Source organism: Dipodomys spectabilis, unplaced genomic scaffold, assembly GCF_019054845.1.
Source record: "Dipodomys spectabilis isolate Male_0828 unplaced genomic scaffold, ASM1905484v1 ptg000289l, whole genome shotgun sequence".
Taxonomy (NCBI): Eukaryota; Metazoa; Chordata; class Mammalia; order Rodentia; family Heteromyidae; genus Dipodomys; species Dipodomys spectabilis.
In genome coordinates, this window is record NW_024870966.1 from 4447828 (window position 1) to 4592006 (window position 144179).

Consider the following 144179-nt stretch of genomic DNA (forward strand, 5'->3'; position numbering starts at 1 on the left):
CACCATTTTTCCATCTCCTAATAAATGCTAAATACAGAACTCATGTCAGGAACAAGAATATAAATCAGCCTCTGGCATTTATGAGAAGTGGGATGATTGATAGTCACTTAAGTGTGGAATCTGATCCTGTTAATTTTTCAGCAGATTGACGCCTCTCCACACAAAGAACACAGAATTTCTTCGCAAGACAGAGCTGATGGGAACAACTATTTAATCTCCAGCAGAAGGGACGTTTGTGCTCCAGAAAGATATTAGTACTTTTGTGTAGGAAACATTACATGATGCATGAGTTCAACAGGCAAGGACTAGAAAACTTAAACAATTATATTCTCTGGTTAGCTATACCACACAGGACAAACCTACTCTACTTCTATATTCAGAGGCATTATCGGAAAACATGGCATACCTTCAAATCCATCAACCACATACGGAAAAATATCCGGCTCACTGCAAAAAGTCTAACCACTTAAGAAAATGGGACAATATACTCCTCTTCCAAGCTACACAAGGATGACTTCTGTCTTCTTCTTTTCAGTACAAGGAGGAGGGAGAGTGGTTTGGACTCAAAGATTTTTAAGAATAGAGGCACATCTTGGCTACAGATACACATTTGTAATGTAATAACAGCACTCTGGTTTCCTTAGCTAAAGCCAATGGATTTCATCAGCTCAGGTTAAAAAAAAAATCCAAATGGTCCCAAGTAGGGTGAAATGAACAGTGAAGACCATGGCAGCCTGCTGCTTCCGAGATCTTCAAGCCTCTTCGCCGTGGCTCAAGTCTTAGCAGATGAGCGGGGAAGGACCAGCTTGAAAGCACTAAAGGCTGAGTCTAGCTTTAACACTGCTGAAGGCCCAACTGGGTGAGCTATTCATGTCGGATTCGAGGCTCAATATCTGCACAGAAACTTATATTGTGGTCCCAACTAGGCAATACCTCAAAGGTCCTACCTGTGCCTCAGTTTTCCTCTGGCTACTGGCCCTGTCTAAATCTGCATTCTCTCTCCGGTGGCAAAGATGCTCCCAAGCGCTCCTCCGGATCTCACCTATCCACACCCCCTACACTGACAAATCCACCCCTCCTGCTGCATCAAAATCTCCTTCCTGAAAGTGTGGAACAGACAAGAGGGAGGAAGATACTTGGCTGCCAAGCATCTTGCAATTGCATGTGAGTCTCGTATACATTTGTTGACGTGAGTTTGGGAAGGAGTTATGTGTGCGTGGCGTGTGAGCAGTCCATTCCACCAGCCGAGACTGATCTCATAGGACTAGGATAGATTTCTACTCGAAGACATGTAACTACCCATTCCCTAACTCCACTGCCCGCCAACTCATGGTGAAGACTTGAGGTTTTCCCCTGGCCTCGTAGCTCTCTCCACAAGGCCACTGTTTTGGGTGGAGATGTTTGTCTCCTATGCAACTGCCATCTACCCTCCGAAATGACCTTTGCCTGCACCCCGGCTGAGTGCAGCCCTACACGCATCAAGGGATGGACTCTCCTGGCTCCTTCTGCCTGGCATCCCATGGCTCCATCTTTGACACACCCTCTGCGACTCCACTGGGGCTGATGTATCCACGGCAATTCTGGCAGCACCTCAAAAATATCACATTCATGAGGACAGAGGCAAGAGCTGTTCCCTCTTCCCCGTGTCCCCGGCCCCTGGCACAGTACCTGGTAAACAGTAAACACGCTTCAGTCTGCGTCCTGCTTTCGTCACAGACATCAGGAAGATTTTTGTATAATCAACAGCACATGGGGGAGATGAGGAGAGACACTATTAGCTGACCTTCACTGTCCATGTGTTGAAACAGGGAATCTAGAATGTCTTCCACTCAGTACTATTTTCCCAGGTTTACCTTTAAGTACTCACCTCTGGGTACTACAGCTGCTTAGGACAATGGTGTATATGCCACTTGCTCTGTCTTTGATGCTGGCTGTGTATCCACTTTCTGCTCTGAATTGCTAACTTTCCTTGGGCACTCAGGAATCCTCTGGGCCTCATGAAAGCACAGCCTTGGTGTGTAGGGCTGCAAACACTCCATGTTCAACCTTTGCCCAATAGAAAAGGAGCCAGATATCAAAGCTCTAACTCTCCCCTTCAAGGTGATAGCAAGGGTACGTGTTCTGTGTGTGTGTGTGTGTGTGTGTGTGTGTGTGTGTGTGTGTGTGTGTGTGTGTGTGTGTGTGTGCTGGCTCTGGAACTTGAACTCAGGGCCTGAGCACTGTCCTTGAGCTTCTTTTGTTCAAGACTAGCGCTCTACCACTTGAGTCTTAGCTCCATTTCTGGATTTGTTTAGTTCACCAGAGATAAGACTCTCCTTGACTTCCCTGCCCAGGCTGGCTTCAAACTACAATCTGCAGATCTCAGCCTCATGAGTAGCTAGGATTAGAGGCATGAGCCAAGGGCCCCAGATTCTTGTCAAATACCCCACTTTGTGAGCTGGCACCGCCCATGGCAGCATCTTTATCTTGGCTTTTCCTCTCCCATATCATTGGCTCTAAACTCTCACCCCTACTTCTTGGAACCAACCCTTAAATAAACTTCTGGTACCCAAGTTCTTGTCTCACACTTGATTTTTCAGGGAACCTCCAAACCAAGGCATAAAGATAACAAAACACTGAAATAAGGAAACAGGGTGACCCATTGCAACATGGATACCCACAGGACAGTATATTGGAAACGAACTTTACAACTCTGGGGTGGGGGGGGGGGGGAATAATAGAAGGGGGAGAGGGTTGGAAAGGGATAGTGGGACATCAATAAGGGGAGGAGTAAAATTGATTGACAAGTAATGTATTCGTTGCCTTACTCATGTAACTGTAACCCCTCTGTACAGCATCTTTACAATAAAATAAAATTTAAAAAAATCCAGTGTGGACATCTTTCTTTCTTAAGGCTCATCTCACCAACTCCCCATATACCAATGCTAGGTTCTCAGCATTTCTCCTTCTCAGAGGTGGAAAATAGCATAGACAAGCTCCCAGCCAGCCTCATTTCCCCATCGGTGAGATAATGGCTTCTATCTTCTCCGTGTCACGCTGCCTCCTGGGGCTGTGTGGGACAAGCCTGGGATGCAATCACAAGGTATCAGACTTGCCACAGATAACTTTGCAGCAAAACCTCTGGCTTGTTCTGCAGTGGCTTCTTTTTCCAGCTTATGTATCTTCCTTCAGTGAGAAGAAAGATATTTTTCCACTCCACCCACTAAAACTGTTGGATATACATGTTTTATAATAAAGTGCCCCTCTCTGGAATGATCCTGTTACATCTCAGCACCCTGATTCCCTTTGCATTTCTTGAAATTGTCTGTGTGGCCTACGCTGAGGAGATCCTGGACCCCATGGCTCCCACAGGGTGAGGCTCCTGCTCTGGAGCCTGGAAGCCCAGAGTCCCAGAGTCGTCAGAGTGGGACCTCAGCAGACAAGCAGCAGGTTTTTGCCACCAGAGCTCATTTTACAAGAAGCATGCATTTGCATTTAAGGCTTGGGTGACACTGCTTTGAGAAGCTTCCTGAAGGAAGGTACAAGAACGCCCATTTCACAGATGTTGAACAGCTGGAATATGTTTCTGTACTGGAAGACTTCACAACTCTGTTCTAACAGATCCCAGGCCTGAAGTGGGTACTTCAGACTGCTCAGGGTCTGGGTCTGCTCCTGCTTTCCCTTTCCTAGCTCAGCCACCTCCTCCTGAGGGCTGAGCTGGTACCTGATGAGTCAGAACCTGTGTTTTCCTGCTGAGTCAGATTCCTATATCTGAAGGACTGGAGTTGCTGCTCTGCCTCACTCTTGGGCCCAGCAGGCTCCTACTTGAATTCTCTCCTTACATGGCATGAGGCTTCTTAAACTTCCACCACCTGGGATGGGATGGCTGGTGATCATAGAGGCCTTGATTGGTTCTGTCTTTTCTGAAGTGGACATGACTGCTGTTCCAATCATTCTCCGTGATAATTCCGCCTCCAGTCTGTAGAGAGGGTATGGCCCTGATGGTCAGCAGGAAAGACTCCTGTCATTCCTGTATCTCTGCCTTGACAACCATGAAACACAGCAGCACTCACCTGGCTGCTCTAGAACCCTGGCTGTCCCAGCAACTCTGGGATGCTCTTATGTGACACACCCTGAGCCAGACAATGGCTCTGAAAACCAAAGCCCTCCCCCCCCCCCCCGCAGGTGGAAGAAGAGCAGATCCAAAGTTGGGGACACCTAGAAGAAGGCTCCTCTGCATGGAAGGATGTGTATACTACTATCCAGAGACTGGGGATATTAACCAAACATTCAGATGTGTGCAGTTTATCTCTACTGTCTAAAGGGGGTCTATGTAGGGCAAAGACCTGCACAGCTCCAATACAGAGCAGCCCTAGCTAGTGTGACATCAGGTTACCATCACCATCTCCAGCTTTACCTCCTGGAATGTAGACCAAAGTGCAGGCAGCAGGTGGCCACATAAGAAGATGTAGGTAGTCTATATGGAAGCAAAGCCTCCTCTGCTATTGGTTAGTGAAGAATTGGACTGTCGTTGATTGGTCTTCAGTAAGAATCAGGGACAAGGTCTAGGGAAGCTGTCAGTATTCAAATCCTGGCTGTATTGGATGCACTTCGCAGACAGAGGCAGCTGTTTGGCCTCTGGGATGCATGCACTAGAGTCAGTGGTCTAGCTTCCTACAAGTATGGCTTCCTGTGGTTCAGATATGCACTTGGCTTTCTGGGGTGGTTACTGTGGATGCTGATCTGGCTTTCAGACTGGTTGTTGCAGATTTTAGGGCAGAATTGTATTTGATTATCTGCTCTGGCCAGCCCCTGAGTGTATATCTGCCCCCGCCCCCTCTATCTCTGACCCAAAACCTACCCTTTCACAAACAAGATGTCTTTCTTCATTAGGACTTCAGGAGGACACAGATCATTTCACCCTTAATGAAGTAACCGAGCAAGCAGGCTGTCTTAGAAGCTCATTACTGTTTTGTTCTTCAGAAGAAACGTCTTTGTAAAGTTCTTTGATTAACTGGTCAACCAGAGGGGATAAAGCAATGTTTAAAAATTCCATGTTTCTCTCTTCTGTGGATACAAACTCATCTAGGCCAGTGGTGTGGGTTCGAAAGGCTGAACTTACATACCCAAATGTGTAAGTGCAGGGGCACGCAACGCTCCAGCAAGGGCAGCGAGCTGAAATACGAAAATTGACATCAGAATCCTTAACAGACTGATGAGCTACGAGACAAGGGCCAGCATCCGCATGAGAAAGGCAAGAGATGGAAGTGATTGGGAAGGGGAGGGGCAGGGTGACTGCCTGCCCTGGGAAGGAAAGTCGGAGCAGAAAATACTTCAGAGAACTGCTCTTGTCAGTCACAGCTCAGCTCAGCATTTGGGCTTCAGGTTTCCAGAACTCTGAGGAGAGAGGACTAAATGAGAAACAGATGTAAGCCCATTGCCATGCTCAGAGTTGCTTACAGGTTGGACATGCTGGCTTTTCTATCAGAGGCTGTGGTTTGAGCTGGCATCCATTAGGAAACAGGTTTGGTTGTACATAACAGAACCTCAGTAACTGAAATTGAAATGGAGTAGAATGGAGGTACTCTCTGGTGGGCATTCTGGTGGCCCCAAGCCCCAGGGTCCTGCCCTCATCAATGCTTAGTTTCTATCTTTAAAGTCACTATCAAAGATGTCTGTGCTTTGGCACCATTCTCATGTCTTTGTTTCAGGCTGACAGAAGGAGAAAGGAGGAAAAAGGTACTTTTTTAGATGGGGGTTCCCAGAATTCTTATTGACATTTCATTGTCCAGAAATTAGAAGCATGGCACTATCTATACTTACAAGGAGACTTAAGGAAGGTTGCCAACTGCTTTCTGCAGACCACAGGACAGAATTGTATTTTTCCTATTGTTCCCTCAGCAGTCACTACAGGCTGGAGGTAAGAGTCTCATGGATTTTCCTGCCTTGGTTGGTTTTGAGTTGTGAGCCTCATATCTCAGGCCTCCTGAGTAGCTAGGATTACAAGCATGAGTCACCAACACCCAGCCTCAAAAGAAACTTAAAACAAGGCCAAGCAAGCAGGACACCTGATTAGGAACTCTGATGCAAAGAAAGCACCTAGACTCAGACCTCTGAGCTTCTTCAGGGCTTACTGCATATTTAGTCAGTTCCCAGGCAGGCTTATCCTATCTAGGGCTCCATCCTTCCTCCTCTGGTTTCTGGAAGGAGTCCCCAGTGCTTCTTGCTGCCTGGGAAATGAACTGCTCCTGAAAAAGTTGGGTTGTACCTTCCTCAGGCCGCTCAGGACCTAATTACTGCCTTCAAGGAGGGCAGTGGAAAGAGACACTATGATAACAGACACTGGAATATGAATTGGGCCTATAGTTCTGGATGCAGACTCTCTGACTCCAAGGTCAGAGAGATTGGACTACAGACCAAAGTTAGAAAGTTCAGGCATTCTTGCCACTACCATTTCCCATACCCACAACAGACATAACTAGTCAATTGCAGCATGCTTTCCTCTTAAGAACCTTAGTGTCTTTCACATCAAGCTCAAGCAGTTACTTCTGACACACCAATTAGCCTTGGCTACCATCCCTATAGTCATGGATCTTGGGGGTGACCTCAGGCTTTGAGAGACTCTCAGGTTTGAAAGAGCTCCTATTCTCTACACACACTAGAAGGTACTGAAAGATACGGACCCGTATGTTCCAACTCTTATTTCTTCCTCCTGATTTTCTCTGGATTTCCTGTGCCTCAGTGAGGAACTTGAGGCTGTGTTAGGAGGTAAGGGATAAGAGGCAGGAGGAAAAGTTCCACAATCTCGGGAGAGGTTGCCCTGGTACCCCGAGCTCAGCAGCATGGAACCAACTCTGCTGCTTCCTGGCCAAGCTTGCTAGATGGCACTGTGACTGTCCCCTGGGAACATGAGGACACCAATACAAAGTGTGACCGAATCTCAAGCTTCTCTAGACACAGCGGTGGCCACCCAGAGCAAATTGAAACCTACAAATCTGGAAAACTATTTTTGTGGCCCTGCCACACAAAATACCATTTCAATCCAGCACCACCACACTCCATCACAATGACACTTTAACAGTGCATGTGTGACAGATGCGGGACAATGGTGGAGTAAATCCTGGGCTTTCCTGTAAAAGACTGGGCCCCAGAACTTACAGAAATTGCTCAGTGATTACCAAACAACTTGGCATTGGGTTTCTGTATCATGTAGCCCCCTCAGCAACCTTTCACATGGAGGGAGTCAAAGTCAGTGCCACTGGGGCCCGCTCAGAATCCAGCATTTGATTGCCCACAACAGAACATTTCCATCATCTCAAAGAGGTCTACTGGACAGAGTTCACAGTAGCCTGGGACTATGTCCAGCAAGACCTTTTTTTGGTATACAAAACTATACCCTCCCCACTTACGTATGCGCATACCTGCTTTTACACCCTAGTGGCAGCAGGGAGAGTTATGACCAGACTGTGCAGCACCTGGAAACACTGACAACCTGACCCTTTATCAGAAAAGCCTGCTCACCCCAATGCAGACTGTCTGCAAGTTGTCTGAGGACATTTTCTGGAAAGATGCTCCCTACTGTCTTTAGAGGCACCTGTGGGTCCAGCACATGAGTCTCCCTGGCAAGAGGCAGGAAAGGTTCTAAGCAGCTGGCATCAGGGCTGATATGCCCTTTATGGGGACACAGGATGGCCACCGTAGGCAGAGGTCTCCTCTAGCATAACCAACCTCAGAGAGGTAGTAGAGTTGGCATCCGGGTGGCTGTCAGTGAACCCAGAAAAACCACACCAGAGGATCACTACCATTTGCTTTCTTTATTTTCTTTTTCGCTCTTCCCGAGTCATGGAGGCAGCCACATGAAGAAAAAGTGAGATACAAACTGTTTCCGTAGATTGATGATTAAGTCATGAATCCTTCCCAAACCAGTGCTCTACAAGACAATCCTAAGCGTTTTTCACCCAATATTTGTTGCCTAACTTGGGAGAACTGGCATTCTACACATCAGAAAATTCCCCTCCACCATCTTGGGAGGGTGGGTTATTGCATGAAAAGCCATCAGTGTGTGGCTTTCTGACTTCTCTTAGCTACAAATGCAGAAGAAAAACTTGAAAACGTGTGGGATTCTTTGTTTCTGAAAAGAGCAAAGCAGGGCTACCTCGGAGGAGGCCCTGGAGGAGCAGCCCACACCCACAAGACGAGCCCTGCTCAGGTCAGACTCCTCCTCTCACTTTCCAAGTCCTAGCCAGCCTCAGAGGAGATCAGGCTCACTTGCCTGGCCCTTCGGAAGGCTGACACACCAGGCTCTCCCAATTGCAGAGCCTCTGGGACGACTGGACCAGCAGGGAGTTGGGGGGGAGGGGAGGAGGGGAAGCAAGATTCCTGGAGGACTCCAGTTGCACGCAACAAGCCCCATGAGGCCCGCTAGCCAATAATCCCTCTCAAATTATCTCTGCACTCTCCCTTAGGATGGACATGACCTTTGTTACAAAAAAGAAAACTAAGCTGATTCATGGGGCACGCTGATGCTCACTTAGTAAAGCCTCTATTGTCAACAGAACGACAAATGTGTTTGTAGCAGCCCTGCATGTCCCCAGGCCAGGAGATAGAGAGCTTCTCAAATGGCAACACAGGGTCAGCAGGGGTCTGCAATGTCAGCCGTGCCAACTGCAAATGCACAATGCATGGGGGAATTCTTGATGTCACGGAAGGGGGGTGGGGAGATGGAGTGGGGCTGGTTTTCTTTCCTGGGCTGCCAGGAGACTCCTCTCTCTCTCTCAGAGTCCCAGGTTGACTTTCTCCCACCAGCTGCTCTCTGCTACTCTATCCAAGGTATTTGGATAAATGGGGACAAAGGAAAGACCCTCTGGGCCTGCATAGCAATGTGCACCTGCTCCCAGGGGCTCCTTGAATTACAGACAAAACAGTGAGCAGGTCCTCTACAGAGCTACTACCGGGGTAGATTTCCTTTGCAGGGTCTGGGATGCATCGCAAGGGTCCAGGAGGGTCACGCACGCTGCCGTCTCTTCCTTCCCCGTCGTTTCAGTCGTCTGGTGGGCAGGCTGACGGGCTGCTTCCCAAACTTCTCCATGATCTCTCTGATCCTGGCCAGGTTGGTCTTGCTGAGCGTAAAGTCACACCGCGTGGCCCCCATGTCGTAGCCAACCATGCAGGTCTTGGTGGAGGCGGTAAAGCCTTCTGCCTTCGCAGTGACCACGTACTCTCCTGGGTTCAGCAGGCGCCAGTAATCCCCGTCACTGGCTGTGGAAAGAAACCAGGAGACCTCAGAGCACAAATAGCGCCAGACCTCCTCAAGACCAGCCCGGGCGGGCGGAGAGCACCGAGGCGGCCAGCAGAGAACCTGCTGAGCTCCCGCACCCCGATGTTCTTAATGCACGTGGACCCGCCAATGTTTTTCTCCATGGAGGCCGCCTTAATGGTTTTAACAGGAAGTGGTTTGAGGTGAAGGCTCCCTGCAGAGTTCATACACACAAGCAGAGATGGAGAGGCAATCAAGAACAGTACAGCCATTCACTATGAAGGTGAATGTACAAACAGTGTGCCCTCACATAGAACGCCATCTTGTACAGCCATCAGCCAGTGGCTTGTTCTGGCTTCTTTTGGCTACAAATATAGAAAACAATTCTAAAAGATGTGGAATTCTTTGCTTCTGGAAAGATCTAGGCAAGACCTCCGAGGAGAAAGCCCTGGTGCTGGCACATCCTCCACAACCTCCATCCTGTTGCCCACAGTCCAGAAACTCAGAGCTCCAAGTATTCACACTTGGACATGGAAAGACAAGGAGGCCTGGAGCCCAAATAAACTGCAGCCAGAGCCCAGGGAGAGCCCATGGCACCCCAGATCTGCAGGTCACCATCAGGGCCCATCCTCAGCTAACTGTGGATGGAGACAGACTGGCAGAGAGTACGCTCTTGGCCTCCACTCACTCCTCTGATGAGCTCCAGTGAGGAGACCCTCACTGCCTGTCCAAGGGCAGATGTCCTGTTGAATTCCAAGCCAGGTATTTGGCGAATACATTTAGATGCGTCTCAAGCGCATTCTTCCTCTGTGTGGAATTCCGTTTAATACTTCTCTTTACTTTGTGCAAAATCTTTCCTGAAATGAAGCCTGTTAGCTCATATAATCCATAGAAAGAAATGAAGGCAAATTCAGCACTCTTGTGGAACGCCGAAAGATGCTGGAACCAATGAGAAGCCATGTGTGCAGGAAGGGGGGCATCAGTCAGCAGGGCACGCTGGGAAATTATTTATAGGGGGAAATAAAGGAAGAGCCGTGTGTTTCCCATTAGCTCATCCAAACTGTCTCCTTGATTATAGGGCTTGAAATTCAGAGCCCATTAGGCAAAGCATGCTTAGGGGGCCCCAGGGCCTTTTTACCTCCCACGCAGCTTAAAACCCTCAGGTTTTCTTACATCGCCTACCAGGCACTGAATAGTGCAAGGAGTGGCCCAAGCTCTTTTAAAGGAGTTCTGCAGCATTATTTAAAATACAAATCCTGTCCTACACTTACGGTGGCTGTTAACCTCCCCGCCCCCCCATGGCCTCTGGCACATTACAGCTGCTCAGTTCACATTTGTTGCAGGAATGAATGAGTGAATAAATTGATGATTTTTAAATGAATGCCTGTGAAGAGCTACTACACACAAAAGTGTCTGCGATATAGCATAAAACTTCACGGTCAACGGCTGTAAAATCCAAGACAAGTGGTAGGAAAGTTCAGAAAGTACTACTCAGCAAGGAAATTGGTAAATAAGTGGAAAGATTGCCATTTGGGGTGATCTATAGCAGTCTACTATTTTGTGGTAGTTCAAATGCTTTCATCCATTTAGACAACTGGGACAGGCAGCAGGACACTGAATACCTGGGCCAAGATCAATGCCAGGCTCACCTCCTCCTGCAACCCAAGTCTCCACTCCCGGCAGGTCAGTGTGATCAGTTGTGCAAATAGGATCTTTAATGTACACAAACAATGTACAGAGGAGGGGCTCCTTCTCCCTAAGTAGGAGAACCAGCGTGGGGACAAAGGAAGGAGTTCTGGATTTGCAGTCTCAGATCCTTGGCTCCACTCACAGCTCTGCCATTCACTGTGCCACCCTGGGACCCACACACATGCAATGTCCACTCACCCCTCCATCTCTTCATTCATTCATACATCCATTCACATAGTCATTCAATAAATACTCATTGAGTACCCACCTCTTCTAAGTGGCATTGTGTTTGTGATGAAAATAACAACCTCAACAAACAGCGGATGATTCCTGCCCTTTGCCGGGTGGAGGGGAGGCAGAGCTAAGAAGCTCAGGGTTTGACCACTGAGTGGCCTGCTAGAAGAGGGGTAAAGGAGGTGAGGCAGCTGTGCAGTGTGCTCAAGGTGGCCAGGGCCGACAGCTGAACAAACAGGGTGGCACAATGACATCTAAGGAAAGGCCAGAAGGACAGAGACGGAGCCAAGGGACTGCCACGCAGGGGAAGAAGGTACAGACCGAAAGAAGTGCTACAATAACAACCTCAACTTCTGCAGATGGCTGTTAGTCCACACAAAATAGAGGGAAGCGGGTGTCAGAACCACTCGCTGTGCCCCGGACTATAGGACCACGACACCCAGCTCTGTGTGCGTGTGTGTGTGTGTGTGTGTGTGTGTGTGCGCGTGCGTGCGCGTGCATGCGCGCACACACACGTACACATGCCAATCCTGGAGCTTGAACTCAGGGCCTGGGTGCTGTCCCCGAGCTTGTATGCTCAAGGCCAGTGCTCTACCCCTGGAGCCACAGCTCCACTTCTGACTCTTTGGTGGTTAATTGTGGATAAGAGTCTCATAGACTTTCCTATCTGGGCTGGCTTTGAACCGTGATCCTAAGATCTCAGCCTCCTGACTAGCTAGGATTATAGGCATGAGCCATCAGCACCTGGCTGTGATGTCCAGTTTTAAACTAAAGTATCCCAGGTGCTGATAGCCCTGAATGCAAGGGGCCCTAGCACTTGCTGGAGTACCTGTTTCCCTATCACCTCCAAGAGAGAAATCAGTAAGGTCTGCATTAAGGGCACTGCAGAGTGCCTGCAGGTGACTTCTCAGCCCAATGGGGCCTGGGGGTGTGGTAAGGGGAGCCAAAGACTTAGATCCGAACCCAATGCCTCTCTAACCTTCCTGGAGCCAGCTAGCCTCCTGAGCTTCTGCTTTGCCCTGAAAAAGGTCAAGAACAGCCAGGCACTGGTGGCTCATGCCTGTAATCCTAGCTACTAAGGAGGCTGAGACCTGAGGATTATGGTTCAGAGCCGGCCAGGGTAGGAAAGAGCATGGGACTCTTGTCTCCAATAAAAACCACCAGAAAACCAGAAGTGGCGCTGTGGCTCTAGTGGTAGAGTGCTCACCTTGAGCTGAAGAGCTCAGGGACAGCACCCAGGCCCAGAGTTCAAGCCCCACGACTGACAAAAACAAAAACAAAGGTTAAGAACAGCTTGCCTCCCACAAAGAGTGAATGTGAGAGACAGGAGAGGACGGGAATGGAGGGTCTCTGGGAACTGGCCGTGGTAAACAACACTGAGTCCTGAAGTGGCCATGTGGCCCAGGGGCTGCTGGATGGTCCTCTGTGCCAGGAGCACCCCTAACACATGTGAGGCCAATTTGCACAACTATTCAAAGATAATGAACATACATTTTAAAGGCCATTTGGGTACTGCCAACTGAATTTGGTTCATAGGGTCCTGGGTTTTACGATTTCTTTCCTTCCTTTGTAAAGAGAGCTGGAGTAAGATTTCAGCCCTGCCTTCTCAAGGTCTTCTTCTGGCCCTTACCTTATCCAACATTCTAGAATTTTCTACCCTCCATTCAAATGGAAATCAAATAGCCACGTTGAGATTTAAGCTCAAGCTACTCTGTGTCTTGGAGGAAGGGAGGTAGCTGAGTCTCCCTGTGGATTTCTAATGACATCTAACGACAGTGGAAGAAAATGGGGCTGTTGAGGGGAATAACAAAGTTGAATCGTGTACTGTTAAAGGTGCGGCTGCTACATATTTATGATATTGTGCTTTGATTCTGTGTGTGTGTGTGTGTGTGTGTGTGTGTGCGCGCGCGCCAGCCTTGGGACTTGAATTCAGGGCTGGGAACTGTCCCTTAGCTTTTTTAACTGAAGGTCGACACTACCACTTGAGCCACAGCTCTACTTTTGGCCTTATGGTAGGTGATGAGAGAGAAGATTCTCATGGACTTTTCTGCCTTGGTTGGCTTAGACCCATCGTCCTCAGCTCTCAGCCTCCCAAGTATCTAGAAGCATAAGCCACCAGCACCCGGCTCACCTGTGACTTAGCAGAAAAGTTATATCCTTCTTGAATGACTTCCTCACTCCCCCCTACAGCACCCCTGGCTGCTGTCTCTGACTGTACTCCAGCCCTGCTGAGCTCTTCCATCACCACAAATGCAGGGGCTGCCAGTGTGGGTCAGAGCTGCTTTCTCTACTCCCATTCCTCCACCACTGCTGGAAGGCAGTTGTCTTCAAGTCCAAGAACAAGAGAGAAGAGTCGGGATGCATTAGCTGAAAACCTGGCTTTCAAACATCTCTTGGGAAGTCAGAGGAAGGAGATACTACTCAGCTCTGAGTAAGATGTTTCTGGTCTTGATTGTAACCTATGTGGAACACTTCAAGGGACTATATATTTCTTCGTAAGAGATAGTTTGTATGCATTCGCAGTTAGTTACCTGTTCGGATGTCATGGTTAACGCCTTCCACGGAGATAATGGCATTGGGAATCCCTTTTCCATGTAAATCTCTCACCATACCTTTGATGCCACGATGAACCTGCTCAGAAAACACAAGACATGGTGAGTGAGCCACGGGACCAGCTCTGGCCACCACCAGCACAGGGAGGTGGGCCGTAAGCCTAATGCCAGCCCCATCCCCATCAAGAAGGCTCAAGCTCCATGGCTTTCATGGATTTGGGGTATAATGTTCATGTTCTTATGAGGGCATCAGCAAGTTTTTCATTGGAATTAAAATATTCCCAAGATCTACAATTTATGAGGCTCTGATACGCTTTGGGGAGATACCCAAAGAGGTCACTGCTGTGAATACTGAAAATGCTACCACCAAAATGAATTCCAGGAAATGGAAGCATGGAGTTGGTGGTGGTGATATTGTTGTTTTTGCTCTCTTTTTTAAAATCTTTTTAGGGAGATCAGAAGAATGGAGGAAGGAAAGGTGAACAAATGCAGTTATGATATTTGATATACACTATGTAAAAAATGAACCAAGTAACTCATGGGCAAACACAGGAGGGGGAAATGGGGGAAAGCAAATGAAGGGCCAACATTGTCCAAGAAGCATTGAAACTCATTACCTGACTTGTAGAATTGTAACCCCTTTGTACAACTCCGTAGGAATAACAATAAAAAATACAAACAGAAAGAAATATGAGTGGAGGTTCTCATCAAAATATATATACTGAAACCTGGTCTTGTTTTTCAGTTACAGGGGTTTGAACTCCAGTCTCAACTCCAGTATCAGCGCTTGCTAGGCAAGTGTTCTGCTGAGCCCATGCCTCTATCCCTGAGGTTTGCTGTCATTTTGAAATAAAATCTCACTTATTTCCTAATGTATCCCTGGACAACCTGTGTTAGATATCTCCAGAGCTAAAATGACAGATGTGTGTCTCTGTGTCCAGCTTTTCATTGAGAAAAGTCTTACTATTTTTTCTTTTTGCCCAGCTGGCCTCAAACCATGATCCCCTCAATCTCAGCCTCTTAGGTAGCTGGGATTACAGGTATGAGCCCACCACATGTAGCAAAAACTGTAAGTTAGTTTTTACAAGGTAAATTTATTTGGACTTGTCTGGGCTCTATTTAACTTAGTGACTTCAGAGACAGAGGAAAGAAAAGAAAATCAGAGCTTCCTGGAAAGGACAACTCTGAATTAGGGTCATTGTATTGATTAGCTGTGTCATAGGACACAGAACAATCCTAAACCTCATTCTACCATCTCCTTATTTGCAGAATGTGACAATCCAAGGTGGGCTCAAGTCATTGGCAATAACACTCTCTATATACATAACCTTTATCCACACCTATCACAAGGCTCTCTATCTTCTTAGACATGTAAAGGACAAAGAACTTTCATCGTGAAACTCCAAGGTAGAGACCAAATGTGTTCATAGCTTTCCAAGAAGGAAGAACCAGACCACAACCTTCTGTGCCAGGGAAGCCCCTGCGGCTCTACTGAACCCACTGGACCCCTCAGGGGGTAGACTCAGATGCTGCATATGGGTGCCAACCCCTGCCCCATAACTTGTACCAATGGCAGGGCCTGAGGCTCGGCATTCCTGATCTAACCTTCTGATTTCCAGTTGGCCATTGTTGCTCCATGGAGCAGGTATTATTCAATTACTTTTAGCATTGAACAATGCTACAAAATGGACTTGACCTTGAGAACACACGGTAGAGACGGCACCTGAGGTTCCCAGGGAGGACAGCAGGACCCTCACCAACCAGGTAACAGGACAACATGATTCGGAAGGCTTGGGGACATGGGGAGCTACAGGAGATTCAGGTCTTGACTGTTTGGGGAAGCAAGGCCTTTAAAGAGACTAGTGTGTACAGAGAAGGCCACGAGGGTGGGTCCTGATCCAGTGAGGATGCAGTGCAGGAGCACTCAGAGGGATGACCGTGTGAAGCGACAAGATGACAGACACCTGTGAGCCACCGTGAAGGTCCTCAAAGGACACCAACCTCAGGTACCACGATGACTGGCTTCAGTCGCCAGAACCTGTTTAAGCCTCTTGTCTGTGGTCTTTTCTTGTGGTAAATGCAAACTAAGTCAAGGGGCCCAGGGAGGTTTGCTCCAACAGTATCACTACTCCCCACACAGCAGAGCCAGGGAGCACCTGCCGACACCCACGGAGTGTCACCCTTCTATGGGTCTGTTTGCTGGCATGTAAAGAGACATCAGTATCCAGTAGCACTGTGGCTGGCCCAGGACAACAATGCCTAAGGCTTGAAACACTCAGTAGATGCCATGACTTTGGCTTAGCCTGGAGCTACTCCCTCTCCTCAATCATATACCCACCGTACCTGTTCCATGAATACGATCAGAGATTCTCGATTGTTCTCCCACTCTTCAGGCAGCTCGCTCTCATGTGGGTATTTATCACAGCCCACATAGATGGACAGCTCAAAGCAGTTTGTATGAAGGTAGCTGAAATCATTCAGACCTGCAAAGGCCAGCAGACATGTCAATGAATGCAAGAAATGGCACAAGGGAGGAAGCAGGAATGTTTGACAACTGGACAGAGGCATCAAGAATCAATGAGCACTAAGCTGGGCACCAGTGGATCTTGCCTATAATCCTAGGTATAACAGAGACTGTGATTGGAAAGATTGTGGCCCCAAGACAGCCAAGGCAGAGAAGTCCATAAGGTTTCTTCCTGGCAGAAGCTAGGCTTTGTCATTTGTACCTACCCTATCCTCTCATCTTCAAGGGGAAACCTAAAACAGGCGGGTTGCTATACAGTCATATTGCTGTAGCCTATCTTAAAAATAACCAGTGCATAAAAGATCACTAATTCACTGAACACATTAGGTATGACCTGGGCCTGTGGAAATTCCTGTCTAACAATGACAAGAGGGGCTGATGAGAAGTTGGGGAAGGGGTGAGGGTGCTGGGAATCCCTGATGGGCAGCTATTGGAGGGAGAGAGGAAGTGGTCCCTGTGAGGGCTGCATGGGGGCAGGCAGCACCTGAGGTGCTGCTGGATGCACAGCAGGACCTACAGTCACCTTGCAGCAGCCCCGTAGACCACACTAGGGGGCCTCGATGGAGATGGACCAGAAGGCTGGGTACCACAGAGGTCCGAGGAGATAGGCAATACAGATTTTCATGCACTGTGTCCAAGATGGTAGCTGATGCAGATGTCAACTTTGTCATTTGCTTGGTGGTGGCCAGTGCAGATGACAGTATGTCATGTCCAAGATGGTGGGCAGTGCAGATGCCAACCCCACTGAGCATGGTGAGTGGCATGCCTCCAACGTGGAAGTCACCCTGGGGTCACTTGGCGTTGACAGATAATATATGGCTTTGACTAAGGGATGACATCAGCTACTGTGAGCATCTTGGAGGCACTTGGGTTGTTCTATACCAGCCTGTGAGGTTGCCTGAATTATTGGTGAACGTCTTCCTTCGTTCCTTTCTACATCTATACTTTCTGCAGTGTAGCTTTTCGGTTTCTTTCCCAAAAAGTGACAGCTCGTTGACTCTGGCCTTTCCCTATGTCACATTTAGGCCAATAGAACAAGAGGTGACCATGTGCCAGTGCTGAGCCAAAGAGCCTAAAAGGCTTTGCTTATTTACACAAGCCAGGGGCCCAAGGAATTGAGCAGTGAGTAGAACAGATGTGTATCTATCTTGTAGTCTAGAATCAACCAGCTCTGCCCAACTGATCTACAGATACCTGAGAAAGAAATGCTTATTACGTGTTACTAAGACTTTGTAGTAGCTGACTTAACACCACAGAAATGAAGGGTCTCCTTGTTGTTAAAAAGTTGCATTACGTTCCATCATTTCTTTTCACCACTCAACCACTTAATGGCGGATGCTGGGGTTATCTCTAATCTGTTGCCACGACAAACAATACTGCAGGGAAACGGCCATGACCCATGTCATTTACCATGCATAGGTTGTAATGATTCCCAAACTGAAAATCCCCAACAGGAGTGGGCATTGCTGGCCTCTGTTTCCTTTTATTTCCAGCTAGATAGCAGTGTGTGTCTCAAATGTGTCTGGACTTTAAGTCTTTGCACACATGTCATCTCTCTAGGGACTTGGCCACCATCTGATGTGGTGGTTGAGGGCACGGGTTTGGGTCTGGGTTGATGCTCACTGGACAAGTTTCTAACTTTAATGTGACTCAGTTTCCTCCTCTGCAAGATGAGACAATACCTGTCCCCTCAGAGCTGTAAAGATTAGGTAATGTCTGTATCATGCAGTTCACACAGTACACAGCAACCTCCCAGAAAATGTTAGTGACTTTGATTACTATCTTGAGGTTTTATTTATGCCTCAGATCAGGGATTGGGAAACTTTCTTTTAAGCATCAGATAGTAAATATTTTATGCTTTCTTGCCAAAGAAGCAAATCAAGGTGATTACATAAGTACTTACACAACCCCATAAAATGTAGCCCTTAAAAAATACAAAAACTGTTCCTATCATGAGCTGCACAAAAACAGGCGATGGTCTGAGTCTGCTTCACCCATGGGCTGTAATTTGCCAGGCCTCACCTGAGAGCCCGGGCGCTCTGCAAACGCCGCCTCTCTTTCCCATCCCGGTGTTCCTATCTCATGGTCTTCATCTCATCTGCTGTTATACCAAAATGATGGTTCTTATGCTCACCTCTTTGGTTGTGAGAGAGCATGAGTGCTTAGAGCAGGGCCCTGACAGATTTGGCTCTGGCTACATCCACCAGTGGTGGTAACACTTGACCAGAATGGCAAAACTGGGTTAGGTGGCACCTACATCCCTAATCTTAGCTTCTTGGAAGGCTGATGGTTCAAAAGATCCCTTTGTAACCACAGCTGAGTACAGTGGTACACGCCTGCCGTTTTAAGCTACTGTGGGAGGCTGAGATTAGGAGGGCCTTGCTTCCAGACCAGCTAGGAAGAAAACTCCATGAGACTCCATCTTAGTGAAGAAACTGGGATATGGGATTGCAGTATAGGTGTGCTTCTGGGAAGGAAGCCAGATCCTGTCTTAAAAATAATCAGCATCGTTTGTCTCTCTGAGTTTGGCTTACCTCACATAACAAAATTTGTTCTAGTTCCATCCATGTTCTCTCTGATATATAGAAATCAGATAAAAAATGTGCTGGGATATGATAAATTATTCAGGAGTCAGAATACTCACACACAGTGAGACCAAAAGAGAGAACTCTTAGGAGAGAACAGAGGCACAATGCCCAAGCCCTTCTCCAGAGTCACATAAAATAATAAACACACTGAATCAAACTCCAAGATAGAGAAACAAGAAACTTCTTTTTTATCTTTTCTCCTTTTGTTTTTTAGTTTTTGATGATCCTGTCTTCTTTACCTTATGTATGGTGTATTCAAGTGTACATCTAGGGAAAGGTACAGAACTTGAGGAAAAAAGGGAGGAAGAGTGCAGTAGGGGAGCTCACTGGACACTGCTGAAAGTGAGCTATATAACTCATGGGTGGAGAAGGGAAGGAGGGACTGGGAGAGAATGAAGGAACAGAAGACACTGTACAAAAGGAAATGTATTCATTTACCTGATTCATGTAATTGCAATCCCTCTGTACATCACCTCTACAGTAATAATAAAGTAATTTAATTAAAACAATCAGCATCAGCATGTACTCATTACCTTATTCATGAAACTGTAACCTCTCTGTACAGCATCTTTACAAAAAATGGTTTTTTTAAAAAAAAAAATCAGCATGAAACAGGTTAGAGGCATGGCTCAGTGGTAGAATACCATGAGTTCAACCTTAGTACTGCCAGATAAAAAAGAGAAAAAAAGAATCTACTAGTTTTAAAGAATCTACTACTTTACATAATAGTCCTAACAGATGAATGTAGTCCTAGCAGACAAATATTTACAGGACAGCAAACAAGCATGGATTGGGAAGAGCTGGAAGAGGGTAGAGGTGGGAAGGATTGAGGTAAGGACAGATCCATACAGGGTACCATTGACAAAAAAATGGGTGAGTACAGTCACTGTGTTCAATGTAATTATGTGAAAATAGAACCAGGCAACTTAAAGAGGTAGGTGGGGTTGGGACAGATGGGGGGGAGGACGTTGGAAAGCGTGACAGTGATCAAGGTACGCTGTACTTACAAACTGACATGTTGAGTTGAAACCCCTCTGTACAACTCCTTAAAGATAAATAAAATAAATAAATAAATATAAAAATACGACAACATAGTCAAAACTGAGGGTAAGCATAAGATTATTTTAAATCAGAAGACCTAGCAAGTTCTAAGCAGAGACGTTCAAAAGTAAATGAATTACTCTCTCCACAAGAACAGGTATTTGCTTTATGAGACGCAGTTTAACATGCTGTGTTTGGAATAAAGCTATCATTCATCACCTGTATGGATTTCTAAGTTTAATTCAATTGATCTCCGCAGACAGATCTACAGGAGTTTACTATTCCAATTCTCAGAAGCACCTATGAATTCCTACTGCTTCCTGCGGGTCTTCCCTAAGCCAGGGCCTGTCGTATGCCCTGTGTACCCCAAAGATCACTGTGTCTTCTGCCAAGCACAGCAGAGCGAGACAGCCTTGCGCAGGTTTACAAATATAAAGCTAAATCCAGATCCAGTATCTAAAAAGGCCAGAGCTAAGATCTGAGGCCCTGTCTGCTACATCTCCAAATAAAGCACTGATCCTGAGGGACTGTCAGGCAGTGACATCTACCCAGACAGCCCCAAAGTGGACAGACCTTCTGCACTCTGACAGGACAGGATGTGGAGCAGCCAGACTGACACATAATTGATCCCTGAATGATTTTCTGGAACTGCTGTTACAAATGACCCCAATCCGGCATTAAAACAGACATCTGTACCCCTGTGGTACCAGATGCACCATGGTGCAGCACCATGCTTCCTTCAAAGCCTCTGTGGAGGCCTTATAAGTGCCAAAATAAGACAATTAAGTATTCTATGCTGTTTTGCTTTGAAGTACCAGAAGCCAGAGACCATGGAGAAGGAGAACTGGAACTCTGGGACAGCTTAGGTAGGCCCTACTGTCTTTGTTGCTCATGTCCCGCTACTCCCATAAGGCATAGCGAGGCCCAAGAATGGCTTCAACCATTCACTTGCTGCTTCTTGTCTGAGGCAGGGAAACTTCAACAGGGAAACTGGAGCCAGGCAACCCCTAAAAACTGTGCTTGCTGTGTCTGCCAAGCTACCTCCCTCCCTCCTGGAGGGCAGTGCAGGGCTGCAATGGGAACAGAGAGCCCAGCATCATGTCAACTCCGGAGCTTGAAAGCGCACACAACCTTTGCTGAGCATTTGAATGCATTGATTCTTGCTCCCAACTGCCCTCCTTCCCACTAACAGCTGCCCGCAGTGCGCCACTAATAACCGAGAAAGAACTGAATAAAAAGACAGAGGGAGAGGGGAGGAAATCTGAAATTGCATTTCATTAATCTGCAAAGCAATGACTCTGCAGACTCCATCACACTACTCCAAAGAAGGATTACAAAGGCTCAAGACACCACATGGCCCTGTCGCCCAGCCCCCGAGATCATGGGAAATGAAACTGATAGAGAAAACCTAGCAAGTCCTGCTTATGTAATTATGTTGCAGGTGGCTGCCCGTGAAGTTGCTGTTGGCTGGATACTGGCAACCCAGCTGGGTCCATACCCAACTGAATCACAGCGGCCATGAAAAAAAGAAACATTTTCACGTAAGGATTTTTATAGAGAGATTGTTCAATTTCTAAAATTGAATGTTTTAAATTGTAAATTAAAAACACATTTTAAAAACTGAAGTTAACTATATCTTTTGTGTGCCTTTAGGAAATTTTCTTGAGACATTTGTTTTTTTTTAATTTTCTGTGGGACAGAGTCGTAAGAGGGATAAGCAGAGTGCCTCCACTTTGTCTGACAACAAGAAGAAAATGCCCAGCCTTCTGTACATGTTTTATTTACTTTTCATTTATTTGTTTACTTATTTATTTTAGGCAGCACTGGTGATTGAGCTAGATATTCATGCTTGCTAAATAAGTGCTCTACTATCTACACCAGGCCCCCAGTTGTTTTGCTTTCTTATTTTGTTTTCCAGATAGAGTCCTAAGCTTTTGCCCAGGCCAGCCTCTGATCATGGTCCTTCTACTTCCACCTTCTGAGGGGCTGGGACCACAAGCATGTGCTATCTATCATACCTGGCTTGTTTTTGTCTTGGCTGGCCTTGAACCAAGATTCTCCTAACTCTGCCTCTGGAATACCTGGGATTTTAGGTATAAGCCGCCATGCCTGGCTCTGTACATGTTTTCAAATGTCCACGGGAACAAATATTTCTGTTTTCTTTTTCCAAGGATAAAGACACACTTGAAATATATGTTAAAACCGTTTCCAGCAGAGTCAAATAATAGGTAAGTCAAATGCAATCAATTGCAATTGCAGAGAGCAATGATAAGCTCATCCTAGGGATTTCATGGCCCCATGCCCCTGGAGGAGGGGAAGTGGCAGTAGAATGTTGCTGATAAGCCAGACATTGAGTACAAAGGAACCCTCAAACATCCTACAGGGCGATAGCACTGTCACCTTCATCACCGCCCTCACTCTGCGAAGGGTAATGTACTGGGTGCTAAGACTAGACTAACTTGCCCAGGGTCACACAGCATCCCAACAACAGAGCCAGATGTGAGCCCAGGTCTATCTAACAAAGAATAGTTTCAAATTCATCATTGGCTTAGCCACCCTTCACAGAATAAAGAAAAGAAGCAAGGCAAATGATGCTGAGGTCTGGCCATCCATCGAGAGGGACCTGAGGAACTTGCCGTCCTCCTTCCTAACTGGGGAGCTCTGGACTTGAGGGAGGAAGCCAACTACAAGTCCTGACATGAGGACTATGGCGTCCTCTGGCCCTGGTGACGTGGCTCCCCGAGTCTCCACGGAATCCTCTCCAGGCCTATGTGGATCCCAGTAGCAACACTTCCTATTCTCCATGCCACACAGTTGGCTTGAATCACCTGCTGCAGGCGAGGCTGCACTACTGGGCCTGCAGACCTCAGGTGGACAGCAGGTGTCTGTGAACTGGTCAACATGGCCCAGAGGTCTCAGGCAGGACACACCTGCAGCTCATTGACTTCCCACCGAACATGGGGTGAGTGGCCAATGACGAACATTCCTTAAAATCTGACCAGCTCTGGGTGAAAAGTCCTGGCTTCAGTGCCAGCACCCATATGCTCGGCCCCTTCACTGGGCTTGCTTTTGACTTCAATATCACCACTAAGTCCACTTACAGTCATTCTTGATCCATTGTAAGATCCAAATATCTCAGTGTGAAGAGCAAGCTCAATACACACACACACACACACACACACACACACACACACACACACACACACACACACACACTTCCCAGCTCTTTCCCTTTCTTTCTTGGGTAGATTATCACCATTTTCCAAATCCCAGTTAGTTCTCATTTATAAAAATGAGGTGATAATCACACCCGCCTCAAGGTAAGTAGGCAAGGAAAGGAGTTAACAGAGTGCTCAGTGGTTTAAGGGCACAGTTATGGTAGCCATTGTTAGCAATCATGCTGGGCATGCAGATAAGATGAGGGCTTTCGGGGAGACACCTGTAGATGCCTTTTGGACCATTGGGCTATGATGACCATTGGGCCCCACGATGCTAGGCAGAGCAAATCTCAGACTTACTTCCAGCAACAGTATGCCAGGAAGCACCGTTGATGGTTCCCTCCTCCTTTTGGAAGTCTTCTGTGTGGCACACCCTCCTCCGGGCATCTGTCATGAGACGGTGAGTGGAGGCATAGGAGTACGCCAGCCAGCGGAACACGTGATCGTCTGGCGTAGGGGTGTGCTCCTGGGTCTTCCACGGGGACCGCACCATGTCATAGGGGTATGCCACCACCAGCTCGCCCCCCTGCAGGTTGCCACCCAGCACAAAAGGGATCTTTTCCATCCAAGAGATGACTGCTCTGGTCTCCATGGCCACCTGGAAATATGCAAAATTGATAAAAGGAAGAGGAAAGAAATTGCTTCACCTCTCCAGCTTTCAAAACAGGCACATAATTTGTAAATGCAGTAATTTTACAAAATAATCAGAGTAATATTTGGAATCTCAAATCTGTCCTGGGGAAATTGGACTTGGAAAATAATGTATTAGCAGATTCTCTAGTTTCCATTGTAGGAATATTCCAAGTGATTGCCGCAGAGGGATGTTAGCACCAGAGTGAGTTTCCTCTTGGTCAAGCATGTTCATCCACAAATAGCATAAACATGTTCATCCTCAAAAACCAATGCAACATGCCTCCCCAGGAGTGCACACACCTAACAAAGATCTTCCCTGAATATGGCTATGTCTCTAGTTCAGGGATTGACAGGCTTTTTCTGCAAAAGGTCATTTAGTTAATTTGGGGGGGTTTGTAAGTCATGCAGCAGTGGAGCCTTATAGACAAAATGCAAATGCACAATGCTTCAGACCAATGACATACCACTTGGGGAAACAGGCCCGGCGTGGGTTTGGTGCCTGGGCTGTTGTATCCCACCCCTTACTCTATCTAGTTTAGTTCAGCCTCAATGTCACTGTCCATTTCTAGCAATCATAAAGGGAAGTATACACAGCATGCAGGCTTGCTGCCGTCAGCAGCATCCAGATAGCAGAACACACTGCACAGAACCCAGAGGGTCACAGCAGAGCTGTTGGAAGATCCTCAAGATGGGCAGCCACAAAAAAGAGAAAGAGTGTAATAGAGAGGACACTCGTTATTAAAACACCCTGGAGTCTAATGAAACCAAATGGGTTTTGTTGAATCCTGATTTAAACAAACTGAGGGGTTTAATGGAACCAAAGAAGATGGGAGGGAGGGAAGTAATTTACCAATCAGTATAACAAGGGAAATGTGAACCCTAATCGGGTAATTTATATAACAAGGGAAATGTGAACCCTAATCGGGTAATTTATATCAAGAAACAATTTTGATATAATAATGGTAACATATTATTGCTTTAAAAGACAAGTCTCTATATTTAGACATAGCTATTGAAATATTTGTAAATGAAATAACATGGCACCTGCAATTTGCTTCAGTAAGGAGAGGAAGACTCCGTGGGTGAAGGTAGAGATGACACATGAATCGCTGAGTGTCAAGGCTGACATGCAGCACGTGGGTCCTTTACAGCTTCCTCTAATTTTGTATGTTTGACATTTTTTATGATAAAATGTCAAGAAAGAAAAAGAAAGCTGACAATGTTAAAAGCTTAAATTAAAAGTCTGATAGGCAGTCCAGATGCCAGTAGCTCATGCCTGTAATCCTAGCTTCTCAGGATTCAAGTTGAAGGAAGAAACTCCATGAGGTTCTTATTTCCAATTGCTCACCAAAAAGCCAGGAGCTGAGGTGTGGCTCAAGTAGTAGAGTTCCAGTCTTGAGCAAAAAAGCTAAGGTATAGAACCAAGGCCCTGAGCTCAAGCCCAAGTATGGGCACAAAAAGAAAAGTCTCTTATGGTTAAATATGGAGAAGTGAATCAGTATCTACAATACGTTCTTAATCCCAATGAAAATAATTTTAGCAGGATAAATTGCTAATGGAAGAGAAATAGATAGGAAATCATTTCAGTGTGCAGTACAGAAAACCGAGTCTGGAATAGAACTCACTAGCATTGATTTTTGCTTTTAAAACACACCAGGAGCCACAGATTGGGCTAATCATAAAATTAAGCTCATCAGATGGGACCAGGGCTAATCCATGCTGTGACTATACCAGAACCTCAGAAAGAGGTCTATGTGCCTGAATAGAACATCGAAAAGCTGCCTTGCTTGTTTTTACTTCTTTCCCTTTACATACCAATACTGGGGTTTGAACCCAGGGCCACATGCTCTTGCTTGTCTTTTTCACTCAAAGCTGGTAGGGTTTTTGTTGGTAACTGGGCATAAGAGTCTCACAAATTTTTCTGCCTGGGCTAACTTGGAACCAAGATCCTCAGATCTCAGCTTCCTGAGTAGTTAGGATTACAGGTGTGAGCCACTAGTGTCTGCCCAGCTTCCTTGCTTTCAAACTAAAAAAAAAGAGGAGACACAGTCAAACCAAATTTTGTCTTCTGCCATTTCTTCCGCTTAGTTTATGTTTCTAAGGCTCATCAAGGACTTTGATCGAAGCTATTGTTCAGACTTTTTCTCTTCTACACGAAGGCCTCATTTATGTATGCTTACAAAGCCAGTGGGCATTGGGTAAATTTCAGTCTTTCACTATAATGAAATGTGTGCTCTGAACTCTCTCAGTACTGTCTTTGAGTGCATAAATCATCAGAAGTGGACTTACACAGAGCATTGCTTATCACCAGAAATTTGCCTTGCATACACTACCAGAAGTAGAACTGAGTATATATCCAGCAATTAGTGCAGCTTAGGGAAAGCGCCCAGAAGTTTGACTGACAAGGATAATAATCACAGCAACAAACACACACAATTCAGGGACCATTTTGAAGAAATATAATTAGTTATTCCTACGAAGAATCTCTCAAATACCAATTTAAAAGGTAGTTATTATCTAGCCTACTTTTGGAGAAAACAAGAAAGAAAAAACTGGCTTTGTCTTGCTGTTAAATGTCATCTCCTGTGCAAATACCAGCGGGCACCCTTTGGCCTCCCACTGGCCTCCAGATATTTTTATACCCACCGTGGCATTTTCAGACAGAAACCACTCAGGGATGGCAATGTAGTGGTTGGGAACTTTCCTTGGGACATTCTGACGATCCTCTGCCTCCCAGAGCAGTGTATTTAAATCAGGAAAGTTGTTGTTGATGTCAATCCCATCATGAGTCCAACGTCCCAGGGACCAGCCTCCCAGCTCTGAGCCCTGGCAACAATTTAGAGTGTGAAGAGAACATAGACTGCAGGAAACCCTGGACTCCCAACCATGCAAGCAGCACTCATGTCCTTCCCTTCAGGACACATCTCAAAGCCTCCCTCTACAGCCTCTGATAGCATCCACAGGGAATAAATATCCCCAAGAGAATACCCGGAGAACCACTCCTGCCAATGGCAGTGCTTGAAAAGAATTAGAGTCCTTCTTTCACCTCTCCTTCCATAGAGTGGCGGAACCTTAGAGGAGAGCTGAGCCTATGATTCCATTGCTGCAGTACTGACATTATATTAATACGTTCTTCCTGCCCTGCCCACAAGTCTGGCTTACAAGTTAGCATCCTAAATCTCTAACCACAAGAAAAAATTATATCACAAAACTTGCATTCCAAAGGGACCATGATGGACATATTTGTCCAGTTGTGGTGGTATATCATTACAGCATATCATATGACATAATACAAAACAAACTAGACTCAAGATGTAACTATACACTTAATTATATTTCATACATAACTATGATGCATACAAATTCCCTATGATAATTAGAACGTACACTGTGAGTAGTATCTCAGAATAATAAGCTCTGCCATCCTTGGGGCACTGATGAGGAGATGAAAGGTAATAGCCAAGGCTGGCACGTATCTTGAGGATCAGCCAATGCAAGGTGCTAATTGTGCTCTAGTATTGCCATTCAATATATGCAATAATATCACTATTCACGTTGACGTCTCCCATTTGTGGCCCTCTCTCAGAGTCACTGTTGCTCAATTCCTCCTTTGCACCTTTCAGAAACCATTGGAGGAAGCCTGAGCCTTAGCAAGAAACACTCAGAAGAAGACTCCAAGGTAAAATTCCCATGAACTTGGGGAGCACGCCCCGGGATTGAGGTTTCCGGCCGCTGTTTGGTGCCCTTACCCCTTCGCAGGCCTTCTCGTAGCCATCGGGATTGAGGGAGGGGAGGATATGGATCCGGGTCTCTTCTACCAGGCGCACAATGCGTGAGTTCTGGGCCAGGTACTCCTGACACAGGAACTGCAGTAGCAGTAACAGCAGCTCACGGCCCAACACCTCATTGCCATGGGCTCCAGCGATGTAATGGAACTCCGGCTCACCTTGACAGAGACAGAAACATGGGCTCCTGTGAGCAGGTTCACAGCCACATGCTGGTGCCTGCCCATTCAAGGCCTTGGATGATGTAACTTTCTGCTACAAGGAAGGAAGGAAGGAAGGAAGGAAGGAAGGAAGGAAGGAAGGAAGGAAGGAAGGAAGGAAGGAAGGAAGGAAGGAAGGAAGGAAGGAAGGAAGGAAGGAAGGAAGGAAGGAAGGAAGGAAGGAAGGAAGGAAGGAAGGAAGGAAGGAAGGAAGGAAGGAAGGAAGGAAGGAAGGAAGGAAGGAAGGAAAATTGCTTTATTCCCAAATAGGCACAGACAACTCTTAGATGAGACAAGCCATGGGTAGACAAAACAAACCAGAGCTCAGGGTTTAAAGGTTACAAGTTCCATAGGAGCCAAAACAAGCATTTTTCTCTTTTGAAAAGTGATTGCTTTTTCTTAAAAGAACTTCCTGTAAAGTTTCAGAAGGACCCAAAAATGAGTTGATGTAGTCAGGAAGTAGTTCTGGAGGGCAAGTCAACAAATAACATTATTTGGGAAAGGGAGCCATCTGAATATTTTCTCTCTCAAAGCTCAGATTCTTATTAAGAGCAATACTATGGTTTAATATAGGGCCTTCCCAAATTCATATGCTAGAACCAAGGCCCACTCAATAATGGGTCTTTGGAGAGTGACTATAAACGTGTGTGTGTGTGTGTGTGTGTGTGTGTGTGTGTGTGTGTGTGTGTGTAGGCCTGAGGAAACTAGTTAGCCCTTCTGCCAATTGCCTCTGGTCCTGTCAGGACACACTGAAGGAGTTATACGAAAACAAGCTCTTAGACACCTAATTTGCTAGTGCCCAGCATCCAGAATTGTTAGAAATAAATCTGTTTTACTAACACATGACCCAGTCTCAAGCACTTTGTTACTGTAGCTGACAGACTCAGCCCTGGGATTACATCAATGCTGGGTGTGAGTTGACCACACCTCCAAGCTGGTGGGTTGGGATAAATGTGCCTAACATGAGAGGTTCACAGGACCAACACCCTCTGCTTGCAGGACACAAGAATTGCCCCGTAGCTCTGTGAATGCCTGGCTCTGTGAACACTCTCATCAGGGAGGGGTAGGAAAGGGGACCCACCGCCATCCTAGGGGTGGCTCCTCACCAACTTCATGTTCCCCGGGGTGGTCAGAGATCTCCACAGCATACAGCTTTAGGCCCTGGTGGCTTTTTCCAATGTTGTAAATTCTGGTGATATTGGGACACATTTCGTTCACAACCTTCATCAACTGAAAGACAAGAGGAATTAGAAGATTTCAGCAAAGGTGGCCTCATAGAGAAACAGCAGGACTCCCAAGAGGACAGCCACCTCCACAGTCCTCTGAGAGCAATCTTCCCATAGCCCAGCTGTGACACCTCTGACTAGAACACCCTCCTTTCTCTGGGATAATGCCCACCTTTCCTGCCAGCGCCTGCCCTGGGATCCACCCCAGCCCTGCACTCAGCATCCCAGCTGGGGTCTACATACTGGTTTCCCTTAAGACCTGCAGACCAAGACCTCATCACTGCTATAATAGGATGAAGAGGTGAAGGCATCTGCAGTGAGTAGGTCACAGTGGGACTCATGAACAGGATTAGCACCCTTATAAAAGAGCCCCAAGAAAGCTTATTGGCCTCCTTCCCCAGAGACTGAGGCCTCACCAGATACCAAGCCTTCCAGGACCTTGAGCTTGGACTTGTAAACTGTAGACGCAAGAAATTTCTGTTATACATCACCAAGTTTACAGTACTGTTCTGATAGTTGCAGCAGACTGCGATATCCTTTTCAGTTGTGGGTGTCACTTCCTGGGTATGGTTGTCACCTCCTTAGGCATGGTTGCCACCTCCCTGGAGTGGTTGTCATTACTGTAGGTGAGGTTATCACCTCTCTGGATGTGGCTGTCACCTCCCAGTGTGTGGCTGTCAAACCCCTGGGTGTGATTATCACCTCCCTGTGGTTGTCACCTCCCTGGGTATGGCTGTCACCTCCCTGGTGTGGTTTCACTCTCTGGTCCTCTCCCTAGATAGGGTCATTACTTTTTCACTGTGATGTTCTGCTTTCCTAATAGATACCTTTGGCTATCATTTGCCCAATTAACTATTGAATATGAATGAATAATGCATAACAACTTCTTCACAACTTCCTGAACATCTGCCCCATTAGGCTGAGGAGGCCGATGGTGCTCCAGCTCTCCTGGAACAGGCAGTGGGGCAGACGGGAGGCATGAAACAGCCAGTTCACACGTGCTGTAGCTGGTCAGCATGTGGTAGACATGGTAGAAGACATCCCAGGGTTAAATGGTAGGCAAACTGGGCTGCAGCACGGAAGTGAAATGCACAGGTGCCATGGTCTGGATTTTGCCTGTCGAGTCAGTTAGACCTACAGCTTCAGTGCAAAAAAATGATACCAGCTGCCAGAGGAGGAAGTAAAGGCTGACCAATCACAGGAGAACAAGCCACTCTGGGGACAGAGTTCTAGACACATCCTCTCCCCAGAGACAGTCTCACCTCACATTCCTGAACAAGTACCTGTGAGGCAGCTGTAGAACCTTCGATTTGCCAGATGAGACTTGTTTCACAATCCCATCTGTCCAAAGTTTATTGAGGACCTGCTCGTTGCTGGGCACCTGAGGAGGCCCACATTCATGGTGGAGGCTGGAGTCTTCATGCAGTAATTTTAGGACCATAAGTTAATAGAAGTGGGATCTCAGGTGCTTCAGGAGCAGAGAGGAAGGGCATCTCAACCAGGGCATGGGCAAGAGATGCCTGTCAGGAAGGCTTTGCCCTTCTGAGAGATGAGCCAGAATTGCCTGAATGGAGATTATGAAAACAGAGAAGGACACATCCCCATAGAGACACCACAGGTCTGAATGCAGCCCAACAACCTTCCAAAACATTTTGGGTAGCAAATTATCCATAAAATGAACTGAAAGCAAACCTGATGCACATTTTACGGCAGCTTACCATCTATTAGAAGTGGAGAATTGGTAGTCTGAAGAATTTATGACTGAATTTATGGTAGCCCAGTTATTACCCCTCATAACATGAGGTTCTATGATTGTCTGAAAGGGCGGGTTTCAAGAATATCTTTAAGGGGTGGAAAGATGGAAAGACTTCTCACTACTAGAGCTTGGCATTTATGACTCCCCTATAAGGAGCGCAGCCTCCATTGGCTGCACACAGGTCTAATTCTCTCATGGCTCCTAGGAGAAAATGTGCTTCATTTTATAACTTGTTTTGCAGCCATAATATTTAAGTGAGCAAATCTGGCCACTGAGGACTGTTGTTTGCAAGACATCCAAGATGGTGTACAATAAGAACTATGCCTTCCACGTCCATCAAAGAATGGATCAGTACTGCAGGGGTACCGGGGTGACTGGAGCCACAACTGAGTAAGATTCAGGCACTGTTTCACTAGTAATGTTCTCATGATAAGTAGCAGTGCATTCTCTCTCCGCTGAATCTCACACAGTCATGACTAGCAGGTGTAGTAGACAAGGGAGAAGAGGCTGGCCCCATTCTATGGACATGGGGACTTTGGCTCAAAGAGATATTGCAATCTTCCCTAAGTCTCATCTTGTCTAGATGGAGCTAGGACTTCAGATTCATAAGGCTCTTCTAACTCTCTATATGTCCCAGAAGGTGCAGTAATCCAATGCTGACCACAACATTTGTGCTGGTCATTTCACCTGCTGTGCCACACTTGTTTTGAGGCCCCAGATACTAATCTCTGCTGGTGCCCACTCATTCTTAGCTACCAGAATCCATGTGAGCAGGTTTTTTATTGGCAGGTGATCCACTGTCTGGTGTTCAATTCAACCACTAGTTCAGCAGACACAAGACCCAGGTGGTTCATCACTAACCAGGCAATGAATGTGAACTTTCAGCATGGGCTTGGCTGTCCACTATTAGCTTCCTTCCCTTTGCAATTATCTGCAGAAGCAATGTGCTGCCAGTATTGGAGACCATGACCTTCGATACTGGATTCACACTCGGCCACAGACAGAAGAAGAATCTTGGTTCACAAATTATCAAAATCTTCTCCTCAGTCTCATCTTCCATCGTAGTAGTAATTTTACCCCAGCTCTACTCTCTCTGCATTGATGCAGTGGGGGTTTGTAGATGAACTGCATGTCATTGTTTTACGGCATCAAACGCATCTTTCCCTCATGGAAATAAGGGCATTTGAAGAAATATCTTTAGGTATCACCACTGCAATTCTCTCTGCACAGTGGCGCTCTGCAATGCTAGGAAGCATGAAAGGTGTCAGGGGTGATCCACCCTGCTCTTCCACCAAAGCAATCATGAGCATTACTAGAAACAGATTCCTCCATTTAAATAGCTCCTTCTTGTAAGAGAATAAGACTGGTTACTCCTTAAAGGAAACAAATATTCTTTTCTGGAATCTAGATGGCTGTATGAGCCTTGATGGTGTGTGTGTGTGTGTGTGTGTGTGTGTGTGTGTGTGTGTCACAGAGAGAGAGAGAGAGAGAGAGAGAGCACAAGGCACAGAGTTTTCATCATAGCCTAGGGCATGTATTCTCAAGAGTGGTAAAGAAGCTAGGCACCAGTGGCTCATGCCTAGCTACTCAGGAGGCTGAGTTCAATGCCAGCCTGGGCAGGAAAGTCCATGAGACCCTTATCTCCAAGTAACCACCAGAAAACCAGAAGTGGCACTGTGGCTCAAGTGGGAGAGCATTTGCCTTGGGCTGAAGAGCTCAGGGACAACGCCAAGGCTCAGAGTTCAAGCCCCACGACCGACAAAAAAAAAAAAGTGGTAAGGAAATTGGTCCTTCAGGTATAAAAATCTTAAATCTCACAATGTTTTCAGACTCTTCAAAGCCCAACACTACCAGAAAAGTCTTATTCTTTAAAATTGAATAAAATAAAGGGAAGAAGAATTGAAGAAAGTCTCAAAAGCTTCCTTAGCATGGTAATATGAAAATAAGTTGAGAAGTACTGTATTAGAAGGTTTGCAAGACTTGTTTCTTCAACACTAAGGAGGGAATACACGATGCCATCCTAATGTCTGTGGAATCTAGACTTCCTGCTTCCTTTTTCTACCAGAGGAGATTGAATAAGGAAGTTCTTTTTTTCCAGTTTCCTGCAGTATATCAGAAGGAAATTATTCCTGTAGAATGGTAAAAGGACACTCATGATGACACTTGACGTGGCATGTTTCCTAGTTTGTCATATTCATTAAGAGTTGGGAGAGGCCCAAGTGCTTCTAAGCAGGAAGAAAGCTGAGAAACTATGACACATCCACTCATCAACCTTGCTGCTACATTCTGAACATAATCATGAAGACAGCAGGGAAAATGTCGATGATCCAGTGTTAACTGAGAGATGAGGGACCAGGATGTAACTATCTTCTGACCAAACTCAGATGGAGTTTATGAACATAAGAAACTAGCAAGAGTTTGAATATATGAATCCCTGCTCCCACTCGAGTTTACGTTAGAACCTAATGCTCAATTGGAGCACACAGGTGTAGGGCCTAACAGGAAGTGATTAATTTCCAGGCCTTTGTCCCTATAAATGGAACATTGTCCTTATGAAGAAGTTGGAGGAAGCTTGCTAGGGCATTTTGTTCTTCACTCTCCACCACGTGAGGACACAGAAAGCAAGCAGGCATTACCTTGGAAAGCAGCCCTCACCAGATACCAAATCTCCTGGCACCTTTACCTTGGCATTGGATTCCTAAATTAAGAGAATGAATTTCTATTGTATATCTATTACGTAGTCTCTGGTATTTTGATGCCAAAAGTACAAGCAGACTGAGACCTAAATGGAAAATAGAACTGCAAAGAAGAGTGGAGGAGGAATTCCCTCTAGACCTTCAGGATTGCATTTGATGTCATCACAACAGCATTTGTCCAGGGAATGAAAATGTTTTAGAAGAATAGAAGAAAAGAAGGCAGCAGACCAAGAGTTCTCTTCTATCCTCTTTCCTCATTTGCCTGGAAAACAAACACTGCTCTTGGTCCAATGGTAAAGGATTTCCAGAGGAAGGGAGAAAGAAAGGGAGGATCAAAGGGAGGGAGTCACAGCAGGACATGACCTGTGGGTCAGGACTTTTGCACATCGACTCACCAGCCGACTAAGCTGCCCTGACTTCGTGCCACCATCATCCACCCCAGGGTCGGGCTGCGCATGGGGTACATAGGAACTCAGCAGCTGCCCCCTACACAGTCCATCAAGATAGCTGGCTAGTCCCAGTTGGCCTAGAAATGAGTCACTCTAGCCAGCAGCCCTCCAATCCCTGCCTTGCTCCTTTACTTCTGTCTACCTACATCAGGGCCCCAGGTATTAGCCAAACCATAACTTCCAGAGCATCTAGGATCCAGTCCCAAATCAAAGTTAAGTTGAACCTGAAAAGCACCACAGGGGCATGCCAGCCTCCTCTCTCTTCCCAAATCACTCCAACACATGGCATAGGACTAACCAGCTGTCTTGGAAATGTCCTTCCCCTCACTCTTCCCAGGCCAAGGAAATCCTTCTCTTGGGGACCCCAAATGCAGCTCTTGCCAAACTTCCTTTCCCCTGTGCTGAAGAGAAACCAGCTCTGCTCACACAAAGAAGCACACAGACCCTCAGACCCACTTTTTCCAGCAGACACAGACCTGGACACATCTGCTTCCACCCAGTTCTCTCACAGTATAACAAGCTTTTCCACCTTCTCTTCTTGCTTCCTACTGCTGGTTCTCATTTGGTGTTGTTATGATAATGTCTCTTTCAATAGTAGCATCAACCAACCAGTTATTCTTTCCTAAGGTAGAAAGATTTCTACCTAACCTAGCAGACTCCCTATATGGAAACAGCTATAAATGCTGCCTTCTTTCACATCCCCTAGAGCCAAAAATCCAAATAGCAAATCCCTTCTACCATGAGTACTCATCAGGCTGAGAGACACTTCCTTGCAGTTTCTAGCTGAGTGCTGCAGAGTAGTGGAACCTCTTCAGAGGACCTGTCCAGTTTCCCCTGGGCTAGCTGCATGGGTGATCCCAGGTTCTCTTGGCTCTGACATCCAACACCAAGCCACAGTTATTAGAACTGCCTCATGTAAGCCGGGCGTCAGTGTCTCAAACCTGTAATACTAGCTACTCAGGAGGCTGAGATCTGAGGATCACGCTTCAAAGCCAGCCTGGGCAGGAAAGTCCGTGAGATTCTTATCTCCAATAAAACCACTAGAAAACCGGAAGTGGCACTGTGACTCAAGTGGTAGAGTGTTCGCCTTGAGCTGAAGAGCGCAGGGACAGCGCCCAAGTCCAGAGTTCAAGCCCCACAATCAACCAAAAAAAAGAACTGCCTCATGTATGATATAAACTTGGCCAGCTCTCCTTAGAACCCCAGCTCGCCACGTGCAATGACTTTCTAAGGCCTCAGCCCCCAGATCTTCTTCATTAGCTCTCTTTATGTGTACTTGGGCTTATTAATTTTGACATTAATTACATCAGCTGAGTTGCTATCTGTCTCATTTCTGGGCTCAACACAAGGTCCTGAGATAGCCAGCAAGCACGGCTAGCTCTCCCCCATCAGCATCGCCTAAGATGGAGTGGTGGGCAGAGCTGTATAAATACCCTGAGAGAGCAGAGCAGCAGGCGTGAGTCACAGACCTCAAGTCCAAGCACATTATCTTGGTTTCTGAAGAGCAAGACAGCAAGAGGAGCTTTTTAGCACATCCCACCTCCACGTCTGTGCTGACAGGTGTCTAGAAGCTGCGAGTGAGGATCTCAAGTTAAATGACATGGAGACAAGCCAGGCATGCTCATTCTGCAGAATGGGGCTCAGTCTAACGGCTCCCACCCCAGAAACTTCTCCTGGGTTTGCATGGACTGCTGGCTGCCACTTGCAGTACTGACAAGCCTTCACCAACGGCCTTTGGTAAACCCTTGTTCCATAATGATTTGTGAAGGTATTTCTATTTGTGCTGGCTCTACAGATTCTTGGATATCCAGGGCATTTTCATTTGCCCACAGCTTCTCATTCTTCCCACCATTTGCTAAGGGAACAGTGGGACAGGATTTCTGAAGCAATGGACTTAGCCTAGGGGCTGCCCTTGTAACTTGCTCCCACAGCAGGGAGGCCCTGCCTCCTTCTGTAGTCAGCATACACAGGCTGCCACAGCTCAGAATTACTAGGTCTGGGTTTCAATCTGGGTAAAGACCAACTGGTTATCTAGCTGTATTCAGAATCATAAAAGCATCTAGCTACACTCAGGATTATAAACGCATCAGCCAGAAGGTGTGAGGTTGCACAGAGGCATACAAAGAGCTTTTAGAAACTGAAGTCCTCAGCCCTTCTCCTCAAGACTCTGCTTCACTTGGTCTGAAGTGGGCTTAAGAATCTGTGTTTGAACAAACATTCCCAGGTGTCAACCAAGGCTGAGACTGAAGGATCTGAATATCAAGGGGTTATGTGAGATTGTGTCTTTGTGATTCATTTTTTTTCATGCGTAAGAAACAACAGGTCCAGTTCTCTCAGGAGAACTGAATGCATTCGTGGAGGTTAATAGCTGCACAAAGCAGCCAGGCCTGTAAGCAAGCTCTTTTACTACCATTGATAAGAGTTACCCATCCATTCTCTCCTGTGACTCACATAAGACTAACAGCCTTCAATCCACGATCTTACTTGAACACAGTGGTTTTAGGAACTAGAGTATGGTTAAGTGTGAAAATTCTGTAGCTAAATCCTGTACCCATTTTTTAGCAAGGGACCCTTTCTCTGGTCACCAGAAACTTAAAGAGATACCTCAGCCTTCAGCCAAGTGTTTTCAGTATACCTTCATCTGACCACAATGACCTTCAGATTCTTGCATTCTTGTCTCCTCCATACCATTCTAATTCCTTTCTTCTTTCCTTCCTTCCTTCCTTCCTTCCTTCCTTCCTTCCTTCCTTCCTTCTTTCCTTCCTTCCTTCCTTCCTTTTCTTTCTTTCTTTCTTTCTTTCTTTCTTTCTTTCTTCCTTCCTTCCTTCCTTCCTTCCTTCCTTCCTTCCTTTCTTTCTTTCTTTCTTTCTTTCTTTCTTTCTTTCTTTCTTTCTTTCTTTCTTTCTTTCTTTCTTTCTTTTCCTTTTCTTTTCTGTTGGTCCTGTGGCTTGAACTCAGGGCCTGGGCATTGATCCTTACCTGTTTCACTAAGGCTATTTTACTCTACCCCTTGAGCCACATCTCCACTTCCAGCTTTTGCTTTTTTTGCTGGTTAACTGGCAATGAGTCTCACAGGTTTTCCTGCCCAGGCTGGCTTTGAACTATGATCCTCAGATCTAAGCCTCCTGAGTTACTAGGATTATAGGTATGAGTCACTTGGACCCATCTCCTAACCCCTAATTTCTTTAACACACACACACACACACACACACACACACACACACACACACACACACACACACACACACACACACAGTGTGTACAGGCATAGGCACATCCTCTGCTCTTTTTTGACAAATTCCTGATCCAAGTCCACATGCTCTGGTCTTACCTGGCGCATTTCCTTGTAGTTGTGATGTTTAAAATCCAGGTCATCAGTGGTGGTCATCTCATTGCGTCGGTGATAATAGTTATTAGGATCTGGGGACAGAAAGATGGTTTTGAATTTGCTTGCATCGTTCTGTTACTTGTTACATCTCAGTTCAAGGTCTGAGGTGGGAACCAAGGTGAGGGCCAAGGGTTCCCAACATAGCACCATCTCCAGCTCAAAAGTGAGAGAACCGAGCTGCAAAGAGCCACATGGGAACTACACAGAACTACACAGTGGTTAAGAGTGTGTGCAAACAGTACCAAGGCTCAACTCTCTGTTTTCTGATTTGTGCTGCGTGACTTTGGGAAAGTCACTTGAGCAGGCTTTGCCTTCATTCTTCTCCTGAAAATAGGGGGAAAAGCTAGACCTTCCTTGTGAAGTTATGATGAGCATTAGACAGATGTCTCATAGACCTGGAAAACCAGTAATGTGGGACTTAGGAAGTATAGGGACACTATTAACCTCTGACCCCAGATGCTTTCCCTTTCATCCTCCTAACCGAATTGAAGGGGGAATCTTCTCCCACTCTCAGAAATGTGCAGGTTCCCAGCTGCTGGATGGAGCCAACCAGACAGAGCACAGCACTCCCAGAACTGCTCCAGCTGCTCCTGGTTAAAGGAAGGTGCTTTGGTAAGGAGGAGAGAGTGACAATCAGTCCCCAGTTGGAGCATGGCCCACTAGCCTCAGGATAACCTCAGTGCTATGGTGACCTGGAGCAGAGACAGGGAAACCCAAGGCTGTCAAGAGCTCCTGGCCTGCCTCAGGATTTCTGCTCACCAACATGAAACATCCCCATGATAGGGATGCCAGTGGGTCTCTGCCATGGGAACAGAAGTACCTATTATGGTTTGAATATGAAATGTTCCAAACTGTGTGCTATAAACACTTACTCCCCAGCTGTGCTGCTCTTTTGGGAGGTGGTGGAACTTTGGCAGTGGGTCCTAGCTGGAGGAAGTAGTTCGCTGAGAGTGAGCCTCTGACCATGTTAAACCTGGGCTCCCCTTCTCTCCCCTCTTGGCTTCTGCTTCGGGTCTACTAGAAGGTGAGTGCTCTACACGCTTCTGCTGCCATAAGGTTCTCCCTCAGCACACAGGGGTTCAGGATCAGTGGATCCAAAGACCCCGAATCAAAACCACTGAAATGGTGAGACAAAACAAGTAATCCCACCTTTAAGTTGTTTCTGGCAGATATCTTGTCACAGTGATGAAAGTCTGACTAACACAGCATTCATCAGAGTGTGTGAACAGACCCCTGAGGGTGCCCAGCATGGGGGAGACAAGCCTGCTCTCCCTAGATTCCCCTCCACACAAATGATCGTTTCCCCTTAACTCCTGTGAGCTTAGGCTGTGTGTGTGATCACAGAACAAGTACGTACGGAAGAAGGGAAGGGACAAGGGATGAAGAAGGAGGATGCTGTCAGAAGGGATCTTCCATCTAGACTGAGGTTCATCTTGTAGTACTAGAACTCAGACACAAGAAACAGAAAAGCCACATTTTCAGAGGTCGAATCAGGAGTCTTTATTGGAAAGCCCACAACTGAAGGTGGATTCCTGCCGCAAAGACCTTGCAGCCTCTCCAATACACTTAACACTGTTAGAAAACTGAGCCATGAGAGCAGGAGAGGAAAGAAAGAGCAGAAAAACAATACCAACAAACTAGATCAACCCCAATGGAGAGCTGACGTAGGACACCATGGTGACCGGAGGGCAGCCAGGAGACATGAGACACAGGAATAGCATAATGGCACCTAGCAGGCCTGAGGTTAAATATGGTCAGCGTCAGGGGGCAGGGTCACAGGAAACTCGAGTCTCACGAGTTCAGAGCATAAGACTGACAGGTCCAGTAACCTATTGTCCAAGTGCCTGCCCCGGCCTCTAGGAACTCAAGCATGCCCATCACCTGGGGGTGGAACTTCCCTGCCTCTACCATGAAGACAAGATGGCGCCCATTAAACCCAATTCCACCACGTGGCCAAGATGGCACTGGTTAGATTCAGTTTCTGTACTTCAATCTGACCAAGAGTGGCAAAGAGCACAGACTCCTCAGCCTACCAATGTCTTTGCCTGGAGGATGCAGTCACAAGTCCTGGCCAACACAGTGCCCCCTGTCCCCACTGAGCAGAACACATGATGCCACCTAGGAACTGTGGGAACTATGGGGGCCACAGCAGCCTCTGCTGATCCCAGTGGCTTGAGGGCTCATTCTGGACTCAGATGCTGTACTGAGTAGCAGAAAGGTCAGAGTCCACAGGCTGGGATGTCTGGAGCAGTGTGGCCTGATCTGTTGCTGCTGAAATGGGACCCCTGGACTAGCAGCCTTGACTGTTAGGCCCAGCCCAACCCTATGGAATCTGAATCCCAGCTGACATTTGAGAAGCGCTGTCTGAGAGCACTTTGTACAACGCCAGCCCAGCAGAGGCAGGATACCTGCTCCACACGTCCCATTCAGCCAAGTCTGATGCGTGCTGCTTGAGACAGGCTTTCTCCTGAGAACCAAGGCTGCATGCAAGAAGTGAGGGACCACATGGGGACCAAAAACTGAGCATGCCACTTTAATCTCACCAAAGGTGTTCCAGAAACAAGGAACTGTCATTGGGCAGAACAACTGGAGAGAGAGAGGTAAACTGGCATTCTGTCCAAGCAAGAAAGCAAAAGAATCCAGACCTCTGCCCCAATTGTGTTTCAGGCACCTTCCTTTGACGAATGTGCTAACATTGATTTCTCTTTGATTTCCAAAAGCTACAGATTTCAAAGCAAAGGTAAAACTTCAAAAAAAATTTCTTTGCCTTCATTTACATTGAACTTACCCAGGTACTGTTTTCTGGGAGCTATTCAACAACCCTGCCCCCAGTACAGGGGCATCTTTCCAAAGGACTTAAAAGCCCCCTTTGTTTTCAAACATGAGTTATGCCTCCAAGGTTATGAGAAAGGATGGATGGAAAGCTCAGAGCCCTAAATGCAGAAGAGCTCTACATTTGGTAATATTCTTCTTTTTCTAAGTGAAATCAACGGGCTGAAAGGTTGGGGGTATGAGCTCCAGGATTGATTCAAATCCATGGATACCTTCCACAACTTTCAGTCTTACCTATTTTGAACAAGAATCTCTTTACTTGTCCCTTTACTCTGATTGGACAAGGTTTTACCAAGAATCTATTTGAAGCCCCACGTGGTGGGTAGAGAAGTAAGAAGTGAGTCTGAAGCACAGACAGAGACAATCAGCCAGGGAAGCTGTGAATCCAGCTTAGAATTCTGTGAAGAAAGAATCTGTCCAGTGGAGAACCTATCGCATGTGATTCGGTGGAGCTTCCTTGAGAGACATGAACAGGTGTGAACAAAAGACTCAGGTCCAGCCAATGAATACAGCTGCCCTAGCCACAGTCACAGGCTCAGAGATAATCCCAGGACCTACTCTGGCCTTTGAGTGACTCTGCTCCCAGAGCTCCCAGAGCTCTAAGGGAGTCTGTCTCTGCTGGAGTCACTCAGATGGCACCCTGACCCCAACAACGTGGCATTGAGATATAGCCCTACCCTTGCTTTCAGGCAAAGTCAATCCCAGTCCTTGAGTTTTCATTTACATTAGCTAAATGTTTTGAAAGCTAATTCGAAAGAAATCCTTGACCTGTTTGGTCTATGAGCCTTTATTATCACAGCGGAGCTTGGATGAGTTTGTCTCCAGCCTCTTCCCATGTGGTTAGTAGAGGACTTACCTACCTCTCCCCTCTTGGCCCAATCTTCTTATGTATCTAAAGATGGACTCTGAAGGATTGGCCCCCACCCTATTACCCCAGGTGCATGCAGATTCCAGGTTAAACCACAGGTATGCGCAGACATACTCGATGTGCAGGCAGGGCAATCCAACCTAAGCCTGGCCTCAAACATTCCCCTGTGGGCCTAACTGAAACTCCCCACCTACCCAGCCCCAACAGCCGTGTTGATAACCTCTGTCTCCTTGCTCGGATCCCATAAAAGCCCAACTCCAACCCCACCTCCTTACACAACCCCTGATACCATAGGAAGGTTGCTGCCCCTCACTGTTCTTCAATAAACAGTCCTCACTTGTGGAAGATTGAGTCCGGCCTGTTTCTTTTCTTTCTCCTCCATTTTCCTAAAAGTTAGTCTTAAACATCCTATACTAGAAGCCAGCTGATGGTTTAGGAATGCCTTAGTTAGAGGGATAGACAAACTCCTCCAGATGTGGCACCTAAAATGAGTTTCTAACCTACTCCTTTTGTTAAACTACCCAAAACGTTCTGATGTCCCACTTCAGCACTCCATTGGAGCTGATCTGGATTGGTTTTTTTTTTTTTTGGGTCCGGTTGTGGGGCCTGAACTCTGGGCCTGGGCGCTGTCCCTCAGCTCTTCAGCTCAAGGCTAGCACTCTACCACTTGAGCCACAGCGCCACTTTCCGGCTTTTTTCTTTTTTGCTTATATGGTGCTGAGGAATCGAACCCAGGGCCTCAGGCTTGCAAGGCAAGCGCTCTACCACTGAGCCACCTTCCCAGCCCTGGATTGTTTTATTGTTTTTATGCCCTTTCTTTTCTCTCTGGCTCTGATGGCTCAGTTTTCTGATGGTGTTAAGTGTATTCTCAGGGCTGCAGGTCTTTGGGATAAGAATCCACTTACAGTCATTGGCTTTCTAATAGAGCCTCACAATTCAACCTCTCAAAATGTAGCTTCTTTGTATCTTGCTGATTGGATTCACATTACAACACACATCTCCAAGTACAAGGGCTCCTTAGGGTTCATGCTTCTTCATGTTTCTTCCTTGAAACATGTCTATAAACACTTCAACTCAAGTAGGAGAAGACTATGTGCTTGCCTTTATCTTCTGGTCCAGGACTATATAAGAGAGATAAGAGATGGAGAAAAAGATAAGGACCTATGAGAAAGATAGAGACAAAGAGAGAGACCCAGCTGCTTTCTCTTGAGCTTAAGGCACGTGCTCTATGACTTCCAGAAGCTCAAGTAGACTTGACCCAGACCTGACAAGCAAACAATTCAACAGTACCACAGACATAGCTGCTCAGGATGGAGAGAAAGTAAAACTAGTGATGGAAAAGGAGGGGCCCAGGATAGATTCTGAAAGGCAGGAAGACTTCAATGGGGCCTGGCAGACAGGAATCCCCCACCCTCCTCTGGTCAGTGCCATCACTCACACCAGCCACAGCAGGGCACTCCCAAGTCCCAAACTTAGCACCAATTCACTGCACAGGAGCAGTCTGAAAAGAACAGCAGCAGTCCCAAATCAAAGCCTGTCAGCAAATTCAAGGGCAATGTCAGAATCCCCGGACTCTTGTGCTTTACAGTTGGCTGCTCGTCAGCAGTGACCTTGCTTAGAACAAGTGGGCGTCCAGCTGGGAGGGGAGTGTATTTATTTCCTGTTATAAAAGGGATGAGCATGTGGTTGTTTTGATAAGCTTATTCCCAGAAGGCAGATCCAGAGACTGAGGGGTGTGTGTGTGTGTGTGTGTGTGTGTGTGTGTGTGTGTGTGTGTGTGTGTGTGTGTGTGTGTGTTGAGGAGAGGGTGGCAGAGGAGGTGATGAGTGATTACCAATGGATTTAGTGTGATAGGGAAACCTAAGCATGTGGTAGAGTACCTACCTAATAAGCAAGAAACTCTATATTCAATTCCCAATACCAAAAATAAAAACAAAGAAGGCACTAAAAGCAAAAGAACTGATGTTTACACAGCTATCACTGAGCCATACCTCCAGACCTTTTCTGTGCTGGTTATTTTGGACAATGCTCACTTCCTACACAGGTACTTACCAGGACTGTGACTCTCCTAGTATTTGCTCACCCCTGTGGCTGGCATGATAGGTGTGAGCTACCATTCCCAGCTTCTTCTACTGAAATCGAATCATACATACTTTTCTGCCTGGGCTGGGCTGGAACCTCCACACTTTTAATCTCAGCCTCCCACATAGCTACAATGACAGCATGTGCCCTAACACCCAGACATGGATTGAGAAGGGACCTTGTGAACTTTTCTATGATCCTCCCAAGTAGCTAGGATTACAGGCATGCACCCACAGTGCCTAGCTAACTTTATGTTTTGTTTCCTTTTTAAACTTTCAAGATAGGAGGGACTTACTTTGTTCAAGCAATCTCCCTACCTCATCCAGCCTTAGCCTTTCAAGTATCTGGAACTTCATGCCACCAAACAGCCCAGTAAGCCATTTCCACACTAGCATGTAGCATGTAGCAATCAAACCCAGTGCCTCTGTCCATCCTAACCCCAATGAATATCCTTCCTAGACTCTGGTAGTCACTATTCAACAATCACATTGATCTATACCCTTTAAAACAGTTAACTGATATATGAATTTTGCCTCCATTAAAAAATAAACCTTGACCTTGAGTGTTCTCGCAGGTCAGAGGCAGATTTGAGAGGTGCATTCCAGAACAGGGCTTCTTTGCCTACCACAAAGCTAGCCTCTGACTATATCTGCAAGTACCCTATTTCAAAAGAAGGTCACACTCAAAGTTTTTTGTCAGATATGAATTTTGGGGGAACATTATTCAGCCTTGTACAATCATGGCTAGCTTTATACCAAATTATACTGAGAAAGGACCTTCATCTTTCTAGGCTGAGCTGCTTCTACAAGCGGAGGTGGGCTTCTTGCTGAAGTAGCTAAACCCAGGCCCAGAGTTTGACATGAGTCAGGAGGGAACTCTGTGACTGCCATGGGACCTGCCCCTTCATCCATATGGGGGGAGCCTGAGAGGGAAGCCCCAGATTTCTACTGCTGGAGAGGTTCAGTCACACAAACACAAGCCAGAAAGCCAAACCAGGGCAGAGTTCATGGGGATGCAAAGGGAAACTCACCCACCCCCACCCATGGAATATGGTGACTAAAAGTAGGGATCTGTCACCAGACAAAAATGTTTAAACCAACCAAGGACAGTGTAAGAAGGAGAGAGAGGAAAAGTGAAATTGCCTGAGCAAAAACCCATAGGAGCCCCCTATGAGTGGTTACACCCACTCTTCACTATGTCTGTGCATCAGAAATGGGAAAGCTGTGAAGATAAAAATACAAATGAACTGGACACTCATGGCTCACGCCTATAATCCTAGCTATTCGGGAGGCTAAGATGTGAGAATCACGATTCAAAGCGAGCCTAGGCAGGAATGTCCAATTAACCACCCAAAAGCCAGAAGTGGAGCTGTGGCTCATGTGGTTAGAGATCTAGCCTTGAGCAAAAAAGCTCAGAGACAGGGCCCAGTTTAAGCCCCAGGATTGGAACAAAAAATAAAGTAATAAAATAAAACTATAAATAAAAGTAAGAGCAGTCCATCTGCATCCCTGGGGGAGCACCAGAGCCCTTACGCGGGGATTCATGGTATTGCAAAGCAAGTTGCCAGCTAGCTGGGGTAAGAAAGAAAGAAGGTAGTTCATGTCTTTGTTTAAAAATAAAATACAGTTATAGGCACAGGAAGGAACTTCCTGAACCGAGTCCCAGGGTCACAACAAATTGGAGAGAGATTCGACAAATGGGACTACCTTAAAATAAAAAGCTTCTGATAGCTAAAGCTATCGCAACCAAGCTAGAAAGACAACCAACTAATTGGGAAAAAAATATTTACCAGCAATATATCAGACAAGGGGTTAATATCCAGTATATACAGGGAACTCAAGAAACTAATCCCTTCCAAACCTAACAAACCAATTACTAAATAGGCAAGGGAACTAAAGAGGGACTTCTCAGATGAAGAAATAAAAATGGCAACAAAACACATGGGGAAATGTTCACCATCCCTGGTTGTGAAGGAAATGCAAATAAAGACAACCCTGAGATACCACCTTACCCCAGTCAGAATGTACCACATCCACAAGTCAGCCAATGACAAATGCTGGAAGGGATGCAGAGAAAGAGGAACCCTATTACACTGCTGGTGGGAATGTACACTTATACAACCACTTTGGAAAGCAGTCTGGAGGGTCCTCAGAAAGCTAAATATTGACCTCCCTTATGACCCAGTCATACCACTTCTAGGCATCTACCCTGAACAACAGGAACCAATATACAAGGACACATGCACCTCCATGTTTATTGCAGCACTGTTCACAATAGCTAGGATATGGAAACAACCCAGATGCCCCACCACAGATGAATGGATCAAAAAATTGTGGTATCTATACACAATGGAATATTATACAGTCATTAGAAATGACAAAATAATGGCATTTACAGAGAAATGGATGGAGCTAGAAGAAATAATGTTGAGCGAGGTAAGCCAAGAGCAAAGAGACAAACGATACATGGTCTCCCTGATAAGTGGATGTTAAATCCAAAATGTTAGGTGATATGACAAAATTAACAGGACTTAAGAAGCAAAGAACTTCCACTCATCTGGTTGAACCACTACTAAATAACCCCATGCTGCTGATCACATGTATGGTGTATATGTATACAACGTTTTATGTTAGAGACCGTGATAGACAATTTGCTCCAGGAAAGTTAGAATGAGTTTGTGACTTTAAATGAGCATCATTATCCCACAATACTATGAAATTTGGGAAATTATGTAATCACTTAATCACAATAAAAAAATCACCAGAAAAAAATAAAAAAAAATTGGTGAAATTGAGCCACAAGGTTCTCAGAAAAAAAAATAATAAAATAAAATACAGGCAACCCTCTTACCACACACCTACACCTACCAGACCCAATCCAAAAGCCCAAAAGATTAGAAAGACAGAGACAGGAAACAGAAACAGTAGGCTGAGATGGGTAGTAAAAAGATATTCTAAGCAATGTGGTATGAGCCAGTCTGAGGAGGAAAGTGCAATCAATAGAGTCCCTTTGCAGGGATAACAAGGAACTTCTGGAAGACAAATGGTGACGACTGCATCTATAGGGTCTCATGTCACTTATGATCAAAGCCTTCGCCCTCCTCAGACCAGTCCCCCATGCAAGTCAGCCTCAGTGAGACTTCTGTTTAGAATCCAGAGTACCAGGCAGCAATGGTCCAAGGTGATCACCAGCAAAGCTGTGAGGAAGGAGGAGAAGCAAAGGTAGAAGCAGCCAGGCAGACCAGGAAGTGCTGGACATCCTAGCGAGAGTCTGGAGTTTCTACAAGGTGGTAATGAGGGCTTCTTTAGCTTTATTTGATTGTTTGACAAAACGGTGGCCTGAGGAGTTGAAGGAGTTTGTCACAACTTCACAGGAAAGGTCTGACCTCGACTGTATGGAGGAAGAAAAGAGAGCGAGGGATATTTCCAGTTGCCAAGGAGCATTTGAATCCAGGCCTAAGCTAAGCCAAATCTCACACTCTTTCTTTCCCCCAAAGGAAGTCATCTCTTCTTTAAACCCTTGGCAACCAGTGAGGATACAGGGGCTGGATCTGTGCACAGAATTCCCATGAGCTCTTCAGTGCTCATCAAAAAAAAAAAAAGGTTGAGCCTGAAATGAGGGGTAGACCGTGGGCCACTTCATGTCACCCTCTAATTCAGAACTTCTCAGAAGCCCAAATTAGTGACCAGCTCCTTAGCACAAGAGACTAGTGGTCAAAAGGTAAAGAAAAGAGAACAGTAGCAAAGTGAACAGATTGACGTAAAAGTCTTTGCACCTATGATGCTCCCACAGAGCAGCAGCCAAAACTTCCCCACTTTATACATATTAATGGAAGAAGAAGGTTGGCCGAAATATTATCACAGCTCAGCCAGACAGAAGTAGTTTCACCATTAAAATAATTTTCCAGTGACTCGCAAAGAAGCATGGGCTGGGAGGAAGTCCAGATTGGAGAAAGGACAGACAGAATTCCAACTGACCCTGGTGAACCAAGAGGGATGACTTGGGCACTCTCCCTGTAGCCACTCCTCCATACCTGAAAGCCCTCCATATAGCTCACCATGGGGTTCCGAGTCGAATCCGAAAACCCAGGACACCTAAGTGCTGAGCTCCCCACAGAGGGTCTAAATTCCACATCACCAACAGAAGCCACTGGGCAGCTAGTGGTGGTGCCAACCTCTATCCTCCAGTACTAAAGGTTACAAGGTACCTGGGACTCGAAGCACTACCCATTACCCCATGAGCCTCACGAGGAAGTGGTGCAAAGCTCACCAGGTCCTTTTAAAACCCTGGCAGTATGTAGTGGAGCATGGGGAAATACCTAAAATCCACCAAGACTGTGATCTAGAAGTCAGCCGGTATTTGTCTTAACTTGAACTCTTCATTTCCAAGTCTAAGTGCAGACCTTCAGTCCAAACTAGACACAATCATTCAGTTTCGGGAAGGGAATTTCTTTTGCTTTTGAAATGAATATTAATAAGCTGGACTTGTACATATAAATCCAAGCTAGTTATGAAGCTGAGATCTGAGGATCAAGGTTTGAAGCCAGCCTAGGCAGGAAAGTCCATGACACTCTCATCTTAACCAGCAAAAAGTTGGAAGTAGAGCCATGGCTCAAGTGGTAGAGTATCAACTTTGAGCAAACTAAGGCAAAGCACCCAGGCCCCAAGTTTAAGCCCTAGCACTAGCACTGAAAATAATATTAATAATATTAAACTGAATTTAATATCTTCTTCTTAGCTGTGGTAAAATAATATTTATCATCTGAACTACCTCTTAAGTGTAGGAAGTAGCATGCAGCACATTCATAGTATGCTGCTACCCACATCCATCCATCTCCAGGGCTTTATCGTTTTGCAAACTAGCAACTCTGCACCCATTCAACTACAACTCCCTTTTTCTTGTAAGCTTCCAAGATCCTATTAATAGACCACTTTGCGGCTCCAAGATTTCTGGAAACATATTCATGAAGTCTTAAAAAACAACAGCACCCTCGAAGTCTGCCCCCACGAGAGAGTTCATGGGATGATGATGGAAAGAACAGAACAAAGAGATGCAGAAACAAAGCTACATGAATTCTTCACAAAGGAGAATTTCAGGAAGAGTGGGCTGGGGCTGCTGCTTTTAGACTACAAGGTTACCTTATGTTTAGGTGGCTGACTTCATTGAGTCCCCACTGCCTCATTTGGGGACTCTGTGGTAACCAATCCTCTGACCGATGGAGAATCAGCCAGCACCTCTGCATAGACTGCTAAGTAACTTCCGGAAGAAAAATCCTGGGGATAGGTGAAGTGGGTTCAGAACCATACAGAGTCCATACTTGAAAGTTACCCAGGTTCCACAATGTAACTCTCTTCATGAGTGATCCAACTGCCCTCAGGACCTATCTTCAAACACACACCAAGAATAACTTTACAGGGAAATATTTATTTCATGGGACTCTTACAGGCTGCCCTTTGCCCTTTACCAACAACAGATGAATTCTTGCTGGCAGAGAGAAACATGACCTCTCCCTATAAAGCAAGCAGATTCGGCTGTTCTAGGAAGACTCCCAGGCTAGTGTAAAGAGGGGCAGGGCCCATAACTTCCTCCCTGAATACTCTTGTGACATTTGTACCTGTGAAGGCCATTGAGACCCCATAAACCCGTGGACCCCCAGTACAGTAGGCAGGATGGGGCTGCAGCTCCAGCTGGAACAGACAAAGCTGGCTCAAATTTCAATCAGGCAGTATTTTAATGTCCTCGCTACATCAGCCTTTGCACTATTTTTTCACCACCAGGCCATTAATTGTGGGGACACAGACACATCAATGGCAGAGAAACAAGGATGCTCATTGTGGGGCAGTTTATAGTCCAAATATCGGATACAACGTCCAAATGTCCAAGGCAGATTAAAAGCACAAGGGTTTTGTCCTTGGACTTGGGATAAGAAGCACCCACAAGGCAAGCAAGTCTTCAGTAGTTTTAGTGCCATGGAAAATGTCTTATAATCTAGGAAGCACAAAAAAACCTAGAAGAAAAAGCCTGTTTGGGGTGAAGGTCTGACTTTGTTGCTAATACATATGTTCTAACACTCCATGGTTGGCAAAGCAGGCTTGCTGATATTACAAGGTTGAGAGAAAAGAGCAAAATTATGTTAACTGTTCTGTGCACACAAGCTAAAGCAATTAAATGCCTAGAGCAAGCACAGAAGTGTCAGCAGGGCGGGGGGCAGTGCTCGGCCCTGGTGGTGATGAGACACGGGGGAGCCACAGTAGCCCAGACTCAGTTCACCCCAGACAAGGGCAAGAATAAGAAGGCTTATATTGATATCTGATAAGATAGACTTTTCATTAAAATCTGTATGCAGCAACAAGGAAGCTCATTGCATATTAATAAAGGGAATGATCCATGAAGAGGAAATCATAGTGGTCAACATCTTTGCACCAAACAATGGCACACCTAAATAATTAAACAAATACTTTCAGACTTAAAGAACAAGATAGACCCAAACACAATAATAGTGGGCGATTTTCATTCCCGGCTCTCACCAAAGGACCAGTCAACCAAACAAAAGATAAGCAAAGAATGCTCTGAACTAAATGACTCCAAATGGACTTACCAGACATCTACAGGAGTATTCCATCCAACAAATACCCAAGCACATTCTTCTAATCAGCCCATGGAACATTCTCCAAAATGATCATATTGTAGTTCACACAAAGAACTTAAGCAAAGCCAGGTGTCGGTGGCTTACATCTATAATCCTAGCTACTCAGGAGTCTGAGATCTGAGGATTGCCATTCAAAGCCAGCCAGGGCAGGAAAGTCCGTGAGACCCTTAACTCCAATTAACCACCAGAAAACAAGAAGTGGTGCTATGGCTCAAGTGGTAGAGTGCTCACCTTGAGCTGAAGAGCTCAGGGACAGCGCCCAGCCCCAGAGTTCAAGCCCCATGACAAACAACAACAAAAAAGAACTTAAGCAAATACAAGAGGATTGGCATAATCCCTAGCATCCTATTCAACTACAGCAAATTCAAACTATTCTTCAACAACAAAACATACTGCAGAAATCACTCTAATACATGGGTACTGAATAACACATACTAAATAACACCTAGGTCATAGATGAAATTAAGGAAGAAATTAGAAAGTTCTTCAATTCAATGAAAATGAAAACATATCACAATGGAACCTCTGGGATACAGTAAAAACAGTGCTAAGGGGAAAATTCATAGCCCTAAGTGCACATATGAAGAAAACAAATAGCTCAAGTAAACAACCTCATGATGCTATTAAAGCTGCTAGAAAAACAAGAAAAAATCAAAACTACTGGACAGAGATATAGCAAAGATTGGGGCAGAAAATAATGAGACAGAAACTAAAAAACTATACATACAATCAATAAAACAAAAAGCTTGTTTTTTGAAAAAAAAACTAATAAAATTGACAGACTACTTGCAAGATTAATGAAAAACAGAAGAGGAAATTCAAATCAACAAGATCATAGATGCTGCCAGAAACATTACAACAAACATCCAAGAAATCCAAATGGTTAAAAAGACTACTTTCAAAACTTATACTCACTAAAGAAGGAAAATCGAGCAGAAATGGATGAATTTTCAGAAACATATGAACTGCCTAAACTGAACCAAGAAAATATAAGCCAGTTAAACAAACCAATAACACAACTAGACAGATGAAGTAATCAGAAGTCTCCCAACACAAGAAAAACTCGGGCCCAGATGGATTCACCACTGAATTCTATAGGACAAGCTAATCACCATGCACCAACATCAACTCAAAGTGGATCAAGACCTCAATATCAGACCCAAAACTCTGAAACTACAGCAAGAGAATAGGAGAGACATTAGAACTTACAGGTACAATCTGGAACTGCCTGAACAGAGTCCCAGGTGCACACCAGAAAAGAAGCAATACATCAGACAAAGGCCTAATATTCAGTATATACAAGGAGCTCAAGAAACTATCCCCCACCCCAAAATTTAATACACCAATTACAAAATGGGCAAGGGAGCTAAGGAGAGACTTCTCAGAAGAAGAGATAAGAATGGCAAGGAAATACTCACCATCCATGGTCATAAAGGAAATGTAAATCAAAACAACCCTGAGATACCATCTTACCCCAGTTAGACTGGCCAATGTCTTGAAATCTAATAACAAATGCTGGTAGGGATGTGGGGGAAAAGGAACCCTAACACACTGCTGGTAGGAATGTAAACTAGTACAACCACTCTGGAAAGCAGACTGGAGCTTCCTCAAAAAACTAAATACATGGAGTTGGGAAGGTAGCTCAGTGATAGAGCACTTGCCTTGCATGCGTGAGGCCTGGGGTTCAATTCCTCAGCACCACATAAGCAGAATAAGCCAGAAGTGGTGCTGTGTCTCAAGTGGTAGAGTACTAGCCCTGAGCTGAAGAGCTGAAGGACAGTGCCCAGACCCAGAGTTCAGGCCCCACGACTGACTATATATATATATATATAATATTAAAAAAACTAAATACAGACCTTCCCTACAACCCAGCCATACCACTGCTGGGCATCTACCCTGAGTATCACAAGCCAGGATATGATAAGGACACCTGCACATCCATGTTCATCACTGCACTATTCACAATAGCTAAGATATAAAAACAACCCAGTTGCTCCACAATAGAGAATGGATCCAAAAACTGTGGTACCTACATACAATGTAATTTTACACAGCCATTAGAAAGAATAAAATAATGTCAGCTGCTGGGAAATGGAAGGAACTAGAACAAATCATGTTAAGTGAGGTAAGTCAAAATCAGACAGACAAATGACGCATGTTCTTTCTGATATGCAGATGTTAGAGTTAAAATGCACTGGGATATGACAAATTATACAGAATTCTAGATACTCACATACAGTGAGACCAAAAGAGGATACTCTTAGGAGAGAACCGCAATGGTGCAATGCCCAAGCGCCTCTTCATATGCATACAAAATAATATACATTCTGAAATTAATTCTAAAGATATGGGAACAAAGGACTTTGTCTTAATTCATTATTTTTCTTTTTTGATGACTGTATTCTTTACCTTGTAAATTGTGTATTCGCATGCACATCTGGGGGGTGAGGACACAGAATTGGAGGAAAAATGGAGAAAAAGTGCAGCAGTGGAGAACACTGGCTGCACTGGCCATTGATGAAAGTGAACTATGGGTGGAGAGGAGAGGGGAAGAATGGGAGAGAACGCATTTATAAGATTATGTCTTTGTTGCTTTGTATGTCCCTCCCCCACAGTGTAACCCCCGCTTTCACTATATTTGATGTCAGTATAACATGTGGAGGAGATGGGGACAAACAAGTCGTTTAAGGATTCAGGTGGACCTGTTGCAACAATGAGAAGTACAAAATGTCATGTCAAAACCAGCTTTACAATGTCGGTGTGTGTGTGTGTGTGGGGGGGGGTATGATTGGGTGGGGGGGAGGGGGGAGGCTGGGAAAGGAGGTGAAGGGTAAACAAAGGAGGAGGCTGCAATGCTTGGTAAGAAATGTATGCATTATCCTGACCATGTAATTGTAACCCCTCTGTACAGTATGTTCTCAAATAAAATAAAATAAAATTTAAAAAAAAAAAAAGAATGGGAGAGAACGAGGGAACAGAGGACACTATGTGAAAGGAATGTACTTCACACCTGTTGTATGTAAAGCTAACCCCAGTGTATTTTACCTCTAAAACAATAAAGTAATTAAAAAAAAAAAAAAGAATAAGAAGGCTTCCTGGAGGAGAAATCCAGGCGAGACAAACTCTGCCTCTGATACAAACTCCTGCTCTTCAGGGCATAAATGGAAGTAGACAGGAAGGAGCCAGCTCCTGCCCATTCCAGTGAGGGGAGGCAGGGAGGGCAAGGGGTCTTCAGGCTGGCTGCCTTCCCAGAGATGTCTGATGATGATGAAGTGTGGAAACAGAAAGTCTTATACAGCTTGACTGTCAAGGTTAGAGAGCCCACTGTTCTCCCAGGTTCCCTCTACAGGCCCCACAGGAAACAAGTCAGCAACCTCTGGAAGGCCAAACCAGACCAGCCTGGAAGAGCAGACACTAACTAGGAAGGGCCCGGATGGCATACATGAATTCTCACTGCCTTCCTGCCACCCCCCAAGGTTACAGAGAATATCATGTAGAAACAGGGCCAGGGAAAGGTAACGTAAAAGAATGAGCATCACTGGTAGCCAAGGCAAGCAATAAACAAAGAGACTTGCCATGACCACATTTTGGTCATGATCTTCTGACAAAGGAAGCCTATCACACCTTGGGTGGGAATGTAAGCTAATGTAACCATTTTGGAAGGCAGTTTGGAATATATAATTATATATTCTGTGATCCGGTGATCCCACTCTTGGGCATTTATCAGAATATTAGAAGTCAGAATACAGTAAAGACGGTTGCACATCCATGTTCATTGCTGTACTATTCACCACAACCAAGTTATGCAAATAGCCCAGATGCCTTATGGTGAACAAATGGATTGAGAAAATACTATGCATGTGTATGAATTTTACTCATCTATCAAAAAATATATTATGTCACTTACAGAGAAATGGATGAACCTAGAATATGTTAAGTCAGTCAGTCTCAGAGAGATAAATGACACGTGTTTTCTCTCATATGTGGAAGTTAGATGTAAATTATAAATATACCTGAAAACATAGTGTCATATGTGTATTTTTTTGTCAGTCATGGGGCCTGAATTCTGGACCTGGGCACTGTCCCTCAGCTCTTCAGCTCAAGGCTAGCGCTCTACCACTTGAGCCACGGTGCCACTTCCACCTTTTTCTGCTTATGTGGTGCTGAGGAATCGAACCCAGGGCCTCATGCATGCAAGTCAAGCACTCTACCACTGAGCTACCTTCCAGCCCCATATGCGTATATTTTTACACATTTAAACATATTGGCTAAAGCATGATATACTCAGGGGAGGGTTTCAATGTGTAACTCCTCTGAACAATCTATAAGTAGTTTAGCAAAATGAATATCAACAAACTAAACATGTTTTGGGGGCTGAGGTCAAGAGGAGGAGGCCAGACGAATAGAGAGAGGAAAGGCAGGTAAATACAGTCATTATAGTCAATTCACATATGAGAAAACAGAACCACATAACCTGTAGGGGTGGGTGGGGTTGGGAGAGATGGAGGAGAACAATGGAAGGGCGACATGGAAAGATGCCTTGTACTCATAAACTTAATTGTTGAATTAAAACACCTTTGCATAAATATTTAAAGAAAACAAAGATAAAAGTAATTAAAATAAAAATAAAAGTAATTAAAAATAAATAAACTTCTACCATCTCTAGCCTTACCTCCACTACTCATATAATGGAACCTGCCAAAAACAAAGAAATGTGCCCCCAAAGCATTGTGTGTGCGTGTGTGTGTGTGTGTGTGCACGTGCGCACACGCGTGCGCATGTATGTGGCTAAGAATTAAACCTAGGGCCTTTCATGTGCTTGCAAATGCTCTGCCACTAAGACATAGCCTCTCAAAACTTTATATAATGCTTTTGCTCGCTTCTTATAAAAGTGTTGGATGAATTTTCAACCTTGAAATACACATTATCTTAAAATCACAATGAGGAAAACCACACTTGGCAAGAGGCCTCAGTATCCCTGATGTTCTGTGTATCTGCGTGGGATAGTGAGACAACTTTTATCTATTTTCTTTCTGTCCCAACGATGTTCATGAAATAAGCTACCATAGACATGCACCTCCTCTTAACACAAGAGGATAATCGCTTAGTTCCTTTGGCTCTTTTTGCCTAGACACCTGTCTCACATTAGCTTTCGACCCTTCCAGAAGTGCGGGGGGACAAACTCACCTGGCAAGGGGCAGCCAAGGATCTCCATCCTCAGACAGATGCTCCCGTTATCAAACCAGGACTGGGGATTTATGCGGATGTAGCGGGCCACCATGGGGACGGGTAGCTCACTGAGCACCGGGATCTCCTTCTCGCTGTTGCCTTCAAATATCTATTTATGCTCAAGGGAAAAAGAAGAATCTTTTAGATCTTGATTACCTAAGGGTCAGAGAGTCAAGAATTCCCCATTCCTATTTTAGAATATCTGATCTATGCTAGGCATTGAGGGGAAAGGGAAATGAATTGGGTCTGGATCTTTCCCTAGAGATCCCCAATTAGTGGGACTGGGGGAGCACTAATTTACTGTTTGGGAGGTTATCAGCTTCTGGGCAAAGGAATATCACAGAGCCGTGGTGATTCAGAAGAAGAGTACCAGGCAGAGTTTGGGGGAAGAGACCTCTGGCACTGAAGGACAACTTTTTTGTTCTATAGGAACAAGTGGGTTCTAAAGAAAGGGGCAGTGCTGGTTGAAGAAGGCCAGTAATGGGGCCCAAAGGCTGAAGATCAGGGGGCTTCCCTCTGCTGCAAGGAGAGGGATAAGAATGAGCAGAAAGTAGGAGGGGGAGCTGCAGAATATGAAAGATGCTGAGACCATGCTGGGAAAATGCACTTGGGAATCAACACAAGAGTAACAGGGCCAGGACTTGTAGATGAGAGCTAATCATGGCATTAAAGATTAGAAGAAGCCAAGAAAGTCTTGATTGAACAGCTGCCCTGTGTACCAACTTGTGGCCTGGGTTAGTGACAAGCGCTTTGATTAATGGCTGAATTTGATCTCAACCCAGATGTGGGTCACTTGGCACCAGGTCTGGGGGGGGGGGCATGTAGATAGGGGAACACTGTTTATCAGACTATGATAGTTGATTTGAGTTGTCACAGAATTGGCAAACTTCCAGGGGACAGCGCATAATTGTCTCTCTGTACAAACCCCATACAGCCAAGGGCCTGGTTAGAAGGAAGAAGAGACTCACCATGTCTCCAGATCCATTCTTAACAGTGACCCAGGAATGGCTGTCATTGCTCACCATGACTTTATAGGATGTCACCCAGTCACTCCTAGAGGAAAGTAAAACAGCACCAAGAATTCAGACTTTCAAATGCTCGCTTCTCCTACACCAAGGTGTAGAAGCAGGAGAGCAGACATGTTCTGTCCAGTATCTGTTCCATGACACTTACCCTGTGTCAGGTAACTGACCTGCTTATACCACTGTCTACCCATCCATAAAATGGAAATCAGGAAATTTCCCATCTTAAAGAATTAATTTGAACCTGACTTATGTAACTGTCACCCCTCTGTACATCACCTTTATAGTAACATTAAAAAGTTAGAATTAATTTGAGCATTGCCTGGTTTAATATCTTCTAACCATTTAGGACAATTCCCAACCCTCAGTAAGTATTCAATGTTGATTACACACATAAAGATACACAATACACTTACATATTTGTTTGAATGAACAGCTATATCACACACAGTGGAAACTTAATGGAATCCTGCATGGAAAAATAGTATCAGTAAAGGCTGAAAATTGGTCTAGAAATTTCATTTGGGAGACTGACTTGGGAAAGCAACAAACCAGATGCAAATATAAAACAAAAATAACTGCTGAGTTTCTATAAGACCTGGGGGTTTTCTTTAGCTATCATGCCAGGCAGACAGTTCCTAACTCAGAAAGAATCAAGTGATGGCTGGACCCAAACCCAGAGTCCTCGTGCCACATTCTACTGCATAGCAATCACTGGAGATCCAGGCATTCTTCCTTGCCTGTAATCACAGCTCAGCTACTCAGAAAGCTGAAATCTGAAGGCTCAAAGTTTAAGGTTGGCCAGGGAGAAAAGTCTGTAAGCCTCCAATTCCAAAATAATCAACAAAAAGATGGACTAGATGTGTGGCTCAAGTGGTAGAGTATCAGTGGAATGAGCTCAAGGCTCTAAGCTTAAAAATTGGTATCAGCAACAAAGAAGAAAAAGGAATCACTGGGAATAAAGCAGCTATCATCTGGCTTCCCAAAGTAGAGGTCAATCTGATGGTTTTGACAAAAACAACAGAAAACAACAAACGAAAATCTTCCATGTAGAAAACACATTTTTTCCTCTCTGATTTAGTATTTTAATAGTATTAATTAGTAAGCAACATAGAAAAACCTTCCCCTGCGGCACCCCATCTCAATGTTTCAAATACTAGCACTAAATACTAATCTCTTAGTCTTTTAGAAAATACTGCCCACTAACATTTTTATAATCCTTTCCTCTACTGTGAAGTCCGCTTGATTGCGGATCCCAAAGCAACTGGGAGAAGGGTCTGAGCTTCTAGTCTGAGTCAGGCAGCCTAGTGAATTTATTTAGGAGCAGCTGGTTCAATTTCTTCTCCCTCATCTTCACTGTCACAAAGACACTTCTCAGGTGCTTGGCAACAGCCTCGTCTCACATCCTTTCCTACCACCCTGCTTTGTTGGAATACCTGCTGGAAGCCACAATCCATCAACAACATGTCTCCCTATGAGAGTTTGGCACTTGAGCTAGGACTGCAGAATGAGACCAAGGCAGAGGAAAAGCCCCTTAACCACAGCTCATGCCGTGCTTGGAAAAGCACCTCCCACCCCACCCCAGCAACAACCTGTTCCCATATGGCAATGGAGGAACGACGGCTCTGCCACCAATTTCTCAGCTGATGATGCCAGTGATCTGGCAAGACAGATGGCAGAAGGGCATCCTATCGAGACGGGGTAGGGACACCCTCAGTCAGAAGAAATTTAATATGAAAAAACATATAGGAACTACCCTACCACTTTTGTTTGGATAGTAGCTAGTTGATTTTATGTCTCTCAGCTTTCTTCTGAACTTCAGAATGGCATCCTACCTTTCTACCTATCTCAGTGACATATCCCCAAACCAACTGACTCATTTCTGCTCCCAGGCACCCCCACATGGTAGTTTAGCTGAGTTCCTACCTCAGAAAAGGTAGCAACATCAACTTAAGCAGTTCCAAATCCTGGCATCATCCGCACCCTCCCTGATTCAGTCCATCACCAAGTTCTGTCAATTAGGCCCAATCTTTCCGAAGTATATCTAAGTCTCTCCACCTCTCTTGCTACAATAGGCTAGGACTATGGTAGTTTCCTCCAAATAGTCTCCTGGAATCTAATTTGTTCCCCCAAAGCCAGAGACTTGCTTTGCTAGTAGAGTAGTAGTATCCTGTCACCTCTTGGCTAGTTTGTTACTGAATTCTAATGGCTTGTGGATTCCTTTTGCATCTTTTCACTGATGTGATTTGAGAACAATGACCACTCTGTTTCTTTATTTCCAATCATTAGGTCTTTTATTTCTTATTCCTGCCTTATTATCCTGGCTATGATTTCTAGCTGCATACTGAAAGGTATCACAGTGATAAACATGCCATTCCTGTGATGAAAAGAAAGTCTTCACCACTGAGTAAGATCACAAACACATTTTAAAACTACTGCTTTGGCATTTAGTAAATGTATAGTCGTAATATGAGCAAAAGATCAAGTTCTAACCTTCTTAGCTCTAATCCCGCTTTGTTAGATGCTGACACTGTACTTAGAAATTGTTTTAGCTGAAAAGCACAGATTCCCTTCGTGAGCACACAAATTAAGTAAAAGCAGCTAGCCATCCCTGCCTCCATTTGTACCTGTATCCCTTGACATAAACCATTCTCCCCTGCAGTCACTTTACAACGATCAGAAGGCAGTAAGAAACCAACAGGAGAATGGATCACCTGCTAGGTGTCAATGACTTACTGTAACTAGGCACTGCCTGATGAATCCTGAGACAAGGGACTGTCAGATCACCTCTGATCATCTCTGAACAAACCTGAACTGGGGCTTCTTAAAACTATGCACATCTTTGGATCCATACCCTTAATTATTTGCCTGTTTAAACTGATAGCGCTCATATCTGTATCCCAAAGATAGCTGAGGATGGGCTGAAGTGCTGCCTTCCCATGGCTGCCCATGCTATGTAATAAATCACCATTTGCTGCCCTTCACTGTGTCTCTTTATTAGGTGGTAGTCAAATGGTCAAACCAGATGTGTTCTTTCTGGAGTTTGGGCCTTAGGTCTAAAACCCTGATTTCTGCCATTGGTCAGAACATCATGGCCGAACAAGAGAAGGAAGAAACAGACAAGAGAAAGAAGATAATGAGGAACAGAGAAGGACCTGGGACAGCACATAATTCCCCAGGCTGCTTACATCCTCGGCCTCCTAAAGTTCCCACTGTCTCCCAAAATAATACTACTAGCAGGGGACCCAGTCTTCAACACATGAGCCTGTAAGTTCAGCTGTGTCTTGTAGCATCAATGAGATCCTTTGTCATAGGGGAGACCATCTCTAGTGTAGGCTGACACACTTGGACATAGGAAAGGAAGAGTGAGACAAGGGCATGGAGTTGTTAAACCGCCTGCTGGACCATGGAAAGCAATCAGCACCTATTACAGGACAGATACTCAAATGCAAATGGCCAGTTGGACCAGTTGGATGGCACAGTCAAATTCCCCTCAGAAGCTTGAGGAGATTTGTGGATTAGGAATCAGAGATTGCTGTCATTGTAAAGAGGGTAATGGAGGAGAGTGAATAGAATCAGGGAAGCCTGGTTCCCAAGTCCCTCCACATCTTTCACTGCACTTCCTGGAAAATCTGATGTGGTCTGAAGACAAAGCAGCAATGGCTGCCACTGCAAGATGAGATGAGGTCACATGGACATCAAGTATCCTTCATCTCTAGCGCTCAGGATCACAGGGGAAGGAAAATGAAAGCTGTGCTCTTGTAAGTTCTTATATACATTATTTTCTTTCCATGAATGAGCAATTATTTCTCTGCTTTGTAATAATAATACAAGTGGCATTTCAGTTTACAAAATGTTTCCACCCGCACACCTTTCTTCATCTAGGAGCAAAGCAAGTTCATCATGAAGGATCAAACACAGTAGATGCATTTAGATGGGATAAAATGTGATTCTTTCCTCTTTCAACCATCCAGAAAGGAATTACAGCACTGATCTAAGGATCACTGGACTTTGGTTATTGCTTATGAGTAGGACTTCCTTGACTGGAAATTACAGGCCTATTTTACAATGCACTAAGCATGGTGGAAGGCCTAAGATGGAGAAGAAACATGGGGCTTAAACTCATCCATAACCATTAAACTGTAACATCTATGTGTGGGTCATGGTGATGTAAGGCACAGGTTATAAGACCTTCCAAGTGATACAGAAGTCTGCTTTTTTTATTGTGAAAATATGGTATAGAGGGGTTACAATTACATGGGCAAGATAATGAGTACATTTCTTATCAAGCATTGTTGCCTCCTCCTTTGTTTCCCCTTCCCATCCCTTCCCATCTCCCATCCCCCCACCTCCCCACCCCCAGCCAAGGTTGTAAAGTTCATTTTTCAACATAACGACTTGTACATCTCATTGTTGCAATGGGTCCACCTATATCCTTATCGTTTATGATTTGTTTTTTCCCTTCCCCTCCACAGACTATACTGACATCAAATGTAGTGAAAGCAGGAGTTATACTGTGGGGGAGGAACATACAAAGCAACAAAGAAATCATCTTCTAAATATGTTAGAAACAATCGCATGAAAGAAAAAACATTTGAATACTTATCTTGAAGTTCATTTCACCTAACATCAAGTTATCTGACCTTTTCTGCTTGTCTCAGACATATACTAGTTATTGCAAATAAGGGAAACCATGGGACCTATGTTTCTTTGGGCCTGGCTTACGGAAGTCTACTTCTTGCTCGGAGCAGCCCATGACTCCAGACTGGAAACCTCATGCCATGGCCAACACAAACACGGACACAGGTGCACATATATCTTCTAGGCCCTGGGTTACCATGTGAAACAAGAGACCAGTACATTTTTCCCTGCATCTGCTCATCAGTGCATGAAGAACTTTGAAAGCTGTATGAGTTTCCCATCGCTGCTGTAACAACTAGGCACAAACACAGCAGCTTAAAGCCACACCGATTTATTAGTTTGCAGTTCTACAGGACAGAAGTCTGACACAGCTCTCTGGAACAAAGTCAAGGAGGCAGCAGGTAGGTTCTTTCTGTTTGCTTGCTTCCTCAGCTGGAAGAGGCTACCCCCGTTCCTGGACTGGTGGCCACCTTTCTCCTCCTCACAGCCAGCAACACAAAGACTCTGTTCGTTCCTCATACTTACTGCTCCCTTTGCCCACATGTCTTATATCAGGACCCTGAAGCTTGATCCAGGATGCCCATTCCATCTAGGATCCTGGCTTCATTACAACCACCAAGGCCCTTCAGCTGTGTAAGGTGACACAAATAAGACTGGGAAACATGATGGGAGTGTCTTGTGGAAGGACATTTGCACTATGTGAAGCTCACTCCAACTCTGGCTTCTCTCTTGAACTTTCTAGAACCTTCTCTCTCCTGACTCAAGCCAAGGTATTCAGGCTATCTTGCCAGTCCAATCACAACAGGATAAAACAATGCTTTCCTGATTTAAGTCAATAAATGGGAAGCTTAGCTCTTAGCCAGAAAACCACAGTGTGAGAAAACTAGGTCACCCCACCCACCTCCCACATCAGGCTCTCTCTTAAAGAGAGACCAAATAAACATCAAGAAAATTCCTTTCCACCTGACAAATCAGTGCTTGACTTCATGATCCACTTACTGTCAATGAGCAAGCATTCCCTGATAGTTCTCAAAACACTTGGATCCTTCTATACCACATTGGAAGCCATATTTCTGGAAGAGGCACGTTCTGTTGCCCAGAGTTAGCCCAACTGGCAAGAGACAGCAGGGCACAGTGTCAGACACCACCGGACACTCCTGAACCTCTCCTAGTTCCAGCCCAGGACACAGTATGTTTTTCTGAGCATTCCACCATCCACATGAGTCTATTCCCACAGCTGCAGGCAGGCAGGGTCCGTTTCCCCTGCACATCAGCCAAGCCAAGGCAGACGCTGCCAGATATATTTGACTGGGATGACACCACATCTGGAGATTCATGGAAGGTGATGGTACTTGTCCAAGGGATGGGCACTTCCTCTCAAGGGACATCTGCCAACATTGGTCCTGTTGGTAGAGACCAGGAGGGGTATTCGATACTTAGAGAGGGCATCACATGAGGAGAGGCCAATAATGGTACTAACATTCTACAGCATATAGGGAAGGCACCCCTAGCAAAGAAATGCTTCTCTCTCCAACAACAAATGCCTTAATGCCAATGCTGAGAAATCCAATTCTAAACAGTTCACATAACAAGATGGTAATCTGCCACTCGGGTTGCTCAAAACTATTTTAAGGAAAGAGTAGATGTCATTGGCAATTTATCAGCCAGGAAGCTTACGCCAGCCTTGTCAGGGCCATGACATTTTGAATACCAGAATGGATATCAGACAATACAGGCTTCCTCACCATGATCCTGATGGTGATTCACCCGAATGAACAAGAAGAACTCAAACAAGATATCTGACTGGCACAGAAGCTCAAAGCAAAGCAGCTGTAGAGAATTTTTCTTTTGGGGGGCAGTACCTCGGCTACCACTTGAGCCACATTCCCATCTCCTTTTTTTAAATTTTTGTTTTTGAAATCTGGTGTCACTAACTTTTGCCCAGACTGGCTTTAATCTTCAAAAGGAAAAAAAACCCTCCTGCCTCTGCCTCTTCAGTAGCTAGATTACAGGAGTGCATTGCCCTGCCCTACAGCAAGCTTTTCTCTACAGATAGTATGAGCTGCAGCTCAGACTCTGCTCACCCTACTGCACAAGAGACATCTGTTGACATATGACCAAACACTTGCCAATACCAGGCAGAAGTGAGCCAGGAATTAGGGAAAACCAGGCCTGGGACCTGGTCTAGTAAGGAGGGCAGAGAATGCATCATTATGTATATAATAACTGAGCTTCCACTGTGATATTGTTCAAAGGTGAAATAGAAGGCTTGTAAAGGGAGTGGAGCTGACTCGGCAGTCTAAAGAGACATATAGAAGCTGAGTATGAAAGATAAGTGAGAAAGAATGAGGTGAGCCTTCATTTCATTTTAAGCCAGAAGGAACAATATTAATAGAAGGGATTTGATATGCAAATAATAATACTTCTAAAAATATAAGCAGGAGAAAATGGAGTTGACATTAATAAAAAATGATGATGATAATAAGAATAGTGTTAAATAGAATTTCCTAGAACTGAAAAATAGGACTTTCTATATTCTGAGGTTGTATCAAGTACAAGCCACAATGAGAAACAATGTGTGCAGATTTTTGCACAGAGCAGAAAATACCCTGAGGAGACTATAAATGGGGGAGGGAGTTCAATGGTCTGAGAATTATATATCCACAGAGATACTAGAAATACTTCTGGGAAAATTGTTTCCAACCTGCCAATCAAGCAAGAGCAACAAAACGCATATTCCTAGCAAGGCACTGTGGCTCACACCTGTGATCATAGTTAGTCCAGGAGGCTAAGATCTGAGAGGCACAATTCAAAGCCAGACCTAGCAGATAAATTTGAGAGATACCTATCTCTAATTAACCAGCAAAAGCCAAAACTGAAGGCAGGGCCCAAGTGATAGAGCACCAGTCTATCAGAACACCTTGGGAGTGAATTCAGGAGAGGAAACAAGAAAACCATTGAAAAGAAGGGACTGATAGCTTTCATCACTAGTAAGGGCAAAAACACTGCCCAGGAAAGGAAATGAATGTATAGTACTACCAGGTGGCCTGAGCTCTAATTAACAGTGTGATAGTGATCATGATGCAAATGTTGAAATCGATTTTGATGAAAAATGATTTAAACTGAAAGCACTCATCTCCTCCCCACCCCCATCCCGAGAGCCACATCTCAAAACGGTCCTTGCTGCCAACTGCACTGGATCATCCCCGCTGAACAAATGCCACCTGCGGTCTTGGAAGAGAGCCTGAGACCAAGGCCACATCTGGCGCTGAGGCCCCTAGTGGACACAGAGGCTGTTGACCCCTAGAAACTCCTCAGTCAAAATCAGATCGCTCTCCACCCCACCTCCACCTCACTCTGCTTCCATCTGCCCATCTGACTTGGCTTTTTAGGCCTTAGATTTAAAGGACCCTAGCGTTAGGGGGCACGCCATTTCCTTTTCAGCCAGGCTGAAGAAGACTTGGTTGTACTTCCCGGGCTTTCCTCCCAAATAAAATCTGTTAGTCTTTTGAGTTCCTACTTTTCTACTCTTTTTCTTTTCTTATAAAGTTCCTAAAAACTCCTAAAGAGGGTTGGAAGAAGAGAAACAGAAAAAGAGACAGAGTAACAAAGAAAGAGAATGGGTTTAAATTCTCACCTTTAACAGTAGTTAAAAGTCAGTAGACAATAACTCATTTAATAGAAAAAAAAAGAGTACTGAGAACATTTTATTCAGAAACAGAGATTAAGAATAATGAAATTGGCTGGGCACTGGTGGCTCATGCTTATAATCCTAGCTACTCCACAGGCTAAAATCTGAAGATTATGGTTTGAAGCCAAACCAGGCAAACAAGTTTGCTAGACTCATATCTCCAATTAACTGCCAAAAAGCTAGATGTGGAGCTGTGGTTCAAGTGGTAGAGTACTAGCCTTGAGGAAAATTAACAGAAACAAACAAAACCTCAGGGACAGTGCCCAGGTCCCGAATTCAAGACCCAAGATTAATACAGAAAAAGGAGGGGGGGGAGGAAGAGGAGGAGGAGGAGGAGGAGGAGGAGGAGGAAGAGGAGGTGAAGGAGGAGGAGGAGGTGAAGGAGGAGGAGGAGGAAGAAGAGGAGGAGGAGGAGGAGGAAGAGGAGGAGGAGGAGGAGGAAGAGGAGGAAGAGGAGGAAAGGAGGAAGAGGGAGAGAGAGGAGGAGGGAAGAAGAGGACACCGGGTATGGTGTAACCTGGAAGAAGAGGACACCGGGTATGGTGTAACCTATCTGTAATCCCAGCTACTTGGTAGGCAGAGAAAGGAAAGACTTGGTTTCTAAGCCAGCGTGGGCAAATGTTAGAAAGCTGGGTCTGGTAGGCCCGCAATCCCAGATACTCAGGAGGCTGAGATAGGAGAATCATGGTCTTAAGCTGGTTCAGACAAAAGTATCAGACTTTATCAGAGCAATAAACTAAAAGTTAAAGGACTAGGGAAGCCCTAAGTTTAAGTCCCCAAAACAAACTAAAAGCTAAATAAAATAAGAGCTAAAGTTTTACCCAGGAGACAGGCAAGAGGACTAGGGTGTATGAGACAAAGGCTACTAACTTTTTGGATATGTATGTGCCAGTAATGGGGCAACTCAAGCCTCATACTATTTGGCTTTTTACTCAAGGCTGATACTCTACTGCGTAAGCCATGGCTTCACTTCCAGCTTTTTGCTAGTTAAACTGGAGATAAAAGTCTCATGGACTTTTCTGACCCAGCTGGCTATAAACCTCAATCTTCAGATCTCAGCCTCCAGGGTATCGAGGATTACAGGCATGAGCCACCACTATTTTTAATGACCAGTATTTTTTTTTTTTTTACTATTTTTAGTGACCAGTACTTTCACATGGCTTTTTAAACTGTAAAATAAGTTGTTAACTAAAAAAATAAACCAATATACTTCTCTATCATTTCTGTTTCCTGCCTCTAGCAGTGTTTCAATTTTTCCACTCATTTCAAGGTCATTCTCTTGTAACACATGCAAAAATTGAGGCCAATGTGTTATCTCCGTTATAAATTCAAAGCAGTAATATAAAGCAAAATTCCGTTTTTGTCTTTAAGTTCAGGTTTTACTACAACACTCTGGAGAGAGGTCAGTGGAATCTTAGAAAGAACTGAAAAGCACTTGGCTTTTGGCTCCATTGCCTTGTATTCCAAAAGCCAGTGGACTTCTCTGCTGGCCGCATGAATGTTATTTTTTAGATGGACTTGAAAGCAAAGCTGGAGATCAGAAGGTTCTTTGCAAAGAAGAGAAATAATGACTTCTGTGAAATTTAGCAAAGATTTTAACTTCTGAAAATGCTAGGAAAACCATGGGCTCAACCACCCCTTCACTCTTGGCTTGAAGCTAGCCTCGTCTTGGAAATCTCCACTGGAAAGAGAGATCTTGGCAGGAAACAAGGTCTCTGCTGGGTATCCAAGATGGCAGCCAGTGAACAAAAGCGACACAAGGAGGCTGTTCTGTCCTCAGTGCTCTGCAGTCTGAGATGAACAGATCCCCCATGTAGGACAATGTTGGGTCCAGATGTAGGGCAGAGGGCCTTCAAGACTGGCAGAGCGAGGCTCAAAGATGAGCTCTATCACATCCTGGCCATGCCACTTCTGGCGGCTGCAACTATATACCAACAAGTTGACAACAGTAACTCAATACCTGCTAATAATTTTTATCCTGACTAGTGTGTACTGAAACTTGGCCTCTTCAAACCTAGAATAACTCAACTGACTGCCATTGGCCAGTATCAGGAGGCAGAGCCCAGAAAATGGAATCTTGCTTTCATACTTATTTTTATTTTTGAGGGTGGTACTAGGGCTTGAACTCAAGGCCTTGTACTTGCTAGGTAGGCACTTTACCACCTGAGCCATGTCCTCAGCACTTTTTGCTTTCATTCTTTTTCTTTTCTTTCTTTTTTTTTTCTTTTTTTGGTTGTGAGTCTTGAACTCTGGGCCTGGGCGCTGTCCCTCAGCTCTTCAGCTCAAGGATAGCACTCTACCACTTGAGCCACAGCGCCACTTCCAGTTTTCTGGTGGTTAATTGGAGATAAGAGTCTCACAGACTTTCTTGCCCAGGCTGGCTTTGAACTGCGATCCTCAGATCTCAGCCTCCTGAGTAGCTTGGATTACAGGCGTGAGCCACCAGCACCCAGCTGCTTTCATTATTTTTCAAGTAAGATTTTACATTTGTGCCCAGGCTACTCTAGACTATGATCCTTCTAGTTATGTTTCCCATGAAGCTAGGTGACAGGGATGGTACACCAGACTCGGCTTTATTGAGTCTCTTGGGCTTTTTGCCTGGGCTGGCCTTGAACTCTGATTTTCCTCATCTCAGTCTCCTGGGTAGCTGAGGCATGAGCCACCACACTAAGCTTAATCCCGCTTCTTTGAAAGCACAGTTTGAAAGTCTCCTTTTTTTCAAATCAAAATTATCTGACATGGTTTGGATTTTATTCACTGAGGTAACTAGGTATTTTTAGAAGGAAAATGAGCTGTGGGCTCAGTGAGGACAGTGGTTGCCTAGCACGAATAAGACCCTAGGTTTGGTGCTCAGAAATTCATCCAGAGAGAGGAGAAATCTTTCATTTTCCAGACCTAACCTGTTCTTTCACAATTTGGAATGGACTGCACAATATGGCGGATCCACTGTCTGGATTTCATGTGGTCCTTAACACTGTCTGGAAACCCTGAGCATGTATACACTTATCAGAGGAAAGAGAGCAGCCAGAGAGAAATGCTGGAGTAAAGCCATTGGCACCTTAATGTGGCCACCACTAAATTTCAGCAGCCTAAGAGAAAGACACAACATGTAAGCAAACCCGGAGGAAGGCAGCCTACCGCACAACACCCGGTCTCGTGATGTTCTATGTTTTGCCATGTGCTCTTGTTGAACTCTTTACTGCACAGCTATTTATCATCTTTGTGTAAAAGAAGCCAACACAAGACAGTAAACAGGAGCCTTGCCTGTGCCTCTGGCCTCCCAGTATGTCCCTGAGGTTTGTGGCTGCTCCCCACCCCCGTTTCCAATCATGATGCTCATCTGTCCCCACTCCCACGGCAGAAAGCAGCCCCGACCTTCAGAGCCACCTTCACCTTCCCTTGAAAGCAGAGACCTGATTGGACTTAATATAACACATTAGCTTTGCCCCTGTTTTCACCAGGGTCAGCGTCAGGTTTTATAGATCCAGTTCTACACAGTTGCCTGCCTTTGGAGAGGACTGCCCAGATATACTCCCTCACAGGAGGCAGGGGCAGCACTGTGGCAGGGGTGGGTTTGTCACACTGGTGGTGTCAGCGTGAAGCCACTGCAGGGGTCGCTTCCCTGCGCAGCCTTGTTCCACTCCTCAGCAGCATCTGCTCGGAGATGACCACTTTCCCCGACCACCTTCCCAAAATTCCAGGAATGACCAGGATGCAAACAGTTACTAGATGCTAACAGTGCTGGATGGAGTGCTAAGTGCTCATCTTGTTTATCCATCTAACCAGTACTCTGTGCTAAATCCTGCTATCATTCCCACATTGCACATACGGAACCAGTATATGAGGAATCAAAGAACTTGTTGTGCATCCATGGAAGGTGTCCTAGACTGCGATCCTCCTTTTAAACTTGCCACCATCACGGGGGGGGGGGGGGGGTACAGGTTCCCACCACTATGCCCAGCTCCTTCTCTTGTGATGAGGTCTTGTGAATTTCTAAATTTATTTTTGCCTAGTTAGTCCTGGAACTGCAGTCCTCCTAATCTCAGCCTTTTGGAATGACAGGCAAGTATTCATACTAGACTAGTTTGTCACCTCTAAACACTAATATAAACATCCTAAATTTAAGGTAGCAAATATTTGCTCAAAAAAACGACGAACTACTTAAATATATTCCCAACTAATCATGCACAGGACTTGGGTGCTAAACATGATCATAAAACTCTAATGAAAGGATCCCAGGAAGATTTAAATCCATGGAAGAACATTCTGGGGTCCCAGATTGGAAGATACAGCACAGCAAGGATGTGAGTTCTCTCCGAATTTACACACACCATTGATATCATTCCCACCCGAGTCCCAATAGGGTATTTTGTAGCTATAAACAAGATCATCTAAAATTAATGTGGAAAAGCAAAGGATCTAGAAGAGCTAATAGCAATTTATAAAAACTCTAAGTCCAGCCAACTTAAGACATGGCATAGCTACAGAACACATAGCCCCACAGCCCCGCATCTTCTCTCCTCACTTTGCCACAGAAGCAATGTCCCTAGAACTTTGCAAGAGCCTCTGCCAGCTTCAGCCAACATCACCAGGCATGGACAATGAACCACGTCACGCAAGTGAAGGTCAAACACCCCGGTCTGGAAACCCAAGCACTTAAAGTTTGTAGCACCACAAATGGAACCTTCCACACTTGGTCTTAGGTGATGGGTGATTGTCGAGACACAGCACACTGAAAATATCATACAACATTGCCCCGAGGCTACATGTGCAAGCTGAGCCTGAAGCACACATGAATCGAGTCCCATCCTCACGGTATCTCAGAACACACATGCAAATACTCCAACATGTAAAGTGAAGCACTTCCTCCTCCTGCCTTTTGGATATGATATTCCAGCTGGTATACAGGCCCATGAACAAACCCTCTCCCCAGGGTCCTCTCCCCCACGGCTCCCCAGCACTGGCCATGGCCCACCTTGAGCATAAGGAGAGGAAGCAGTGAGGAATCCCTCTTCAGCTAAAAGAAAGAAGCGTCTCAAAGCCCGCCTGGTTTTATAGGCCAACTCTCTATTGGAATCACGAGGAAGTTCCCCTTCCTTCCCATTGCCTCCCTGACATAGCTCTGGTGGCTCTGATCCCACCCAAGGCCCAGTTATAACTAGACAGCACTGTTGGGCTCAAGAGGCTTTGCCCTGCAACTCAACAGTTTCTAGAAACAATATTAAAGAGAGACAGAGACAGAAACAGAGGGACAGAGAGTCCTATTTTATGTGGAATAAGCAGGGGACATGCACAGTGCTAGAACATGAACTGCATCTCTCCCACCTTTTCCCCTCCCCTCCCCAGCTTCTTTCTCCTCCCTTCTCCCCTCCCTCTTTCTTCCTCCCCCTCTTTCTCCTCTCCCCTTTTCTCCTCTCCCTCTCCCTTTCTCCCTCTCACTCCTCTCCTTCTTCCTCTTCTTTTTCTCTCCTGCTTCTTTCCCTTCTCCCCCCTCTCTCTGCTGGCTGCTCTCTTCTTTTTCTCTCCCCCTCTCTTCCTGCTGAAAGGATCAACCCAGCTAAATGGCTCTGCCACATTCTCAGCACAACCAAATACTGGATGGACTCTGTGTCAAACCTCAGCCCATTGATTTATTAGGTTTTCACTTTGACTGGTTACCATGGCTATTGGAGAAGGCAGAAGGGAATGCTACACAAATTCAGAAATATTATCTGTTTTCCATTACCTCCAGTAAAAGTGTCTGCCAGGGAAACAGGAGGAAATGCCACTTTAGGGGCCAATGCGACATAAATTTGGGAATAGGGAAACATTGAGCTTCCCTGGACAGAACTAAAAGGAAGGTATTTACAGCCCCCAAATCTGGAGTGGACACTTGAGGGATTAGGGGAAAAGAACCGAAGAGACGGCTCTCACAGATGCTGGGGGATGGAGGGGCAAAGCTGGCACTGCTCTGGTTCTGGCCTGGCAGGATCTGTCTGTATGCTTGGCCGCTTCTAAAGGTCTCCAGGCCTAAGCCTAGGCCTCCTGTGGAAAACTGCTGGCCCAGCTTCAGAAGCACTCAGTGAAGTACACACACAGCCAGTTCCAGGTGCCAACATGCATGGTGAGCCTCCCAGCACAGAAGCTGGGAGGGGAGAAAGCAGTGAAGACAAGGATTTCACCTTGAGACAAGTGGATTATTTGGGATTTCTACCCCTCATCCATACAATGGGGACAAGAAACGTGTCTGAGCACCTCACAAGGTAACCATGCGCAGCCCTGCCCCTTGACCAACAAAAATCCCCTGCCTATCCAAATAACAACAAAATACAGGTGCAGTAGAATTCAGACCCCACTACCCTGCTTCCACATGGTTCAGGGGCAATCTTTGCTAGGTGCTCTCTGAAGGCATGAGACAGTGAAGGTCCCAGATCTGAATGCATGGGAGGGACTTAAAGGGAAGCCAGGGAAGGAGAGGTCACTATGCAAAGAGCCATGCCAGCTGATGGTGCCTCTGCCACGCATAGAGAGTGCTCTGGGTCTCCCATTGCCTGGATGGCCCACCCTGCAGGCTGAGAAGCCTAGAAGGTAGATGACCCCTGGGCCACATACCCATTCCAGGATGGTGACAGCTACCTACTGCTAAGGACTCTGAGACATGGCAAGCCATGGCAGGGCCAGAAGAAAACAGAGAACGTGATCTGAGAGCATACTTTGGTTGCCTGGAGAGACAGAGGGGTGGGGGAAGCTCTTACGCATGAAGGAGGAAGCCCCAGGAAAATGTCGGCAATGGGTGGGTACTCAGTGTGCACCAACAACCTCAGTGACTTGATATGAAATAAACGCTTCAGTCCTCACCGAAACCTAAGTAGTGAATGCTAATCTATCCCATTTTACAGATTAAAATAAAGAAAGAGGAACAGACAGGGTCTAGAATCCTATCATACTGTCGAATCTGCACTGCAACTCTAGGCATGGGCCTAGTCTTCAGAGAACAGGGAGCTGTGGTTGGCACCTTTCCATTTCTGTGAAAGTAACCTAAAGGAAAAAGGACTGATTTGGGCTCCTGCCTTCTGAGGTTTCAGTCTATGGTCACTTGGCTCTGTGGCTGGGCCTGCCTTGAGGTGGAGCGACTTGGTGGAGAGGGCACAGAGGAGCAGAGCTGCTGACCTCATGGAAGTCAGGAAGCAGAAAAGGACAGGAAGAGAGAGAATGCAGCTCCCAAGGACACAGTTCGGAAGGCCCACTCCTGCCATCTCCTTCTTAGTTCCCATCACTCCCAAAAGCCCAACAGATAATGAGTCCTACAAGGGATAGTCCACGGATGAGAAAAGTGTGACTCCCTCTCCCCTTCCCCCGACACAACTGAAATTTAACGTAAGACAAAGAAGCCATTGCATGTTTGTCCTTGAATTTGAAGATGTTTTTATTATAATCCATCTACTTCATGGCAGGCTCCTTGCAGTTCTTCACCAGGTTAGACAGGAGTGTGGAAACTCTCTCTCTCCAGCCTCTCACAGGAGCCAAACATTTCATTATCTCAAGAGACCCAGCATGACACATTCTGAGAGCACACACACCCCTCCCAGGATGCTAGCTGAATGAATGAATGATGATGGTTGAAGCACTGGTTCTGGTTGAACTCTACCTCCAGGGGTCACAGGGCTCTCTTCCAGAGCTCCTGGTGCTGGCCCCATCCCCCTTCTCTGCACACCTTGGCAGGCTGCTGTTGTGTGCAACCTGGACCACCCAGTAGGAGACAATAGCAGCTGAAACCAGGATGGTTCTTAGGGGAACTCAAGAGAGAGGGAGGAGCCAGCAGAACACCTCACTGAGCAAATGGGACTTCAGCCAAGGAGGGTGTCTGGGGTTTCCATTCTTCCACTCTTCCTCCCCTGCCCTAAACTAACACCCTCCCCCATCTCCTTATTTATCCCGCCTCTTCTCACCTTCATTTTCTCTCCTCTGCGGCCTCCCCCTTGTCTCCTGAGCTCTAGGCCAGCCTTGTGGAGATAACGCTGAGAGTGAAAGAAGTACAGAGTGCCAGCCCTGAGGCCCTGGCTTCACCTCTGCCTTGAGGAATCCTCTATCAGCCAGGCCTCTATCTTGAGCCAGCCCCCTCCAGGGGCTCCTTGAACTTGACCTCTGACTTAAACTCCTATCATTCCAGCCCTGGACCTCAACCCCTCAACCTCCTTTCCTAAGACCAGGTCTGTGTCTAGCAGCACTTGGTGACCTCCTCCGTTGACTTCTTTGGCACACCTGCTATCAACTCTATTGCCCCCTTGGTGCATGAACCAGCAAGTAACCTATGGCTGATGAGGATAACAATTCTACTGAACCCTTACTGCAACTGGACAAGCAAACTCCCTGTGCTTTTCCCCAGCACAGATCTTGGATTAAGTTTCCAATCCCTAATCCTGCCATACTAGCTCTCTGCAGGGAATCCCACCTCCTCTTCTGCAAGACCATAGACCCTCCAGGTAAGGGCCTGAGCCTCAGCATCTCTCCCTTGCCTGGATTGTCTAGGGGACCAAGGAACTCTATTATTCCCAGGGGGGAGGGCCCTCCACCGGTGGCCACCTCCCTCCCTCCCTGGGTCCCTCATGCACCTGCTCCAGTGTCTCCCCCTACACATACACACACAAATACACACACACATAAACACACGCACACACACGCGCGCACACACACACACACACGCACACACACACACACGCACACACACACACACACACACACGCACACACGCACGCACGCACGATCTTCTCTTGATGCTACCTGTCTTAATGTCCTCCTCTTGACTTGCTCACCTCCCCTTTTCAAAGAAGCCATGCCTAGAATCCCAGCTAAGATGCACCACTTCGAAGAACATGCAAGCTTCTGGGGCTCTGCCAGTCTCCCCATCCTTGTATTCTTGGGCTCAGAGCCTGGCTCCTGGCAGGGGCTCTGTTCATCTCCCTAACTAGACTAACCTTTTGCAAACTCAGCCAACTAGTCAACCTTCCTTATTCCAACCTCGCAAATCCATCACTCAAACTGCCGCCTCCTTGCAAAACAGATGGTTTCATCTACCAACAGCCAGACTGGAAAGCATTTAGCTTTTAAAAATCATCTGCCTTTCTCCCAAGTCCTTGTAAGCACTGACTCACCTCAAGGAAAATAATGACCTTTTCAGTCATCAGGTTGGTTTTAATTGCAACTCCTATAGAGAATGTGTTTTCTGTTATTAGAGAAATGAAAGATCCGTTTTTATGGGCCTACTAACATTTCACTGAATTGCAATGCAGTGGGGAATGATGGCTTATATTGGTAAAATATAAATTACCCAGTATAATTAGAACAATTATAGTTTATTACTTTCAAACAGCATGAATTATTTGAAAAGATTATGAAAACGGGAATTGCGGGCCTTGTCGCCAGCTTGGATGTGAACTAGTGGCGAGCTCAGGGTGGCCTTGCGGCGAGCTCAGGGTGGCCTCGCGGCGAGCTCAGGGTGGCCTCGCGGCGAGCTCAGGGTGGCCTCGGGACCTCATTGTCCCATCACTCCCTTTGCTATCACAGATCCGACACCAGCTCCTGCTGCGCCATGTCAGGGTGGACTTGCCGTTAACAGACCAGATTCTCCCGGGAGACTGGAAGCTCATGGCGGACTCACGTCTGTATTCCTAGTGCTTAGTATAGAGCACACAATACACATTATGATAAATGCCTATAGAGAATGTCAGGAACATAAAGTTTTATGGATGTTCATTTAAAATACCAACTACGTTGAAAATGAACTATACAACTTGTGGGGATGAGAGGAAAAAGTGGGAGAAAGCGAAGAAAGGAGAAACACTGTCCAAAAAGAAATGTATTACCTGTACATCATCGTTATAATAATAATTTTTAAGTAAAAAAAAATAAAATTTAACACCAACGATATGCAGGCATAGTGACATACTCCTGCAATCACAGGTATACAGGAGGCAGATGGACGAGGATTTCTCTTTGAGGCTGTCCCTGAGCAAAAGCACAAGACCCTAGCTAAAGTACCAAGAGTATGGCACTCCATAAGTGAAAAGTATTATCCATATTCCTGTATACACTTTTAACACCATCTATTGCCAAGTATTTCTGTATATCAACAACCAACAAGAATCAGTGGCAACTGGGCTGGGAAGGTGGCTCAGTGGTAGAGCGCTTGCCTTGCATGCCTGAGGCCCTGGGTTCGATTCCTCAGCACCGCGTAAGCAAAAAGAAAAAAAAATCCGGAAGTGGCGCTGTGGCTCAAGTGGCAGAGCGCTAGCCTTGAGCTGCAGAGCTGAGGGACAGCGCCCAGGCCCAGAGTTCAGGCCCCACGACCAGATCCAAAAAAAAAAAAAAAAGAATCACTGGCAACTCATTTTCTCTCCAGGTCTAAAATCTACCAATCAAATGCAGCACTCTCTGAGAAGAATGTGTGTTCTTAAGTAGAAAGATGACTTAGACTCCGTTTGTTTGACTTGAATCCCAGATCTACCTGGGACCTGCAGAATTCAAGAAGTAGGAACTAGCATTTGGGGGAGCATGGTTAGATTCTGTTTGGGAGAAGAATCTGGCTAAAAATGAAACTAGAAATCCACTGTTCTAGACCAACCCAAAGTGACAGAGGGGAAAACTCTCGTCTAATTAGCACTTCCTATGTGCTTCGCAATTTTAAAACATAGCAATACAATTGTATCTAACCTTTCCCACATCTTTATGAAAGAATAGTATTTAAAGAACAGGCATCTCATTTTAGAATCCAAAAGGCTAGGGTTCAGAGAAGTAAAATCTCTTAATCAGCACAGCCGAGCATGACCACAGGAGTCCTCAGCTCTACGTTCTCTGAGCTATCCATCTCTGAAAGTCTCTGCCCTGCCTCAAGCTCTCTTTTCAAATTTTCTCCCTCCTCCCCCTTATATCAGATGCCTGTTCCAAGCCACAGATAACTGATTGACATTCAGTGTGAATGAATCTTTGCCAATTTGCCCCATTTGTTCATTCATTAAAGAACCATCTATTGAGCTTTTTTTTTTTTTGGTCGGTCATGGGACTTGAACTCTGGGCCTGGGCACTGTCCTTGAGCTCTTTAGCTCAAGGCAGACTCTCTAACACTTGAGCCACAGCACCATTTCTGGTTTTCTGGTGGTTAATTGGAGATAAGAGTCTCACAGACTTTCCTGCCCAGGCTGGCTTTGAACTGCAATCCTCAGATCTCAGTCTCCTGAATAGCTAGGATTACAGGCATGAGCCACCAGCACCCAACTATCTAGTGAGCTTTTAACATATTCCTGGTACTGGACATTTTCCCAGATATACAGACCATCAAGTGTCTCTGTCACCGAGGACCTCACCAACCACTGGAGAGAAATACAGAACCCTTCATGGAAACATTAAAATGGTAATGATAACAGGGTGGGGATAAGAGATCAGAATGGAAGAAAAAGGGACAGTCTTCTCTACTGCTAGTATTGAATGATATCTACTGTGGACATGTTTCCCCATCATTCTGGAATAGATTTTCTTGCCTCAAGCATGATCCATGCCCTCTGAGAGAAGAAGAGTGCCAAAATATATCCTTGTTCTACTTCCTGTCCCTGTGCTGTGGAGACAGCCACAAGGGGGACACTGAAACTCATCAGATTTCTCCTTTCCATTATCCTGGAGAGTAATCTGACTTGAAATACATTTGGACAGGTTTATTTTCAATCTGACTTTTAAAAGTAATCCTATCCCTCACCTTCCTCCTTTGATGCTCTTGTTCTTGCTAGGCCAAGGAAAGATATCATTCTATGGTAATTTCTGGCTTACCCCAAACTCTCCTGTGTTTCTAGCTGAAATGGAATTTGAGCATAAGACCTACTTTGCTCTTATTTTCTAATCCAATAATAACCCAACTGCTAGATATCTCATAACAGTGGCCAGGCAGGTTGGTATGCAAGCAGAAAGGTCAAAATCCCTGCTCCCATTCCTTATTAATAATCTCAAGCCAGTCTTTCTTTCCAAGTTTCTATTTTCATTGAGCAACCCAACTGCCATGCTTGTTGTCATTCTTTCCTATTAGCATCTGAACAGTGGAAACAACTGTCATGGGAATTAAGCTTCTGAGAGGAACACAGTGTATATCACAGGTGCTGATGGCTCAACCTGCAATCCTAGCTATTCAAAAGGCTGAGACCTGGGGATCACAGTCCAAACCAACCTGGCAGGAAAGTCCATGAGATTCTTAGCTCCAATCAATCAGCAAAAGGGTGCAAGTAGAGCTGTAGCTCAAGTGGGGAAAAAGCCAAAGGAGAGTTGGAGGCCCTAAGTTCATGTACATGTACATACTTACACATACATGCACACACAATATGCACACATGCACACACACACACACAAATCAGCACAAGTGAACACCACCAGCCAGCCTAAGTGCCCCTCAAAAGCAAAGCAAATAAAACATCACCTACAAAAGAGCACAAATACATAACTAAAAGTTGTCATTTTGACAAATTATCCCAGCTCTGAAATTTTTATCTCAAGCAAATAACTCAAAGGCATATAAAAGTATGAAAATGTTTCTTACAGTATGATATATGATAGCTGAAAATTGAGACAGAGACTGAGGCGTGGCTGAGTAAATTACAAACCATTAAAAACCATCATCATGAAGCCTGAGTCACAGCATGAAAAACGTTACTGATATATTAAGTTAAAAATAGCATAATTGGATATGCAATATGATTGCAATGTGTAAAAAAAATCTATTTGCATCAACACAGTGGAATCCTGGGTAATGTTTTATAATGCTTCTGGAGGCTACAGTATTGTCTTTACAGTAAGTTTTCCTCTACAGGAAAACAGGTGATGAGTCACTGCCTGATAATTGTCACTATGGAAGAAGGTCCCCTTTGCAGGGACAATGACAGGTAGTGAAACGTGAGGACAGATGCTAGGCTCAGCCCTTTAATCACAGTTTGCTCAGAAATACTGACTTTCACCAAGTTATAGCACTACTTCCTGATGTTGCTGAGGGGCCCCTGTATTCTTGGCTCCTCAGAGACACAGGTGAGGAGAAGCTGGTGGCTTCTCTTTCGTGGTCCTCATGTGCGGAGGTCTTGCTGGGCCTGGAGAGGCCTACCATGCCCCCACAATGGCACATCACCGTCTGCAGGCTGCTATTACCTGCCCATCCCAAAGCTGGAACCCCTGCCCCCCCCCACTCCTACCCCCTGCCCCATCTCTACTTCTCTCCCTAGGCTGAGATAGAGAAGGTAGATTTCTCACATTTTGTTTTTTGTGTCATCATAAAAGACATATAACACAAAATTCCTTATTTTAACCAATTCAAGGTGTGCATCCAGCTCTAGAACATTATGTATACTTACATTGATTTATAACCATCACCATGGTCCATCCCAAAGCTCAATCTGTCTTCATAAACTCTGGCTCTGCATCCCCGCTCTTCCAGACATTAGCCACCACCCTACTTTCTTTTCTGCTCTGTTCTTTTTTCTTTTCTTCCCTCTTTCTTTCCTTCCTTTTCTTGAGCTACTTGGGCTTGAACTCAGAGCCCTGCACTCTTACTTTGCTTTCTTGCTCAAGGCTTGAGCCATGCCTCTAGCCTAGCATTTTGCTAGTTAATTGGAGATAAAAATCTCTTGAACTTTTCTGCCTAGGCTGGCTTTGAACTTTGATCCTCCAGGTCTCAGTCTCCTGAGTAGACACTCAGCCTACCACTCTACTTTCTGTCTTGAGAATCTAACTACTATAGGCGCCCATGCACATTCTCTTGCATTTAGCATAATGTCCTTAAGGTTCATCCATGTGTAGCATGCATCAGAATTTCTCTCCTCTTTTAGCTGAATAATCAAAATTCCATCCTAGACATAAACTATGAAATGGGGGACTTGGGAGGTTGCAGCTACCTCTCTTGGGATCAGATCATACTTGGTACTGACCTGCCCTTATCTCAGGTCTGAGACGTGACCTTCCATCTCATTCCCATGCCTCCCGCTACATGGCTCCTCCTTATGCCCTCCAGTACTACTGTTCCAGCAGTCCTTCATCTAGGAACCCACCCAAACTTCTTGTTATTCCCAGAGTCTGACAGTTTAGACCCTCTCCTTGAAGACTATCCACTCATTTCCTGTCCACTCACTTCCCACCTCAGGCTGCATCCAGCCCATCTGTTAGGATACCATTATGTCACTACCATCCAAGATGGCAGCCAACTGCCTAGTGCGCCTTTTTTTTTTTTTTTTTTTCAGTTGTGGGGCCTGAACTCTGGGCCTAGGCACTGTTCCTCAGCTCTTCAGCTCAAGGCTAGCACTCTACCACTTGAGCCACAGTGTTACTTCTGGCTTTTTCTGCTTATGTAGTACTGAGGATCAAACCCAGGGCCTCATGCATGCGAGGCAAGTGCTCTACCACTGAGCCACCCCACAAGCTTGGGTGGAACCTGTTCTCTGTTCTTGCACAGGGAGGAGCAGTGTCCATTCCATTTTACTTCCCTCACATCACCCCCTAACCAGATCCTCTAGTAAGCTACCTCATGTCTGTCCAAACCTTTGAAGAGGAGCCAGAAGACATGGAACCCCGCACATGTGGTCCAGGCCCACTTACAGCCAGAGCGAGTTCCTTCCTTGTGTGATGACTCCTGTAAACCTGGTCAGGCGCCGAGCGTCCACTTCAATCCACTGATGGAGGTCGTTCCTGCCTGCACACCACGCCCCGTCGTAAAAGTCGTTCTCGTTAATGCCTGCCTGGAAAGAAGAGAAGGGTGTTCTTCAGAAAGATCCTGAACTGGAGACAGTTAAGGGATCTCTCCCTGTGATTAAGAAGAAGGAATAAGAGAAAGGAGAACAAAATGGGGAAGAGGATAAAAACTCCTTTTTCTAAGTCACAGAGAGCAGTGACTTACTATTGACAAGTTAGGAAGAAAAAAAAAAACCTCCCTGTGACAGGTCCTCTTCTTGCCCAATGTGAAAGATGAAATTAATGAGCTCTCCTATTACTCATTCATCCAATACACAAGAGCCATCGCCCACATCCCATCCCACACATGCCAGGTGCCGGGGAATCAAAGGTGAGCTCTTCCCTTCTGGGCCCACTATCCAGGCAACAGCGAGACACGCGGACAAGTGATACTGAGCAGCATGGAACAGGTGCTATTCTAGAAATCAGAGCTAACGGCTGAGGGAGCATTTAAGGATGGATAAAACAACCCCGTGAGACCACAGAAAGCCCTCAAACAATGAGGTATCTGAGCTGGCCCCTGAAGTATGTTTACTTAGTGAACACTTGTCCATGAGTGTTTAATTCATTTGATGTGCCCATTGTCAGTTACCATGACTACCTAAAAGTCTTCAGATCGGGCTTTGCAAAGTACGGAAAATGTCTGCTCAGAAATTATCTCTACCTTATCATCATTTGAAGAGATCATTCATTGACCTAAAAAAAAATTAAGCCAAATAATAAGAGGACATCTGGGCCATGTGGAAGACTGTACATTACTCAAACCTTTCTGCAGGAATCCTAGTTTTCCTGGCTAATCTACAAGGAGCTAAGCAGATGAAGAAAAAGTCTGAACCACAGGAGTGGGGGCATAGGAGGAGGGGCCACAGGAGGGGGGACAGCCACCACCCTCGCTGTCTCTGAGCACTTTTCATTCAAAAATGTTTTATGAACATATATGGCTGTATAGTTAACGACATCTGGGTTCAATTAGATTTTTTGTTTTCTTTTTAACTTTTTTAAAAGTATCTTTAAGTAGGTGTAACAAGGAGCTGCCATTTAACAAAGCCCTTTATTAATACAGTGCATCTTGAGTAGCTAGGATTACAGGCCGAGTACTAGTGCCCAAGTACTTTTTGTCTTGTGAGTTTAACTACTATGGGTGCCTGTGTATTCTCTCTTGCATTTAGCATAATACCCTTAAAGTCCATCCATGTGTAGCATGCATCCGAATTTCTCTCCTCTTTAAGTTGAATAATCAAAATTCCACCCTAGACATTCCACATTCTCACCCATCCCTTCCCTATGCACCCCTTCCCTCACTCATCTTAATTTTGTAGGCTATACATTGGATTCTTGACTATATTCTCCTCCTCTCCTCCTCTTCATTTTATCTCCCCCTCCCCCTTAACCCCACCCCACACCCTTTCAAGTACCCCCTTCCTGGTGATAATTTTGTTGAACTTTGCCTTTGCCTTTCTTAGGAATTACAGCATTTAAGTTCTCTTTTAAATCTACTGTATTCCAGTTAGTACATGTGCATGTGCTTGAATACCACCCACCATATCCACTTACAAGGTTATGAGCAAAATCTGGTTTCCACATGCACGGGAAACATACATCCTCCTTTGTCTCTCTGGCCCTGACTTATTTCATTTAACATATTTTTTCAAGTTTTTCCATTTCTTTGCTAATGGTACAATACCATTCTTTTACTGGATGAGTAAAAATCATTGTGCATATACATATGCCACATTTTCTTGACCATTCCTCCACTGAGGGGCATCTGGGCTGACTCTATACCTTGGCTGTAACAGATGCTGATAAGGATGCAGCCAAAGTAGAACCCTAATACACTGTTGGTAGGTATGTTAACTTGTTCAACCACTCTGGAAAGCAATGTGAAGGTTCCTCACAAAACAAAAAAATAGCCAGGTGCTGGTGACTCACGCCTGTAATCCTAGCTACTCAGGAGGCTGAGATCTGAGGATCACAGTTCAAAGCCAGCCCAGGCAGGAAAGTCTGTGAGACTCTTATCTCCAATAAACCACTAGAAAACTGGAAGCGGTGCTGTGGCTCAAGCATAAGAGCGCTCGCCTCGAGCTAAAGAGCTGAGGGACAGTGCCCAAGCCCAGAGTTCAAGCACCACAACCAATAAAAAAATAAAATAAAATAAAAATAAAAAAATAGAACTACCCTATGATCCAGCAATTCCATTCCTGGACATTTACTCAAAAGATTACAAACCACAATAGAGTGAAGCCATCTGTTCAAGCTTTTTAAGACAACCTGGCTTTTCATGGGCAGCAGAAACATGAAATTCAGGATAGAGTTATAGTAGATGAACAACCTGGCCAAGGGTTCCATGAGCAGAACTCCACCCTTCACCACATGAGCTAAAACAGCACTGAATAACAACCAAACCACCCAGGCCAAGCCTGAAACCACCCTTGATGAATTTTGAGGCACCTGCTAATATGTGAACACAACAAGGTTTTACAAAGACACTGCCATCTCAAAGTCAGCATTCCCCAGAAAACAAGCTCTCAGTTGTACAAGCATCAGGATGAACATGGCCCCAGAGACATCTCTGATAAGGCCCTGGGCATGCTATAGTTTCTGCCTTCTAGAATCAACAGCAAGTATGAAGTATGGGCTAGGGGCGGCATGGTGTGTTTTGTTCCAGGCTAATTCTGAAGGAACAATGGCACCTCCCTGCACAGTGTAACTTCTCAGTTCCCAACCCTGCCAGACAGCAGCCTGAGGGCTGTAATTATACCACCACTTCCTCTCTGCATTGGAAGGCAATTATCCTCCTAATGACAGAGATTTGTAACACATTAATGACCTACAATATCACAACTCATCTCCTTTCAAGAAACTATAATGTGCACACTTTTTTTTTTATTGTGTTTCCTCTGCTCTTAGAAACAGTCTAGGAAACTGCTGTTTAGAATAACTCCATTCATTCAGCAAGAAGGACCCTTCACTGGGCCCCTGCTATGCATGAACTACTAAAGGTGAGAAACACATCAGCTTAAGAGATAGTCAGACAGACCCAAGTCTATACGTGGCATTATGGTAAAATCAGCCACAGCACAATGCACCAAGGAAGACACACCACCTGGCTATGAGTCCCAGCTCAGCTACTTACAGACAATATGAACTCAGGTGATTTGCATAAATGCTACATGCCTCAGTTTCCCCATCATTTCTCTCACAGAATGTTGAAGATGCTTTAAAATACCATCTGGCACCAAGTGTGAGCTCAAAATAATGAGATATTTCAAGTATGGTGGGTATCATATTTAAGGCCCTGGCAATTTGATCAGCACTGGCCAGATATAAAAATATAGGTGACTTATGAATAATCTCCTTTTTCAGAGTTCCAGGGAAATGTGTTGTTATTCTAGTACATTTACACCTTCTCTACAACTTCAAGCATCTACAGCAAGATTACACAAAAGTGAAAAGGAGGCCATGACTTCTGGAGGCCCTTGACAGGAGTGCACTCTGCCCTCCAGGGGATATTTGGCAATGCCTGGTCATTCTGAGCTGTCACAGCCTCAGGAGAGGAAGGACCCTGCCCAGCAGGTAGAGGCCAGGGATGTGGTGGATATCCTACAATGCACAGGGCAGTGCTGGTTCCTGGTCTGGGATGAGGATGACAGCCAGTAGCGCTGCTCTGCAGCCCGCCATGCTTCACCTCAAGAGCTCCTGAAGCTGGGCAGTTATTCTCATGCTTCTTCACCAACACCCACCCACCACCCAGGACTTGGAATTGCATTGTAGGTTCCTGGTTTTGTCAGCCTGGGGATTTTGCATCTGCTGCCAATCTTGGTTCTTTCTGAGCACACCAGGCAGTCAATTAAATGTAGTAGAGTGTCAAGCATGGAAAGCAACTCCCAAAGATGACTCATTGGGAAATGACAGCCAGCCTGAGAGGTGTCACCAAATTACACCCTGGTGTAATAAACCATACTCACAAAGCCTCTGCAAACCAAGAAACTTCAGCACTTGATCAATTTGGGGCAATTTTTAGTTAAAGGTTATTGAAATAAAAAGTTGGATTTCCAGCTGGCTTGCCAGTGGCTCATGCCTATAATATCCTAGCTACTCAGGTGGCTGAGATTTGAAGACTGAGGTTCAAAGCCAGGAGAGACAGGAAAAAAAAAAGTCTATGAGACTCTTATCTTCAATTATTCAGCAAAAAGATAGTGGAGACAGAGCTCTAGCCTTGAGTGAAAATGCCAAATAAGCGCACAAGGCTAAGTTCAAGCCCCACAATTCCCCTCCCACAAAGATTTGATTCTGCAGAGGATGGGCTATTCTCAGAACTGTCACACAGTGTGTGTTTTTCTATGACAGCAACAAACAAATCAATGAAGAATGAATTCCTTACCTTTGAAATCAAAGCACCTCATAGACTCAATTTTACCTAACACAAATATGGGAAGTATTATGTCTATAACAAAAAAAAATCTGAAACTATCTGCTTGAGCTCTCCCAAAGAGAATTTCTCTGTTTGAAGATGATGAAATACACATGCTGGTTTTCCTCTCTCTTCCTTTCAAAAGTCCTCACCAATGATGAAAACACAGATGATAAAAGTAAAAGAGATTTGTAAGCCCTACATTCCAAGGCATGAAGACAGCCATGAAATGGAAGAATCCGGAATGACTCCGTAAGGGGAGAAAGTAAGCAGGGATCCTTGCTTGCTGATGAGAAACAGGCCACACTATTCCTTAGGAAACTCAGGACATCCACATCAGGGTGTCTTGAGAGGTGTATGTGGCAGAATGAGACAGGGAATTGTTTCCCACTATGAACAAGAAAACAATTATATGATCTTATCTCCATCCCCACTCCACAGAGGAACTGAAATTTTTCTTCAAGAAAAAAATTAGGAACCCACCCAGGCTGTGAATTTGGAGACAGACAAGAGCAGGCTCAGCATGCTGGGACAGATTTCAGTAGATGTCAGCCTAAGGAAGAGGGAGAGACGCAGGCTGCGTCTCTCCTCCAGCAAGAGAACTGCAAGCAGCCATGCTTATAGGATGAAAAAAAACAAATGCAAAATGATAACAGAGCCCAGAGAAGAATTGCAAAGCAATTATAATTCCTGTCTCTAGAATAAAACCTTGCTTGTATGAAACAAGAACTAGATACTGTAGAAAAGGTGAAAAAACTTCTTAGAAATTAAGACTGTAAAAGCTAAAAAAATTTAATTTAGTAGAAAGACTAGAAAAGAAAAAGATGAAGAATTCTCATGAAGAAAATAAATAGCCCTTTAAAACAGACAGTCAGAGGAAAATAGGAAGAAATGTCTGGTATTTTGGGGGGGGCAGGGTAGAGAGGATAGCAAATAAAAACTTAAGAATATTTTCAAAACACTGAAAGGCTTAAGTCTCTGAAACACTAAGAATCTAGAAAAACAAAGAAGCTAAGGCCTGTTATTCTAAGACTTCAAAACAAAGAGATGACCCAGAATGATCCCAAAGAACAAAGAAAATATAAATATATAAAAGCAAAGAATGAGGACAGGAATGGTTCCAGAATTCACCACAGTGGTATCTGAAGGGAAATGGAGAGAAGAGGTCTGAAAAATCCTGCATTCATGAAGTGCCAGTGGCTCGTGCCTGCAATCGTAGCTAGTCAGGAAGCTGAGATCTAAGGAACAGTGTTCAAAGTCAGCCTAGGCAGACAAATAGATGGGATTCTTATTTTTAATGAACCAGCAAAAATTCAGAAGTAGAGCACCAGCATTGAGTGAAAAAGCCAACTGAAAGAATGGGCCTTGAGTTCAAGCCTCAGTATTAGTGTATACACACACACACACACACACACACACACACACACACACAAACAAAATCTGAATTCTCAAAAAACATTTCTCATCCATAATTCCATGATCACCAAATCAATCAGTCATGATGGTAAAATAACAACACTTTGAGATTTATTAGATTTTTTAAGCTTTAACTTCTTATGCACCATTTTCATGAAGCTACTGAATATATTCGATTTAGAGATCAAGAATACTAACACAGGAAAGAATTCTCAGAATGAAGGTAAAAAATGTCTCAAACAATTTCTGTGCAGGGTCTCAGTGAGCAGCACATTTGAGGATCCTAAAGAGACAGCCACAGAAATAAAAACAATATAAAGCAAGAATGAAAAATCACCCAACAGGCTTGCCCTTGCAGAAAATCATGCTGAAGAATATTTTACCAACCTGAGCCTGTTTCCCAGCATCTCCTGAGATGTTTCCAAGAATCTAAGCACTTTTAGGGAAACAAAATATCAAGAAATAATATTAAAACTTCATCATTCAAAATTTTAATAGATTTTGGCTTAGCAGAAGATATATTTCAGTCATAAAAAATAATCTTGAATATACCCCAGAACTGAGACATCATGTTATGGTTACATATTAAAGATGATGGTACATATTAATACCAAGAGAGTAAAAGCCTCATCAATAACGGAAACAGGCTGGAGGCATGACTCAAGTGGTAAAGTGCTTGTCTAGAAAGTGTAAGGCTTTGAGTTCAAACCCTAGTACCACCCACTGGGCAGAAAAATCCTACCAAAGGAAAAATCTGCAGGAATAATTATACTTAATCAAAAAGATAATCAAATCAGATGATAGCCTCATCTTCCATGGCAAGAATACAAAAAGACAGACTGGTGCTGGTGGTTCACTCCTGCACTCCTCACTACTCAGGAAGATTTAATCTGGAGGACCAAAGTTCAAGGCTAATCTGAGCAGGAAAGTTCAACAAACTCCACCTCCAAGATAAACAGCAAAAAGCCAGGCTGAAAGCATGGCTCAAGTGGTAGAACACCATCCAAGTAAGTACCAGGTCCTGAGTTCAACCCTTAGTACTGCCTAAAAAGTAAAAATGTATACATGAATACACATTAACATGTGCATATTGTTTAGAAAAATAAATTCCCAAATAAACAATTTAAAGGGATTTACTGTAGTTACCCCAGACAGAATGCCTGAGACCTCAGGGGTAGAGAATGAGGAATATGTTGGCAAGGAAACAGGTTTTCAGTTTTCTTTTCCTTGCTGTTGTCATCTTTTAAACACAGGTTTTTTTATATCCTACTTGCTTAAATAACTGGTAAGAATACATCTTAATTTTTACTTGTGTGTGTGTGTGTGTGTGCGCGCGCGCGCTACACACACACACACACACACGTCCTGGCACTTGAACTCTGTTTTGTTAGGAGTTTTTTCTGAGTATTTTATTAAAGATAAGAGTTTCACAGACTTCCCTACCCAGGATGACTTCAAACTATGATCCTCAAATCTCAACCTCCTGAGTAGTTAGATTACAGGCATGAGTCACTGGTAACCAACTTCATCTTAATTTTTAAAAGCCAAGGAAGGAGATCCATAGACACCACGTATACTCTACTATGGTTTTCCAGGTGCTGGCAGAGCACCCACAGCCTATCAGGCATGACGCAAATGCCTTGCTTGTGTTCTGTATAGGAAATGGTGACTCTGAATCATCGTACCATGGTGAAACTCTCCTCCTCAGTGTGCGTCTTCTACCATCCTGCACTGAGCTACACAGAAACATCTGGAAGCAAATTAAAAGTCATAACCATGGGAACGCAACCATTTAGTCAATTCTAAGATAATTGACTTACAGCTGCTACTCTGTAGATGTCACCCAGGGCTATTCAGACAGCCTCAGGATAAGGTCATAGTTATTTTTAAATATTTTGGAGGAGAATTAATTCGAAGCAATGGATGCAATACGTAACACCTCTGGGAACTGGTTACCTAAAAATATTAGGTATGACCTCTGATATGTAGAGTTCAGTAACTAGTCAGAAAGTAGCTCTAAATCTACCTTTTATGAAACTGCATAATAAACTTCTATAACAAACCTTGGGTAAATCCGTAAGACTGCCCAGGGATGCAAATGAATCCATCATTCTGTAAAGTAGCCATGCATCTTGTTCCAATTCAGACCTAAGTCAGTTACAAGGCAATACTCTCTGATTTTTTTTTTTGGGGGGGGGGGGCGGGGGTTGGCCATGGGGCTTGAACTCTGAGCTTGGGAGCTGTCCCTGGGCTCTTCAGCTCAAGGCAAGTGCTCTACTGCTTGAGCCACAGTGCCACTTCCTGTTTTCTAGTGGTTTATTGGAGATAAGAGTTTCACGGAGTTTCTTACCTGGCCTGGCTTTGAACTGTAATCCTCAGATCTCAGCCTCCTGAGTAGTTAGGATTATAGGTGTAAGCCACCAGCACCTGGCTAATACTCCCTGATTTTGAAGCCACTTTTAAAACTCAAAATCACTTAATTATTTCCTCGCATTGGGCAAGGAAATATCCCAAGTTGGACATAGAAACAATGAAGATGATCTATCAAAGACACCATACCCATTTAGTGCTTAAACAAAGAGAAAATAAGGAAAGACACGTGTGTATTGAGAAAGAGCTGACAGAATGTCTGCACATCCATGTTCTAATTCACTTCCACTAAAATTGGAGGAACACTCAGGCTATTAAAATAAGCATATTTGGAAAGGTTCAGTTTGTAAAGCATTGTCAGTTTCTTTGCTAGAAATCCAGTGAAGACTGAGCACACCCAAGAGAGGAGCACAATGCCAATGGCCCTTGGCATCCCACAGTCAAGTTCAAGTCCTGGGTGTACAGCTCCAATTAGATCAGTCTGCTCGTAAAGCAGGGACTGAAATAGAATTGATATGAGGGGCCCAGGCCATGGCTACACAGGCACATGTGATGCGTTCTGCAGAGAGCCTGGCATAGAACAAGCCCCCAGTAACTGAAAAGCCATGGGGGGGGGGGGGGGGAACAACACAAGTCACTTCTGCATCAGCTTCATTCTGTGATTGTGTTTGCTTGGCAATGCAACTAAGTTTCCCTCCATTAATAGGCAAGTTTGAGCCTTTTAGCCCATTGACAGTTTTTTAAAGGAGTCATCAACTCTGCTTAGAGTATATTGTTATTACTTCTTTTGGTTCCTATTTTACCTTTAACTGTTGGGCTGCTCATTCTTTGTTTTAAGTCAGTGTTTCCTCTGGAAATTCTAAACATCTGTTTTTAGTGGTTGATTTAGAATCCATACCCTTGATGCAACATATTTAATCTCTATTTTTCTTACAACGTATCTATTAATTCCCTACCATGGGCAGTGACAAAATCATTCTTTTTTTTTTTTTTTTTTTGCCAGTCATAGGGTTTGAACTCTGGGCCTGGGCACTGTCCCTCAGCTCTCCAGATCAAGGCGAGTGAGCACTCTACCACTTGAGCCACAGTGCCACTTCTGGCTTTTTCGGCTTATGTGGTGCTAAGGAATCGAACCCAGGGCCTCATGCATGCAAGGCAAGCACTTACCACTGAGCCACCTTCCCAGCCCCAAAATCATTCTTATCACTTCCTGTTACCATTCCTCTTGCTTTTGTAGGACCTCACTTAATTTACTATTTTATTTTTAGCATTCATATTGAGTACTTGATTGATATATAGTAATTGCAAACATTTGTGGGGTACAGTATGATTATATCAGGACATGTATACAATGCAAGAAAATAGAATCAGAGTAACTGGCATGTCTAAAAGCTCATGTCTTATTTTTTTGTGTTAGGAACATTGAAAAATCCTTTTTTCTGGCTATTTTGAAATATATTATTGTCAACTATAGCCATTCTGTATGCTACAGAACACCAGAAGTTATTCATTCAATCCAACTGCTCCCCTGTACCCAGTAACCACCCTCTGCCCTGCCCTGCTCTGCCCTGGTTCTGATAATGAGTCTGCTCTCTCCTTCTTTCAGCTCAATTTTTATCTGGGCTAGTAGTAGGGCTTGAACTCAGGGCCTAGGCACTGTCTCTGAAGTTTTTGCTCAGGGTTAGTGCTCCACCACTTGAGCCACAGCTCTACTTCTGGCTTTTTGCTGGCTAATTAGTGATAAGAGTCTCACAGACTTTTCTGCTCCAGCTAGATTTGAACCACAATTGATTCTCAGATCACAGCTTCCTGAGAGCCAAGATTGCAGGCATGAGCCACCGGTGCCCAGCTCAGGTCAACTTGTAAGCTTTCTTATAACAAGAGCATATAGTATTGTCCCTTATTTTTACATAGCATCATGTCCTCAAAAGCCATCGCTCTTACAACAAATAATCATTTTTCTTTCACGGCTGAATAACATTCCACTGCATATACACATATGCTACACTATCTTAACCCAGTCATCTGTCAGTAGACAGGTTGGTTCCATATCCTGGCTATTGTGAATGTGCTGCAATATACAAGCATGGGACCATGTCTCTTAGACATACTGACTTCCATGCCTTTGGCATCCAGAACTGGGACTGCTTACTCCTTAAGCAGGCCTAGGTCTCCTTTCTTGAAGAAGTTCCATACTGTTTTCCATAATGGATGCCTGGATTTGCATTCCCACCAACAGCGGGTGAGTGTTCTCTCTCTTCATTCTCACTCACGTTTGTTAAGTTCTGTCTTTTCCCCCACAATACTTGGGTAAGCTACTCTGTCGGTGTTATTTTAATTTTCATTTCTCTGTTAATTAGCATTTTTCATATACTGGGTCCTTTGTGTCTCCTCTTTTGAGAAATGTCTTTTCAGTTTTTAATTGGATTTTTTTACTTTTGTCTGAGTTCCTTATTTGTTCAAAAAATTAATCTCTTATTTTTTTAACTTTGTATTATCATTTATTAATTGTAATAATGGTTTCCTGGTGATATTTTCCTATATGAGGGGAACACATTTTGGTCAAGGTTACCTGCCCCTATTAATCTTTTTTTCTCCTTTCCCCGGCTTTTTCCAAATAGACCCCTTTCTACTTTCATGTCTTTTTAAAAGAAAAATGCATCCTGCAGCCAAGCATCAGTGGCTCATAACTTGTTTTAAATGAATGTTTCCTCCCAAAATGTTAAACATCTGTTTTCAATGGTTGATTTAGGACCATACCCTTGGACACAACATATTTAAATCTATTTTTGTTTACAAAGTACCTATTAATTCCCTACCATGGGCAGTACCAAAAACATATGAATAATCCAGAGAAGACTTAAAGTAGAGGGAGGCTGTGGTTGATATTATGCAAATGCCACACTGTTTTAGATGAGGGATTTGAGCATCCTTCACCCCCAGCTGCCATACTAAAACCAATCCCTTGTGGATGGGAAGAAGGCCACACTGGCCACAGGAGCCGATGGTACTCCCTGCATCTGCCAACCACCTATGCATGTGTATATGGTTCAGGGAAGAGCCAGGAAAGCGGCTTGCACATTATGCAGAAGAGGCTCAGAAATTGCAGTGTGACAGATGTGTCAATCAAGGTGACATGATCACCAGAAAAGAGAGGTCCACAGCTGACTCATCATCCCAGATGTTGTACCTGGAGTCCCCGAAGCTGCTGACGTGGAGGTGATTAGGGCATTCCGAGGAACAACAACACGACATTTCAAGCTGCTTAGATTCCTAATTGGCCTCTCCTGGGAAATCTTAGCTGAGTCACTCCGCGCTCTCTGTGTCTGTTTTGCAGAAGACAGAAGTAACAATGGCACTTGTCTCCTGTGTTGAGCACTCAATAAAATAATGCACGTAAAGAACTGAGCATGGCAGAGGCAGAACCCAGAGCTGAGGCCGACTCCCCTTGTGTGGGAGATGAGAGCTATAGATGAGCAAATGGATTCTTTTCCTTTTCCTGCTTTGGTCCTTGACCTACAATGAAGTCAGCCACAGTGGGACTTGCGCTTTCCTGCGGTAACATGGAGTATCTGAGAGGGTGGACTCCTCACCTCAGGTATTCAGTTGGTTGGAGCAGCCCAGCCTGTGAGCCCTCGTTGCTCTGGCATGGACCACAGGACCTATGGGCCTGCACAGCTCTGGTGCTGGGCTGGGCTGGGCTAGATCTGCTCATTCCTTTCATATACTAGCACATGATTTAAATACAACTTCTAATTCTGACACCTCAGTGATTCACACTTCAAATCCCATTAGCGCGACACACCTACAAAATACTCCTATGTGAGAGAAGATGTGGCTATATTTAAACTGCCTTTCAAACTACCATGTGTGAAGAGCGATACTTCTGGAGCTGTCGCTTCAATTGTGCACCTGGGGCAGTTGACTCTGGACATTCATGTCTCTGGCACAAGCCGTGGTGGTACAAACCACAAGGGTGTCCTGACCTGGTTGTTATTTGCAGGTGGAGTCCATAGGTCAAAGTTCACTGATACACACTACAAGCCACACTTCAGAGACTGGGAGCCCAGATCTGAGGGATGGCTGGCCCAGCCTGCCTTGGAAAGCAGCCACTCCTCACCACACAAGCAAGTACGACAATAACTCCATGAGTGGGCTTCCATAAACAGCTATTCAACAGTAAATAATGAACCACTGCAGAAGACCAATATGATTTCCAAGCACGGTCTTATTTCCACCCTGAGTAAAGGCAGGAGAGTAACTTCTGCCTCCACCATCATGGAAGGGAGCTTAGGTGCTCCCCGGTCTATACCTACAATAGAGTGAGAAAAGATGGCACCCACAGAGACAGGAAGGATGACCCGAGAATAAGGACTGCAAGAGCCATCCACCACACCAAGAGGGCTGCTGCATGTCCCAGTGAAGCAGGCCAACAGTCACCAACACCAGCCATCCTCTGGGCACCGCACGTATAGCAGGCACAATTGTGGGTGCTGGGGGATGAGCAAGCAGAAGACCAGCCTCCTTGCACAGGGCTGACACTCAAGGTGAGAGGCTCAGGGAAAACCCAAGGAAACAAGGAAAAAAGAATCTATAGCAAAGGGCTGTACCATCCTGGGAACCAAGAGAGACTCCAACATCCAGGGCTGGAATTTTGCTCAAAAAACAACTGGAAGCTGCCTTGAGCAGAGGAATGAGATGATCAGCAAATGCTTTAAATGCTTTAAAGTTATAAACCACTCAATTTTGCCCCTCAATGAACCTGAGCATGTTCAACACTCCTATTTTCTCAATGTGGTTCCATGTCGTGAGATAATTGTTCCAAAGGTCTCACAAGCGGGCAGCACCTAGGCCGAAGCTTGAGCCCCACATGTATGACTATGACATCAGTGCTTTAGAGTTTAAGTTTAGAGTTAAAAGAGCCTTTGGAGGTGATAGGAAGCATGGATAAATGTGGCTGCTTCTTTTTAAAAGGAGAACTTCATTTTTAGAGTTCAAGGCACCAGATGGCAGTTCATTAATGCACAGAGTAGTCCTGCGTATCCATTTAGATCCAGCCCTGCCTAAGGACTGACTCTGCTATTCCCTTAGAGATCTGGAGCCCAGCCCAGGGCCCAGAGGTACTCAGAGACAAACAGTGGTAACCCCTGGTCAAGCTCTGAGACTTCATCCACTCACCCTCTCATAAAATGCAAGAGGGTTTTGTTTTGTTTTGTTTATACATTTTCTGCTTGTACACATCGAAATGTTCCTTACCAGCTGTTAATTTTGAAGGAATATTTACAAACCAATCTAGGTCCTTGGGCAGGGCCCTCAGCCACTCTTGTCTAGGTCCCAGCATGGAGGTTATACCCAAATATCTACAGGGACTACTGGGGACTGAGGTTCAGAAACCATTAGCCTAAGTGCAGCCCTCCTGGCCCCTCAGTGCTGGGATGGAAGGACCCCCTCTCCTGGCTACAGCACAGAACTAATGCTTACTGAGAAGGTCTGGGCCAGCAGGAGCTAGAGTGGAAGGAAAGGTACAGGAGACAGTCAGCAGAATGGCGTGGCCCGGTGTCCAGTCCCTGGAACCTGTGCACACATAGTCACTTGGCACAGAAGAATGAAGCCTGAAGATGGAGTTCAGGTTGTGATCACAAAGGGGATAATCTTGAGTTATGGAGATAGCCCCCCTGGAATGTACAGGATTGTCAAAGTCACAAGAGGGCATCGGAAGAGGAAGGGCAGGAGATGGCAGGATGAGGACTCAGCCTGCCAGGAGTCAACTGCGGAATGGCTTCTAGACACCAGAAAGGGGGCAAAAGACTTTTTTTCCATTCTCCAGAAGGAACCATCCCTGGATGGAACCCACTTAAGACCTCCATCCTCCAGAAGTATAAGAGAACACGTGCTTGCTCTCGGATCCCAGGTTCCACTCAGTTGTTACAAGAATGGTGGGAGGATTCAGTCAGAGATCCGCTGGGGCTTATGTTGCTTGGGGTACCGGACAGGGTCCCCAGTGGAAAATGGTACAGGCTCAAGAGTGATGTGTTGTGTGACTACTGTCTGAGACTGCTTCCCCTGTGTGCAAGGCGCTCAAGAGAAGGAATGAAGACAATAGGAAGGGCACTGGTGCCTCAAGGAGGGAGGCCAGACATGATGTTCCTGCCCCAGGAACCACAGAAGATCTGACTTGGGGGGATATGATGGAGGGAACCACAGAACGTACTGGTCAGGTGAGCATGCGGAGATGAAGTGAGCAGAAGACCAAGGGATGACCAAGATCATTGCCTTCCTGAGACACAGCCTTATTCTGCTCCTGTCCTTTCTAGACAGATGGCACAAAGAGGGGAGATAACTTTGAGAGGCGCGGGTGGACCCACAGGATTTCCAGTACCCAAGTCCTCACTTTTACCAACATCTGACTTTGGAGATTTAAACTCTTCCACACACAAGGGGTGACTCCGCAGCGCCCTCTTACAGTGAGAACTGGGACAACAGACTTCCAACGCCACGTGTGAAGCCCAAAGTGAGCTCTGGTAGAATCTCCAGGTGCCTACAGCCAAAGCAAAGAGTAGTGGAAAGGGAAGGCAACCGAAGGGCTGGTACCTGGATGTTGAGTCTCCCCCGATGGGCTCCGAGGCCATAGCGCTTTGTTGTGGAGGCATGGAGCTGGAAGTCTGTGATTTTCAAGGTTTCCAAGCCAAGAGGAGGGCAACCTAGGAAGAACAAGGCTTGTTAGGAACAAGGACCAACATTGAAACAATGAGTTTCTGGTTTCTCTAAATGTGACCACATGTTTTACCTTTCTCTCCTGAACTCCCAGTTGTCAGCGTGGCAAACTTTGGACTTCACCCCTGGCAAACTTTGGACTTCCAAACATATAAGGTCAATGCAACTATCAACATTTTGCCAATTTTCTCTCTTGATGATCTTCGCTTTCTGTGTATTTTGGCTCTGATTCCCTTTCTCCCTGCTACTTCTGAGACTGTTTCCAATTAAGGACCCATCCATGAGAGACTCAGTCAGGGAGCAACACTGGGTAGATTTCAAAATAATCCCATGATTAGGCTCTGTAAATTAATCAGAACTTGTTGATTTTGCTTCAGTAACCCTGGCCTTTGCATTGTGCATGCTAATGAGCAGGATGATATAAATAGAAGGGAGAAAAACACTATTGTCTTCTCTTCTTGGGAAAATGGATAACTCTGAAAACAGCCCTTAAACAGTTTTTCTCTAGACTACAATGCCAGAGCTCAGGCAGGTCCTGATAGCCTTTCACTTCCAACCCATTGTCCCTACACAGATGTGTATTAGCAGCATCCAACGCTGGACACCAGACCTCCCAGGCCTGAGCTACTGTCCTCACCCACCAGCCTGCCATAATACTGGCATGTCTCAACGGGAGGCCTCCTCGTAGCCATCCAGCTTGGGAAAAGGAAAGCAAAATCTCCTGAGAGGGAAGATTCTTGTTACTAAAGTATTAGACAACCCCCAAGTATAACAGAGGCATGTGTGTGGGGGTCGTCTATGCTCACATGGATGTGCCTAGCATCCGGAGCACCCCTGAGGACCTTCTGCATACCCAGAATAAGTCCCTGCAGGGAAAAGACTACACTAATCTCATAAGCTCAGAGGATCCTGGGAAGATGGCAGCACCAGGGGCTCTGTGGGCACCTGGTAGAGAAGTCTGGCCTGGACACAGCAGGGAGAACAATGCAGACCTCCTAGAACCCAAGGCACCACCTAACCCTTTCCCTAGAGTTCTCAGAAGAGAAAATGGAGGCCCAGGAACCTGAGGTTGCAATCAGCAGAGCTGGACCGCAGATCCAACCCTCAGTCCCAGCTCAGGCTGGCACATTGCTTCTCTTCTGGGAGCCACCTGTGCCGTGCAGGGAGGTGGAGCTAAGCAGCCTCTATTTATGAAAACTATATAGGTATACAGATAGCCAGCTGGACCGATGTGTATGTGTATATGTTTATGTAAATTTACATATGTATACATGTATAAATAATTCACTGGCTCAGTAAAGCAACAACAACTGCAATTCAAAGCACTTCTTCCAAAAAAATGAAACTCCTCGTATGTATACAGATATTTCAATTCAAGGCTGGGCACTGAGTGGCTCATATCTGTTATCCTAGCTACACAGAAGGCTGAGATCTAAGGATCACAGTTCAAAGACAGTTCAGGCAGAAAAGTACCATGAGACTATCTCCAATTAACCAGCAAAAATACCAGACTAGAGGTATGGCCAAAGTGGTATGGTACCAGCCATGAGTAAACAGCTGAGTTCAATAGATATCCACAAATTCAGTCCTGCAAATCAAGAAGAAACTACCTGAATAAGATTGCACATTTATCGAAAGTCATTTCCTGTGAATACACACAAGTTCTGGTAATACGCTCCTCATGACAGGAGTGAAAAAGAAGTACCCTTAAGTGAGGTGTCCTAGGATGCACACCTAATATCAACTCAGGAATTCAGTGTCCGCCTCCTCTGCAGGGTGCTAGGCCATCAAATGACAGCGTGAGTTCACACAGCTGCGGCCCTCACATCTGGCAAGCATCTCCTCCTCTTGTCCACTCTTCCAAGGGAGTCAGAGCAGAAGCCAGGAAATCTGCCCTTCCCCCACCCTGTCCATTCACTGCACAGCTGATGGTACCTTTGATGGGAGCCCAGATTAACACATAGCCTCAGCCAAGATGTCATCCTCCACAACCCCAGAACTCTGATACTAGAGATGTTTCCCTTATTAGAAGATGCTGGCTTTAACTATCTAGTTTTGCTTAGAAGCCTTTTCCATTGTTTGTGCCATTTAAAAGCAGCCCAGGGAGGATCCATTCTGAAGAGAACACAATGTCCTTGAAAGGCAAAGACACAGCTACTGACCAAGTGTCCTTATAAGAAGCAAGTTAAGCAGAGTGAGAGCATCACCCTGCCCCTTTCCCTGCAAAGCTCTCTGCATCAGAGAGAAAACTGTGCAGGACAATCAAAGGAACCCATGCAATGCACACCCAGACAAAGCGAGGAGAGGCGAGCTCATGCAGAGAACCCAGGAGTCTGTGGCACCCCTGAAATCCCCTGACTTTCAGAGGGAGTCTGACCATTCCTCTCTCATGCTAGAGAGGAATATAAAGGAAAAAGAAAAAAAAGTGACAAGGAACCACCAGCTCCCTCCTCTCTAGGACCTATACCCAGGGCTGATCCTGGGCCCAGAAGTTACATCTGTAACGTTCTAATTATGCCTGAGACTCCAGCTGCTAATGGAGGGAGCTGCTAACAGCATGTCCTGAATGTAAGCATTACACCCACCTTTGGTCCTCAGCTCCACCCAGACCTGAGCTTCTCCCAGTCCTGGAGTTCCTGCCCTACAGCTGACCCCTCCGTCTCTCTGCCCAGACCCACCTGAGAGCCCATCTACCTCACTTCCTACCCTCACACCCTGCTACTATCTAGATAGTGGAGGCTGCCATGTGCTCCCTCTCGGGGGAAATATGGCTCCTTTAATAAACCTTGTAATAATCTTTCTCCTGTGCCAGCCTGCCTCTGGTCCCCTGGGATGGATGTGACGGAGTCTTTCACTGAAGGCAGAGCCTCTGCAGCAATGGCAGCCAAGCAAAATCCACATCATGTTGGAGTCAGCTTTAAGAAACCTCCACAACCCTCAGAATCAGAAACCTAAGAAAGCAGAGACAGGCTATAGGTCTGGTCTGTCAGTGAGATGACCAAGGAGTGAGAGTCAGACTCACATGCAATGTCTCACAGGAAGTGCCTGCAACCAAAAGGCTGAGCAAAACAAAAATTAAAGTCTGGAATTTACTACCAGCTAAACTATCAGCCATCAGTGAAGGCATTTTCAGATACAGAAGTATTTAGAAAATCCACCACTTCCCACCGTAAACACAGACCCTTTGTAAAACTCTAGAATAGCAGGCACATAAGCCCCAGGGATAGGAACCAGGAGAAGCCTGCTGCCTAAGGAACTTCAAATACACCACAACAGAATAAGCAGTTAGAATTCCTATAGTTGTGCGTTCTCAAGGAAACACATGGGCCCTGTCCAAGGACCTATCAATCACAATGGTGCCTTCCTACGATTAGGAATGCCCTCCAGCCTTCAGGAAACATTACCAAGGAAGTCAAAAGTGGGTGCATTGAAGAGCAAGTGAAATGGAAAAGAGAAATGAGTGTCTCAAAGCCTAACTTAAATATCTATAAACTAGAAAATTTAAAGAAAAAAAAAAAGCTGTGTTGGAACTGCAACATACTTGTGTTATAACACCAAACCATGAGATAATTACTAGGCGTAAGACTGCTCAAAACAAATGAGGAACTCATTCATTCCCAGGTTTTTGTCCTCCTTCAGTGCTCTGCTAAGCTTGGCCACTCAGGGGCCACCATGCCCTCCTTGGACCTCCTCAGGACAGGCTCCTGCTCTCCTGAAGAACAAACACACAGGGTCTATTGCTTCTAGGAAGAAAAAGGTTCTGATGCTGAGAAACACATGGGTAGGGAGACTAGGAGGAAAGGTGCGGGGGGGGGGGGGGGGGGGGGAATAAGCCTTCGGGAAAATAGTAATTAGAGATCCAAGATGTGTCACAATCTGGAAAAGCAGCAAGTGACAGTCGCCAAGGATGAACTTACTTTCTCGGAAGGCACATGGCTCTCTTGTGCTGCATGCAGTGCCTTCCCCCACCTCTGGGATCCATTCCTCAGGTGTCAGGATGGGATCCCCTGCTGTGACCCCCTCCTCCACACACTCACTTCACGCCATCTGCTCCTGGCTGGCGTTCTCTGCATGGCAGCTCCGTACACAGTGGAGGTCACCATCCTGGCCCCCAATTATCAGTCACCAAGGTCCTTAATATTAGCCTCTTACACTGCTCTATGTGCGCGCACACACACACACACACACACACACACACACACACACACACACACCAGCTCGCCCAATTATGTACGTCTGTTTTCTTTAATATCGCAGAGCTGTTAGTGACCTTGAGGTTCAGACTGAGCAAACTGAGACTTGGGTGCAACTAAACTCCATTAAGGAGCTAAGAAGTATCCAAGATCAAGTTTGAGAAGTGAATGTGCTGTAAGACCCTAAGCATAATCTTTCAACCATCTTGAAACCCCCAAAGTACAATTGTAAGGCTTGGTGGTATATGAGGTGAAAACAGGAAAAAGGTTGAAGCTCTGACAGGGGTCCCTGGTTGGAAAAGGGGAACTTGGAGTTGGAGACCTAGTGACCTGCAATGGTCACCTACTAGGAAGAGAGAAATCTTAAAAGGCACGGAGGGCTCTGTGGGGACAAGTTCCCAGCTCTCTTGGGCTTCTGCTGTTATTGTCGCCTACAAATTGGACAGCTCTGACTTATGGAATTATTTCTTTTGCTTTTCTGAACTTGACATTCACTTTGACTAATGAAGACCCTGGAGGCCGCTTCCCGGGGCACTGAGAATGTGTTCACCATGGCTCTCAGCCTGGCTCAGATACCACAAGCTCCCTAGTGGGACGTGGGCCTCGCTCTGGGTCTTAGGAAATCTATGAACCAATCTCCATCTTGGAAAGCTCCTTAACACCCACAACATCAAGGAAGATCCTTGTGCCCTTCCCCACAGGCCTGCTGGCCAATGAGGCTCCCTCAGACTGAGCCTCAGAAGCTCAGAGAAGCCTAGGAAAATGGATGCCACACTCATCCCCAGGGACCCTAATTCAGCCATCCTTCTTAAGCCCCCACAGGCATCTTCTGAGACAGTATCCCCCAGAAGCTTGCTGGGATCTCATCTACAAGGTAATGCAAGCTCAGAGGTCTCCCTGACTAGGCTCAGGAGAGTTCAAAGAGAGACCTGTCACAGAACTGGGAACTGAGCCCAAGCTGCCAAAGTCTTTAATGGCCAAGAGGCACCTTCATTCCCCACACCCCAGCCTGGTCTCCTTGGACGTTCAGATCCGCAGCTGCTTCGCCTGAAAGACCTCCCCTGATGCCACCTCACCCCACCTCGCTCATCCTCTTCACCCCACCTTGGCCCAATGTCATGACAAAAGTCAATCTTGTGAGAGCCTCAATTTAGTCTGCCTCCCTGAAGAGGCTGGGCACCTTTACAGCTGTGACAATGAGTTTTCCTCACTGAATTCCCAAGGCTTGACTAAAAATCCCCGAACAAATATTATGAGCCACTACAACTGATCATTGCTATGTATTGCTAATAAGCTCCTCCCAAAGTGAGCATTGGTTCAAAAGAGCACTTCTCAACCCTTAGTCACTTATTTATCATCTTTATAACATTTCCACATCTATGTTCCTCCCACACTATTATTTACTTCATATTGTTATTTAGATCAAATAATTTTCATGCAAATACATGAATATGAAAAGAAATCTTATCACTAGAAGCCAGCTTAGGAAAATGTCTTTAGGACTTTAGAGGAGGCAAAAAAAAGGGGGGGAGGGGGAAATGAACAGGAAGGACAAAGCACAAACCACAAAAGAAAAGATTAATCAGTTTCTTTTAAATTTAAGAATATCTGTTATTTAGAAGACAGCACAACTGGAGTGACCCTGCAGCTTAAGAAGTAGAAGACCCTTGCTGTGGATGTGTCTGACAAAGGACTCACAGTACTTTTAAGAAAAGAAAAGGAAGAAAAAAAAATCTCCCATAGATCAAACAGAAAACCAAGAGCCAAATAGGACCTAAATAGATGTTAACAAATTAAGCTATCCAGATGGCAAGAGAACATCTGTCATTAGTCACCAGGAAAATGCCAACTAAAACCACAATGAGATACAGTGCCTTCTTACCAAGATGAATAAAATGGAAATGATCCATAAGACCAAATGCTGACTTCCAAGGAAGACAAGCCCCAGGGCTCCCACTGTTGGCTGGCGAGAGCGTGGATTGTTAAAATCAGTGACAAGAACCCTCTCGTGGGTGTCATTGAGCACTGATTCCCTAGCAGTTCCACTGGAGATGGAATTGGGGAGAATGGTGGAAAGGCTGACTGACCAAGAAGTACTAGACACTTAGATCGTTATGGTAATTTGTAACCCTGTTGCACAAGCAAAAATGCATTTGCACAGGCAGCAAAAGACTTACACAAGAATGGTCTTAACTACACTATGTATAAAAGCCAAAAACTAAAACAACTCACACATCCTTCAATAGGAGAATGAATAACTTGTAGTATAGTCCCACAATGGAATACGATAAATCAGAGCGGTAATGAGCCATGCCATGCACAACATCATTTATGTTCCTAAACACAGTAGTGAGCAAAAGAAGTCAGACCTCAGTATACGATGGACGATTCCATGAATATTGTCTCATTCAAAGCCAGGAAAAGTTATCCCAATGATGGGGAAGCAAGAGGAAGTAACTATTTGGGGGGCACAAAGAGACTTCAGAGGCTCCAATAGTGATCTATTTCTTCTTCTGAACTGTAGTTACAGTGTTGCATTCATATGCTGTGTGAATGATGTGGACAGCAAGCCAATTGTGTATATGTGACCTAGGGAGTAGGGCTGTGAGATTTCTATTCTCTCCTGGCTATGTGTTAGGAAAAGGGCTTAGCTTTCCCTGACTAATCCATTTTTCCAATTTAGGAGCAAAGGAGAGCTATGCCAAACATAAAACCACCTATCTGTGTTGTACAGCTATCTGCTGTACAACTCCCTATATCCAATTATCTTTAAAACAAATAAATTATAGACAGCAGATGGTCAGATGCCAAGATTTGGGAACTGAACGAAGAGCATTGGCTGTAAAGACACAAAAGCAAGTTTGGATGGACAGCAGTATTTCCATGAAACCGTACTTCATACAATTGAGTAGGACTGTGCCCACACATGCACTCATGAATAGCTGATGAATTTCCTAATTTCATCATTGTGCCTCAGTGATGCAAAAATGCCACCACCACAGGGGGCAAAGTGAGGGATGCAAAGAACCCTGTGTTTGTTTGCAACTTCTTGTGTACCTATAATTATTTCAAATTTTTTTAGAAAGGTTTCTAAAAAGGTTTTTAGAAAGGGAATTTAAAAGGATGATCATTTCATGTATCTCATAAAACTATCCCTTATCCAGAAGTGTCATAGACTTTGGAGAGTTCTAGTTTAAAATTTCACAATCTCTCCCAAACTTGCCCTAAAAAACTCCTAAAACAGCATAAAACGGAAAGACTTCCAACAATCCTTCAACTTGGTACTAGATATGGAAGAATATTTACCATGTGTGAGTCAGATGAAGATGGTTGAGGGAGAAAATAGAGATTTCTCAGAGGAGGGACCTACAAAAACATTATCCCTCCCTTACTGTGTGCCTCTAGTTTGAAACTCTGGGTCTGTCACAACTAGAAAACCAAACACCTTGTCTCAACTCCATATGTGACATTCTGGGATGGAAGGTAATGACCTCTCCACCCAGTCAACTTGCTACAACTACTGGCATTGTCAATTCTCAGGAAACCACTGGACAGAACATAGGGGACAGTGAATTGCCATGTTAGTGGACAAGAACATTGACTGCTATCAACCTATGAGGGTAGTTAGGAGTCTCTCGACTAGTGCCCTCAGACTAGAGCATCAGGAGAAAACCTAGCTGGCTCTTAACCTCACTCAAAGATGAATAGAGAAAACACTAGTATGAAGAATAGAACAAAAAGGCCTCTGAAAGAACATTAAAAAATCGCTTCACCACCCAAAGGATTCTGAGAAATAATGTGACTTCAAAAGTGATTTGTTGTGATTAACCAGGGAAAGGTTTTTCACAGAAAGTATTCATTCTAAATTTAGTTGAAGACGGTAAGTCTTCAACTAAAAGATGCACATGCTGAAATTAAAATACATATTATAGTTTTTTAATATTTAAAATAAATCCACCTATCAAAAAATACTTAAAATGCAAGGCATAAATAAAACCCAAAAATAAAAACTTACTCTTTTTGAAATTAGATCTATGGTATTGTAACAGAGAGGACCGACCATGAGACAGAAACATAGGGAAGTGAAAAGGAGGTGAATCAGAAGGCAGCATTTGCACAATCCCAGTGTGCTAAGGCAAGGGCTGGCAAACTACAGCCCATGGCAGCACCTGACCACCTGCTATGGTATATGGCCCATGAGACAAGAATGGATTTTACCTTCTTAAGGGCTACATTTTACATGGTTATATAAGTATTCACGTAACCATCTTGATTTTGCCTCTTAGGCAATAAAACATAAAATATTTATGATTTGATTCTCTTAAAAATTTTTCCACTCCCTGATCTAAATAAAACTTCAAGATAGCAATCAAGGTCACTAATGTTTGCTGAGAGCTTGTTGTGTGCGGTGTGAGCTAAACGGTACAGACATTACTTAACCATCACAGAACACTTCTCAGAGTGTATCACCTCTACCTAACAGAAGAGGAAACTGAGTCACTGTGAAGTTAAATACTTGTCCAGAGAGTGTCACCCCAGTCCCAAACCCATGACCTCAACCACCAGCTCAGATGCTGACCAAGTCCCTAGAAAGAAGACATGTGCGCAGACTTAAAAGCCCAGGACATGAGCAAGAAACAAGCATGAATTTGGCTGGAAAAATGAGAAACAAAGGGTAGCAACAGGTTGTTGCTGGTGGGGGAAATCCTGGTGGGAATTTTCAACCAAGGAATCATTTCACCACCTGTGTATGGTAAATTGCCTGGTGGCTGGATATTTCACTGCAACACTGTTTGTAGTAACAAAGGATTGGAGACACCCCAATGTCTGTCATTAGGTGTCTGAATGATAGAATACTATGCAACCTTTTTAAAACAAGGATATCTTTTATTGCTGTTGTGTCAGTCAGCTATTGCTGTGTAACAAAATATTACAAACTCTTAGTAGCACATAATAAGCATTTCTCAGGTGTCTATAGATCAACTGGGCAAAGCTGGTTGATTCTAAGTTACAGGTTAGACACACATCTGTTCCACTTGCCACTCAATTCCATGGGCCACAGACCTGCGTACAAATATGTGGAAATAAGCAAAGCCTCTTCAGCCTTTGACTCAGCACTGGCACATGGTCACCTGCTTTCTTTTTGTCCTAAATGTGACATATGGGAAGGCCAGAGCTAAGGAGCCCTCACCTTTTTAGAAAGGAACTAAAAATCTACGTACATGGTAAAAAAAAAAAGGATAGACACAGAAAGAGACGAAGAGGTAAATCAATAAAATTCAAGCAGCCTTGCAGGCTGTTATATAGCAGCATCCATAAAGCATCTCAGCTGCGCGATATTCTTGCTTTCAGAGCAAAGCTCTTCAAGCTATTTCTATATCAGAGGCAATCCTCCCACAAATGTTACTCTGACATCTGTACTTCCCTCAACCTGGGACATGCTATAGGGACATCTGTACCACCTTCCACCTGGCACACAATGTGAGCACCTTTGTATTGACCATCACCTTGGATATGAAGAAGTACACCTCAGTACTGACCACCACATTGGACATGAAGGAGTGACCTCTGTGGCAGCCATCCTCTGCCCCATCTCCATCAAGCCCCCTACAGTAGCCTAAGGAGACGCTGCAAGGCAGCTCCAGGTCCTGAGCATGTCCTGTTATGTGTCCAGCACACACACCCCAGCACCACCCCCAGCGCTGCTGCTCTGCTTTATCCCCTGTGCACCATGTCCCCCACCCCATAGACACACATCAGGACAACTCCCAGTTATCTTCCCTTCTCAGTTCCTCCTTATTTTACACAGAAGAATTTTTACAGGTCAAAAGCAGATGCAGGACACTCAATGAATCACAGCCATGATAGCTGTCTTCGAGGCAAGTGGCCCCACCCTGAGAAAACATGGCACCAGTTCAAGAAAACAACTCTAAACAGGCCAGGAGGCTGTGGAGGTTGGCAGAAGAGAGGCAACTTTGAACCTGCAGGATGTGTGTGTGTGTGTGTGTGTGTGTGTGTGTGTGTATGTGTGTGTGTGTGTGTGTGTCTGTCTGTCTGTCTGTCTGTCTGTCTGTGACTGTGTGTGTGTGTGTCTATGTAAAAATAGTTCTTGGAACTCTTCCTAAAAATGCCTCCCCAAATTTTAATAACTTCCAATTCTGTGAATAAAGCACTAAGATAATTTAATCCAACTCTTCTGCCGAAGTTGCTTTAAAAAAATCTGGACACAATATGTTCAAGAACATGTTTGAAAGCATTAAGAATTTTCAAGACAGCAAAGGATTATCAGGCCCACATCTGATGGCAGCAAAAAAACAGAGCACTGCAGAGGCTAGGCCCCCACGCCCCTCAGCCCTGCAGCATTTGTGAACCTGAAGAAACAGCTGGGGTTTTACCAGCTCACTTGAGGTGCAGAGACCCTAAAGACCATAGCCTCAGGGTAAACCCCAAAACACAGCTCAACATCACATTGTACCCTCAAAATAGCCTGCCATCAGTCTGAATCCTTGCAGTAGACAGGAAGTTGGTATGCCTCTCCGTCCAGATGGAAGACACTTTTCATCCTACAGGTTATTGTAGAAAGTTCATGATTGTGGACTTCTGTTTTTATATTAGGATGCTGTCTGTTTTACCTTTGCTTTTTTGGTGGTGAGGGCTGGTTAGAGACACAGCCCCACATCATAACGTTGTACCCAAGGGAACATGCAAATCCCCTTTACAACAATCAGCTCAGTGACACAGTTTATGGACTCACGTGGCAGCCGAAATTGGGCCATCCCTGTAAATGCAAATTCGTGAAATGCTCTGTTTATTTTAAGCTGCTCTGTTGCTCAGCAAAAGTCTAGGATGAGAATCGTGGACTCGAATCTCTGTTTTGTCCCTTTACAAGCTGTGGGACCCAAGGCACATTGTCTGTATGACTGTCTCATTTTCCTCACTTATAAAACTGATGATGATGATGATGATAATGATACCCATAATATTCAGAGTGGCACCAAAGATGTTACACATTGGACCTGGCACTTACTGTTTTAAACCAGTCAGTTTCCACTTCTGACAATCTATGACCTGCATATACCTTAGTATCAGGCATCAACACTACTATACAGTAAGCTGCCCAGAAAATTCAGAGTGGGAAACTCATTTATGTTTCCCCATCCTGGAGTATGTGCAGATGTTAGCATTTTCTAGTGGGCTGGAAATCTTTTTAGTAAAAAGAAGCACAGGCAGTAGAGGGCTTAAAAGTAACCTCATTCTGACCAGGTCATAGGATGGTAGGATGGTTTAAATTATTGTCATTCTTTGGTCTGGTAGGTTCTTTTTGAGTGATATTTTCATAATATTATCAACATGGCTCAAAGGTCTATTTAGCTGAAGAGAACTGTAAGTGGCTACAAAAATACTGGGTAAGTAACTAAACTTGTCTTCTATTGTAGCTTATGTGGAAAGGAAAATTTTGGTACCATGTATGCTAACCTCTCCTTGGACATAATAAAGAATCCAACTAAAACAAAGTTGAAGGGCAGGGAAGGTGGCTCAGTGGTAGAGTGCTTGCCTCACATGCATGAGGCCCTAGGTTCAATTCCTCAGCACCACATAAACAGAAAAAGCCAGAAGTGGTGCTATGGCTCAAATGGTAGAGCACTAGCCTTGAGCTAAAGAGCAGAGGGACAGTGCCCAGGCCCAGAGTTCAAGCCCCACAACTGACCAAAAAAAAAAAAAAAGTTGAAAACAATTTTAGATGGGCAAGTCTCTTGAGGCCAACATTTTATTTCAGAGATTTGTGTTGTATTTGGCAAATAACTCTGTATTGCAACTCTGTGGCTTTCAATTAAAAAAGTAAAACTGGAAGAAAAAAATTGGCTGCTTCTTACTAGCATTAACAAGAAGCTATCCTGGATATTGTAGTTTAGAACAATAAAGAAACAATACTAGTGACACAATTGTTAATAATAGTAATTAGCTGTAGCTACTGGGCCACAGTGTGTCTGGGAGCCTGGAACTAAACCTTTGAACATTCTAAGGTAAGTCATCACAGCACCAATATCTTCACATGGCACCAGATTACAGGCCTGACACTGCATCATTTAGAAAGAGAAGATGTGGCCTTTGACCCTAAAGCCCCTAGGATCAGTTTGAGGGATAAGACGTGCACACAAGCAGTAGATCTATAGAAGAGGACCCACTGAAAAGACACTGGTTTCATTTGGGGGAAAGGAAAGTCCAAGCGTGGGGAGAGCAACGAAGCCTTGGGACATTCAGAAATAACGTGAGTAAATCCATCAGGAAGGTCTGGTGGGTGACAGAGTGCCTCCTGGGAGTGAGAGCTTTGGGGAACACCTCCACCCCCACACAAAGGCTCAGAATGGATACAAGCTAGGCAGCCCACATGTGGGAAATCTGAGGTCTAGGCAGCTGCACCAGGTGCTTGTGGCTACTCTGGAGGTGACTGGAGGTGGGACCAGGGCTCTCCAAGATTTCACTTACTCTCTCTGAGATCTTCTGGGGCCACCGGAACACTGTAATCGTCGCTGGCAGCCTTCTCAACACCCTTGCTTCTCCGGCCTTTTCTGTTGCCATTTTTCCCTAAGAATAGAAAGATGCCTTTACTTCTGGTTAAAGGAAAGGAAACACCAAACCACTCAAGAAAACAAACAACCATAATAAAAGCAATGTGCAACTGAAACTATTGTCAGCCTGCAAAACGCTTTTGACTCTAATACAGAGGCATCATCCATATGATGGATGGACTGGAAGTGGAAGTCTGATTTGAACACCAGAGCTAGTATTTCCCCCCACGTTGGATGTCCCTCAGCTGGAAGTGGAAGTCTGATTTGAACACCAGAGCTATATTGCCTCCCATGCTGGATGCCTCTCAGCCGAGTCTTACATTCTCACTTGGGGCATTTGGGTGAAGATGGTGGCCACCAACTGGAGAGACGCTTTGCTGTATCCCAGGAAACCCACTGTGCACCCAGCCCCCAACCCTTCCAGCTTCTCTCCCCAATACCAAGCCACTCTCTCTGCCTCAGAAGCACTAGTCTCCCTTCAGGAACAAAAGAAAGGAAAGAAGGGAGGGAGGGAGGGAATGGAGGGAGGGTGTGAAGAAGGGAGGATCATATCAGTGAATAACCAAACACACAAAAACAAGAGGATGACAGGTTATAAAAAAAAATAGACTTCAAGAATAATAGCCTAATACATAAAAGAGATATTAAAATGAAAGTTGAAATAGCAACAAACAGCCTGAGGCTTCAGCTTGGACCAATTAATAAAACTACTTCTCATTATTTGACAGTAACCTCCCCCCCCACACACACACTGAACAGGATATCTACTAAGAAAACCCTAAGGTGTCCCAAGGCCAGAGGAGGGATGCTGACTAGTGTCACGTCGTGGCACTTGTCCTGCTCTTGGTTGCAGGAATGTCCTGGCTGGTCACCTTGAGGGCGGCCACTTCTGACAATACCGACTGAAGGTCCACAAAGACTTGGGTTATTTAGCAACATTGGCAGCATGGATGTTGGAAATGCATGAGTCTCATTTGGCAGAAAGATATGTTACTATATATATATAACTATATAGATATATACATACACACACATATTAACAAAATATGTTTAGAAAAAGCCAACGTGCTGCAAATGAATGTTCTGTTTCAGGCCTTCCCAGGAGACTGCGCCCATTGCAAGCCATCTCAGGGCAGCCTCCCTAGACCCTGCTGGGAAAGACTCAGAGAGTGAGTGGCAAAGATCTGGCCCCGGTACTTCTCAGCGCAGCAATGAGGACAACGAGCCCCTAGCTCGGGAGAGAAAGGCCCAGATGTGCGTTTCTCCCGCAGGACCAACACATGTGGGACAGAGTCCCCTGGGGGAGTGATCACAACCGGGGCCCAGCCTTCTTTACTATCAGAGATGAACGATGGTCAGGAGCAGCCAGCTGAGGGCAGGCTCAGCCTCCGCCCTTTCCCTGCAGTCCAGAGCCCCAGGGGGACCTGGGACATCACATTTACCTCTCTGCCTCACATCCTCTTCAGAGGAAAGAGACAAGGAGCTGACTGCACAGAAAATCATAAGGGACTCAGAACGAGCCTGACCTTCCATCCTTGATCAAAAGATGACTTCTAGCTGGCACTGGTGGCTCAAGCCTGAAATCCCAGCTACTTAGAAAGCTGAGATGGGAAGATAGAAGTTTGGAGCCAGACTAAGCAGGAAACTCCGTGAGACCCTTATTAACCAGTAAAAAGCTAGAAATGGAGCTATGGCTCAAGTAATAGAAGACTAGTCTTCAGCAAAAAAGCTGAGGGATAGCTCCCAGGCCCTGAGTTCAAGCCCCAGCACGGGAACAAAAAAATGAAAAATACAAAAAAAATGGATGATTTCTATCTTTTCAGAATCAATACATCATCCCATCTACACATCACAAAGCTCTATTTCAGGTGTGCTAACTGCTCACATGTAATACACTTCTCAAGTGATCAAATATTCTCACATAGATGGTAACATCAGACCTTGGCAGGAACAGCATTTTACAGATGGGAACACAGTGAGGAAGAGGACTGCTGAAAGTCCAGACGAAGCCAGGAGGTGACAGAATTGGGAATCTGAGCCCGTCCCAGCCAGCATGGATTCCTCTTCCGTAGCCTCTTCCTGTTCTAACAAGAAGGCAACATATGGCCGGTACAGATGAAAGAAGAAGGAGAATGGAAATAGTGTTCAGAGAAGGAGCCAGAATCAAATCAACATCTCCATCTGGGCCGCGTGACAAAACAGAATTCCTTAAAAGTAGCAAAGTGAACTGCCAATGCAGGCCACATGTTCTATTCTGGTCTATGGTGATAAATATAATTCCTCTGGGTTAATAGAAAAAACTATTTTTTTCCCCTCTCTATACAAGGAGCTTACAGTAGGGAACCGTCCCCTCCCACCCCAGAAACTCAAAACCCATTCCCTTTGCTACAGTTTTACATTTTGCCAGGAAATTCCAGTCCAAAGGGGCTCACATAACCCTGAAGGGGGGCCTGGCCCAGCTCTCCCTCTCACCATCCTTGACTTGCTCTTGGTTAAGAAACCCACGCTAGGAGGAAAGAGCTGCCAAGTGGGGTTTTCTGAGAATTCTCCAGAAATGTAACCTCCAGGTCGCTCTCCCCAGAAATGTAGCCTGGAGACCTCAAGTGAGACAATCGTTGCACGAAAAGCCTGCACAGCAGCAGCTAGACATTCCAGCTCTATAGGAATGAGAAGAAGGGCTGCCCAGGGGTTGGGGTGGGGAGGGCTTGAGCCCTTATACCAAGATGGGCAGATCCCAGGGGAACCCAAGAACCTCATGTGGGCCCAGGAGAGCTGGCTCAGCAGCTGAAAGTTGCCCTGGCTTGCAGTCACGTGATCTGGCAGGAAGGGAGGCTGAGGGGCAGACAGGGCACCGAGGACAACCTCGGTGTGCACCCCTCCGCTCTGTCTCTCTCAGGCGGTCTTCTCTGGAAAGCCTGGCTGGCCCACCCCAGGCCAGCCTTTAGTGCAGAAGACTCCATCAGACTGGGGTGTGAGGGCTGGGGGGCCTCCGTGGCCATACCCCTGCCCTCTGAATGGTCTGCTGTCACCTTCCCCACACACAACCAGACAAGCCTGTTGACTTTAAGATGAGTCTTTTACCTTTGTAACACCTGCAGCGGGCACGTGTGCACCGGTATTTGCAGGGCGCCCTTGGTGCCTGCTTGCCTGAGTTTTGGTTATACTCAGTGTCCAGCCTGAGGCAAGAAAGCCTGGATTGCAGGAATGCTCTTGAGAGATGATTTCAGGCAGCATAATTAAAAGGGTGTAGGAGGGGAAAGAAAAGGCCAAGAACCCAGGTGTATTACCTGGCAGGACCCATGCTCACAACTTGGCTGGAGACTCAAGAAACAGGAGAGAGGTATCACCGTGCTGCCCTCCAGAGCCTGGGAAGCTGGGCACTGACTCCTTTAGGACCCACAGGGTACTACCATCGGCGCACCACCAGAAGGAAGTGGCAGAAGTCATATGTGCCCACAACTGCCCACAGACAGACTGTGAGCCCAGATACCTCCAAATCCTGAACAAGCTTAACATGACGTCCCACACGTGGGTTTCACAGACCAAGCACTAAATACAACTGTGCCATCGGGGACTCACATGAACATCTGAAGTATTCTATACATGCCATGAGTAGCTGGAAGGCTAAGGTCAGATGGGGCCAGCAGCCCCTCCCCCACAGCCGATGACTTCCTAATTGATGGGTGCCATGACCTCAGAGGGGCAGCTGCAGAAACAGGGGTCTAAGTGGGCCACATATGTTGCTGGGGTGGCCAGCCAGAGTGCGCAACCCCACAGTCCCTCCAGGACATCCAGAGGGACCCACACCGCTGAATGCAGGCCCAGGAGCCTGGCTGCCTTTGTCTCCGCCCTGAAGGCACTGACCACCGTGAGATCTGACAGTCACAGACACTGCGATATTCCAGGAAACACATGACTCTTGCTACACCACAGCATGCAAGCCAACTTTCAGCCCTAGGAGGGTCCCCCACCCTTTGTGATCCAGGCTGAAGGCCTGGTTTCTGGAACTGTGGGCACAGGCTGGAGGGAAGATGCCAGCACTGAGCTGACTTTGGAAAGCATTTTGGAAAGGGCGGTGGTGCCTTAGAAAGCTAATGCTTTTTTATAATGCGTCCTTTCCCTTGGAGCCTTGTGGGGAACTGATCTGAAGGAAACACTCAGATTTAACTCTTGAGCAAGCATGGGGTCTGACGGTAAGGCTTGTCAGTTATCGAGCTGGGCAGCATCATGGTGAGCTTTTAAAACACATGTAGAAATATTTACAGACACATTCTCCTAAGCCTCACACTCCAGCTTTGCCTAAGAGCTGACATTTCCACCCGAAGGCCAAATTGCACAACACCAGGGAAGAGACGATGCATAAGAGTAATAGGAGTTACTCCACCTGCCCTCAGGGGCAGCACACACAACAGAAGGAGCTTTGTTTACAGTCTGATCTGCTCAAGGAACAATTTCAGCTATCACCCCTTGGGCTGGGGCACAACATAGCCCAAGATGCCAACTGAACCATGGTGACACAAGTGTATAAACAGACATGGCCCAGTGCCCACTGTGAAAGCTCCTCAAGCTCAGCTCTATGGTCTTCCAGCAGGGGTTTGTGTAGTGGCACAATGGTGCTTTCTGGTCAGTGCTTAAAGAAAACTGCCATCAAAGGAACAAGCAAAAATTCAAATGTGAGGGCTTCGTATGTGAGCCAGCTATTCAAAGCCAAGAGGCAACACATGGAGAAGCAGAATCTTCCAATTATACCTTCAGTCTTATTTGTTATTTTGTTTGATTGTTGCTGTGGTGTGGGAGGGAAAGGTAGATGAGTCATATATGAACTCTGTTCCAGTTTCTCTAGAAAGAGCATGGCCACCACCCAAAGTGGAAGTGCTACACGAAGCAAAGCACACCTCAAACCCACGAACATGCCCTCAGTTGGGTGCTTACCATATAAGCAAACCTGAGGCTCACACCCTGAGCCCCAAAACAGCGGTAGGGATCTGGTCACTGTAAGATTCAGTCCAAAACAGCTGAATAAATAGAAGTTGTCAAGTCCATATGAGGAAGAACATTCTAGCAGTGAGTACTGTCCATCCAAGGAAAGGGCCGCCTCCAGGTAGGGAGGTTCCAGCCATCTGTGGAAGGGAGCAGCCGAGGCTGGGCAGCAGCTGCTGGACTTCTGCCATGGACAGGACTTTGCATTTGAACAATTAGGTTCTTTCAAGGTCTAAAATTCTGATGCTCACAAGGACTTCAGAACTTGTATGATAACCAAATCCTTTGAACTTCAAAAGAAGATTCCATAGTTTCATATCCTGATGGACATACACATACATGTATGTGTACACTCCTGCACACCGGCAAACACAGACCTGTAAAAACTAGTGGAATGTGATTAACATTGTAATCTAGTCATCAGTGTTTACAGCTGTCAAATTTCCTGGTTCCCCTACTGTATACAGAAGTCATCCTCAATCCCCTGAGAATATTTGCCTACATGTGGAGATATTTTTAGTCAGGAAAACTGGAGGTGGAATGTTATTGGATCAAGACCATGGATGCTGCCCAGCATCCTACAACCCAGTACCAATCTCCCTCCATACACACCCACAATTAGTCCAAGTTTCAAATGTGCCAAGGCTGAGAAACCCAGCACTATAGTCATATAAGCTCATTCATGGGGGTGACCCCACAAAGGGAGAAGCACACATGACACTTCAACATCTTATTTTTGCAATTTCTTGTAAGTGTCTAATTATTCTAAGCTAAAAATTTAAGCAATAGTTCAAGGATTCCATTCCTTTCAGGATACTGGGACTCTACTTGTCTGAAATTTGTCCACCCCTCATGGAAAATGCAGGATAGTTTGGGTACCCATTACTCAAATTGATTGTGATCAATGAATGTACAAAGTTTTCAATTAGGAGAATATTTGCATTTACATAATGAGGCATCTTAGGGATGGGCTCAAATCCAAACATGAACTCATTTGTGTTTCATATCCACTTTATACACAAAGCCTGAAAAGAACTTGGTACAGTATTTTTAAGATTTTTGTATCTGAGACAAACTTTCATAGTGTGGAAATTCCCATGGGTGGCACCATATTGTGCTGAAAGTGTTTCAGAGTTTGGGACATTCTAGTTTTGGGATCTGCAGGTGCCCTACACTCTCAATTAGTCCAAATACTCAGTTCTCCAAGTCACCTCCACCTATGTCTATGCTTGACATCCATGGAGTATTTCTACAGTGGCCAGGTATCCAAGCCAAAAGCAAATCCCCAGTGGCCTCAGTTCCTTCCATCAACTCCCTCCCAGATCCATACAAACTCCCTCCTAGAGCCCACTGCACACAGCCGTCCTGCTTACCTCCCACCAAGCCCAGTCTTTATGCTCCCAAGAGACACCTGGAAGACACGATCTTTTAAGATGATGCATGCAGTAGACTTTCATACCAGGTACCGTGCTTTTGCACTCCTACCTGTCTCTCAGTCTCTGCGCTCAGTGTCTAGCCAGGGCTGAGTCCTTACTTACCAATATCCACCCAGTGAGGTAAATTCTACAAGTCTGCATTTAACACTCCAGGCAACAACCCTGGCATCCCTCCTCCAAAAATACCTTCCTCAGATAAAGAGACAACTTCCTGCAAACAGCCCACCCACCGTGGAGATGAATGCTATTACTACATCATGCGCCACCACTTAAAGCCGGAAATGATCATTTTCTCCTGGTGCAATTTCACTCTTAAGCCAGTCTCCCTACTACTTATATTACTTCAATCTAGAGCAAAAGATTCTACTAACCATGCACACACACACACACACACACACACACACACACACGTGCACACACACGTGCACACACACACACACATGCACACACACACACACACATTTTTACCCATTAGGCATTACAAGTATGAGATGTCATACTTGGCTTACTCTATTTGGGGAATGTCTAAGAAGGCCAGCCCCACATAGTTCATCAGAAAGAAGGCTGAAATAGCAGTGAGCTTGGAAGCTGCTCCCCAGCAGGCCCATTCCCTGTTTTCAGCTTGGGAATAGATCCAGGTGGGTGCCTGAGGCTCATTTCCTGTAGGGGCAGAGCTAACTATTCACCAGCTTCCTGCCCCATAGCTGATCTCCAGACACAAATAACCTTTCTCTTCTGCATCCTGATATCTCCTCCAGAGACTCCATTCTGAGGCTGGCAAGTGCAGATGCTCAATGAAGGAAGGACAGCCACATTCCAACTGCAACATCTGAGTCCACAGACCCAGTTAACTAGAGCAGCCTGGGACTTCCCAAGCTGTTTTCTATTGGGAAAGAAAGCTGTTCCTGGAATGATGAGTCTCCAAACAATATAGTGGGCTCACTTGTCAAATGTCAAACACCACCTCCCCCGGGAAGCATTACCTACCCACCCACCCTTCCCTCCTTCTTTCCTTCCCTCCTTCCTTCCCTCCTTCCTTCTTTCCCTCCTTCCCTCCTTTTCTTTCTTTCTCTTTCTCTTTTTCTCTTTTTCTCTCTCTCTTTTTCTCCCCCTGCCCTCATCTGTCCTGAGGCTTTAGGGCCTGGGCACTGTTCTGAGCTCTTTTTGCTCAAGGTTAGTGCTCTACCACTTTGAGCCACAACTCCACTTCTGGATTTCTGGTGGTTAATTGGAAATAAGAGTTTCAAAGCCTGCCCAGGCTGGCTTTGAACTGCAATCCTCAAATCTCAGCCTCCTGAGTAGCTAGGATTACAGGAGGAAGCCACCAGCTCCCAGAAGCCCCCATGTTTCTTTGTACCCAATAATTCTGTGCAACACTCAGCACACCTGTGACTGCTTTCTCAAAGTCCCCCAACTTCTGTGAGGTCCAAGAGAGGAGAGGCAGGTTTGACTAGCATTCTCTGTCCTTTGGACTCAGAATCTGGTGCTGAGTTGATTCTCCAAAAGGATCTGCAAAACAAATGAAGGGTTCCCAGGAGCACAGCTGAAAGCTTGGGGAAGCAGCTGTTGAAAGGCTCTTTGTGTATGGTGTGTGTGTGGCTAATGCTCTACTTCTTGAGCCACACTTCTACTTCTATGTGTTTTCTGGTTAATTGGAGATAAGAATGTCAGAGATTTTTTTTTCTGCCCTGACTGGTTTTGAGCCAACCTCCTCAGATGTCAGCCTCCTGAGTAGCTAGGATTAGGGCATAGATCACCAAACCAGCACTTGCCAGAAAGGTTTTGCAGCAATGGGCAGAGGTAAGTGTGGAGGCAGATGCTACTCTATCTTCAGTTGAAGAACCTGAATCTCAGGAAGTGGAATCATTATCCACAGAACCCTAGAGGCGAACCCCAGACCTGCCTAGTAAGCAATCGGTGCTTTTTCACTGCCACCCCCTGTTGCACCCCAGAACCCAGCATGTGCCTCCCCGTCACCTTTCCATAGCAGGTGTAAAAAACAACACATATGGCTTTGATTCAACTGCACAGCAAAACAGGCCTTGAGTCATAAGCACAGGGGAAGGAAGTCTAAATCTCCCGGTCAGCAAATGACACTAAGAAAGTTACTTTCTCATCTGTAAAATAACCAGGACACCCAGCCTCCATAGCCACAGAAAGAACAGGAAACAAGCGTGTGCAAAGTGCCTGCAAGGACCACAGGTGACATACAAATGCACGAGTCTCTTCACACTCCTGTGATCAAGGCACTGCGCTGTCACCATCTTAGTTCCCATGGTTCCGCAGGCCAGATGGACTTCTCACACACCTTCTCAGGGAAGACAACTGCAAGACCCATGGATTTGGTCTCAATCCTGCTTGCCCCCTTGCATTGAAATTGTCGCCTTTGGAATTGACCAAAGGCCATCTAGGGCAATTACAGAAAGCCCCAGTTCTCAAGGGGTGTGTGCGTGTGTGTGTGTGTGTGTGTGTGTGAGAGAGAGAGAGAGAGAGAGAGAGAGAGAGAGAGAGAGAGAGAGAGAGAGAGAGAGAGAGAGAGAGAAACAGAAGTGGCTTTCCTGAGACAGGGCTGGCAGAAACCAAGACAGCATTTTAAAAGGCTGCGCCAGATGGATGGGAAGTGGAGCTTCCGGGGTCTCCAGCAGCAGCCACCTGGGCGCCCCAGGTGGGCCGAGGCCGTGCCATCCTGTGCATACAGGGAGCTCGGGGAACCACCGATGGCCGGAGAGGGGCCGCTGGCTGGATAAGCGCTCTTCCCAGGGGTGGCCAGCCGTTCGCTCGGCCGGGCCATGCTCTCTCTGGCCACCGCTGCCTCTAAAGACTGAAGAAGTGGAGCCGAGCCGAAGCAGCGCCCTCGGGAGCTCCTTGCCCGGGAGGGTGGCGGGGCGGGCGGGCGCGGCTCTCCAGGCCGGCCGCTTTCCCAGCTGCAGGCTCCGCGTCTACCTGCGAGGCAGTGCAGCGCCGAGCGGAAGTTGGGGACGGCTGGGGGGGGGGGGGGTCCTGAGGGTCCCGGAGACCGGTGGGGAAGGCAGCGGTGCCCACGGCGCCCCCCTCGGGCCGCCCGGCGCGGTTACCTGGTGGGGGCGTCCGGGCGGCCGGCTTCTCCCTCCCCGGCGCCGGCGCCGTCCTGCGCTTGCTCCCCTTTTCGGGCGGCTCGGGCGCCGGCGGGCCGAGGCGGCGCTGGTCCTCCCCGGGGCCCGGGGGCAGCGGGGGCGAGAAGGCCTGGGGCTCGGGACCGGGGCGCTCGTAGTGGGGCTCTGGGCTCCAGAGCTCCTGCGCGTAATCTTCGGGGTCTTCGAGGGCTGCGCCCTGGACGCCGATCCCGGCCAGCGCCCAGCCCAAGAGCGCCAAGGCCGGTGCCAGGGAGGCGGCCATGCCCACCACCCGGTCCTGCACGGGGTCGGGGTCACCGGGAGCGCCCGGTGGGCTGCGGAGGCGGCCGGAGCGGGCCGGGCGCGGGCACTGCGGGGCGCGGAGGCGGCGGGCCCGGGTGTGTGCCCGGCCAGCCGGGCGGGGCGCGCGGGGCGGGAGGGGCGCCGAGCCGGCCGCCCCGCCCTCGCTCCCTCTCCTCCGGTCCCGTCGGTCCGCCCAGCCCACCCGAGGCCCACCCTCCCCAACAGGTGCTAGAGCTCCTCTGTCCTCGGATCTCAGTCACCCTCCCTTTCCCGAAGGGCTGGCAGGGATGCCCTGACGGCTGCCCTTTTGCCCAGAGATTTGGGGAGAATCCAACTTAGGAAACTTCCAGATTATTCCTTACACCCCTTCATTTTGCAGGTGGACAATCGGACCTTCCTGATCCGAGAAACTGACCCAAGGCACTAAGGCAAACAGAGCCTCCGCCCTCCCGCCCAGTCCTGTCTGCGCATAGCTGCCCCAGGCCAGACAGCATTTCCCAGCTGGGGGTCCTGGTGGTTTGAGACCTGCAAATAGGGACATTCTTGGGATCCCCTGGACTAAGTTCCCTGAAGGACCCCTGGTCCCTTCTCCCTTCTCTCTTAGGCTGTGATTCTGTGGAAGAGAGAACAGGCCCAAGACCACCATCCACTCACGCAAAGGGTCCTGCAGAGAAAGTGCCCTGTCTCCTAATTAGAGAATAATAAATCTTAAAAGCCTCAAACACATGAGTTTTTTGACTTGAGGGTTTTGGTTGTAGTGGTGGTGGTGGTGTGGTGGTGGTGGTGGTGTGGTGGTGGTGGTGGTGTGTGTGTGTGTGTGTGTGTGTGTGTGTGTGTGTGTGTGAGAGAGAGAGAGAGAGAGAGAGAGAGAGCACATGCCTGTCCAGAGGCTTGTACTCCAGGCCTGAGCACTGTCCCTGAGCTTCTGTGCTCAAGGCTAGCACTCTACCACTTGAGTTCCATTTCCCATATTTTGGTGTCTAATTGGAGATAAGAGTCTCCAAGAGTCTCGCAGACTTTCCTGCCTAGGCTGATGTTGAATGGCTCAGTTCTCAAATAACTAGGACTATAGCTGTGAGCCCAGACGCCTGGCCTGAAACCCTTCAGTTCTAAAAACATTTTACTTCCTTCCTGGCACCTCCAAAGTAAGGAACAGAACACACACCTGTGCTGAGTGTCTGGAAATCATCTAGAGACTGCCACACAGACACGTGACTCTCCATACATCCCAGGAGTCGGGAAATAAGTCCCACTCCTCACTGCATCTCTGCTCAGGCTGCCTTGTTTGTTTTCCCTGGAGAGATGCATAATTAAAGCCAGCAGAACAAACAGAATAGGAATGGATTGCACTGTGCCAATTCTACAGGGCTGCAGCCCATGGCATGGTTCCTAGAAAGCTCTCGTTCTCTCTCGTTCTTGCTCTCTCTCATTCCCTCTCTCTTTTCCTCTGTCTCTGTCTCTCTCTCTCTCCCCTATCTTACTGAAAATTTGTGACACACAAAGTTGACAAAGTGTGAAACATAAGTGGGCAAAACCAAGCTCTTTCTCTTGATCTCCAAGTTTCTCTTGTCCCCCAATTTCTGTCCATCTACCTAGAGTGCCGTGGGTGTCACTGCATCCTTCAGTGTCCCCAAGGCATCTGGGTCCCATCTCTCCTTTATTTTCTGAGATAGTTAAGTCCCAGTGACCTGTTACTCCGCATTATTCATTAACGGTTCTCTTCCTCTGCATTCTCTGCCAGTCTCAGTGCACTGCTCAGGTGCCAGATTACGGGGAAACTTGCTCAGTGGGTCTCCCTGCTTTCCACCCTCTGACTTGTAGTCCTTTTGCGCTCACAACTACCACCTTATCTGCAGGTTCAAGGTCACTTTCTCACTGAAGAACCCACCTAAAACCAACTCCTCCTTGTGAGAATCCATGCTCAGTTATCCAGCCTGAGGAGTTCTATCCAATTCCCAATGGGTAACCACAGTAAGGCGTTCTCTCTGTGGCCTTCGGCACAGCGTTTGTAAGTTCTTTATAAACTAGTGATCATTACAATCTGCGAATTTTATACAGAAGTCAACAGACACAAGAAAGACAGGAAATCCTTGTTGCATGACTAACCTTGGCTAAGGTTTTTCATGGCATCAGTCTGAAAGTAATTCTTTCTGAGATTGTTTTGTTCTTAACCTAATAACATGTCCATTTAACTTCAGCCCAGAATCTCAATGAAGAGCTATGAGCATCTCCCCAGAGCATAAGTAAAGCTTGGTAAAGTGCTGATTCTACTTGGACAATGGCCATGCTGTAAGACCAGACTCTGCAACTAGCTACTGCAGCCACGGGTCAAATAGGAAACCAAAATGGCAGCTCAGATCTCATTTGGTTTCCACATGTGTGAAAGGCAACTCATTGTTTTCTCCAGTTGAGAATCTGTTAATGTGTTTCTATTAAACAAGGTTAAGCCAATGTTTGTCTGTTCGTTCATCCCTTAGATTCAGGATGCTGGTGAGCCCATTTTTGTTATTCAATATAAATCTGCACCTGTCAAATAATCCTCAAACACCTTACCCAGATAGTAATTGCTCAAATATTTATGAACCCCATGGAAGAGATTTACATTAAGCTGCTTGACAAGGTACAAGAGACTGTGCAGGTCCAAGGAACATTCTGTTGAAACAAATATTGTCAAGATATCAATATCTTTGTAGCATTTTCTTCATAACGGACGTTCACACCTGCTCATTTCCCTAATTACCCCTGAGACTTTTCCACTTTCAGGGAGAGAATGAAAATGGGATTTTTTTTGAAAGATGGGTAATTTGAAAAATTAGCTGCTATATAAAGAAAAAATACATACTCAGGCACAGCCATTTCTAAAAATATAGTCTGGAGATGGATGCTTGGGGAGAAAGATACTGAGTTGTTATGGCAACTATGATTATAATTACGAAGCTGGAGGGTTTTCCCCGTTCATTACCATGTTGAGATGTGGTGGTTTAAATGTCAGTGTCCTTTGTAATGTCCTCAATCTTATTACTACATAATTACCCATTTCATATTTAATCTTCAACATGTTTGTGCTTATTTCCATCCCCTGTAGATCTGGCATCTTTCGATAAGCTCGATTCTTAGTTCATCAAAGTGCCCCTTTGTGACTCAGTTTGCCTCCTTGCCCTTGCCTCTACAGTGCAATCTTATTTGCAGTTTGACCTTTGGGGAAACGTGCTCAGGCATGAGCTGTTCTGTGTGTAAACAAGATGCTGTTGTGAAAGCTGTTGAGAAACCACCCAGCAGACACATGGGGAAATGCTGAGCTTGGCAGAGTCAGAGAAGCAGAACCAGAACCAGAACTGGGCATCTTTGGAGAACCAGGGTCTCTTGAGCACCTACTATGTGCAGGGTAACTTGCAGAAATGATGATAATCCCTCTCTACTGACTTTTTTACTGCACATCTTCAGTCTCAAGCCCTCCTAGGCATGCCACGGGCTCCCCTTGAGTGTCCAGGGCATGTTCCAGAGGGAGGTAAGAAAATAAAGGAAAAAGACAAGCCTGCACATTTCTTCTCCTTTCTCCTGATCCTTTTACAACTCTGCCTCATGTGGCTCCAAGAGTCCTGGTTGTGGCTGCACCTCTGTGCAGCCATAGAGCCCCTTCCTCAGCCTCAGCTCAGCAAGCTGTAGATGGTATGACTTCCTGTAGGCCCAAGCCTGTGGCCATTGGTCTCTGGAGCCTCAGTGTCTCTGTTTTTCCCCTCATCCTTGCCCACATCCCCGGGCTTCATTTACCCATCCAGTCATCTGGGTTGGGCTCTGCTTCCTTTTGGGCCCCAGATAGGTACAACCTTCCTGGATTCTGTGAAAGGAGACTAATTCTCCCCTATCCTGCAGTGGAGGAAATAGAAATGGTTGGGTCAAACGCTGAAGGATCTAGTGAACAAATGGCTGAGTTGGTGGAACCTCCATCTGTTTGGCTGCCAAACTTCTGTCTCTATCATGTTTGCTACTGTCTCAGACCAAAAGAGACTTCAGGCCACAGGCAGGCTCACTCCCAGAAGTATTCAGACAGGCAGAGTAAGGGGCAGGAGCCCTCTGTGAGGGTCAGGAGTAGGGGTAGTTATAGCCCCCTAGAAAAATCTCTAGCTCCTTCTTCCAACAAGATTGCTCAAGACTTAAGTCTCTCTGAAAACTTCTTTTAAAAGTAATTGCCAGAAATCAACAACTAATCAAAAAAGTTATACACTATGATCAGGTGGTTTTATCCCAAAGATGCAAGCCTGGTTTAAAAAACATAAATCAATAAACATAATACACCACATCAGCAGAGCCAAAACAAGAATCACATGATGATCTCAATAGATGTAGGAAAAGTCTTCAAAAAAGTCAACATCCATTCATGGAGGTCTGGAGAAGCTAGGTATAGGAGGAACATACATCAACATAAGAAAGGCTATATGTGACAGAACAACCAATAGCCAACATCATACTAAACGGTAGGAAAGTAAAACCATTTCCTGTAAAATCAGGAACATGTCAAGGATGTCCACTCTCTCCACTCCTTCTCAAAATAATTCTGGAACTCCTAGCCAAAGCAATAAAACAAGAGAAAGATATAAAAGAGGTTCGCATAGAGAAAAAAGAAGTCAAACTATCCCTATTTGCATATGATATGATCTTATATTTAAAAAACTCCATTCCCAACCTCCTAGATCTATCAATAACTATGGCAAATCAGCAGATACAAACTCAATCTACAAAACTCAGTAGCTTTTCTGTACACCAACAATATACAATCCGAGAAGAAAGTCAGGAAAACAATTTCATTTGCAATAGCCTCAAAAAATTAGGAATAAACCCAATCAAGGAAGCAAACAACTTCTATAGTAAAAACTATGAAAATCTGAAGAAACAAATAAAAAGCAACATCAGGAAATGGGAAGATCTCTCATGTTCATGGATAGGTAGAATTAATATTGTGAAAATGGCCATACTGCTAAAAGTGATATACAAATTCAATTCAGTCCCCATCAAAATCATTCTTTACTGGGATAAAGAAAATAATCCAAAAATTCATATAGAACAACAAAAGACCTCATTTGGCCAAAGCAATTTAGGAAAAAAAAAAAAGCAATGTTGGGAGTATCACAATCTCAGATCTCAAACTACCACACAGCTATGATAACAAAAACAGGCATGAAGATCAATGGAACAGCCTAGAAGACCCAAAAATAAAGCCATATACTTAGAGCTATCTGATATTTGACAAAGGAGACAAAATATATGGTAGAAAAAAGATAGCCTGTTTAATACTTGGTATTGGAAAAGGAAGGAAAGAAGGAAGGGAGAGAGGGAGGGATGGAGGGAGCAAGGAAGGAAGGAAGGAAGGAAGGAGGGAGGGAAGGAAGGAAGGAAAATTTTTGGCTAGAAAATAGACCATAATCCAGTGTATTCTGTGTAGTTTTGGAGATAATATGTTTCATGATACCATTAAGACAGATTCTTTACTCAGTAGCCTTGAGAAACTTGAGTCTCTATGTGGAGAAAACTAGAACCATAAAGATAAAAATTAAAAATGGAAAAAGGGTCTTTGTATTATAGAGATGGGGGAAATTCTCTTAAATACAACCTCAGAAGCCCAAAGCAAAGACAAAAATGAGAACAGTAGTTGGTGACATTGCTTTTATCATGATGAATTTATTTTCCACAGGTGACAGGCAGACTAGATGAATTGAACAGGCAAATATACCTGAGACAATACCCTTAATGGCTGAATCCAACAAAAAATGAATATCCATGATACACAAGGAAGAAAAATAGGAGCCCCAGTAGGAAAATGGGCAAACAGGATGAACAGGCTATTTTACAGAAGAGAAAACTCATAAAGCTAAGAACTCATAATGAGATTCTCAAAGTTATTAGGAACTGGAAATGTAAATGTAAATAAGGAAGTGTCCTCTTGCAACTATAAGCTGGGCAACAATCAAAAAGCTGGATGGTGTCAAGGGATGGTGACAACATGGGATTAAAGGATCCCTTCCTACCCCCCACCCCCCAGGCACTGATGCTGAGGCTATGTGTGAATCCCACCGATCTAGAAAGCAGACTCATGCTCCCTGAAACATCCCCAAACTCTACATCCGTCATGATGCAATGCTGGGTACAGCCAGCCTGATTATGTCCTGTTCTCGGGTACCACATCCTGAATTCAACCACCTTTGGATCAAAAATATTTGGAGACAACGATTGCATTTGTACAGAGCATCTGCATGTGCTTTTGCTGCCACTGTTCTGCAAACAGCACTCTATAGCAACTGACTACGCCACACTTACATTGTACTCCATATTCTAAGTAACCTAGAAATAACTAAAAGTATCCAGGAGGATGTGTTTGGGCTGTATGCAAACACTATGCCTTTTTATATAAGGGACATGGCCCCAAAAAACTGAGACGATGCTATCTGTCCCATTCTGGAGTCAGCCTAGACCAGCACTACATCCTGATAACCCAGGTGCTTGTCCAAAGAAGCAGAACGCCTCAGGAAGGAGCATGAGAGCTACGTCCTTAGATGACTTCTCAAGGGGAAAAAAAAAAACGTCATTAAGATCTCAGGTTTATGCACTGCATATCATCAGTATCATTATAACAGAATGCACTGTGGGAATGAGGACATATAACTGAGCTACTGTTACATGCCACCATCTGTGACCCCAAACCATCCACCACAGAGGATACCTCCTGTAGGAGGGACCTGCAACCCTCTCCTCAATTCCTATCAGCCAGAAATTGTCCTAGACACCCAGACACCCTTCCTCAGGCCTTGGAGCTCTCCCGCTCAGCCTGCTCCCAGGTTGTAGAGCATGTTTCACTGACTCTTACTTTACTTTCCCTCCAATAAACCTGTGCTTCTCTCGGTACTCCAGTGCGTTTCTCTCAGTTTTTTTTGTTCGGGATGGTAAGAACCACTGCACCATAACCACACCCAGAAGTGAACCCAGGGCCTTGTGCTTGCTAGGCAAGCATTCTAACACATGAGATATAACCCCATGTGCTTTTGGTTTTATTTTGTCTTGGAGATAGAGTCTCACTAATTTTGCCAGCGCTGATCTTGTCTTTGAAATGCTCCTGCCTCAGCCTCTGGAATAGCTGGGATGTCAGGTTTGCTCCACACTAAGCTAAATAACTCTATTCATATATTAAAGCAAAACATTCAAGCTGGGTGACAGAGACTCACGCCAATAATCCCACTCAGGAGGCTGAGATGAGAATCCCAGTTCAATGCAATTGTGGGTGGGCAGGAAATTTTGTGAGATTATTATCCCTAATTAACCACCAAAACTCCAGAAGTTGGGCTGTGGCCCAACTGAAAGAATGCTATCTTTGAACAAAAAACTCTAGCCCCTGAGTTCAAGGCCCAGGGAAAGCATTAGATAGATAGACAGACAGACAGACACATCCAACACTTATGCCTACCCAGCTGGAAAAGCTACACAGATTCCAGGCCCATGCTGAGCCCAGCCGACTCGTCCCGGTGCCCACAGTCACCAGTCCACTGAAGCTGGCACAGCACCTTTCATCCTCTGGATGACTGCAGATGGTTGTGATGAATCTGCCAAACTGCTGTCCCAAACCTCAGCAGACCTTCCAAGCTTCTAGGCCTATGTTCATGATGTGGGAGTAAAGATTAGACTCAATTCACCACCTCATAAAGATCAAACTGCAAGACCCTGGCTATGGATCCCCAAACTAGCAAAGGAATCATAAATCAGTACTCCATCTTGCTTGTGCACCCCAAGTACCCCTGAATTGGCTCCTGTGACCTTCCAAAGATAAGAAATGGATTTAGAAAATCTTCCCACTGGACTTCAGTTGTTTCTGCAAATTTCTAGAAGGGAAGTGAGAAACAGGGTCTCAATTCACCAAGGGACAGAGGATGGGAAGGACTTCCTAGCTCCAGTGAAGCCAGGGAGAGCAGGGAGGATGTCGTCTTGGCTTCCCAGAGGACTTTTCCTCACCAGAACTCGTTCTCTTCCCCAGGGGAAATTTCCAACTGCCTAGCAGCTGCTTGGCGGATGTCCACTTCCCATCTGGATTTTCACCTCCAGGATTCAGGACTTTCTGAGCAATGAACTTCATGCCCAGCAGCGCCTGCGGGAAATGCCAGGCAGATCTGACCAAGGTATACGTGCTAGCTTCTAAATGGCCAAGTGGCCGGTCCCTGGAGGATGCCCTTCTGAACAGGGTTTTCAAGAAGCTGCTGCTGCTAGCCCAGGAAGGGGAAGATGATTTGCTAACATAATTAACATGTGGGCTGAAATGGGAGAAGGCCGTTCAAATCACAATGATTCTTTTTAGAGGCCTCCTAATGGAAAAGTCTTTTCCTTTCAAACCACACAGCTTTCTGTAATTAGAAGAGAGACTATTATGCAAGTCAGTTGTGATTTTTTTCCTCCAATTTCTGTGCTTTATACGAGGTTATCATGAAAATACATTCACTTGAGGCCAACAACACTTAGAGCACGCAGCACTGGCCAGGCAGCTGTGAGCAGGTGCTTAGGAGGAGAGGGTGTCTCCCCACAGGCTTCTGTCCCCACCCTGAGGCCCACCTGCCCCTGTTGGGGATCACTTAGTAAGTGCTCAGTTTCTCACAGATGCCCTCTCATGGGTTCATGTGGACACAGTCTGATAGCAAGTGCCTGCTTGGTATAGGAGAAGGAGGAAGTGGACACTGTGAGGCCCATGCTGAGGGCCCAGGGACCATGATGGCAGAACTCTTAGAGTTTTCATTTTAGTGTTAGAGGGGCGGTGCTAGGTTAACAAGCCAAAACACCAGCAAAACATGCTGCTTTTGATTAATATTTAAGAAGAAAGAAGAGGGGGGAGGGAGAGATGGGGGGGTAGGAAATGAAGGGAAAGAAGGGAGAAATCAAAGAAAGGAGAAAGCCAGACACCGGTGGTTGGTTGGGAGGTTGAGATCTGAGGATCACAATTCAAGAGTACCCTAAGCAGGCAAATCCTGGAGATGCTTATCTCCAATTAACTAACAAAAAGCCAGAAGTGGGGGTGTGGCTCAAGTGATAGAGTACCAGCTTTGAGCAAAAAGGCTCAGGCACAGCAGCGGGGAAACGCTGAGTTCAAGTCCCAGTACCAGCATAAAAAAAGTAGAGGAAAGGAGCAAGGCGGGGAGAGGAAATGATGGGTGGGAGGAGGGAGGTAGGAGACAGAAAGGAAAATACTACAAAGACATCAAACAGGGGAGGGCTATAACCAAGACTCTATCTCAGATTGGAATAGGAAGTAGGAATTCAAGTGGTTCCATCTTAGGAGCACTCTGCTGCCCAGGGAGAGAGATGGTAGTGGTCTGGACTGGGGCCAGAGACCATGGAGAAGGAAGAAGAGGCAGACTCAAGGTAGCTGGTAAGATACAGCCAGGAGAACCATTAGGAGTGGCTGTAATCTGGAAGGGTCTGGTGCCAGAGACTCCAGCTGGAGAATCACTAAGACTTAGAAGGGTTCAAATCCCAGAGGTCAAAGCTTGAGCAGCAGCAAACAACAGAAAGTTCTAGGCCAAGTGCAGAAACCATCCTGTTTGCATACAAGCCAGGTTGTCTGCTTGTTTGTCTACTCACTCTATCAACAAATGCTTGCTCAGCTAGGGTCAGCCTCTGGGCAGGCCTGGGGAACCTGGTTGGGGACTTAGCCTGCATTCTCCTAAGGAGACAAGCGTACAAGTGAGGACTACTGCCCTCCCAGCTGGACAAGGCAATGGCAGAGGGCTGGCATCCTGAAGACAGAGGTGAGGATAAAGGTTACATGGGCCATCAGCTCAGGGCTGCTGACAACTGAGAAGAGTCTTCAGAGTAGGAGCTGGGCAGCCTCTATGCACATGTCCAGAGCTGAGTAAGAGTTAATAGCCATGTGGTGGTTAACTGCAAACTGACACTGCCAAACTCCCCCAGTGATGGAAGTACTCTGCCTATAGCTTGAGTATGGGTCTCATACTTTCATTAAACTCGATGAGGTACCACATGTGAGTGGCTCACACTGTAATCCTAGCTACTTAGGAGGCTGAGATCTGAGGATGGCAGTTCAAAGCCAGCCCAGAAAGGAAAGTCTGCAAGACTCTTATCTCCAATTAACTACCAAAAATTAGGAAATGACACTGTGGCTCAAAGTAGTAGAACACTAGCCTTGAGCAAGAAAAACTCAGAAACTGCACCCAGGCCCTGAGTTCAAGCCCCAGAAAACCAGCACGCACACGCCTGCAGACACACAAACACAGACACAGACACACAGACACACAGACATAGATACAGACACACACACACACACCCTCAACCAACTGTACTACATGTCTATTTTGCTGTATGTAAATTCTATATAGGTACATTTTACCCTGATTTCTCTTTTTTGGTTTTTTTTTTGTTGGGGGGGGTCCGGTCCTGGGGCCTGAACTCTGGGCCTGGGTGCTGTCCCTCAGTTCTTCAGCTCAAGGCTAGCGCTCTATCACTTGAGCCACAGCGCCACTTCCGGCTTTTTTTCTTTCTGCTTAGGTGGTGCTGAGGAATCGAACCCAGGGCCTCATGCATGCAAGGCAAGTGCTCTACCACTGAGCCACCTTCCCAGCCCACCCTGATTTCTCTTTAAGAGAGAGATTCAAAATAGTGAACACATTTTTAAAAGAAAAAAAAGCCAAGAAGCCCAAAGGTCAAATCCCAGAGGTCAAAGCTTGAGCAGCAGCAAATGACAGAAAATTCTAAGCCAAGTGCAGAACACAGTTTGAATGAATGTTTTATTATGGCTGAAGATGGTGCCTTTTTGTGGTTGCTGTTCATTTTTTTTTAATTTAATTTTATTTTATTTGTGAACATACTGTACAGAGGGGTTACAATTACATGGGCAGGATAATGCGTACATTTCTTACCAAGCATTGCAGCCTCCTCCTTTGGTTTACCCTTTACATCCCTTCCCAGCCTCCCCCCTCCCCCCCAATCCCAATCCTTCTCCTTCCCCCCCTTCCCACCCTCTCCCCCCGCACCGACGTTGTAAAGCTCGTTTTGGACATGTCAACTTGTACTTCTCATTGCTGCAACAGGTCCACCTGTATCCTTAAACAACTGGTTTTTCCCCATCTCCTCCACAAGTTATACTGACATCAAATATAGTGAAAGCAGGGGTTATACTGTGGGGGAGGGACATACAAAGCAACAAAGAGATAATCTTATAAATGCATTAGAAACACATGCATGAAATAAAAAAACATTAAAATACATATCTAAGGGTTCATTTTCCTGACATCACATTATCTGACCTTTTCCGCTTGACTCATACATATACTAGATATTGCAAATAAGAGAAACCATGGGACCTATGTTTCTTTGGGCCTGGCTTACTTAATATAATTTTTTCCAAGTTTTTCCATTTCCTAACAAATGGGGCAATGTCATTCTTTCTGATGGAGGCATAGAATTCCATTGTGTATATATACCACATTTTCTTGATCCATTCATCTACGGAGGGGCATCTGGGTTGGTTCCATATCTTAGCTATGGTAAATAATGCTGCAATAAACATTGTTGTGCTGGTAGCTTTAGTGTGGTCTTGTTTGTAAACATTTGGGTAAATGCCCAAAAGTGGGATTGCTGGGTCATAGGGGAGCTCTATGTGAAGTCTTTTGAGGAACCTCCATACTGCTTTCCAAAGTGGTTGAACAAGTTTACACTCCCACCAACAATGAAGTAAGGTTCCTTTCTGTCCACATCCCCTCCAGCATCTGTTGTTGTTAGAGTTCTTGATTTTTGCCCTTCTAACTGGGGTGAGGTGATATCTCAATGTTGTTTTGATTTGCATTTCTTTTATGGCTAGGGATGTTGAACATTTCTTCATGTGTCTATTGGCCATCCTTCTTTCTTCTTCAGAGAAGTTTCTCTTTAAGTCTTTCGCCCACTTATTTATTGGGCAGTTGTTTCTTTGAGGATTTGTTGTTGGGGGGTTTAATTTTTTGAGTTCCAAGTATATTTTAGATATGAGACCCTTGTCCGTTGTATGGCTAGTAAAGATCTTCTCCCAATCCGTGGGCTTTCTATTGATCTTGCTAGCTATGTCATTTGCCCTGCAGAAGCTCTGCAACTTTATGCAATCCCATTTGTCCAACCTTTCTTTGATTTGTTGTGTTTCCGGGTCTCTATTCAAAAAATTTCGGCCTGAGCCAAGGAGACCTAGGGTTTCTGGTTGCTGTTCATTTTTATTATCTTTGGACAATGTCACTCTTTTTATTATCCTCTCCCATACCTTCCAGCCCCTCCCCTCCCCTTGAGTTTCTTCATTTTTTAGGCTATGCGTTGAGTCTTATGACTCATTCTTCCTTCAGAGGCTGTGGTCTCCATCCTTCTGCTTGGCTTAGCGCACCCCATGTCAACCTCAGGGCCCCGTGGTCCTCACACAGGTCTCGGGGACCCCGCACAGGACAAGAACAGGATTTGTGTGTTGCAGGCCTGGAGAATGAGACTCTGGCTTCCCTCCACCTTGAGGTTCCCCATCCAGGAAAGCTCTTCCAAAGAGCCTGCTGTCAGCCCTGCCTTGCCTGTGACAGGTCACCTGCACCTGCCGGCAACACTCCTCTTTGGCCAGGTCTTCTGCCTCCTGAATTCTATGTTTCTGTAAAGTCAGATTGCAGACTACATTAGGCTCCATCCTCTTACCAAAATATCAAGCCTGTGTTGAATAAAGTAATGCACTGGTGGTAATTCATGCTCTGCCTGGTCATGCTGATCATGGAAGTCATGCACATGCACAGGCACACACACACACACACACACACACCACACATCTTATATTCTCCTCCTGCATCCACCTGTTACCCCTCCTCCCTCTCCACTTGGCTGTAAATGCCTCTTCCAGCCTACTGGGATCCCATGTTGCCTTAATTGCTGGGCTATTCAAAGCCTCCAGAATGTTTCTCTCCATTGTTCAGTGCTAAATCTTTGTTGACAAAACTCCAAAAAGCAGAGGTTGACAATCAGCCTTCATTGTCTGAAGTATGACTCAAATGGGAAGCCAATAAAAGCTCCCTAAGGGGCATCTTTCAACAAGTCATTCTAGTTCCATAAAATAAAACAGAGAAGGCCAGACTTGAGTGAATAACTACAACCATACTTCTCTCCCCACCATGTTCTTTGAAAGCAGAGACGATGGAGGAGATGATAGGGACATCCTGGCATCAAAGGAAGCTGCTAGGCAGGTGGTCACCTACAAGATCACATCGAGAAGTGCTCTGAGGACACTCCCACACACTCACACTCCATCGCATTGCCTGTCTGCACCTGTGGGTACAACCTGGGCAGCTCAAGAACACAGGGCAAGGCACACGTACGCAGCCCCAGTCCCCAAGCAGGTAGGACCACAACCAGCCCTCATTGCAGCAGAGGTAGGGAACAGGTGTGCCCCCCACTGAGTCCAGCCTTGCTGTGAAGGGGGTTGAAGTCCACAAGAAGGCAGGACCACTCCTTCCAAAAGCCCTAGGCCAGGATTCTTCCTTGCCTCTTGCAGCTTCTGGTCTCCAGGTGTTCCTGGCTTATGGCTACATCACTCCAATCTCTGTTTTGCCCTCCCAAAGTTTCTCTTCTGCTATGTAATCTGAATTTTCATGTGACATTCTCACAGGGCTGGGCTATGTTCAAACCTCCCTCTTCCTAGAAAGATAGCAATTAGCTTGAGTTAAGTCCTACCCTAGTGACTTCAGCCTGACCATATCGTAGCTACCTAGTTCCAAATAAGATACTGCAGGTGAATGTTTGAGCATGTCATTTTTAGAGAATACAGTTCAGCCCCTAATAGACCTTGTATGTCCTTCAACATACCCACTTTAGTGACTCATTCACTAAGGTGGGCAGGGAGTGCTTAGTGAACATCTATTATGTCCCAGGTGCTAGGGACTCCAGTTCTCAAGGGCTCAAGAGGCAGGGACAAGTCAGCTACGAAGATGGGCGCATGGACCCTGAGGGGCACGGCTTGCCATTGTCCTCCTGTTTCTGTCTTCGGGAATCAATGAAACTTCGCAGAGAACAGCTGTATGTCAGAACTGTGGCCGAGATGAGACTCAGGCCATGTCCCAGTTGCTAACTGGGCCCAGGGCAGAGAGATGCCTCACAAGAGCATGGAGCTCGAGAGGTCAGGATTCAGGGAACCTCAGTGGGCTCAGAGCTAGAAAACAGACAGGTGATGAGATGAGGTTCATCATCCATCACCAGAAGTCAAGGCACCCACAGGGTACCCATGAGCCTGTCCTCACAGATGCCATCCCTGAACCCCTACAGTGAGCAAGCCACTTGGGATGGGGGAAGGAAGCAGTGCTCTTCACAGTTACATTGCTCTGCTGAGGTAAAGCCCAGGCATGATCTTGGAGTTCTGCTCCAAAGCCCAGACTGGATCTTCCAAGACTTTACTGAAGAATGAGCTACAGTGGCAGGCAAGACATGATGGCTAATAGGGCTCATTTCCATCTGTGACCCTGTACCCCCATCACCACCTAGAGACCCACCAACTTAGGAAGGACTGCAGGGCCCCAGAGCACAAACCCAGCCTGACCCACTCCAGCCAGGGAAGACCTCTGAGAGACAATTAACCATCACTATCTGGGTCCTCAGCTCCCATGAACTAATATTTTAAATGATCTCAGAATATTTAATAACCATCTTTGGTTATTTTGCCTCTGTTATTATTTTAGGCTAGTGTCTTCTTTGCTACCAAGTAACACAGAACCATGAAGAAACTGTCAGGCCTGTTGACTCACCCCCTACCCCTGGCCACACATAAATGTCTGATAAAGCCAGTGTACTGTAGCGTACACAGGCAGCTGTGGAATGGCTGACTGGTGGCAGAGTGCTGGTGCTGGCCACAGACTGCTGGCCCTACTCAGAAGAGACACAAAGAGCTCCAAAGGCAGCTAATCCTGTAGGCTGTGGGCCATCTGCCTTGATGTGATTAAAGACTAGAGTCTGCAGAGTTTGGCAGAAGCAGTCTTGGGTGATTCTGGATTGTGTGTTATGCATAAACTAAAAGATGCACAGAGGGTATTTTTAACTGAACATGACTGACAGTTCTGGGGGTTTTGTTTAAGATAGGAGCAATCAAAGCTTGGCTGCTTTAAGCTAGACACAGTTTTGTTGAAGAAGTGATGCTTTGTCTAAATGTGGAGCATCAGCTAGAGAGTGAAGAGCCCTTATACTCTAAGAGGCATTTGGTGAATGATAGGATAGAATGTATCCTACATTCTCATTCTTATCCTGGAAGTTGTTTGAGTAGCATTTGCTTGGTAAAAAGTGGAATTACTGCTTTATAAATGTATGTACATGTGTAGATGGACTTCATATCTACTCTAAACAATATATGTATCTATTCAACACTTCATTCCCACAAAGGAAATTAAAGGTGCTTGACAAAGCTGCATAATAGAATTTTTTTTTAGAAAATGGATGAAGAAACCAGGGCAAGTGAGATGAAAAAATTAGGAATTAAAAATAGAAGAAAAAAGTCAAAGGAAGAGAGCAAGTGGGTGTGAAGATAGGAAAGAAAGCAAAAGGGGAGGAGGAGGAGGAGAAGCGAGAAAAATGAGGAGAGGAAGTAGTGAACAAAAGCTTCTGTTTCCATGGTGACCAGCAGCTCCAGGTCTATAGAGATAAAGCTCTGGAGGGTGGACTGTTTAACCGGATGCTGTGGGCGTCCTCTCAGGCATCAGGCATCATGTTCTGGAAGCTTCTTTCACCCCAAGCACTATGTTACTCCCTGATTTGGGGGAACACCTGATGGATGTGGTGAGCATGGGTCCCCTAGGCCAATAGAATGGCCCAGCTGGGGATCTGAGGGGCAGCATTGTGTCTGTTGGAGGCTTAGCATGTGGTATAAAGCATGTCAGCTGGGAGAGGCTGCAGCCTGCGCTGTACAATGCAGAGCCGGGAAAAGAGATTGGTCACATTGATGGTCAAAATCATCTGAAGATTCAATGAGAGCAAACATGACTATCCACATCTTTGTTTCTTTGTGCCAGTACTGGGGCTTAAACCTAGAGGTTGGCACTCTTGCTTGGCTTTTTTTTCTACTTAAGGCTGGTACCCTACCACTTGAGCCACACCTCCACTTCCAGTGTTGGGGTGGTTAATTGGAGATAAGAGTTTCATGGGCTTTCCTGCCCAGGCTGGCTCTGAACCATGATCCTCAGAGCTCAGCCTCCTGAGTAGCCAGGATGATAGGTGTGAGCCAACAGTGCCTGGTTTGACTGTCCACTTCTTTCTTGATTCACATCTCAGCAGTGCTAGACACTCTGTCTGTGACTTCCTTCCTACTGTCCCATCGAGATTTGGAGAGACTGCCATGTTGAGCTGACCTCCCTGCCTTACCCAGGCTGCCTCCCCGCCTTTCCCACTCATGTACATGTGTTGGGCCCCTTGTCTAGCTCCCCGGTTCCTCTCCCGGGACACCATGTGCTCCTGGAATTTAAGTCATGCTCACGTAGACATGGCCCCGCACCAACAACAGAGCTTATGACCACAGAGACAAGCATCACCACTGCATCTCTCCACAAAGTGAATCCATCGTGAGGTTCAGTCGAAGCGATTTCAGTGGTAAGAGCCAGAGCATGGCTGCCAACTCTAGCGCCTCCCCTGAGCTCCTTGTCTGTCTGTCCACAGCCCTCAGACTCTGCACTCAAATGTCACCTCGGTGTCGCACACTGGGGTGCAGAAGCAAACTTCATTTCTTCCTCCCAAAAGTGTTTCTGTCCACTGGCCCAGTGAATCAGTGGCCCCCTCTGGTGTGGTGGCTTTTGCCAGAAACCCGGCCCTCAGCTCTGCTCCCTCCCCAGCACCGCGTCCACCCTAGTGGACTTGGGGGCCCCAGCTTGCGCTGTGAATCTGCCTTTTTCTCTTACTCCCAGCAAGCTTGTGTCAGTCTGATGCCTTGTGTAATGTCAAGTGTTCGCCTGCCGAGGACTGGGGTGCGTCTCATTCATCTGTCCATGTCCCTTGTATCTATCAATAAACATGACTCTGAGCGTGGAACAGAAATGACAGGGGAGACACAGGAAGTGTCCTGTGGACATGCCAGCTCTGGTCAGTTGCCCAGGTAGTGGGTAGCCCCAGAGCTGGGGCCATACCAAACACTGAGTGTCTTTCAACAACATCCCCGCTGGCTCTGAGCCGCGCTTTACCCTCATAATGAGCACTCACACCTGCCCTTGAGGCACTCAGAAGCTAGCCACCAGCTCTGGAAGCCAGTGGAGGATGCAGAGTGAGGCATTCTCTCTTCTCAGACGTAGAGGCCAATGCTGTTGCTATAGTTCTGAAGGAAAAAAATGCTCATGAGACCCCCCCAGTTACTGCAGGAGGGGAGCATCTCAGCCAGCCGCCATTCCAGCCCACTGGGCTTGCATTACATCTCTGATGCTGGGGATGAGATGTCACGCTTCATCCTGATGGAGACTGAAGGTCCCAGGGCATCATAACTGCTCTGCACTGATGAATAGCTGTATACTAGATCAGGCCCTGAGTGGTCCTGGGCTTCCATGTCCAGGTTTGTAAGGCTAAAGAGCCAAGGTCATCCATGTGCACACTGTCCACACACACACACACACACTAGCAAGGTGTGGCAGGAAGCTCTCAGCTTCCCACTCAGCTCCCCTCCATCCTGACTCCTTTTCCTCAGAATGCACCCCCCATTCCATCTCATAGTAGCTGGAACGTCCCATGAGCCAGCCCTCTGAAGCAGGAGCTCCTCAAGAAGGGACCGCGAGACTTCTCCCTCCACGGCCCAGAGCCCAGCAAACAGCAGGCATCAGATAAATGCTCATGAGTTTCCTCTAGTTAGGTTATCACAGGGTTCCTTCCAGCTCTGCAGCTCACGCTGCCTTCTGCTGTTTGGTTTTCCTCTTCATTCCAGTTGCTTGCTGGGTGGAGTGGGCAGGCAGGGAGCATGACAGATGGGAAGACAAGATACGGGGCAGGAGGGCAAGAAGGATGAGGCCAGGCCTGGTGTTCTCGAGACTGAGCACAGCTGAGTAGAGACACAGACACTGAGAATGTCCGGGACAGGGCAGGGATGGCCGGGAAGAGGGGGAGGCAGCTGGGTCTGTGCACTCCTGGCATCCCAAGCTTCCCCCAACAGCTCCCCAGTGAGGTCCACAGCAAAGTTCTTTCATTCCATCTCTAATTAAGGATCTGTTTTGATGAGCTCAGGCTCAGGAAGAGGGTTCCAGTAGCTAACATTTTAATGTCATTGGAAATAATTAAATTACAGTGTCATTTCTGACACTCAGCCTAGACTTTTTTCCACACTGTCTTTCAGGAAGAAGCATCATCAGGGAATCAGAATGCTACAGACAGAGCCAGAGCATGGGGAAGCCTCCAGCCATTTTGTTCAGGAAAGCAGGTGCACTGTGCAGCCTCAATTGTAGTGGCCCCTTCTACCAAACGCCCATGTGTTCTCACAGGCATGCACCTGTTGTATGGTGAAGAGAAACCCCATTTCACTGAAGTAGCAACTTGCAGCACTGAGCTTTCCATGTGCCATCATTTAATCAGCCCATGATCCAGCACTCAGAGATCATGTAACACATGAATTAGGATGAAGTCAAAACAGAGTGATGTAATCAGGGATGGGCAGGGGTGGCAGGGAGGTCAAGAATTTCCTGAGGAGTAAATTGACAAGAAGGACCTATCCATAGGAAACTATGACATGGAGTACTCCAGAAAGAAGAAAGCACAGGATCTAAAATGTTCATGTTATTTGGCTCAGTAATTCTCCTTTCAGATTCCCATTTCAAGACAACAATTTTTAATGCAGTGACATATTCACTGACTATAATAATTTAAACAAATAGGAATGTCTTCAAATCCAATATGGATTTGTAAAATCAAATAGAATAAAATGTCAAGGAATAATGACATGTATGTTTCCTGATATACTATACAGCCATGAAAAAGAAACTTCACAAGTTTTTATTCTGGCTAGGAGGAATATTTCACCCTATGTCTCCTATTAATCACAACTAAAAGCCCAGGGTGGGATATATACTCACAGAGTATTGTGAAAACTAATCATGGGTGGAGTGGGAAGGGACATCAAGATTGGGAGAAATATAACTTTTGGAGTTCTGGACTCGATTCTAACATTTCTGTGTCCAAACCCTGGAGCAATACAGCAGATGGAGGGAGGGGGAGAGATGGGCAGAATAAGCTTCAAGAGAGCTATCTTCTTCTAGCCAGAAAACCAAAGAGACAGTCCCTGCCATGCAGTATGGGATCTCTCTTTGGCTAAAGATTTCTTTTTAGAGACAGCTACAGTAGTATCCAACAGATGAAGAAAATGGTTAATTATGCAGCTTTTAATCATTTTCATGATGTTGTATTATCTAAGATATCTAGTCTTTTAAAAAACACTTAAAAGTTCACACTGGTTAAACATTATCAACTTCAGCTACCTGGATAGCTCTTGGCTCTGTTTTTATAGAGAAAGATGTCTTTATGGGGGAAAAGAATATTCCCAGATGCTAATGGTCACCATCACATCACCATTGATAAAGTCATCAATTATAAACAAGAAAGATGAAGAGAAGACTGAAACAGAAAGCTTCAAATAGCAGATACAGATTTCAAAGCTGAAGGCATGTGCTGGGTATTTTTCTGAAGACCGAACGAGTATTAACCACCACCCCAAAACACAATGACTCAAGACCACTGACAAAAATGTGGCTATTCCAGCTCCTCATTGAGACAGAGAGATTCTAATGCAAGCACCTAGTAGTTCAGGTAATCTGTGGATGGTGCTGGAGACAGCCACAGATGCCATCGTCAGTGGAGAAGAGGAGGTCAGACATCCAGGAAGGTAAAAGAATATCAGGAGACCTGGAAGTTCAGTTCCCTGGAGTCTTCCAGCTTTGAGCAGGGGAGCAAATCCCTGACTTAGACCTATTCCAGAACAGAAAGAGGGGAGCTGAGGTGTGAAAGATGTACGGTGCCTGTAATCCTCCCCTCTGACCAGCTTTCTCTGCCCTTTCAGTCCTTCCCTGCATGACCCTTTAAATCACTTCCCTTTAAATAAGCTGTCTCTTCTTCTACTCCAGTATTCCTCAACCTAAACACTACTCACATTCAGGAGTAAGTATTTATGTTGGTACTTTGTTGGATGCTCAGTATCATCCCTAGCCTCTAGCCAACATATAACAGCAGCCCCTGGGCCCCACAACCAAAAATGTCTCTAGACATTACTCGATGTCTTCTGCAGACCAAAATCACCTCAAGTGAGAATTCTCCTTCTGCCCATTTTGGAAACTGTGTGGACTGTGATTTCTAAAGAAATCTGAAGAAGCAGAAATTCTACTATTTATGTGGCCATTAACCCTGCAGGAACTTAAGAGAATAAGTAAAAAGTAGAAGGTTTAGGGGTTCTAAAAATCTGAAAAAGGCCCCCAAAAAGATACAATACAGTTTTGCTCTCTTAAGAATGCAGTGCTGTCCCTTGGACCTCTGCTTTAGGAATTCTTCATACAAGCAACCCTCATGAAGTGTTGAGTTCCAAGGCTCCTCACTCAACATTAGCTAAACACTAATACCTGACATGTGTCTCCACAGGGTCACATATACAAAAGGTCACATACACAAATCCAGGATGTTACAGTCTGTGAACTACTTTAAAGAAGGAGGAAGAGGAAAGGAGGGAAGGAGGGAGGGAAGGAAGGAAGGAAGGAAGGAAGGAAGGAAGGAAGGAAGGAAGGAAGGAAGGAAGGAAGGAAGGAAGGAAGGAAGGAAGGAAGGAAGGAAGGAAAGAAGGAGAAAGAAAGAAAGAAAGAAAGACAGAAAGAAAGAAAGAGGAAGGAAGGAAGGAGAAAGAAAGAAAAAAAGAAAGAAAGAAAGAAAGACAGAAAGACAGAAAGAAAGAAAGAAAGAAAGAAAGAAAGAAAGAAAGAAAGAAAGAAAGAAAGAAAGAAAGAAAGAAAGAAAGAAAGAAAGAAAGAAAGAGGAAGGAAGGAAGGAAGGAAGGAAGGAAGGAAGGAAGGAAGGAAGGAAGGAAGGAAGGAAGGAAGGAAGGGAGGACTGAGATTGGTGAGAGAACTTTGCCAGGTGGGTGGAAATGGGGATATAGAGCCAAGTTCCTGCTATGGAATGTTGCCAGATACAGGGTACTGAAGAAACTGTAGAACTCCATTTTACAACCACAGTGCAATGACGGAACAGAATCATGGCTGGCTGACAAGCTGCTGAGAAACAGGACATTTGCATGTGCCAGGGTGCCATCTCACAGACACCTGGCACAGGGAGAAGTGGGCTCAGCATGGAAAAATCTTGCTGTCAACACCTCAGACAAGTGATCAGATCAGCAACTGTGCCCCAGAGCAGTGCTATGCCGTGCAAGGCCACACCCTCACCTCTGGCCCATGCCAAACAAGTCAAATCAAGCCTCCATAAGGGGTGGGGAAACTTTTTTCTGCCAAGGGGCATTTAGATGTTTATAAAATCATTCTAAAGCCATACAAAATACAAGCAGACGGCTACAGGCAGCTGATAAGAAGTGCATGAGAAGTCTACATGTCACATACAAGTCTGTCTCCATCCTGTACCAAAGGACTTCACAAGCCTTAGATACTCTCCACCTCTGCTCCTCATTCCCAGTTCAGAGGACCCATGGGAGACAGAAGAACAAGTAAAATAGACACGAAGGCACAAAAAGACAAATCAGTGACCATCCAATTTGGCCATGTCTGGAGACAAGAATGAAGAATGTGGGGCATTCTGAGAGACCACAGGCCTGCCCTTTGCAAAATGCTAATTTATAGAAAAGAAAAAATGGGGTGAGCATTCTAGATCTTTAAATATTTAGACATAACAATGTGTGTGCCTGAACTAGATCCTAGATTTAAAAAAAAAGATACAATACATTCTTAGGACAATTGACAGTATTTGGACATAAACTCCAAATTACATAGTAATGATTTTCCCCCAGTGGAATATATATTTTAGTTATCCTAGTAGAAAGGGAGAAAATGTCCCCTTTTACCACACTCACTACTGATGCTACATGTGCAGGCTGTCCATAGCAAACAGTGATCCAAGACTCCGGACTCCTACTGGTTGCTCTGAATTCAGTTCTGACATCAACTAGGAGATCTCAAGGGATTGGGGGTTCTGTCAGGAACCTGTGACAGAGGCCACCCATAAGCATTTTCATTACACCACGATGAGAACACATCCTTGTTTCCAGGAGGTATGTGCCGAAGGGTTAGGACTTGGGGGTGAAGTGTCATCATACTTGGCCCTGACTTCAAATGAAATATCTGTGTATAAATCATCTAAATGTACATGCATGTTATCTATGTATACATAATCTATGTATATATATGCAATATACATATATGTGATATAGTCACTATATAAAGTATATTATATAGTGTATATTATACAGCAAGAAGGAGAAAGACCAATTTGGGAAGACGTTAAATTTGAATCCATGTGAAGGGTAAAGGTTCTCAACTTCCCTGTAAAATCAACACATTTTAAGAAAGGTCAACAATTCCCACTCCATGGCAATTCAATACCATCTCCATTTAGCCTGTAACATGGGAACAACATGGGCACACCTGCTGACCACAGCCCAGCACTGTGCTTGAGGCCAGAACCTCACACCCAGACAGGCAGAGTCCCTGCCCTCAAGAAGCCCACCCACAGGGTGGGAGGGGAAGCGGACCCTGGATACAACAAATTCCTAAACCAGGTACCCTGTCTTCACTTCACACTAGCAAGAAGAGGCTCAAGGAACTAGACTCGGATGTTTTATTTTCAATTATTTTTCTCTCTAACATTGAAAAACAACACTCCCCTCACCATTTTCTTTTTCAAGCCCAAGAAGCCATGCTTGAATGCTTGCCTACCTCTCGGCCACGTTTCCAGGCCTCATAAGCATTATGATTAGTAAGCATTAGAGATTAGTAGGAAGAATCATACACGCTTACTTATTAATTTTGTTTGCCAGTGAATCAAAGATTGTCTTTGTCAGCCTTTGCTAAATCTGCAGATCGCATTGGCAGCTTGATTGCTAATGAGTGTGCGAGGAGACAGAGTGGATTCTACAAACATTTCACATAACGGAGCGAATGTAATTGAAATGCATCAACTCTAAAAACACTCTTAATTTGTAAACATCCTCTTGGAAATCTTATGCCTATGCCAAAACATTGGTTGAGTCCCACACATCCAACGAAACTGCCATCCTTGTCTTCCCAGGCATTATCAGAGGAGCCTGCCATATTCCTGTACTCCTGCACTACCGGCTTCCCACCCCATCTCTCACACACCTCCATCATCTTCTGGTTACCTGTACAGTTCCTCTGCTCAACTGTGCACTGATCCATCATTCCTCTATTTGTTCAGTTGCTCATTTATTCAACATGTGTCTATTGACAGCCTTCTAAGTATTGAGGCTCTGTCTGAAACTATAGCAGTGAAGACATCTTTGTAACTATATCCCAAGGTAGAAACTAGGATCAAACACCTGCACACATAAGGCAAAATGTCCTATTTACATCCATACTCCATGAGATCCTATATAAATGTGTGTGTGTGTGTGTGTGTGTGTGTGTGTGTGCATACAAGTTTTAAGAAGTCTAGTAGGATTCCAGGGCTGGAAGAGCACTAAGGTATTTATATGCTCCACTGTCTCCCCCTTCAGATAAGGGGTCCAGAGCAAGCTCTTCTTGGGGTGGGTCCCAGGAGGGTCAGAGCAAACCTTTTCAAGCCTGGACCAAAGCCATCAAATCTATTGGCCAAAACAAACGACTGGTCAACCCCAAACCAAGGGGTGAAAAGGTTGGGGAACAAAAATCCAGTCTCCCATTCACCAGTCTTACCATGGGAGTGCTCCCTGCCCCCGCCGCACTCCGCCTCCTCAGCCAGCTCCTGCTGTTCTTTAAGACTTACTGCACATGTCTCCTCTTCTGGGTCCTCCCTGGTGGGTGCCCCATGCTGTGTGCTCCCCCCTCCCCTGCCAGGGCCCTGGGCATCCCTCGGCAATGGCAGCTGGCACAGTTGGTTGGAATCATCTCCCTCACCTCCTCTGTTCCAGGACAGACGCCACCAGTTCCCTCCCTCTTCTTTAGAACTTGGAGGACTCTGATTTTCTCCAGGGCAGGGAACAAAAGAATGATGGGTTCCATTAAAACTATTCATCATCCTGCATTCTTCCCATTAACCTGGCTTTCTGTAAAGCTTGCTTTCTTCCTCCCCTCTTCTTCCTCCCCTCTTCTTCCTACTGGTCCTCCTCCTCCTCCTCCTCCTCCTCCTCCTCGTCCTCCTCTTCCTCCTCCTCCTCCTCCTCCTCCCCCTCCTCCTCCCCCTTCCTCCTCCTCCTCCTCCTCCCTCCTCCTTCTCCTCCTCCTCCTCCTTCTTCCTCCTCCTCCTCCTCTTCCTTCCTCCTCCTCCTCCTCCTTCTTCCTCCTCTTCTACCTACTTCTCCTCTTCCTCCTCCTCCTTTTCCTTCTTTTTTTTTTTTTTGGGGGGGGGGAGTTCTAGTCATGGGGCCTGAACTCTGGGCCTGGGCGCTGTCCCTCAGCTCTTCAGCTCAAGGCTAGCTACCACTTGAGCCACAGCACCACTTCCGGCTTTTTTCTTTTTGCTTATCTGGTGCTGAGGAATTGAACTCAGGGCCTCATGCATGCAAGGCAAGTGCTCTACCACCTTCCTAGCCCTCCTCTTCCTTCTTTATGCCACTAAGGTTTGAACTCAGGGCTTTGTGCTTGCTAAGCAGACACTCTACCACTTGAGCCCTACCCTCAGATCCAACCTTTCCTAAAAGGCCCAGCTACCCTGACTCCTTTTTGGTTTTAGCCTTTGTTCTTCCTTTCGCCCTTGTTCCCCTCCCCCCAGGATAGAAATGTGATGATGTGATGAGCATGATATCTAAAGTGCATAAGCTGCAGTGCACACATGACAACCTGAGCCATGAGTAAATGACAGGACAATGGAAAGGAAGTGTCTTCTGTGCTGCCATGGCAGCTCTGTGTTGCCCAGTTGCAGGCTTGTATGCCACTGCTGTCACTGGAACACACTGTCCTATGTTGAGCCAAATGCACCTGAACTAACAAGGAGCCTCTCGGGGCAGGGACAGAGCACTCCTGGGTACAGAGACCTAGCACGGGGCTAGAACAAGAACCAGAAGAGGAACCTTGCGGAGATCACTTTACCAACGTTGGGGAACCTCACCTTACCACACCTCCACATCCAGGCTCCAGCCATACCCCATGTGTGTCTGTGTCTCCAACCTGCAGCTCACCTCTGACCTTTGAGGGGTCACTCCCTCCACGGGAAAGCCCATCTACCTCCTCCTTCCCTCCCTCAGCAAGGCCTCCTGAGGCTCCCCCTCTAGTTGCCTCCTGTGCTCTGCCCTGCAATGAGGGTAGACCAGGATTCTCCCTTGGTTCTGGCCCACACGGAGGCCATGATAAAGACACTCACCTCCTATCCTTGTTACAAGAATTCAAACAGCAAAACCTTTTCAGGGGCTTCCCACACGCCAGGTGCTGTAGTAAATACTCTCGTGTCACCAACTCATGCAGTCTCGCCGGGGACCCACAAAGCGACGTCAGCCTCACTTGACAGAGGAGCGGGCGGGGCGCCGGAAGTGGAGCTCACTTGACAGAGGAGCGGGGCGGGGCACCGGAAGTGGAGCTCACTTGACAGAGGAGCGGGGCGGGCACCGGAAGTGATGCTCAGTTGACAGAGGAGCGGGGCGGGCACCGGAAGTGATGCTCAGTTGACAGAGGAGCGGGGCGGGCACCGGAAGTGATGCTCAGTTGACAGAGGAACGGGGCGGGGCACCGGAAGTGGGGCTCTCCCTGCCCAGACTCGCTCAGTGAATGAGTGGCAGACCAGGGTTGGCACTGAGCAGGCTGGTCCTGGGGTCTGTGTGCTCACTTGGGCTCCACTCCCCACCTCTTCGCCAGCCCCTAACAGCCGTGTACAATTATCTCCCAGCCTTCCAGAAGCATCCACACAGTCCCGATTGCCCACAGGCAGGGAGCAGGCCCTGCTGCAGGCCCGGCCAGCCTCGTGCCCAGGCACAGATCGCCCCTCGCCCGTGCACTGCCCAGAGCGAAGGCTCGCGCGTGGAAACAGCTCCGGGAGGCTTTGGCTCGCGCCCAGCCTGTGTGGATGCTTGGCCTGGCCGCGCACACCGCTGGTTCCCGGGCCCCCAGGACCTCTGAATACTGCCGGAGCAAACAGACCGGCGCGCCTGGGGGAGGCGACATGGCTGCCACATAGAACCTGGAAAGGAGGGTTTAAAATGGCTGCAGTCTTTCCATGCAAATTCTGTCTCCATAGATTGGAGAAAGTAGATGCATGTGACAAACCTTGTGTGGTGTGGCTCCTGAGAAGTCCCACTTGTCCCCGGAGCTTACTCACAGCCACCACTCAGGGACCCATTAAATCAAACCCATGGAAAAGGCCACTGTGCCAGCACTGGGGCTTGAACTCGGGGCCTTGCCTCTCCCTTGGCTTTTTCATTCAAGGCTGGTGCTCTACCACTTGAGCTGCACTTCCACTTCTACCTTCTCAGGGTTAGCTGGAGATAGGAGTCTCACTTTTCTACCAGGGCTGGCTTTGAACGCGATCCTCAAATCTCAGCCTCCTGAGTAGCCAGGATCATAGTCATGAGTGCTGGTGCCCGGCATAGTACTTTGGCTTTGTTGGCTTCCTCGGGACAACCCAGTGACTACCTCCACATGGGAGTTGTGGGCACCAGACCCTTCTGATCCCTTATGTATCCCCTAGACTTGCTTCCATTCTGCTTTCTGAGGCCTCTGGCTTGCTCCATGGTAGCATCTGTACTTGGGTACTGGCTGCAAAATCCAAACACCAGGGTGCCTGCTTTTAGCAGCTGCATGGCTCTGCTTAGTTTATATTGGCCCTGGAACATTCCAAGGGCCCACAGACAGGGACAAGGTCTGGGAAAGTGCAGGGGCATGGGTATTTCATGGGTCTGGGAACAGGGGTTAGCATTTCTCATACACTGTCCTGCTGCCCACTCCCCCAGCCCGTCAGAGCCTCATCCCTGAATGGCCCCGGCCCAGAACCAGGTTGACAGGCTATGCAGACCTCCAGTGAGGAGTCAGAATCTGAAAATTCAAAGCATGCTTGAAAGCTACCATGTGCTTTTAATTTCCTTATTACCGTAAAAGCTGGAATAGGGAAAAAAAATCCAATGAACTGTTCCAACTAGTCAGTACAAAAATGCCCCCAGAGACAACTCACCCAGGCATTTCCTGACATCCATCTTAATTGGATAGCTGAGTGTTCCATAGCTCAGGCTCTTCACACTTACAGAGGACGGGGAACCTGGACAACATCCACAGCACGGGAAGGGGCTAACTGACAAATCTTTCATCCTCTCCCCCCACCACACACCAGTGCAGAGCTGGAACCTGCATACCCCCAGATTTACCAGGACGCCCTGGGTGATGGCCAACACTTCTGTGTCCAGCCCCCAGGTAACACCAACATGGGGTATGCACTAATGACTTACTTCAGAGTGGAGGAGAGGGTCCTGAAAACTTAAAGAAGAGACAGACTGACCCTCAGGGGCAGAAATCACCTGTGGCAAGAACAGGGGAGTTTGATAGACTCAGCTCTCTCTATGCTGATTAACAAAGGAGGGAGTAAGGCGATAGAATCTTTCTCAGATGACTCCTTGGATAACCTAGAATAGAAAAGTTCATATACCTGA

General features: G+C 45.8%; 1 protein-coding gene across 1 annotated transcript; it reads right to left on the minus strand.

Annotated features, from left to right (window-relative positions):
• Positions 1-7773: 7773 nt before the first annotated feature.
• Positions 7774-116489, minus strand: Cpxm2 (carboxypeptidase X, M14 family member 2). Its single transcript, XM_042701452.1, has 14 exons — positions 116117-116489; positions 106544-106642; positions 93741-93850; positions 78821-78960; positions 55843-55927; positions 54833-54983; positions 37158-37246; positions 28806-28929; positions 27464-27660; positions 26361-26540; positions 23382-23679; positions 16054-16193; positions 13690-13789; positions 7774-9237 (listed from the first exon to the last, which is right to left on the minus strand). The coding sequence occupies exons 1-14, from the start codon at positions 116415-116417 to the stop codon at positions 8984-8986; spliced, it is 2268 nt and encodes a 755-aa protein (XP_042557386.1). The 5' UTR covers positions 116418-116489; the 3' UTR covers positions 7774-8983.
• Between the last annotated feature and the right edge of the window lie 27690 nt (positions 116490-144179).

Excerpts from the sequence above, each read along its gene's own strand:
- Cpxm2 (XM_042701452.1), bottom strand. The coding sequence starts at position 116,417 with ATGGCCGCCTCCCTGGCACCGGCCTTGGCGCTCTTGGGCTGGGCGCTG. Across the intron at positions 54,984-55,842 it reads AGAATGGATCTGGAGACATG|ATATTTGAAGGCAACAGCGA; the intron begins GTGAGTCTCTTC and ends GAGCATAAATAG. Across the intron at positions 13,790-16,053 it reads TGATCGTATTCATGGAACAG|GTTCATCGTGGCATCAAAGG; the intron begins GTACGGTGGGTA and ends TTTTCTGAGCAG.